The following is a 144,179-nucleotide window of genomic DNA, read 5'->3' as shown; positions in this document are numbered from 1 at the left end:
CAGGGTCACACAGATAGGAAGTATTAAGTGTCTGAGGCCAGATTTGAACTCAGGTCCTCCTGAATTCAGGGCTGGCCTAGCTGCCCCTCCTGGCTGCATTTGAGGTGATTATTGAACTGAACTAAAATGAAGGCTGTCTCCAGTAGCTCCCCAAGAACCTGCTCCCAGAGAACAATATATTTTAGAGAAGAGAATATTACAGGTGGCCATCAGAGGTGGAAGAGCAGCCTTGAAGGGTAAGCTCTCACACCAGAGTTGCTAGTCCTTCTTGAATCATACCCCAAGAACCTTGAATGAGTGCTAGGAAAAATCTTGATTTTAGTGTCTTCTGTTCATGGAATTGATCTAGGCAGAATCAGGACATTTTATATTTATACACATATATATATATATTCATACATACATACATATAGCTATGATTATGTACATGTGATATGACTTGGTCTCTTCCCCTGTCACAGAGAACCCCAAATCTTGTTAGTTTAGAAAAATATGAAGTTAGAGTCTATTGTTAATTCATCCATCCTGTCTCCAATCTAGTTAACACCTTTAAAAATATTCACAACAATCTTTGAGACAACCTTGATTGAACTTAGCTTTCCCAAACTGTCTTATTACCGGAAATTAAGACAGTTGTAAACTCTGTCAACCATGATTGCAAACAAAAAGGAAGTTAGCTTTCTCAAGACTATCTTGATTGACATATCTTTAGACAGGTCTGTGACCTGATCTGCCAGGTGTATGCCATCTAGCTCTCTGACTGTCCCTCTTGATTTCACACCTTTGCACGTACCCCAACATATTTCCTCTATAAAGGATCTGGTTATGTTAAAAATATTTTCTAAGTTCCTTTCAGGACTGAACCCACCATGAGGTAGTCTCTCTCCCTCCTTCCTTCTCTTCTTCCCTCCTTCCCTCTCTCCTTCTTCTCTCTCTTCCCCCCTCTCTCCTCCCCTCTCTCTCTCCTCCCCCCTTCTCTCTGTCTCTCTCTGTCTCTCTGTCTCTCTGTCTCTCTCCATCTCTCTCTGTCTCTCTGTCTCTCTGTCTCTCTGTCTCTGTCTCTCTGTCTCTCTCTCTCTCTCTCTCTCTCTCTCTCTCTCTCTCTCTCTCTCTGTCTCTCTCTCTCTCTCTCTCTCTCTCTCTCTCTCTCTGTCTCTCTCTCTCTCTCTCTCTCTCTCGGCATCTTTCTTCTTACTCTAGCTAACTCTTCCAAATCCCTTTCCTTTCTAACAATATGCTCTGCCAACTCTCTTTCATATTTGCCACTCCTGATATACCTATTTCTTTTCTGACAAAGAGAATGTCTGCTGTGAGTTGGCACATGTTTATTTCGATCTAGATAGTGTTATCTCAACCACATCAGATGTATAAATGTATGTATGTGTAAACATATATTACATATGTTTATATATGTACACATAATGAATACAACAATGGAAATGGAAAATGATCAAGCCAAAACTGAACACTGTAGAATGATACTGAGCAAAGGAGAGGAATGAGACTGTGTCCCTTCCTCTTTCTTTTCTTTTGCCCAGAGGGAAAACTATGATACGGAATGCTGCCTATCTGATATAATTGATATATTGATTAATTTGGCTGAACAGTCTTTTTTCCTTTGTGTTTAAAAGAGGTAATTTTCTGAGTGTTGGGGAGACAAGGAATATATTATAAAAGGAATGCAATATGAAAACAAAAAATCCCAATAAACATTCTAAATATTCAATAGAATAAGATTCAAAGAGAAGGACAATTGATGATGATGATAAGGACCACAGATCTTAGAATTAGAGACAAAGGAACCTTAGAGGCCATTTAATCCAACTTCCTCATTTTACAGGGAAGATAAAGGATGGGGAATAAGCATTTATTAAGCACCTACTATGCACCCAAATATTGTGCTAAGCACTTACAAATTTTATCTCATTTGATCTTCACAACAATCCTGCAATGTAGATGCTATTATAATCCCCATTTTAAGCTGAGAAAACTATTGCCAAGTGACTTGTCCAGGGTGATGCAGATACTAATCAACATAGGTATAATTGAACTCTGGGTTCTGTGTTCTAAAATTAAAAACATATCAAGGCCAGTATGGATGAGAGGAAGAGAGACAGGAGGATGAGAAGATTTTTGCTTCAGAAAACATTTCCCCCAATGGTGTAGGAGTTAAGAAGAAGAAAAATAAGTATCTTTATTTTTTTTTCTAAATAGAGTGGTATGTGTGGATTACTACAGATGTGAAATATTATGCATACTTTCAGATGAGATCACTCTATTAGTTTTATTTAACCATCTAACTTTGTTAAAAGAGACCTCTCATAAAGTAGGGGTAACCTGTAAACATATATAGTGTAAAAACAATACAAAATGAACAAAATTGAAAGTCATCAGAAAATAGAGATTTGATTTGCCTTAGCAGCAATTGATTGAAGCATGGGGATAAGGATAACAGAAGCTGAGAATTCATCTGCCTTAGGATGAGGGGCATCCATTCTCTAGAGTCCTGTAAAGACTTAGCATACCCAGGAAAAACTATCCATCAGTGTACACATTCAGACCCTCATCTCTGAATCCCCTATAGAAAAGATCCCCATTGTACCTTAGGTTCTTGGAGGTTTGGTATCTGGGAGGGTTGACTCCCTTTTGGAGTAGGTGCTCTGCTGCTCCAGATACTTGGAAAAATTTGGAGGAAGGAAGCGAGCTATATGGAGGTGTGGTTGCATCAGGGGAAGTCCTAATATTGGCCTGAACCAAATACTAGTGCCAACAACTGGAAGATGTCCAGAAACTCTGGGGCTACTGTTATACCAGAAAAGGGATAGGAAGGTGAAAAAGTAAATCAAACACTGCCTTCTCTGGGATTTTCCTTTTAATTATTGACCCCCCTGAACTACTAAGAATGTCAGAGAGGTGTTGAGATCCTGGATTATAGATAGTGGTTAATTTCCAAACCTCTGCCCCCTAAATTAATTAATAACTGCTGCAGTGTTCTTTTTAAATTTTTTTCTGGTTATACAAATACATTAACTTTTTAAAATTCACATTTCTTTATGAATCACATTGGGGAAAAAAATCAAAACAAAAAAGAAAAACCATGGGAGAAAAAAAAAAAACAACAGAAAAATGAAGTGACCATAGCATGTGTTGATTAATATTCAATCTCCATAGTTCTTTTTCTGGATGCAGATGGTGTTTTCTATTCAAAGCTTCTTAGGCTTGCCTTGGATCACTGAAGCACTGAGAAGAACCAAGATTCTCATAGTTGATCATCAAACAATCGTGCTGTTACTGTATATAATGTATTCCTGGTTGTTTAACTCAGCATCAATTCATGTAAATCTTTCCAAATTTCTCTAAAATCCGCTTGTAAAACATTTTTTTATAAAACAATAATATTCTATTACTTTCATATACTACCACTTATGCAGATGTTGCCCAAATGATGGCCATCTACTCATTTTCCAATTCTTTGCTACCACACAAAGAGTTGCTACAAACATTTTTGCACATGTGGGTCCTTTTCCCTCCCTTATGATTTCCCTGGGATACAGACCTAGTAGTGGCTCTGCTGTTTCAAAGGGTATGCACAGTTTTATAGCCCTTTGGGCATAGTTCCAAATTATTCTCCAGAATGGTTGGATCATTTCACAACTTCACCAACAATGCATCAGTGTCTCAGCTTTCCCATACCCCTCCAACATTTATCATTATCTTTTCTTGTCATCTTAGCTAATTTTGTTTTAATTTGCATTTCTCTAGTCAATAGTTATTTAGAGCATTTTTATATGACTATTGATGGCTTTAATTTCGTCATCTGAAAATTCATATCCTTTGACCATTTATTAATTGGGGAATGACTTGCATTCTTATAAATTTGACCCAGTTCTTTATATATTTTAGAAATGAGACCTTTATCACAAATAACGGCTGTATTTTTCCCCCAACTTTGTACTTCCCTTATAATTTTAGTTTTGTGGGTTTTGTTTGTGCAAAAAGTTGCTGCAGAGTCCTTTACCAGCTGCTGTCCAATAATCATAAGATGGAGCACAGAGAGAGAGATAGCTTATATCCTGTATTACCACGTTTTGACTAACAGCAGGATAGTCCAGATATTCCTGGGGCTAAACAGTAACTAATATACAGCAACTTCTTCCATGAAAATGAGCTCTTTCAAAGAGGTAGATGAACTGGTATTAAAGCAAAGAAGAAGGTACGTGCCAAATTTGTTTTGCTTTGTTTTCTGTTCCCTAGGGGTGATTCCTATCTATTCTGACAGGAATATTATATAGATCAGTATGGCTGACAAAAGTAGAAAAACTTGGAGAATGAGTAATTTGTAAGCTTTCCCAATCTTTCTCAGAGATCACATGTGAAGTAAACAGTTATCCTGTACTTAAGGTATAATGACACTATGTTTAAATATCTGCCATGAGAAGGAGAGTATCAGAAGTTTTCACTTAGCACATAGTAGTTTGGTACAGTGGAAAAAGCAGTGGTTTCAGAGTTGGAGGATCTGGTTTCAAATTCTCCTTTTTACAGTTATGCTATCATTTTTTTTCCCACTGAGCCTTAGCACAGTTGAAAGTCAAACAGAAGTGGCAAAAATAGTCAGTGAAATGTAATTGGAGTGGATAGAGCACCAGCCCTGAAGTCAGGAGGCCCGGAGTTCAAATCTGGCCTCAGACACTTAACACTTCCTGGCTGTGTGACCCTGGGCAAGTCACTTAACCTCAATTGCCTAAAAAAAAAAAAAAAAAGAAAGAAATGTAATGGGGCAGCTAGGTGGCTTTAGTGGATAGAGCACTGGCCCAGAAGGATCTGAGTTCAAATCCAACCTCAGACACTTAACACTTACTAGCCATGTGATCCTGGGCAAGTCACATTACATGACCAAAAAGATAATGAACTAGTCATTTTTTCAGATCTAGGACACTAAGAACCTTAAGTGGTAACAATTCAATGAAAAGCAATGAAGGATCATCACTAGTACCTAATGTGCTCACTCAGCACTCGCTTCCCCCCTGCCTAGAACATGGGGACAGCAGGATTGTATAAGCTGATCTACCAGTTTCCCAAAGGACTCAACTATACAATTCTTTCCCCCTCATCCCAGCACCATGGAAACCCAAATAGCAGAAGGTTATTCTGGCTGTGAGAGCAGAAAGGTGGCAGAATGACTATTGTCTATGAGCAGTTAGGTGGTATAGTGGATAAAATACTGCACTTGGAATTAGGAAGACATCAACTATGGCCTTAGACACTATCTGTGTGACTCTGGGCAAATCACTTAACTTTGTTTCAGATTCCTCATTTTTAAAATGAGCTGGAGAAAGAGAATGGCAAATCACTCCAATATTTTTTCCAAGAGCACTCCAAATAGAGTCTTAAAGAGTTGAACACAACTGAAAAATGACTGGACAACAAATTTAAAAAACAGTTATTCTGGAAAGTAATTTGAAACTATACCCCCAAATTCACAAATCAGTGTACATTCTTTGACCCATTTATATTACTAGTGGGATAGCCCAAAAAATCAAAGAAGGAGGAAAAGAAGTAATATGTAAAAAATATTTATAACAGCTCTTTTCATAGTGGCAAAAAAGGAAACCCAAGGGATTGTTCCCTTAACAAGTAATAACTGAACAAATTATGGTATATGAATGTAATGGAATATTATCGAGTCATAAGAAATGGCAAAGAGGTGATCTCAGACAAAATTGGAAAGACTTGTATAGACTGATACAGATTGAAGTGAGAAAACCTAGAGAATAATTTACATAATAGCAACAACATTATAAAGAAAAACAACTAAGAAACATTAAAGAACTCTGATCAATACAATGACCAACTATGATTTTCCACAACTAGTGATGAAACATGCTATCTAACCAATGGACACTGACGATAAACTCAAGGTACAAAATGACATATATATTTTTGGACTGTTTGAGTAGCCTCTTAGTGGAATAATAACTGGTCTAGTCAATGAGGATCAGCTGTGATCTGGCTACTCTGATCAATACAATGATCCAAGGCAACTTCAAAGGACTCATGCTTGAAAAAATTCTATCCACCTCCAGAGAGACAACTGATAAACTTTGAGTGCAAATTGAAGTAAAATTTTCTACCTTTAATTTTTTTTTGCTTTTTTTTTTTTTACAATATAGTTAATACAGAAATATGTTTTGCATGATTTCACATGTATAATTGGTATCATATTTTTTGCCTTCTCAATGAGGAGGGGATAGTATGGAAGGGAGGGAAAGAATTTGGAACTCAAAATTAAAAAAAGAAATTATTAAGATAAATAATATTTTTAAAGTAAGAAAAAAGGGTCACAAACATGTATTTTTTTTTTTAGAATTTTTTCCCCACAGTATATATGCATGAGTAATTTTTTTTTATAATTGTACTCAGACCTCTTCAATCCATAGCTGGAGCATTGGGCTCAGTTCTTGATTGGTTGGTTATTGTCCTTCGTTCTCAAAGAAGAACAAAATGACCTCACTATGTTAGATTCAAATTACAATGTGTCTGATTGTGGCTAATCAGATCAACAGGAGCTCAAAATGCTTATTTAGGCAAAAGATATTGATTTTCAGCTTCACAAGCAAGGCAGTCAGGATGGTTAAAGATTATATGGATATTGGAAATGGTGATGCTCAGTTTTGAGAAGAATTGGGAGGGAGAAAAGAGGAGGGATAACAGTCTTGAAAGCCAGTTAAGGTGGACTAGAAAGTCATTTTGTTCTATTTGGCCCCAAAGGGGATTCTTCCTTGTTTAACTCCATTAAACAAAGAAGGAATGCCCACCCATCAGATATAGGAAATTCTTTTTCAAAGACAGGTTGGACTTGATGGCTTCTGAATTCTTTTATAACCTTAAATTTCTGTGATTCACTGAATTCATAATGACTTATGGTTACCATTTTCCCTTTTTAAGTACTCATAAAGTCACTTAAATGTTCCCAGAAATCAGCCAAATTCATCAGCTTAGAGTCTGATAAATCTTCTTCCCCTTTTTGAAAATGGCACAATATTTGATCTTCTCCAATCCTCATAATACTTCATCAATCTCAACCATAAATTCCTTCAATAACCTGGGGCATCATTCATCATTCTGGGGACTTGAATGCATTGAGGCAACTGTATGCTCTCTGACCACTTACTCATTTACCTTTGTTGTTATTGCCCATTTTGGAATTATACTTTTCAGCCTCAAAATTATTCTCCATAGTAAAGAAAGGCTAGGACCTCAAAGCCAGATCAGAATTCAGAAGTCATCTAGTCCAACTCATGTCTAAACAAAAATAGATTTCCTTCCACTTCTAACAATGAGAGCTATCCTAAAGTGGAATGAACTTTAGGAGGAGGTAGTTGGAAGCCCCTCATTAGTGGTCTACAATTAAAGGGAAGGATAACCCCTTGGTGAGGATGTTAGAGAGGGGATTCTTATTCAGGTACAATTTGAATCTGATGGACTCTGAAGCCCTTTCTGATTCTGAGATTCTGTGAAATACAATTGTAGGCACTAAATGTGATAGATATAGAAAAGACAGAGAGCACTTCTATCTGGAGTTTTCAGAAAAGGTGCCAGAAAGACTACATCTTGAAAGGTGAGTATTGGAGTACTGGATGGGAATACTTAGGAAGTATTTCTCCTTTCAGAGGATACCAGGAAGGTATTGCAGGCAGAGATACAGCATGAAAAAAGGGTAAAGAGATGGGAATGGCTAAGACACATTCCAGAATCTAAGAAATCCAGAATATCTGGAGTGGAGATTTTCTTCTTCTTCTTCTAACTATTATTCTAATTGGGCTCTGGTGAGGGCTTACAATAGAAACCTTTTTTTAAAAAATTCTGAAAAAAAATTCTGGAGGCAGGTGACCCAAGTGAAAGAACACTGACCTTAGAGACAGGAGGACCTGAGTTCAAATATGGCCTCAGACATCTACTGTAAGGATGTGGTTCCCGCAAAACAAGAGAAGGGAATTATAAGGGCCCTTTAAATGGGCGGGCACAGTGCAATGGGAGATTTGAGTGTCTCGGAAGTATTCTCTGTGGATACAGGACTGCCCTGTGGGTGGGATCCTGTCCATATTGAGATAGCTTTGTAATGGGTGACAGCTCTCTCGCTGATTGGCTGTGTGTGTGACCTCACAGGCCCTTTATAAGCCCACTGCAGACAGCAGTCACTCTCTTTAACATGGCTCCCTAACCTGAGGTAGCCAAGCCAAGCCAAGCTGATGGATAGCCAAGAGGTAAGAAGTTTGGTAGAGAACACGTGGGTCTTCAGACCAGGTGTTCACTAGGGAGCTGACAAGTCAGGGCATCAAGTCAGGGCATTATGTGAGTAGGTATAATAAAGGCTTTTAACATTACACGTGGCTGTTCTTGAGCGTGCTACTGGTTATTAAACTATAGATTCAAGAAATCATGGCCAGAGACCTTTGAAGGCCTCAGAGGAGCAGAGCCAGGTAGAGTTGACACTGTAAAAGTCAGTGGTCAAAGGTACTCTGTTGGGCCTAGGGCAGACTGGTAATTGTAACTGCCAGGAGGGCATGCTACAATCTACTAGCTGGGTGACACTTGGCAAATCACATAATCCTGATTGCCTTTTAAAAACTCCAAAACAAAGCAAAAACCAATTCTCAGTTATCTTGAAGACTACAAAAAAGAATTCTTAATTTCACTTAACATGGAAAAATGAACAGGGAAAGAAGGGATAAATATTCTAGCATAGTAGAGAATGCCAGACTTAGAGTAAGTGTGATCTGAGATCAAATACTGCCTGAATAAGATTAGAACCTCAGTTTCCTCATCTATAAAGTAGGGATAATGATATGTGTAACCCCCACCAAGTTTTTTTTAAAAATTATTTTAATTATATTTATTTTTAAATTATATGTAAGAATAGTTTTCATCATTCATTTTTATAAGATTTTGAGTTCCAAATTTTTTTCTCCTTCCCTCCCTTACTTTCTTCCTCCTCAAAGACAGTAGCAATTTGATATAGGTTGTACATGCACAGGCATTTTTAACGTATTTCCACATGAATCACATTGGGAAAGAAAAAAATCAGAACAAAAGAGAAAAACCACAAGAACAAAACAAAAGCAAAAAGGTAAAATACCATGCTTCAATACATACTCAGTCTCCATGGTTCTTTCTCTGGATACAGACGGCATTTTCCATCTAAAGCCTATTGCAATTGTCTTAGATCATTGGATTGCTCAAAAGATCCAAATCTATCACAATTGATCATCATACAATCTTGCATTGCTATGTATGATGTTTGCTTGGTTCTGTTCACTTCACTCAGCATCAGTTTGTGTAAATCTTTCCAAGCTTTTCTGAAATCAGCCTGCTTATCATTTGTTATTGAACAATAATATTTTAATCAATTTATTTTTAATAATAGCATTTTATTTTCAAAACATATGTAAAGATAGTTTACAACATTTACCCTTGCAAATCCTTGTGTTTTAAATTTTTTTCCTTCCCTTACCCCAACCTCCTCCTCTAGCTGGCAAGTAATCCAATATATGTTAAACGTTTGCATGCTGCACAAGAAAAATCAAATCAAAAAGGAGAAAAAAAATGAGAAAGAAAACAAAAAGCCAGTAAACAACAATAAAAAAGGGGAACATACTATGTTGTGAACCACATTTAGTCCCGATAGCCCTCTCTCTGGGTGCAGATGGCCTTTTTCATCACAAGACATTGGAATTAATTAGAATCAACTCATTGTTGAAAAGAGCCATGTCCGTCAGATTTGATCATCACATAATCTTGTTGTTACTGTATAAAATGTTCTCTTAGTTCTTCTCACTTCACTCAGCATCAGTTCATGTAAGTTCTCCAGGCCTCTCTGAAATCATCCTGCTGATCATTTCTTACAGAACAATAATATTCCATAACATTCATATACTATATCTTATTCAGCCATTCTCCAACTGATGGGCATCCACTCAGTTTTTAGTTTCTTGCCACTACAAAAAGGGCTGACACAAACATTTTTGCACATGTGGGTCCCTTTCCCTTTTCTATGATCTCTTTGGAATATACGCCCAGTAGAGACACTGCTGGATCAAAGGATATACACAGTTTGATAGCCTTTTGGACATAGTTTCAAATTGTTCTCCACAAGTTCACAACACCACCAAAAATGTATTAGTGTCCCAACTTAGAACAATAATATTCCATTACACTCATATGCCATAACTTATTCAGCCATTTTCCAACTGATGGGCATCTTCTCGTTTTCCAATTCCTTGCCAACACAAAAAGAGCTACTACAAACATTCTTGCACATGTGAGTCCTTTCCCCTCTTTTCTAATCTCTTTAGGTTATAGACTCAGTAGTGAGACTAAAGACTAGACTTCTAAATCTAAAAAGGGAAAGCTATACAGTGGACTTTATTAAGCCCATTAAGTATGAAATCAATTAAAGGCCTCATTTCCAAAATATATAGAGAATTGACTTTAATTTATAAGAAATCAAGCCATTCTCCAATTGAAAAATGGTCAAAGGATATGAACAGACAATTTTCAGATGAAGAAATGGAAACTATTTCTAGCCAGATGAAAAGATGCTCCAAGTCATTATTAATCAGAAAAATGCAAATTAAGACAACTCTGAGATACACTACACACCTGTCAGATTGGCTAGAATGACAGGGAAAGATAATGCGGAATGCTGGAGGGGATGTGGGAAAACTGGGACACTGATACATTGTTGGTGGAACTATGAACAGATCCAACCATTCTAGAGAGCAGTTTGGAACTAAGCTCAAAAAGTTATCAAACTGTGTGTATCCTTTGACCCAGCTGTGTTACTATTAGGCTTATATCCCAAAGAGATTTAAAAGAAGGGAAAGCGACCTGTATGTGCAAGAATGCTTGTGGCAGCCCTCTTTGTGGTGTCCAGAGACTGGAAACTACGGGGATGCCCATCAATTGGAGAATGGCTGAATAAATTGTGGTATATGAATGTTATGGAATATTATTGCTCTGTAAGAAATAACCAGCAGGATGAATACAGAGAAGCTTGGAGAGACTTAAACATCAACTGGTGATGAGTGAAATGAGCAGAATCAGGAGATCATTATATACTTCAACAAGACTATATTATCAATTCTGATGAACATGGCTCTCTTCAACAATGAGATGAACCAAATCAGTTCCAATTGTTCAATAATGAAGAGAACCAACTACACCCAATGAAAGAACACTGCAAAATAAGTGTGGACCACAACCTAGCATTTCCACTCCTGTTTTTGTCCGCCTGTATTTTTGTTTTCCTTCTCATGTTACTTTTGCCTTTTTTCTAAATCCGATTTTTCTTAACATATACTTTAATATTTTTAACATGTATTGGACTGCTTGCCATCTGGGGGAGGAGTGGAGGGAAGGAGGGGAAAAATTGGAACAGAAAGTTTTGCAATTGTCAATGCTGAAAAATTACCCATGTATACGTCTTGTAAATAAAAAGCCAAAATAAAAAATACATAGTTCATTTTGGTTGCATGTATCAAAAATTTCTATATGAGCTTAGCATTAAAATGGGAGATATTTTCTTAGAGATGTTAAGAAAAAATTTGATGACATGATGGTATACTTAGAGAACCCCAAAGACTCTGCTAAAAAGCTATTAGAAATAATTCAGAATTTTAGCAAAGTTGCAGGATACAAAATAAATCCACATAAATCCTCAGCATTTTTATACATTACCAACACAATCCAACAGCAAGAGATACAAAGAGAAATTCCATTCAAAATAACGGTCGATAGTATAAAATATTTGGGAATATATCTACCAAAGGAGAGTCAGGAATTATATGAGCAAAATTACGAAATACTTGCCACAAAAATAAAGTCAGATTTAAATAATTGGCAAGACATTCAGTGCTCTTGGATAGGCCGAGCGAATATAATTAAGATGACGATACTCCCTAAACTAATCTATTTAGTGCTATACCAATCAGACTCCCAAGAAACTATTTTAATGAACTAGAAAAAATAACAACAGAATTCATATGGAACAACAAAAGGTCAAGAATTTCAAGGGAAGTAATGAAAAAAAATTAAATGAAGGTGGTCTAGCTGTACCTGATCTAGAACTATATTATAAAGCAACAGTCACCAAAACCATTTGGTATTGGCTAAGAAATAGACTAGTTGATCAGTAGCATAGGTTAGGTTCACAGGGCAAGATAGTGAATAAAAATAGCAATCTAGTGTTTGATAAACCCAAAGATCCCAAATTTTGGGATAAGAATTCATTATTTGACAAAAACTGCTGGGAAAACTGGAAATTAGTATGGCAGAAACTAGGCATGGACCCACATTTAACACCACATACTAAGATAAGATCAAAATGGGTCCAAGATTTAGGCATAAAGAACGAAATCATAAATAAATTGGAGGAACAGGGGATGGTTTACCTCTCAGACTTGTGGAGGAGGAAGGAGTTTGTGTCCAAGAGAGTACTAGAGACCATTATTGATCACAAAATAGAACATTTTGATTACACCAAATTAAAAGGTTTCTGCACAAACAAAACTAATGCAAACAAGATTAGAAGGGAAGTAACAAATTGGGAAAACATTTTTACAGTTAAAGGTTCTGATAAAGGCCTCATCTCCAAAATATACAGAGAATTGACTTTAATTTATAAGAAATCAAGCCATTCTCCAATTGATAAATGGTCAAAGGATATGAACAGACAATTTTCATTTGATGAAATTAAAACTATTTCCACTCACATGAAAGAGTGTTCCAAATCACTATTGATCAGAGAAATGCAAATTAAGACAACTCTGAGATACCACTACACACCTGTCAGATTGGCTAAGATGACAGGAACTAATAACGATGAATGTTGGAGGGGCTGTGGGAAAACTGGGACACTGATGCATTGTTGGTGGAGTTGTGAAAGAATCCAACCATTCTGGAGAGCAATCTGGAATTATGCCCAAAAAGTTATCAAAATGTGCATACCCTTTGACCCAGCAGTGCTACTACTGGGCTTATATCCCAAAAAGATCTTAAAGGAGGGAAAGGGACCTGTATGTACAAAAATGTTTGTGGCAGCCCTTTTCATAGTGGCTAGAAACTGGAAAATGAATGGATGCCCATCAATTGGAGAATGGTTGGGTAAATTATGGTATATGAATGTTATGGAATATTATTGTTCTGTAAGAAATGACCAAATGGAGGAATACAGAGAGGCTTGGAGAGACTTACATCAACTGATGCTGAGTGAAACGAGTAGAACTAGGGGATCATTATACACTTCAACAATGATACTCTATGAGGATGTATTTTGATGGAAGTGGATATCTTCAACATAGAGAAGAGCTAATCCAATTACAATTGATCAATGATGGACAGAATCAGCTACACCCAGAAAAGGAACACTGGGAAATGAGTGTAAACTGAGAGCATTGTGTGTTTTTTTTGTTTTGTTTTGTTTTGTTTTGTTTTGTTTTGTTTTGTTTCTCTTCCCAGATTATTTTTACCTTGTGAATACAATCCTTCCTTTGCAACAACAACAATAACAAAATGCGGTTCTGTACATATATATTGTACCTAGGATATACTATAAGATATTTAATATGTATGGGAATGCCTGCCATCTAGGCATCCCCCTAGGAGGAAAAGAGGGGAAAAACTCGGAACAGAAGGGAATACAAGGGATAATGTTGTAAAAAAAAATTACCTATGCATATGTACTGTCAAAGAAAATGTTATAATTATAAAAATTAATAAAAAAAGAAAAAATTTAATTTTTAATAAATACACATGTATGTATGAATATATATGTGTTTGTGTGCATACCCACAAAGTAATCTATCTGATAGTAATTAAAACAAAACTAATAATAATATTCTAAAAATGTATCTTCTAGTCTCCACAGACTATATTCTGAAGTCCCTTTCCAGCTCTAACATTTTGTATTTTAATGTATCTTTTGGCTTTGACAAATTCTGATTCTGATTCTGTTATTTTAAAAAGATTCTTCCTGACCTAAAAAAAGTGCTTTACAAACTTCAAAGAGTTCCATTAATGTCAATTATTAATGAAACTATAGAGGGCATATTACATGAATATTAACAGATATAGCAGTACTATTCAATTTTTATTTTGCTGCTATCTTCCTCAGTAAGGATAAACATTTTCAAAATAGAAAAGTTTAGAATAGTCACAGAACAAAAATCCTAAGAGGAAACTCAGAAATCACTTAAGGCAATCCTGATTTTAAAGGTAAACAAATGAAGTCTGATTGCATCTGTGACTTGGCCAAAAGGTCATCTAGGTGGATGAGTGGCAGAGTCAGGCCTTCAGTGTGGGTCATCTGAGTTCAAATTTCATGCTCTTTCCATTATACCACAGCTACCTGATTATAGAATGGCTAACTACCTGTTAAATAGATAATCTTTTAGACCCATTGAATTCTCATTTGGGAATATCTCAGGGTATTAAAAGAAACTCCAAAAATTACCTCAGAATGTTAGTAATATTTAAACATCAAGGAAAATGCAGAAGAGTACAAGGAGACTGCATGGCCAAAAGTGGTCTCATTTTTCCAAAAGCAGATTTGGTTAAACAAAACAAAATCTAATATTTGCAAGCTGTACATAAATCCACAGCAAAATCCTCCAATGGATTTTTAAACAAATATTTTCCAAGCTTTGATGAGAAGCAGTGATCACCATGAGTCATCATTAATTCACAAAAAGATGAGTCATGCCAAATAAACTGAAATTTTTTTATTAGCATTATAAGATTAGCAGGTGAGAGAAATGCTCAGACATAAAGTGTTTTAATTTCAGCAATACATTTTGCTGAGTATCTTGCAAGACTCTGCTTCTTCAGAGTCTCCTCTTTGATTCTTGTGGACAAGATGGAAAAAGTAGGTTGAATGAATAATGGAAAGGGAAAGAACAAAAATAAAAGAAATGGATCACTGGGTAATTATAATAACTCATGTTGATTCTGAAAAAAAGATGAGAAAATGTATCTCCATTCCTCTTTCTTGGCACAGGAAAACCACCATGGAGGGAGTAGAACAATGCTTACTTATCTGAATTCAAATCCCAAGAGATTTGGTTGATGGTCAGCTTGGTCAGCTTTAATGACTTGTTTTCCTTTTCTCTCTCTCTCTCTCTCTCTCTCTCTCTCTCTCTCTCTCTCTCTCTCTCTCTCTCTCTCTTTTCTGAGCTGAGAGACTATGAGAATGGGACACTACTTTAAATATATAGATATGTAAATATATATACACTGATTTGTTTTTCTGTACTGTTTTCGCTTTTTAAATTTTTTGCTATATAGGATGGCTTTCTAAGAGGGGGAAGAGGGTTACACTGGGAAATACAGGTATTATGAAATTGATTTTAAAAAGAACTATAGAGTAAGCAAGGTCTCTCTTAAGAACTTTATATATGTATGATATGGAGACACTAGCATAGGACCATCCAGCATGGATGAGCATCCCTCATGAGAGAAGGTGCTGTGCTCTATGGGCAAAGCAGAATTGAAATAGTTCAGAAGAAATACAAGATGTACAAAGTTAGAGAGTCCACCTCAAAGTTCACAGGGATTATTTGTGTCTGATTTGTGGCAGAGCTTTCCCAGCTCATATTGGTTTGATCAGTCACACACATTGTAACTTGATTCTAAAATAGTTTTCAAGAATGAAAGACAATAACCAACCAACCAATTAACCAATTTTAAACAACATGCTATAAATATACAAATATTCTCTCCCACTAATAATCAAATGAGACACCAAAAATTGCTGTCTCATTTCTGTTTTCAAGCTAATGACTATTCTTAAATGCTTCCCCCACTTATCACTTTTTTAAGGTACTGAAAATACCCAAAGTTCAATGTTCATAGATATCTCCAGTGTCCTGGATTGCTTGTATTAGTTAATTATTAGTAATGATTTTATTAGCTTTGTATCTTTTTTATTTAGGAACATGTTTTGAAATGTGTAGTAGTAGAACATATTTTTAGCTATCTTCAGATATTCTTTTTTTTAAATTATTGTTAACATTTATTTTTGAAATAACAAAAATACTCCAAACAAGATAAGCTGACCCCATTACAAAATACATTCTCAGAAAAAATATTAAACAAAATTATCTAAAACAATGGTGGTATCACTTTTCACTTCTATACTTTGCCTTTTGTTGATAGAAAGCACTCTTTCTGTTTTGTGCTTTGATCTTAATAATTTGGTACTCAGATTTTCTATTTTTATTTGATCTGAATTTTATTAATATTTATTATTGTCTTAATTTAAATTATTATAGTAATCATGAATATGAGGTTTCTGATTCTTAATTATTCATTCTGCCTTTCTTCATACAAGTTTTTCCATATTTCTCTGAATTTCACATATTTATTATTCTTCATGGCACAAAAATATTTCATTATGTTAGTATGCCACATTTGTTTAGCAGTTCCTCGATATGATCTGTTTCTAGCCTTTCACTATTACAAATTGTGCTGCTATGAATAGTTTTGTACATATAGGTCTTTTCTTGTTGTCAGTAACATCCTTGGAATATGAACCTACTAGGGAGATCACTGAATTTTTTATAAAAAATTTAGTGCTTTTTCTTGTAGAATTTGAAATTGTTTTCTAGAATGGTCAATACTTTCCACAGATGTACCCACAATGGACCTATTTTCCCAGAGTTTGAATTCCACAATAAATTTTGCCAGCTTGCTGAGTATGAGGTAATACTGGAAGTTTTAATTTACATTTCTCTGATGAGTGATTTTTTTTCTTTTGTAATAACTTTTTTATTTTTCAAAATATATGCAAAGATGGTTTTCAATATTCACCCTTGCAAAACCTTGTGTTCCAAATTTTTCTCCCTCTCTCCTCCCCCTCCCTTAGATAGTCAATAATCCAATATAGGTTAAATGTATGCAATTCTTCTAAACATATTTACACATTTATCATGCAGCGCAAGAAAAATCAGATCAAAAAGAAAAAATATGAGAAAGAAAAAAACAAGCAAGCAAACAATAGCAAAAAAGGTGAAAATATTATGTTGTGATCCATACTTAGTCCCTACTGTCCTATCTCTGGACCCAGATAGCTCTCTCCATCACAATTCTATTGGAATTGACCTGAATCACCTCATTGTTGAAAGGAACAAGACCATCACATTGATCAACACATATTCTTTTTGTTACTGTGTATAATGTTCTTTTGGCTTCAGTCACCTTACTTAGCATTTGATGAGTAATTTTTAAACATATTTCTAAATGATTGTCAAAAGCTATTATTTCTTTTTTTAAGTTGAATTATTTTTCCCACTAACAAAAATAGATTTATTTTTTCATTCCCTCCCATTACCTTTGGGGAAAAAAGGGGGCAGGGAAGCCCTTATAATAAATATGCATAGTTAAGCAAACAAATTCCTATTTTTCTGTGTACAAAAAACACGTCTCATTTTACACACTGAGGATGCAATGGATGACTGGAATTGTGGATGGTCATTGCATTGATTAGGAATCATTTAAAGTTGTTATTTTTTTTTTAATATATGGTGTTTTTGTTATTGTATTTACATTGTTCTCCTGGTTCTGTTCATTTCATTTTGTATCAGTTTGAAGACTTTATATCCTTTGACCATTCACCCATTATGTTGTTTTACATATTTGTGCCAATTCTTGGTAGATCTGAGGTATCAGACTTTAGTAAAGGATGTTTAATATAAATGTTTTCCCCAATCTGACTGCACTGATTCTGTGGAAAAGATTTAAAATTTTATATGATCAAAAGGACCTATTTGTCTTTTAAAATAAAAAGGCTCTAATCATTTCAGCCTCTATAACTGTAGCAGTTGTAACCGTGTATTCCTCCTCTAACTGTTTAATGAAAGACATTTTATAATAAGATTTTTTTTTAAATCTTCAGTTTCCCCAAAAGTCTCTAATTAAAAAAGTTAAAATTCATTCTCCAATTGACAAATGGTCAAAGGATATGAACAGACAATTTTCAGATGAAAAAATTAAAACCATTTCTAATGGAAATTAAAATCATTTTCATATGGAAAAGATGCTGTAAATCACTATTGACCAGAGAAATGCAAATTAAGATAACTCTGAGATACCATTACACACCTCTCCACCTTTCCGATTGGCTAAAATGACAGGAAAAGATAATGACGAATGTTAAAGGGGATGTGGGAAAACTGGGACACTAACATATTGTTGGTAGAATTGTGAACTGATCTAACCATTCTGGAGAGCAATCTGGAACTATGCTCAAAAAAGTTATCAAAGTGTGCATACCCTTTTACCCAGCAGTGTTTCTACTGGGCTTATATCCCAAAAAGATCTTAAAGGAGGGAAAGGGACCTGTATGTACAAAAATGTTTGTGGCAGCCCTCTTGTAGTGGCAAGAAACTGGAAACTGAATGGATGCCCATCAATTGGAGGATGGCTGAATAAATTGTGGTGTATGAATGTTATGGAATATTATTGTTCTGTAAGAAATGACCAGCAGGATGGGGAGACATTCCATGAACTGATGCTAAGTGAAATTAGGAGAACCAGGACATCATTGTATATGGCAACAAGATTATACAACGACCAATTCTGATGGATGTGGCTCATCTCAACAATGAGATGATTGAGAGAGGACTGTGGAAAATGAGTGCGGCTCACAACATAACATTCTTATTCTTTTTGTTATTGTTCATTTGCATTGTTTTCTTACTCATTTTCTTTCCTTTTTGATATGATCTCTCTTGTGCAGCAAGATAATTATATAAATATGTTTACATATATTGAATTTAACATGTATTTTCCCATGTATAACATATATTGGATTACTTGCCATCAAGGGGAAGAGATAGGGGAAGGAGAGGAAAATTTGGAACACAAGGCTATGCAAGGGTCAATCTTGAAAAATTATCTGTGCATATGTTTTGAAAATAAAAAGCTTTAATAATAATATAAAAAATATAGCCCTGTTCTCAAAAATACTTAGGGTACCTATTCCTGGTAGTATTACCAAAAAATAAAACACTTCCCAATAGGGTGAATCATTAATGTCTAGGAGTACATACTCTGACTACAAATAAATCCTAACAATTCCAAAAAATTAAAAATTAAAAAAAAAAGTTAAAACCGCTTCCTTTATGGTTTGTGTTCTTAGGTTTATTAAAAAAAAAAAAAAAAACTAAACTGCTGAATGTGTTTATTTATTAATCATGTTTATTTCATCTTTTCAACTGACTAAATTTCTTAGAGCTTTTTAAACCAGTATGGTGGCTCTGTGGATAGAGCACCAGGCTTGCAGTCAGGAAGACCTAAATTCAAATTCGACCTTAGACATGTGATACTATGTACTAGCTATGTGTTACCAGGTAACAAAAGACAACCTTCTTTGCATCAATTTTCTCATTTATAAAGTGAGCTGGAGAAGGAAATGGCAAACTACTTAAGTATCTTTGCCAAGAAAACCTCATATGGGGTCACGAAGAGTTGAGCATGAGTGAGCAAAAACATGAAATAGTTTAGATAATTAATATTTTGTACAATGTGAACTCTTAAACAGGGTGACTTATTTACAGGTGTTATCTTCATAGCAAACATAACCTCCATTTTTGCAATTCATGGTTCAAAGTGCATTTTGTAGGCTATATTTGAACTTCAATGACCTGTGACTTAAATACTTCAAAGCAAATGATGGTTCTTGGTGTAAAAAGTCCAATGAAGTATGTTAAAAAGGAGAAGAATGGGAAGAACTGCCTTTGTTTTGTAATGAACATGAGAAAGTAGAGGTTGGGCTAGAATGGAAAGAGACTTAGAGCATTTAGGAGATTGCCATAATCCAGGCAACAGATTATAAAGCCCTGAGTTAAAATGGTAGCTATGTTAAGTAGAGAGAACCCTAAACCATAATTCTAATAATAAATTTAAGACTAGGAGAGAAGTTAGGTGACTTAACCAGGGTCACAAAACTAGTAAATGCCTGAGGCAGGATTCAAATTCAGATCTTTTCAACTACACATCCAGATAACCACAGCAATCATCTAACAACCTCAATAACTTTCAAATCTTTCAGGTCTACTACTAGAATATCATCTAATTAGTAATCCCAATTAAATATTTTTAGTATGTTTTTTTTAACCTATTTGTCAAATAGGTTAAAAGTACTAAGTGTACATTTTTCATTTTCTCTATTTTTCTTGGTGTTGTGTGTGTTTGAGAAAATTTTCTTTTGGAACATAGCTAATGTGGAAATGTTTTGCATGATGTCACATTTATAATCAAGATATTGATTGCCTTTTCAAGAGATTAGGAAGAAGTGAAAAAGAAGGGAAGAATTTGGAATTCAAAATTTTTTAAAATTTTTATTATTATTATAGCTTTTTATTATTTTATTATTATTATAGCTTTTTATTTACAAGATATATGCATGGGCAATTTTTTCAGCATTGGCAATTGCAAAACCTATTGTTCCAATTTTTCCCGTCCTTCCCCCCATCCCGTCCCCCAGATGGCAGGTACACCAATACATGTTAAATATATTAAAGTATATGTTAAATACAATATATGTATACATATCTATACAGTTATTTTGCTGCACAAGAAGAATCGGACTTTAAAATAACATACAATTAACCTGTGAAGGAAATAAAAAATGCAGGTAGACAAAAATAGAGGGATTGGAAATGGTATGTAGTGGTTCACATTCATTTCCCAGAGTTTTTTTGCTGGGCATAGCTGATTCTATTCATTACTGTTCTATTGGAACTGATTTGGTTCATCTCATTGTTAAGAGAGCCATGTCCATCAGAATTGATCATTATATAGTGTTGTTGTTTTAGTATATAATGATCTGGTCCTGCTCATATCACTTAGCATCAGTTCATGTAAGTCTCTCCAGGCCTTTCTGAAATCATCCTGCTGGTCATTTCTTACAGAATAATAATATTCCATAACATTCATATATCACAATTTATTCAGCCATTCTCCAATTGATACCGTGTTTCCCCGATAATAAGACACTGTCTTATTATTTTTTGGGGACTAAAAAACACCAGAGGGCTTATTTTCAGGGGAGGGCTTATTTTATCCTCCATCATGCCCCTTTTATCCTCCATCATGCCCATTTTAGCCTCCATCATGCCCCTTTTATCCTCCATCATGCCCATTTTAGCCTCCATCATGCCCCTTTTAGCCTCCATCATGCCCCCTGAGTGCTTATTTTATTCTCCATCGCTTACTGAACTTACCGAGTTTTTAGATGGTCCTGTCTCAGCTCTACTCCGCGGCGCTGCTCTCAGTAGCGCCAGCAAGCAAATCACCAGGGAAGAAGAGGATGACGCGCTCACTGCTGCAGCTCTGATTGGATGCAGCTCGGAGCGCGACGTGCGTTTCACCCGGGAGGGGAGGGCGGCGCTGCTTACTGAAGGTACCGCTATGCAGCATATAGCGCAGGGGATCACCATGATGACCGTTTTCATAGTAAGTTCGATAGGGCTTATTTTCGGGGGAGGGCTTATTTTAGCGGAATATTAAAGAGTATGTGGGTGTCTTATTTTCAGGATAGGTCTTATTATCGGGGAAACACGGTAATACCTCTTATTTTAAAAACATGAACTGACAAAGAAAGAAACCCCCATAGAAAGTTATTATGGGAACATGGAAGACAGGGATTCATCTTCAGAGGAGGACACTGAAGTAAAAAGAACTTCTTCCAACCAAAGAACAATATGAAATGGCTCTCTACCTAGAGAGAATTTATAGAAGAACTCAAAAAAGAATTTAAAAGTCAAGAGGTGCAGGTAGGTGGTGCAGTGGACAAAGCACCAGCCTTGAAATCAGTTTGACCTGAGTTCAAATCTGGTTTCAGAGACTTAATACTTTTTAGCTGTGTGATCCTGGGCAAGTCACTTAATCCCAACTGCTTCAGCAAAAAATAAAAATAAAAACCATTCAAGAAAAACAAGATTATGATACAAAGTCTCACAAATGGAAATAACTCTTTGAAAATTAGAATTGGACAAGGAAAGCCAGTGAAACTATGAAAGACTAAGAAATAATAAAATAGATTATAAAGAGTGAAAAAATGTGAAATACAAGGAAAACATCAGATTTGGAAAACAGATCAAGAAGAGAAAATGTAAGCAAAATTAGACTACTTGAAAGTTGTGACCAAAAAAAGAACCTTAACACAATAATGTAGGAAATAAGCCAAGAAAATTGTCCTGTAGTGATAGAACATGAGATGAAAGTAGAAATAGAAAAAAATCCACCAATCACCACCATGATGAGATCCTTTGTGGAAAACACATAGGAACATTATTGCCAAGTTTTGAAACCCCCAGATCAAAGAGAAAATTTTTCAAGAAACAAGAAATAATTCAAATACGCTGGAGTTACAATTAGAATTGTACAGAACTTATCAGCAGCTACAATAAAAACTGCAGATCCTGGAATCATATCTACAGACAATTAAAAAAATGAGGCTTGCAACCAAAAAAAAAATCACATCTATCAAAATTATTTCTAATTTTGAATGAGAAAAAGATGGATATTCAATGAACTTGCAGATTTTCAGGACTTTCTATCACACAAACCCAAACTTAATAAAAAATTTAATATATTAAAGCTAATATCAAAGATAAATTTCAAGAAACTCAACATGGACAAATTGTTTATGGTTTTTTTATGGGAAATGTCTAACATGTTTAAGATTGACATCAACAATAGGGTAGCTCAAAAGAAAGATTGGGCTAGAGTTAAGGTAAAGATAGTAATTATGCTATACAAATGAGGTGTAGAGGAAGAATAGACAGGGAGGCATTGTGGGGGGAGGGCTCCTAGTTCTGAAAACCTATTCACATTGGGAATTAATTCAATAGACAACATTACATATATACTATGAAGGATATAGCACCCTCCAAAATATATGAAGAAATAAGGCAGGGAGGGATATAAATTAAATGCAATATATGTATACATGTCCAAACAGTTATTTTGCTGTACAAAAAGAATCAGACTTTGAAATAGTGTACAATTAGCCTGTGAAGGAAATCAAAAATGCAGGTGGACAATCCCTCCAGGTAGAGGGATTGGGAATTCTATGTAGTGGTTCATAGTCATCTCCCAGAGTTCTTTCGGTGGGTGTAGCTGGTTCAATTCATTACTGCTCTATTGGAGCTGATTTGGTTCATCTCATTGTTGAAGGGGTCAGAATTGATCATTGTATAGTATTGTTGTTGAAGTATATAATGGTCTCCTGGTCCTGCTCATTTCACTAAGCATCAGTTCATGTAAGTCTCTCCAGACCTTTCTGAAATCATCCTGTTGGGAATGACATGGGATGTGAGAAAAATTAATGCATTGCTGGTGGAGTTGTGAACTGATTCAACCACTCTGTAAAACATATGCATAACTATGCATAAAAAATTATAAAATCATGCATGTGCTTTGAATTAGCAGTGCCATTATTAGGTCTGCATCCACAAAAGGATAAAAAACACAAGGGAAAAGGGCTTATATGTACATAAATATTTATAGCAGCTCTTTTTTGGTGGTGAGGACTTGGAAATTAGGGAGATGTTCATTAATTGGAGAATGGTTAAAAATTATGCTATGTGATTATGAAGGAATACTATTTTTCTAGAATAAATGATGAGTAGGATGCTTTCAGAAAAACCTGTAAAGATTTCCACGCACTGATGCACAATGATGTAATATGTACAAAGTAATAGAATATTTTAAGATAGTCAGCTGTGAGAGACTTAGCTATTCTCAGCAACACAATGATTCAAGACAACTCTGAAGGACTTATGATGAAAAATGCTATTCATCCCCACACAAAAAATTGATGGTGCTTAAATACAGATTGAAGTATACTTTTTTGGTTGTTTTTTTTTTTTTTTTTTTTGATCTAGGTTTTCTTTCACAACATGACTAGTATGGAAATATGTATTGTATAACAACACATGTATAATTAATCTATTTCCTCCCAAATGAGGGGGGTATGGAAAGAGGAAAGAATTTTATAATTTTTATAATAAACAAACCTTATAAATCATCCTTCTTTATTAAGGAAAGTTTTAATATGAGGGGATCCAATTTTTTCAATAAACCAATTACAAGTTTTTTTTCACATGACTGATAAGATTTTATGACCTTGCTTAGACAGATGATCCCAAGAAACTTGGTAAGTTTACAAACAAGAAAGGTTTTTACAGGGTTTCATTTTTTCCCCCCTTTTCACACAGGAAGTAATTATTTTTTCTTTTTAAAATATATCTAATTAAATGTTTTATAGTTTCTAAGGGTATAATCAGCTTTTAATACTTCATAATTTTATAGTATCTAAATCAAAAAAGTTAATTTCTCCAATAATACAAATTTTATCCATTACCTAAAATGGCATTTCTTAAACAAGAGTTTCCTGGAATTTACAAGAAAAAGCAGGAACACAATAACAACATTCACAGTATCAGGAATTTAAAGAATGTAACAAAACCTAGAAACAAAATAAAAACTAGTTAGATGACAGCAAATCATCAATGCATTTATAAATATCTTACACAGAAGACCATTCATTTTATCACAAATGACATTTTTTTTGGGGGGGAGGGAGGGAAGGAGAGGCAATGAGTGTTGAATGACTTGACCAGGATCATATACCTAGTAAATATCAAGTGTTTGAGATCAAATTTGAACCAGAGGCCTCCTTACTTCAGGATCATCATCTAGTCCCTCTATGTCTGTGGCACTTAGCTGCTCCTACAAGTAGCTTTTAAACTCAAAATCTTATCATTTAGAGAGGTGTGTGTACAAAGTACATTTCATTAAGACAACCAGCATATAGGGGTGGGTGGTGATGGATGTTACTTTACTACTTATCCCTATAGCCTGAGAAACAGATGTGAAGAGTGGTAATAAATTTGGACTAAATATCCTGATTGGAAACTATATCTCATCACATAAGACAAATGAATTTCACATCCAAATACTAAGAAATACATTATAAGGCTCTATTGGTTAAAATTTACAACTGCTATTGTTAAGTCAGGCTAAATATTATGAGCTATGCGTTAAAATTCTTTACATCTAGAAGGAAGGTCAAGAAGGTGTTATGGTTTTTGACCTAGGAGAAAAAAAAAAAAAAAAAAAAGTTCAGTCTCACTCTGACAGGTTGTGATCTCAATTCTTCAACCAAAGTTCTTGAGAAGTTTAATAAGGGTTATGATTACCTAAAGCATAGACTTCAGGGAACATAAAGAGATCTAAAACAATGATTCCTAATTTGCACGATGTAAGAAAACACCTAAGACATTATATAGAAGTCATATTTAAACCCTAATATATAAATATCTAGACTAGAGGGCTGAGAGTGAGATAATCAATCACTAGAACTAACATTTGCATAGTATCTGAGGTATAATAAGGTCAAGGGATCTTGTGCTAAGCCTTTACAAGAAACTGTTCCTCTTATTAGCAAAAAGATTACTGAAAATCATCCCCAGGATAACACCATGACCGATTAGGATTTATGCCAGCAATGCAAGGTTGGTTCAATATTAGGAAAACTGTTAGCATAACTGACTACATCAATAACCAAATTAACAAAAAAGTGTTTCTCAGAAGCATGCTGAGAGGCTGGTGGACTTACTTAAAAGAAACTTACTTACTTTCATTTATAACAGACAACAAGTTTTCTCTAAGATAATTGATTTTAAGGAAATTCTTTTCCTTAAAACAAAACAAATGTTTCTTATTTTATCCTTACTCAATGAATAGATGTATATCTTTGTTCCACAAACTTCTTCATATTTGTCCAGTTATTTCCTTATCATTCTTTTGTTTGTTTTTTCCTAGTAAATTTATTTAATACATAATACTTTATGAATCATATTGGGAGAAAAAAATCAGAGCAAAAGGGAAAAACCATGGGAAAGTTTAAAAAATAAATAAATAAATAAATGGGGGCAGCTAGTTGGTGTAGGGAATAGAGCACCAGCCCTGAAATCAGGAGGACCTGAGTTCAAATCAGACCTCAGACACATAACAATTGCTAGCTATGTGATCCTGGGGAAGTCACTTAGCCTCAAATGCCTCAGCAAAAAAAAGAGAAAGAAATGATTATGGCATGTGTTGATTTATATTCAGTGTCCTTTGTTCTTTTTGGATGCAAATGGTGTTTTCTGTCCAAAGTCTATTGGGATTTCTTTGGATCACTGAACCACTGAGAAGAACCAAGTCTCTTATTGATGATCATCAATTACATTCTTGCTGGTTTTGTACACAATGTATTCCTGGTTCTGCTTGTTTCGCTCATTATCAGTTCATGTAAATCTTAGCAGAACTTTCTATAATCAACTTTTTCATCATTTTTTTTTTATAGAACAATAATATTCCATTACCTTCATGTACCACAGTTTGTTCAGTCATTCCCCAATTGATGGGCATCTACTCATTTTTCAAATCTGTTACCACAAAAAAAGTGGCTACAAACATTTTTGTACATGTGGGTCCTTTTTCCTCCTCTAAGATTTCCTTGGGATACAGACCCAGTAATAGCACTGCTGGGTCAAAGTGTATGCACAGTTTAATAGCCCTTTGGGCATAGATCCATGTTGCTCTCCAGAATGGTTGGATCATTTCACAATTCCCATTGTAAAATGCATTAGTGTTGAGATATTCAAGGACACTAGCAAGTGGATGACAAGTTGAAGAACCTGTATCACATCTTAAATCAGTCTAAACAGACTCTTCTTTTAGCAAGGTTCATCTTGTACTTTTTGACCTTTTTTTTTTTTTTTTGCTGAGGCAATTGGGGGTTAAGTGACTTGTCCAGGATCACACAGCTAGGAAGTGTTAAGTGTCTCAGGTCAAATTTGAATTCAGGTCCTCCTGACTTCAGGGCTGGTGCTCTATTCACTGCACTACCTAGCTGCCTCCTCTAGTTTCTGACTCTTAATGAGTTTCCTAGTAAGCAAGGTTCTCAAACTTTTGTTCTCAGTCTCTTTATATTAAAAACTATTGAGGATCTGTACAAAAAGTTTTTGTTTATGTGGGTTATATTTATATTTACCTTATTAGAAATAAAAACCTTCTGAAAGGGCTTCAGAGACCCCAGGATTCTCTGGACCACACTTTGAAAACTATTGACCTAGTATACTAAGAAGTTAAGGTTTCATGATTCTTAGGACAGTGTGACTAAAGGGCAGAGATATAAATTAAATCTCTCCTCTTTTTAATATTCTCATCAACAAAGTCAATAAACTCAGAAATGCCTTCCAGTTCTATGAGTTTAGGAACCTTTCCAATGACAAATACCTCCCCTGGCCAAAAATAGATGAAAAATAATTAACCAAGGTGAGGAGTTGGATGGTGAGAGAACTTAAAAGGAAGATATTTAGGCCACAAGACACTGGATCAGGTTGTGTTTATACTGTTCCTAATTCACAGGAACTAGTCATTTAGGCAATAAACTTGGCTTGTTAAATCAGAGCTCGTTCCAGACACAATTCAGATTGGTCTATAAATTTGCCCCAGCATAGATTTTGAGAAATAGTGGAAAAGGGACTGGAATGCTGTGGTCCATGGAGCAGTTAAGTCAGACATAACCAAATAATTGAATAACTCTTTTGTGGATGTGGTGAGGAGATGACACAGGTTGGAGAGATGACAAAATTTCTACGTGTTTGCTTCCAAAAAGCATCATAGGCAAATTTCATTAGATAACATAATTCTGTGGTTTGGGACTTTATAGGAGGATGGCTGCTCACCTTCATTATGAGAAACAATGGATAAGTTAAAAAAAAAAAAAGAATTGGAGTAATAAAGTAGATGTACAGATTAGGGTGAGACCAATTTTGATTCCATAATTCCTATGATTACATAGATTTCCCCTTTTCAATAATCATTGAATATGGCAAATACTGAACTGAATCTGACCTTGCCTAATCCTAATGGAGGTGCTGATGAGGTTATGGGGAACAAACTCTCCCTATACTGCGCCATCAAAACGATGGGGTAGCTAACCCATGAAAATGATGGGGCATGATTTAATGATACCCCAAAAGTATATTGGCATTATAGACTGGTGTCATGGATTATTTCAAAAGAACTTATAGACTTAGAACTCCAAAATTAAGGAGCAAAGATTTTATTATACCCTCAAGAGCAGGCTAAATCTATAAGGATTGTTCACAAGGAAAGGGGTTTTGGTAATTAACAAGGGGCCTAAGACACCATTAAGGAGGAAACTGCTATTAGGGGAAAGTGCCATTAAGGTATGGCAAGTTTGGACTAACTAAAAAGGAGTTAAGTCCTAAAAAGGGTTGGTTGGGGTTTATCTTATGAATAGGCATTTTATAATGGAAATATATCCTCCGGGGTTGACATTATAACTTGGCTTTCTGAATGACACAGGTTTTGTCAACAGAAAGAATTCAGCTAAGAATTCTTTTCCTGGAGTGGGACTATAATAAAGATCCACTTGAAGAAAAGGCTTAATCGAAATTAAAAAGTCCACATAATCCTATCAATGCTTCTCCCTCCTAGTTTCCTGGATATCTGGGTTTCCAGAAGTTTACAGTAACTCAAGCTCTCTTGGTCAATGCCCACTAGTTACCAAGGACCTCATCATTGCAGATGGCTATCCTGCAGCATTAGACATAATAGATTACTCAGTTTTGCCAAGCTGGATTATTCACTGGTTCCTTATGTAGGTCATCACCTCAATCTTATGGAGAATTTGCCTCTTCTACCAACCGAAAGCCTTTCCCTTCTTCAGAGCCCAACTGAAATCTTTCTTCTTCTATGATATCTTTTTATGGCTATAATAGAAAAGAATCTCCATTTCCTCATTAAACAAATATTAAAATTAAATTTAATAAGAATAAGGGTGAAGTCCTTTAGTTGGGTAAAAAGGTATCTAGTGCATACAAAATGAGGGTGCGGTTAGATAATATTTCATTGGAAAAAGAGATAGCAGTTTTAGTGGACAACAAGCTCCATATGTCAGCAGAAACTTGACATGGTAGTCCAAAAAAGGTAAAGTTGTCTAAGGCTATATTAACAAAAACACTGAACAGAATATTAGCACAATATCAGCAGAAGACATTGTACTAGAATTGAATACACAGGCAAAAATGAAACCATTTCTGCTCTCAGAAAGCTGAGAGATGTACACTTACAAGTAAATATGAACATACACATATGTAAATAAATGTGTACACATGTAAATAAACATGTAAGTAAACAATCCATTTGTAAAGAGAATGGAAATATTGGGAGAGGTTTCACAGAAAAGATGGCACCTAAGTTGATCCTTGAAGGAAGCTAAGAATCTTGAGAAGGAAAAAAACTGGCATTCTAGAAATATAGGTCCAATTAGACAAATACACAAAGACGAAAAATGCAATAGGACTCAAGGAACAAAAGGCATATTGTGAATAGTTTGTTTCCTGTTTCTACATAAAATGTGGCTGTTGAACTAGGTGATCTTTGAAGGAAAGGAAAAGGGAACAAGCATTTATTAGTACCTTATATGTGCCTGGTACTTTTCATAACAAGCTTGCAAAGTTCTGTTATCATCTCCATTTTTCTTTTTCATTCTCTCACCCTCTTTAAATTTTTTATTTTAATACATATTGCTTTACAAATGATGCAGGGAGAGGGAAATCAGAGCAAAAGGGGAAAACTATGGGAGAAAAAACAAAAACAGAAGTAAACATAGCATGTGTTGATTTATATTCAATCGCCACAGTTCTTTTTTAGGATGCAAATGGTGTTTTCTGTCCAAAATCTTTTGGGATTGCTTTGGGTCACTGAACCATTAAGAACCAAATCTTTCATAGCTAATCGTGGCATATTCTTGCTGTTGTTGTGTACAATGTATTCCTAGTTCTGCTTATAAAAAATTTTTCCCAGCTGTGTACTTCCCCTTTAATTTTGTTTCTTGTTTGTGCAAAAACTTTTTAATTTAATGTAATCAAAGTTGTCCATTTTGCCTCTCATAATGTTCTCTGGTTTTTCTTTGATCATGTTTCTCTCTTCTCCAAAGATTTGATAAGTTATTCCTTCCTCTCCTATTTTGTTTATAGTATCATTATTCTTTATACCCAAATCATGCACCCATTTTGACCTTACTTTTTGGCATGGGGTGTGAGATGCAATCTATGCCGAATTTCTGATGTTATTTTCCAGTGTCCCAGCAATTTTGTCAAATAGTGAAGGCCTTGATTATGTCATGTGTATCTAATCTATTCCATTGATCCACCACTCTATTTCTTAGCCAGTACCAAATGTTTTTGATGATTGCTGCTTTACAATAGAAGTTTAGTATTGCTAAGCCACCATCCTTTAGATTTTTTTTTTCATTAACTCCTTTGATAATTCTTGACTTTTTGTTCTTCCAGAAGAATTTTCTATAAAGTAAATTTTTAGCAGTTTGAGTGATATGGTACATCCCCATCTTTCAATTGAGGAAACTGAAGTTAAGTGGCTTGCCTCAGTATGCCACAGCTACTAAGTGAGGCTGGATTTGAACTCAGGTCTTCCTACCTTCAGGGCCAGCCCTCTATACAATAAACTAACTTCAATTCTGTGATTCCCATGATCCCAGATCAGTTTGGGAGCAAGGAAATTATAGTTAGGCCTGTGACTTAGGAAGATTGACAGTTATGTGGATGATTAGACAGATGAATAAAAGTCTACAATGACCTCTCTCTCTTCCAGTCATTCAATGACTTCCTCTCTTCATCATTCAATTGAATACTCTTTCCAAATTTATACTGATCTCAATTGCTAACGCCTGGCTTAGATAATCAGTTGGGATTGTTGTAGGTGAAATTCCTGTTCAGACACATCTGCAACTGGGAATGGGTCCTATGCTGGGGAAGGGAAATAGTGGAACAAAAGTAAGACAAGAGGCCCAGAATCCATGTTAAAATTAGGTTATACAACTTAAGAGCTAAAAAGAGCTATAGAGACTGAGCCCGGAATTCTCCCCCCATACCACCTTTTTAGAGATGAGGAAATCCACACCCAGAGATACCAAATGATTTGTGAAAGGTCACACAGTTCCTGGTAAACAGCAGACTCAGCATTTTACCTGGTGGTCTCATTCCAAATCCAACACACTTTCCATGCTGCAGATGAATAAATGAAACTTCACAGAGATGAGATTACTTCTTACTGGTATGATCAAGAAGGACAGAAGAGAAAGCTTTTCATTCAGAACTTGAAGGAAGAGTAGTAATTGGACATAGTGAATAAGGGACAATAGATTTCAAAACCCCTCCCAAAGGAATGGAAATAGTATAGTATGACAAATATCTGGGCAAAATATGATCTGTCATCTAGGAGACTATATACATGAAGCAAAAAGGAAATCATGACATAGTATTAATTATATGGCACAGTCAAACTGTTTTGGAAGTTCAGACAAAAAAGTTTAGTGGAGATTGAAATAGTTAATGCCAAGAACCATTTTCCATACTTATCTCTCCCCAAAACCTACACAAGAGTGTAAGATATATAAAAACCAATCAATAAATACTTGTTGGTTGGTTGATTGATGGTTAAAATCCAATCCAAGAAGTTAAAAGTCAAATCATTCCTTTTTTACTTGGGCTAAACACAACATCCAGAATAAAAATTAAATAGACAATAATCTAACAGAAGTGACAAGTTTTATTTCACAAAGATAAATCAAAGGTAGATCTTGAATTTCATTTTTTCAGCTTATAAATTAATCCCATTTACTGGGCAGACCAAGTCTGTGACAAAGTCTTGATCCAGCTATTTTTCATCATGATGATGGAGAAGGCTGGCAAGAATAAAAGAGACTGCAGTTACTCCAACTAACTGGCTCTCTTCTGGAAGGATCCCACGGTCCCTGTATGACAAGCCAAAGTCAATCTCCAGTCCTGCCCAGAGAAGGGTAAAGCTGTAGTGTCTGGGTCCTAGCAGCTTTAGACCTCAGGTCTCCTCCAACCTTGATCCAGGTACGTTCACATCTCTACTGGGGCTCTGGGTAGCCTTATAGCACGCTCTTTGCAATGGCAGTCAAGGTCCTTACTTTTGCCACATCTGTCACCTTTGAGCAATATTCTGAGCTGGAAAGTGAAGCACCCATGGCAACAGAAGTGTTTCTGTCAAAGAAACCATAAGGGAATGTTAATTCCGACAGCTTGGGGTAGCCCAGCCCCATATCCATGTGCTTCTGCTCCCTGCCTCTAACCCCCACCCGTGACCCAGACTTCAGACCAGGATAGGGGACGAGGCTCTCCAGAGCCCACTACCAGGCTGGGCCCATGGAAGGGGGAAGCTTAGGAAGAATGCAGCTACTGGCAGCAGGGGACTTCCTTCCAAGTTTCCTGTGTCTCAGGGGGAGGTCTTAGCCCCCACGTGGTCTCAGACCCTCAGCAGGGTGATGTCACCTCCCTCTCAGTTTTAGTGTCCCACAATAAAATTTGTTCCCTTTCCCACCTAAGCACCCCCTAACACTCCTACACTCCCGCCTCCCCTCCCAGAACCCCTACCGGAACTTCATGCCCGAGTCCCTGGCCGAGCGGGCAGAGCAGTGGAACTCGGTGGCACCCGAGCCCTCAAGGATCCGCTGCAGGTTTCTCTCAGTTATGCCGCCTCCTGAGGGAGAGAGCCAAACACTATATCATATGGCAGGCATGCGGTGGCATGCCATTCATTGAGTCAAACCCAAATGGAGCCCAAGCTCTGCAGCCCTCCCCCCTTCCTAGGACAGAGGCTATGGGGCGGTGCCCCAGCACCAGACACAGACATCCATCAATCAAGCAGCTCCCACCCCCTGCCTCACGCCTGTGCCACAGCCCTCTGCCGGGCTTGCCTAATAATTCTGGTCACTTTTCAGAAAACACTCTCCTATTTCAGCTGGGTCTACAACTTTGTCCACTGAGGCAAAATTGGGGTCAGACAAAGCACCCTACAGATGATATCTGGAAGCTTCGGTTTTGATATCTTGTAAGCTAAATCGCTAAGGTAAAAATCATCCCTCAGGGCCTCGGTTTCCTCCTCTGTAAAATGGGGCCATAGTGGCCAGTCGACTCACGCCACAGGGCAGCTCCGAAAGATGGGTATCACAAGCCCCATACACACTGCAGACCTTCTGCCTCACGTCTATGACTTTCTCCCAGAAGTTCCAAGCTCAGGAACTTCGTGAGCCAAGAACCTGGAACAGGTGGTCTAATGTTCATCCCAGACACAGCTGTGACCCACATAGTCTGTGGAGGCAACATTACAGGCCAGACAGCCCCAGCCCTGCTGGCACCTCCAAGGTCAACAAGTGCCAGGCAGCCTTGTGCAGACTCCTCACACCTGCCCCCTGCAGTTAGGCCTTGGACCTCAGCGTGGCCCAATCTGTTCCCAGGACTACTCCCCGACAGGGCTAGCGCAGGGCTGTAGACGATGGCCTCGGCCAGGTCCTCAAGTTAATGAAGGGGAGAGAGTTCATGAGAATAAGGGTAGTTCCTATTTATAGACAATAGGACAAATGCTTAAATTTGAAATTCTGGAGAATATTACTAAGTAAAGCATACATGATGAATTTTAAAAATTTAGAACACACTAAACCTACAATATGAATGATCAAAACAAATTTAAGTCAAGACCCTCTAGGTCCTTGCAGTGTCTCAGGGTATATCATCATGGATGGATTATGGATGTCAATCACAGCAATGTACATTGCTGTTTCTTAAAGCCAATTCATTTTTAAGTGAATGATTAAGGTCAGACAGTTACCAGGATCCATAACTGAGACTTTTATTATATCATGTTAATTTTTTTCCTATGGGATTTCATCAATGAAATTCAGTGAAAAACCAAAGAGAGGAAATAAACACTTATTTTCTATTAAACATTCTAAATTATGCATTTTAAGAAAAAAGCAAACTAAATTATACTCCAGAACTTTTGCCAATAATATCTTAAACAAAAACAAGATCTTGTGTCTCACTGAATCCCAAACCATAAGTGAAAAGTTACTTTGGCTAAGATTTGTGACAAATAGATAGCTCTAGATCTCTCTTTGCAAGAACCTGCTGTACTAATAGTTTTTTGGGGGTTATGTCTATTTTCCCAAATAAATATTATAATATGAATTATTGTTTTACCAATCAGTTTCTAACATATAGTTTGAAATCTAGCTAACTGCAGTGTGGATGCATAACACCACTGAACCTGACTATTCTTTCCCTACCTTTCTATACTAAATTGATCCTCATCGGTGATAGTTTCTGAGCAATGTATACATTATTCACATATTTCAGTTAAATGTGATCTCTTCTAAATCTGTACTGAATCTCTAGTTGTCTTTATCTATATCTGGCTCTGGAAGGGAAAGTGAGGCAGGAGACCTTGCAAAGCCCTTCATCATTCAAATAAATGCAATACTTTCCCTACATTATGGCCTCTTCGAGAATAAAGGATAAACAATAATCACAACAACTGAACGTAATGAAACTGGAATTTCAAGTCACAATAGAAACAACTTAATTTTTTTTCTCCACAAATTAAGAGTTTACTGTTGAACTATTCCTAATTTTACTCTACAATGAATTTCACAGACCTAAGTTTTCACCATATTTCTATATATTTTACTCAGATCAAACTTTGTCACTCTATCATCACTAAAGTTCAGAGATTTTTAGGTTTAAGAGGCTGTGAATTAAAGATTGCATACAATTTTAAATTATTTGCTCTAAGCAAAAAGTAAACAAGAATGCTTTTCTCTAAACTTAAATAGACAATAAATAGGCTGCCTTCCCTGAAACACTAAGCATTTTTGATGTATGTCCCTTACTTTAACATTACATGTTCCATATGCTCAGGGTACAATCCCTTGCTTTGCAGTATCTCAAAATTTTTAAAATTCTTAACTGATAACCATACACTTCTCCTCACCTTGCTTCTCCTACTTCCTACTCCTCCCTCTCCCCCAACATCCTGGATTCAAAGTTTCTTCTTCTAAGTACTTCCTTTGACTTTGGGAGCCCTTAAATAACTTCCAAAGCAAATTATCTATTTTGCTTCCAAGCTTCAATTCCATATAAAGTATCGGAAGCACCTAGAATAAATAATTCTCTTTATGGATTTATTGGCGAAAAGCCAGAATTTAATGGCCACTGATCTTCAGGAATTGAGAAAACATCCCATTTATTTGATGCTTCATTTCTATCTGCGTACTTTCCCTAGAGTTTGATTTTCCTTTCAAATACTATTTATTGGATCACCTCTCCATGTCCTTCACCTCCACTTACAGACTCACTGATTTAGATTTGACAAAATGTGACTGCTGACCTTGATCTCCCCCCCCCCCCCCCCCCGCCCCAAAGGCTGGGATTAAGTGACTTGCCCAGGGTCACACAGCTAGGAAGCGTTAAGTGTCTGAGACCAGATTTGAACTCGGTCCTCTTGAATTCAAGGCTGGTGCTCTATCCACTGCACCACCTAGCTGCCCCCTACTGACCTTGATCTTAACAAAGGCCTAATTCTACAATGTGGTCTATCCTTCTGACACAGAATTTCTTTCTAATGGCATTATATGCTGCTTCTCTTTCAATCAATCAATCAATCAATCCATAACAAAAGAAAACTACTATGATTTCAAAAAATCCTTTCCACAAAAAGACAAATCTTTACTTCACAGATATCCTCTCCCGTCCTAGGATTTCTCCAATTCTAAGTGCTCACTAGCTCACCCACTACCAGCATATTCTCTTCATTTCAAAATACCCAATCCGTGAAATTCTTAGTCAACACAGGTCTGTTAATCCTTAATTTCCCCTAAATATCACATTCTTCTTTTTAAAACATTTCTTGCTTTTTAAAATCTGTCTCCTTTCTCCTCTACACTACATTTCAGTGTTACTGCTAGCAAATGGATAAATAAATAAATACCTGGCATTACCACAATCTTGCCTTTTGCCTGAAAAAAGAAAAAAGGCAAATTTAAACATTCTTCCTTTGCATGTGATAATGAGACAGAGTTTAGAAATATGAGTCAAAGCATATTTAGTTTCTTATGATCAGGTTTGATATATGATTTCAAATAAATCTGCCATATTTCTTTTGAGCCTTTAAGTGGGATAACTGAAAGAGCTGTGTTAGAAGAGCTTTACCAGACCTAAAGAGTTAATTTTAACATATTAAAGGAGAAACTTTTTAACAGAACCCAACTGGCTTAAAATATTATGGTTACTAGGAATATATTTAGAACATAGGGTGGTCATGACCTTGAAACAGGTATACATAAATCCATCAATATGGGAGATATTACACATAATTACATAAGCACATAGTAACATAACACGAGGAACATATCCATAACCCCTAGAAATAGTCCAAAAGGAATCCATTGTCCATAGTTCATGTGCTAGTTATCCAATAATTCCTGCAAGTTTTAAAGTCCTACAATAGTCTCATCTTGTGTTAGGGAATCCAATGATTCCTGCTGGTTTTAAAGTTCTTTAACAGTTTCCTTATCAGCCATGCTCTTTCAGTGTTAGATGTTTCTTAGATCTTCTCTTTTGTTCCCAGATTTTTCTCTTTTTCTGTCTCTCTCCAGGTGCTGGTTGCCACCCATCTGTTTCCTTCTCCATCTGTAAAAATACAAGCAAACCCTTTCTCCCAGGCAGTTAACCCATCTAATTTCCTTCTATTGACCACTTTCTAAGTCTCTTCTCACCATCTGACAATTACATTGGAGCTGTTTGCACTGGACACTGCCTTGTTGGTTTAAAAGGCCTGTATTCTCCCCAAGTAGAATCCGTTTCTGCTATCTGATTGCTTTTCTATTGGCTGTGTAACCTTAGCTGCCATTATGCCCCACCTATCTTTTGATTGATATCTTGTAGCTAGGCTCCGCTTCTCATTTCCCTGGGTCAATCTACATTCGGAGGCCCAGTGGGATGTCCAACTTTTTCACATTGAAAACATCAACAAGTTTCTCTAGAAGTCCTTTTGCCAAGAGGGACCCCGTCTTTCCATGTTCATCATTGTCTGACTATAATAAGCATTTGTGCCCACTATAGCACAGCGTCTTATAATCTCCTCTAAAGGGGCATCTTTGTTTAGCCCCCATATAATTCTTTTGCAAACCTCATTAGCATTTTCCATAGCCAGATGTCTGGTCATTATTTCTGTAGCTGCATTCTCTCCAATAGTTTTTGTGACAGCAGTTTGCAGACGTCCCACAAAATCCACAAAAGGTTCATTGGGACCTTGCTCTATTTTTGTGAAAGCTTCCCCTTGATCTTTCTGTCCATAGAGGGAACCCCAAGCTTTTATTGCACCCTTAGAAATGTGCTCATACACTGTTCTGAATTCTCTCCATACTGACCTTCACCTGCTAGTTGGTCAAAAGAGAATTGTGTGTTAACTCCTGTTTCCCTATTGCATCTGACTTGAATCCTACATAATTCATGATACACCAAAAGCCACAAGTTTTGTCCAGGTTCTAAATATGTCCTTGCTATGGATTTCCAATCATTCAGGGTTAGGATTTCATAAGCCAAATTATCTAATAACATTTTAACATAAGAGGATGTAGCCCCATAAAGAGTACAACCTTTTTTCAAATCCTTAATCCTTAATCCAATCAAAAGGAGTATATCTTCTCCTTTTTTGACCTTTAGAGTCAAGCTCTTCAATCACAGGGTATGCATCTATAAAATCACTTACATCTTGTCCTTCATTTTTTTGCCTTAACCAATGCTTTTTCTAATCTTGTCATAGGCTGCTTCACAGATGATTCTGTTAGTGTCACTGCCTCTTCCCCTTCTCCTCCTTCCTCCACCCGTGAAGGGTTAATTGAGGGAGGAGATGGGAAATGCTCCTGTTGCTCAAAATTGTACTTAACTCCATTGTTATCTGATTCATCCTTCTCACCTAGTTTAGTTGGATCCTCCCCCTCCTGTTCTCTCTTCTTTTTCCTTATTTTATAACTTATATAATTTCCTAAAGCCAGTTGTATTATATTGTATGCATTAAGTGTGCCTTTAGAAATTGAGTTAGGTCCAATTTTGTTGTAGTATTGACAAAATTCCTCTCCTACTAATTTCCATTCCTCTAGATCCAATTCTTTTTCCATAAAAAAACAAGGACATATGAACTGCAAAGTTTTTAAAAGTTCAGTGATCTCCTCCAAAATTATAATCAATCCTTGGCTTTTCATAACCTTGACAATGCTCTCTAAACATTTTTTCTTGTACAGACACAGAAGGCTGTTTTCTAAAAATTTGCCCCATTTTGCTGAAATTCTACTTTAGCTTTTTAACAAAGTTTCCTTGTTACTCACCCTTATTATCTGGATCAGAGAGACTTTTCCACTGAAATCAGAATCTTGTCTGTCCCACATTCAGGCCCCAAAATGTGATGTTCTGTTGTCTCTAAATCGTGCTCGTTCTCTGGGAGCAGGATCTTTTGGGGAGCTTCTGGAGTCAGCCTTGGCTTCAGTTCAGTTTCATCACCCCAAAATCCAGCCAGGGGTTAAAGTCCTTTACTGTCTCTTTCCAAATCTTATCTCCAGATCCTTTATTTCTTGTCTCCTTCACTTGTGGGCTCAGCTAGCTTTCTGGAGGCCTTCCTCTCCCTTTGGTTCCCCAAGAGCTTATGTCCCAATGTCTCCAGCCAGCATGAAAGTCGAAGTATGAATGAAATCTTCACTCCGCCTCCAAGAGTGTGGGATTGTGGGTTTCCCAGAATTCAATCCAATCCTAAATCTCCTGGAAGTCCATAAGCAGGCTTTTCCTTTAGAGTTGTGAATCTCCTAGACTTGCGAATCCACTGAATCCTGGCTCTGAATCTCCTTGAGCTTCCCTGAAGTTCTCCCCTTGACCCCCTCCAGATTGACTCTCCCCACTGAATCTTGGCTCCTTATATCCTCCCAGAGAATGGGCTTGTGGGAGCTCCTTAAAGGACCAATGAGCGAACTCCTTTAAAGGTGTGAACTCTGAACTAGGGAATCATTAAGAACCATGCTAAATTAGACAACCAACTTAGCACCTTGTAAGAATCCTAACAATATGGATTGACAAATGTAGTTTACTTGAAAAATTTGTTATCATAAGATTCATGTCCTAGTTGAATGATCTTGGGCATTGACTCCCAATCTCTAAGTCTCCATGTCTTCATCTGCAAACAAGGACAATAGCACTATTTTCACTAGGCACATGGGACAAATGAGATAAGGTATAGGAAAACTTTGTAACACTATAAAACCTATTCTTTCCCCTTCTAAGTATAAGAATCTTCTCCATTTTTCTTCATTTTTAACATTTTCATATTAGTCAAGTTGGGAAAGATAAATCAGAACAAAAGGGTAAAAACACAAGAAAGAAAAAAATAAAACAAAATTTAAAAAGGTGTAAATAGTATACTACAATCTGCATCCAATCTCCATAGTTCTTTTTCTGGATGCAGATGACATTTTCTATCCCAAGTCTATTCGAACTGTCTTGGATCACTATTGTTGAAAAGAGCTAAGTCTACCATAGCTGATTATCATATAGTATTGATTTTACTATGTACAATGTTTTCTTGCTTCTGCTCACTTCATTCATTAGTTCATGCAAATCTTTCAGGCTTTGCTGCAACCAGAATCATCATTTCTTATAGAATAATTTCTATTACAGTCATATACCACAACTTAGCCATTTCTAAATTGATCCACTTAATTTTCAATTCCTTGCCACCACAAAAATATAAAATCTATTCTTAATCACTACTAATGAAATTTTCTGTCTCAAAACTCCACTAGTTCATTGAGGGGGTGATGATAACTGATTTTTCACAAGGATTTTAGCAGAGAAATGACAGCATCAAGATATTCTAAAAGAGAGATTACTGAATGTCAAACAAACTCTGCATACCCTCAACTACTCTTGCTGGACCATCACATCAATTAACCAGTAGTACAATTTAATGTATCTATTAGGGTTTATTTTACTCTCCCTAACTAATGCTAATCGGTCCTTATTCCTAGGCCTATCAGAAAAAAATCTGGCAAATATAATATCAATCTCACCTCTATTTTGAGGTCCTCAGAATCTATCTCATAGAAAGTAGTTGAGCATAACAGAGCCCCCGAGAGTTTAAATGAGCAGCAACCTTAAACTTTAGTCCCGTAAATCACATCTACTCTATGACTCCCTGCACATACATTAGTAGCGACCTCCCAGTCCAGTCTCCAGGTTGTAAGAGTCACTTGGGCTCTTCGGAAGAAGGTAGGTTAATAGTGACAGTGGAAGTGAAAGTTATCTCTAACAAGTCACATTATATACATGTCAAGCTCCATCTGCCTCAGTTTCTTCATCTGTAAAATGGCAACAATAGCACCTATCTGTCAGGTTTGTTGTAAGAATCAAATGAGATATTTACTAAGCACTTTGCAAATCTTAAAATGCTATGTAAATTCTAGCTATCATTATATGCAGAATAAAATGAGTTGGGAAGAGCTGAATTCAAATTCTGCCTTAGACACTCAGTGGTTGTATGATAACTGGCAAGTCAATTAACTCAGCCTCATCTATATCACAGTTATTGTGGGGTGCCCAAATGAGACAACATATATAAATGTTAACTACATTCTCTAATTAGGCAGTGTCTTTTCAATTGCTCTAGCGAATATGAACATGTAATGTAATAAGGATAAGCATTTTTTCTTCTATTAAGTGACAATAAGCCACAAGAAAAAAACTAGTTGGGGAGCTAACTTAACTTAGTGAAGTTGTTTTTCGCACATAAGATATGACAAATGGGAAGAATATCATTCAATCATAAATAAGTACTAAAAAGCACACCTGTATTCCATATATACCTGTTTTGCATATTCCAAATAAAGGTTAGGAGAAAGAAGGGAAAAGTAGTCCTAAAGGGTTAAGAGAAAAAAAGGAAGAGAGAAACTGGATAGAAGGGAAAGAAAGAAGTAAGGAGGGAAAGGAAGCAAAGGAATAAAAGAGATCATCAAGAGGTAAGAAAAGATACAACTAAGTAGAGAGAGGGAAAATAAGACAGAGAGGAGAAAGGAAAAGTCAAGAACATGTTACACAAAGGAAAACACTGTAAAACAAGGAAAAGTGGCAAGAAAAATGAAGACTATAGTAAAGAAGTAAAGATTTGTGACAGTGAAATTGAGAAGAAGACCAACACAGGAGACAGAGAAACAACAGGAAGCAAAAGAAATCACTCCAGATGATGAGATGCCATGGTGTCAATAAGGAAAGAAAAGAAACAGATGAGGAGAGCCCATTCTCCTCTTAACCTGTAATAATAAGTAAAGTTGTACCCATTTCAACAACCTGAGGCATTGTTAATATAAGTAAAACACAATTAATATTCCCTTAAATTACTATTATTTTTACATTTATATTAACTCTTCAAATTTACATTTCTTTAAATCAGATTGGGAGAGAAAAATCACAACAAAAGGGAAAAACCATGACAGAAACAAAAAACAAATGGAAAAAAATTACATTTTTCTTTCTTTCTTTTTTTTTTTTAAATTGAAGTAATCAGGGTTAAGTGACTTGCTCAGTGTTACATAGCTATTAAGTGTCTGGATTTGAACTCAGGTGGTCCTAACTCCAGAGCCAGTCTTCTATCCATTGTGCCATCTAGCTGCCCTTAATTAAATTATAATGGTAATACAACAGACCCAGGTATATTATAGATACTATTGTGATGTGGGTTTCAAATTTCCTTTCATTAAAAGCCAAGAAGAAAAGCAAATAGTTGCTGAGCTCCATGTTTTTTGGGAAAGGGTATATATGTAGAACCTAAGACATGTCATCAACCAAAATTTCAAACCTCCCAAATTGGTTTCTGAGGGCAATCCCTTAATTTTAAATGATCACATCCAAGGAATTCTCAGCACTTGACATTTAACCCCACAGTTAAATCTACCACAATCTACCTATATTTAAGATTAATATATACCATGGGAGATTGAAAATTCTTGCTCCATAAACGTTATGAACATGTCAAATCTTTATAAACAAACATCCAGTGAAGAGAAAAATGACAAGTCTAATTCATCTTTATACACAGACTACTAACAGCAAATGGGTAAGGGAGATTGAACGGTTGCCTGGCCGAACCCAGGAGGCCTCAGCCTCAGGCAGGCCCAGTCCAGGTGCCATCCAACCTGGTGTGGTGCAGACATAGACAGAAGAGTCACTAAGACATTGCACATTTACAAGACCAACTATCAACTGGACAACTGTACTAAGTGTCAGGCCATTCGTTCTGGAGCGAATTGGGAGGGATAGGGTGGTTCAAGACAGGTCTTTACATCATACTCTGTGGCTGCAGGGAAGTGGGGGTGGGGTGGGACACTGGGAAGAATGGGAAAACAGGATCTACTTTGTAGAATAAGGGCCACAATCAGGCCGTACAGGCCGAGTGCCCTCAGCTTTTAGCACCCCTCTTTAACACAGCAGGACAAGAGACTTGTAGTTATACTTAAGCCTTTCCAATTTCCCACTACTTTAGAGACACAATGAAATACATAAGGAAAAGTCAAGTAAAGACTGCTCATTGTCCACTCTTATTATAAATAGTATAAAGAGCCCAGGGAATTGTTTTACCAGAACTGACTCATTATATAGAGAACTCAAATGCTACCTCCTGCTCAACCTATCACTCCTCCAAAATTCTGTTTCAACTGAGGACATAATAATTCTTCCAATAATCTAGGTCCAATTGCAACTTCTGTCCTAATCCTTCCTTCTTCCTCACCCCAACACTCCTCTCCAATCTATATTACGAACACCTGCCAACTGACATTGCTAAACCAAATTTAAACATGTCATCATTCTCCCCCCTTCCACAAAAAACCAAATCTACAGTGACTACATATCTCTATGATAAAATCTAAAAATCCTGAGCCCAGGGCCAAATCTTTCCTGATCCCCTAGTTGATAGTATTTCCTCCTCTAGAAACTGTTTTATATTCCTTTTATCTCCTTTTTACTCTCATCTTTGGATCCCAGCATTCAGCATAAAGATTGACACATGAGATCCACTTAATCAATGTGGGATAAAGCAATGCACACAGATTTTAGACTGTCACTGCAGATGGACAGTGAGCTAGGCTTAAAATTGAATAGACAAAAGTCAGGGGACTAGCCTGTATGAGTTACTTAAATCTGTAATTAAATCTGATTCCTTAGTCATATGAAGGAAATAGCTATTTTTCTATCTGCCTTTTTCCCATCTACTAACAATAATGACAAATAACAGTAGCATGTAAAACACTGATACAGGGTATCTGAAGAACTGCATCCAAAGTAAATGTGCTATATATATTTAGTTTTAAAAGGGTTGTATACCTGTTCTATGAGTTGTTTTATCATAGGTAGTCCTTCTAATGCTGAGCTGTCACAACCACTGGTTAACACACGTTCAAATCCCAAGGTCAAAAGAGTTTCTAGAGCCACCACTGGATCCTGAACCATATCAAAGGCTGAAAATATGTGAAAAAGTAATAAATGAGTTCACACCTAAAAATTAATTTTATAAGTTTCATTTTCTCTTCCCTTCAGGTTCCACACAACCAAATATCTTTTTTCTTTTAAAATTTCTCATCATTTTACAAAGCTAAAATCTGTGATTTCCATTAATTTAAAGAAAACAACTGGCAATATTTTGTAGTTTTACTCCTGGAATTAGTTCTCACAAGAAATAGAACTATGTCCTTTAAGACTGAACTGAGTGAAGAAACCAGTTGGGTTTCAATAGATCTTTCAAAAAACATGTGACTCACCTCGGTGGAAAGTGACTGGCAGGGGACGGCAACTAGCTGTAAAAAGAAAGTCACAAGATAAATATAACAAAGCATTTCCAAAATCTTAGTTCTATGAGACAGCTAAAGGATAAAATGAAAATCAAAGGGAAGTTGCTAATTTTATTACAAGCTCACCAGGGGCAGGGTCCTGTTTTTCATTCTATTCCCCAAAGCACAATGCTTTAAATATCTGGATGTTCAATAAATGCATGAATAAGGGAATGACAGAATGAAATACTTAAAAGACCTAGTTTGTTTTCTTCCTTAATCTGTTGTTTTCAGACTATTTATAAAAGCCTGGCAACTTTGCAGGCTCAGTAAAGACTGCTACTTCCCCTCTTATCTATTTCATTTTCAACTAGCAACAGACTTCTTGGGTTTGTAAATGTAGGAGTCCCTTCTATCTTACCTCATACTCCTACTTATATCCCTTCTACTCTTCCAGACTGTCACATGGTCCAAAATTTATTTTAAAGGAATAGGATATGCCATATGCACTCAAGTTGTGGCAACAGTATCAAAGAAATAATAAACTGAAATTTAAAACAATTTAAAAAGCTGCTCCCAGTTCCTCCCCTTCTCATTCCCTATGTCATTCTTCAGTTTTTTCCTAGCATGATTCTTCTGACAATTCAATTCTAACTCAAGGGAACAACGTACTAGGAGAGAAATGGAAATACACTATGGCTTTCTGGCATGGTGTTATTAAAAAAAAAAAAAAAAAAAAAAAAGACATTCCAGGTCTTATTCTGAAAAATAAAAAGAAAAATGATGAAGCTTTCTAAACAGTTATAATTAACTCATTCTTAAATACTTTTTGATTTCAGTCTTTCAAATACCATTAAATAATTTTTATAATATAATCTGATTAAAAAAACAAACATTGTATTTAAAAACACCTAAGTTATTAAAAACCTTACTATTTAGGAGTAAATTTAAAAGTTAATTTGTCAATTCATAGAAAATCACCCCAACTGTAACTCATTACTTTTAATATCAACAAATGTTTTTTAGCTAACTTTGTTATTTTTGAAAGTCATATCAATTTTTCCTTTGTACATGAATTCTTGTATAATGATACCACAGCAAAAACAGTCTATTTACAAAAGGCAATTTCTGCATTTACACCTTAGTGTATGTTTTAATGGTCATATAGAAATCTATCCAAATTAAAAAACCATTTAAGACCACTCAAAAGCATTATGACTATTAACACTGAAGACACCAAAAGAATAAACCATTGTTCAAATAGAAACTGTTATAACTTTCACACTTCAAAGTCATCAAAGCAAAATTGTTAAAACATGAATTCCTTATAAGAACTAATACGTTCATTGCTGTATATTCTTTTTTTTATCATGACATATGAATAGTAGCAAGTTTTTTGATATTTAAGTTGCATTTGAACAGTATTACTGGATTGCCTGACAATGGGCTTTCAGCAAATGTAGCAAGAAGTAACAAACAAGAAATTAATGGTTTTTTTCTCTTAGTTTAATCAAAGTAAAGACCTATTTAACTTTGTACATGGATACATAATATCCATGGTTTGATGAATGGTTCTTCCCTTATAAAGATCCTATTTAAGAAATGACCTAGCTATTGGCACAGCAAAAGATTTTTTGAAAAAGATAATGTAATCAAGTGGTCTTTCCTATTGAGTATATATGGACATAATCACAGTGTGGGTAATTAAGAAGGTCCACTTCAGCATTATATCCTTACATAAAAGTTCCACGCAGAGCTCAGTATCCACATGTCCATCTTCAGTCAATGCTCCTAATACCAACCCATCAGCTCCATAAAGCTTGGCAAGGTGGATGTCTGCTTTCATGACCTCTATTTCACGGTCTGAATATAAAAAATCCCCTCCACGTGGTCGGATCATTACAAAGACAGGGATCTGGACACACTGCTTAATCACTTGTAGAACACCTAAAAGAATGCACAGTAAAAAGATAAAAACCAAGCAGGAGCTAATAACTCTTAACTCTCAGAGATAAACAAATACAAAAGTATTTCTTAACTCTTCAATTTGTTCCTTAATGTCATCTGTAGCAGAAAAGAAAAAACAAACTGCCAAGAACAAAAAAAAAAAAAAAAATTTAAGTAGAGGGTGGGAGGAGAGGAAAAATGCATAACTGCCAAGGCCGAGTAATGATAGTAATGTTAGAAATTAGCAAAGCATGACACAGAAATCTTTAAAGTACTTGTCACTCAAGGTCTCATAAAACTTCTTTTAGCATCTTCTACAACATTTTAGTAGGAGCTAACACCTACACATGTAACAACTATGTCTCCATGTTCTGCCAGCAGAATCATTGAGATTCAAGTTTTTCCTCTTGAATTTTCTGAAGCACTACTTAAAACCAACTCAAATATTTCAAGGTGTGTTCCCAAAACATTGTTGTGCCACTGTTCCCTTTTAATGTCCTGACCCAGTTTCCCTAATTGTCCTATTCAGTTACTCAGCCTCAAGTTATAATCATTCCCTCTTAATGTTTGACAGGATAAAGGTTTTTATCCATTTTAGACATCAGTAGAATATCAGGAGCCTCTCCAGTATTTCCCCCCCATTATGTCATCCTCATCCACGTAACTCCTCCAGTATGTCATCGTTTTTGTAACCCTATAAAAGAATCTTGTATCTGACATTCGCTGCTGGATTCTTGGAGAGGATAGTCTCATTCAAGCCTGGGACCAAATCATGGACCCATTGGTTCCAGTATATCTCCATTTAATAAACTATTAAATACTCTCTAATCTCTATCCTGCCTCAGTTTCTTACATCATAAATTGTTCAGCCCCTTCTCAGAATGAAAGAAGTCTTTGTTAAAAAATAAAAGAAAATAAAAATCCTTTTTTGAGTGGTAATACAAGGATAAAGGAACGTGGACATATAAAAATACAGTGTCTAACTAGCTAGCTGGGATTGCAAAGCTCACCAGAGATCAAAACCTTTCACTTTACACAAAAGGAAAATGAAGTTATTTGAACAGAGGCAAGAAGGCCCAAGGTCACCCAAGTGCTAAGTCACAGCTTTTTGGTTTTCTGGAGGGATCTGTGATTTCACTGGATAAGGGAAGGCATCAGTGAAGAGTTCTCCCAATGCAGGCCAGCATTTTCTTTACAACCAATAGTCTTAGGAATTTCCTAGGAAATTAAGTGACAGCCCACCTTGGACAGCTGGTATATACCAGAGATAGGACATAACCCTAAATATCCTTGATTCCAAGATCAGTTCTTTGTAAACTGCCTTTCTCAAGCATTCTTTCTACAACGACATACTGTTTCCTTACATAGTCAAGAGTTCTTTAAATCTACATCATACTTGCACTGCCATTTGGGGGATGCAAAAGTAAAAGGAGTTACTTAGAAGAATGGGCACTCACCCATGCTGGGTGTAGTTCCTCCTTCCAGCAAACCAGAACACAATTCAATGCGGCCAGCACCTGATAAAAGAACTCAATGGTTATCAGAAATCCCAGATAAAACCTTTTTTGTTCCAAATTGTTTTGACAAAAAACTGTATCTTTTGACCCATCTACATCTCGTAGCCCCGTAGATTCAATCACAATAGGACCTAAAGTTAATATCCTCTCTAGACCTCTACATGACTCCAAAGGAGACTCCGAGGAAGGATTATAGAATAGGGGAAAAGTTTCTAGATTGACTCCAGTGGTATATTAAGTTTTTCTAATAGTTTGAGTAAGTACAGAATTGGTTCTGAGTAATTCCAAGTTATAACAGGACCAGCGAGAGCATACTATGAATTAAAACCCATCCAAAACTCAAAATCAGAGAACTCAAAAGATCAGGGTATAGAAAACACAAGTTGATAAAATGAAATTAGAATAGTGGCAAAGAACTAAAAGAAAAGTCTGTTACTGAAATGACGGAAATCTCTGATGTTCTTTTTAACTATGCAATTCTAAAGGATAAAGGTGACCTTAGGGTAGGAAATATGTGTGAGTTGCTACAGTAGTAACAAACTTCTGAAATTATCTTTTAGGTTTACTAAGTTTGGCCAATGTTCCTACTCAGTCAAATGAAAGAAATAGAAATGTTATCTTCTTGGTTCTCAATTTTATGTTGTGGGGCTGAATCAGATGATTGCCTCACATTCCCCTTATGTTTTTGTTTTCATAAGTTTAGTAGTTGTGTTCAACTCTCTGTGACCCCCATTGGGGTTTTCTTGGCAAAGGTACTGGAGTAGTTTATTATTTCCTTCTCCAGCTCATTTTACAGATGAGGAAATTGAGGCAAACAGGGTTAAATAACTTGCCCAGGGTCACATAGCTAGGAAGTATCTCAGGTCGATTTGAATTCTGGAAGATGAGTCTTCCTAATTCCAGGACCTAGCAGCTGTCCCATATTCAGTTACTTTTCACAAAATCAGAATTTTTAGAGCTGTACTTTAAATTATCTCAGTGCTCAATTTCCAGAAAACAAAACAGAGGTCCAGAGAGGCAGTCCAGATTATATCCAGACTTTCCAGTATTTGTGACTACAAGGGCTTCCCCCAAGGTCAGTTTGCAAGCATGTGAGAGGTTCAGAATACTTCATCCCCCCTCCCCAGTACCTCTTTTACCTCCTCTCTCCGCATTTATAGCCGACTCCACTGAATCCACACATACCTCCATAAGAAATCCACTTGACATTTCTAAAAGTTTCAAGGCACAAAAACAAACCTGTCAGAATACTGGACCATTCAGCAAATGTGCATTCTACATTCAACATCATGGCAGCCTAAATTAGCAACATCCACATTCACCAAACATGATATTCCTTCCTCCAACTACATCTGATTTCTCTGGATTTTAAGCAGAGATTCAACTAGGATCGGAGCAACTGGTGCTTTAAGGACATGAAAAAAATCAAAACAATCCTCAAAGCCCACGCAATATTTTCTTTCTTTCTTTTTTTCTTTTTTCCACACAATGTTTTCAATTTATTTGGAGACAGCACTTCCCCAGTTGGGCCCGAATTTAGTTCAAGTCAAACAGCTTTAATTAAAGCACTTAATTTATGCCAGGTACATAAGGATACAAAAGGATACAAAAAAAGGACAAAACCCTCACCAGTCCCTGTTCTCAAAGAAGTCTCAGTGTGAAATAAACAACTACGCACAAACAAGAAACTGACGAGGACTGATGGGAGGATACTGTAACTTTGCTTGCCTCAGGTGCCCCCAAGTGACTAGCTGCCTGCTCTGCTTGGTGGAAACACAGGGACATCTGAAGCTGTCTAGTCCTACCTCTTTCATTTTAGAGATAAATAAACCCAGGGACAAGAGGGATTAAGTGAGCAGCCCAAGGCCATCGCACGAGGCACACCGGCACAGACATGCATGCACCGGGCCCTCTCCCTTCTCGCTTGGGTAAAATGTTTGCTACTAAATAATAACGTGCTAATTCACAGGGCTTCACTTAAGCTCACGACCACTCAAGGAAGCAGGCGCGAGTATCTGCCCTATTTGCAGATAAGGAAACTGAAGCAAGGGGAAGAGACCAGATCCGGGGCGAACAAGGGTCAAGAGCGGCAGGCACACGTCTGGGGTCACATTCGGCCTCAAGTCCTCCAGCTCCGGGTGCAGCCCTCGGCTGCCCCGCCCTCCCCCCTACACCCCCCCCGGGGGACACACACCTCTCCGGGGCGGGCACAATTGCACTCAACTACTCTCGAGTATCCCCAGGGCGAGGCAGAGTATTTTGGAAACAAGGAACTAACTGCAGCCCCTCCCCTCCCCCTGACCTCTCACCTCTCATTTTACAGAGGAGGAAACGGAGGTCCGGAGAGCTTGGGTCTCGTCCAAGGTCACACCAGGCAGGGCCAACATTCGCACCCATCGCTCTCTCCGCGGCCCCACGCTTCCACTCACGCCAAACGGACTAGGCCCCTCGGCATCCCTGGAGGCAACAGTCAGCCTCCAGTGGTTCTCACCTTGCGGGACCGAGGTTGCTCGGGATCGCTTCCGATCCTTGGAGAGTGCCCGCCTCTTCATCTTCACAGTCTCCACCCGGGGTGGACGCGGTTGGGAAGTAAGATGTGGATGAGGGTCCGTCCCTGGGCTCGCGACCCCAACGCTTCCTCGCCTCCCAGCCTCACCTTTTCCAGAGCGGGTTTCTTCGTAACGCGGTTTGCGCAGGCGCAAGCGCAGGAGTAAAATTTCCGGCAACGTACCCTCTGCGTCCATGATCACGTGACAAGAGTAAGCCGTACGCTACGAGATCTACGCGCCCCGGAAGTTCTCTTCTTCCTTTGGTGGAAGGAGGCGTGGGCGACCGAGGAAGGCTGGTGCGAGGCTGTGACTTTGAGACGGGCGCTATGATGCGGTTGCTGTTTCCTCCTCTGAAAGCGGTGCTGGGTCACCCAGGCGTCCGGCTGCTGGCTGCTAGGGGAGCTCACCGGGTATGGGCGCCCCGACAGGGGCAGACTTGGGGAGAAGTGAAATGCGGGTCTGTCAGGGCGGAGAGGGGACGAGGCCGGGGTGAGGGGCGCCGTGTGCAGCCCGAGGAGAATGTCATTCATTCACAGGTCTGAAATTGTCCTGATTTAGGCTCCCCCTCCCCCCCCACTACATGGCACCTTTCTGCACATGTTGCCTCTGGCCCCCGATAGAAGGCAAATTCCTTGAGGATCCAGTGGGATGATGTATATGAAGCTATATGCAAACGCTGTGGAGGAGAGTAGCTGGGCGGAGCGTTGTTCTGGAAGTCTGGGAGATCTGGGGACAAATCACTACCTCTCTCAGTGTCAAGGTCTTCCAGTGTAAAGCGGGGATGTTTTTGGCCCCAGCTCCTGACATACACACAGCTCTTAATAAATGCTTTCCGGAATGAATGTGCTTGGTGCGAGGGAAGACCCAAAGATAAGTAGAGTGGGAAAATAGACTTAGGAGCCTTGGGCCCTGGCCCCTACCCAGCTTCAGAGTTAGCACCTCGCACAGCGCCGGGAACTCGCTGGATGAACCTGTAAATGGGTATCCTTTGGAAGTCTTCAGTCTCGTTTCCTCTGAAAAAATGAGAACTGCACTGAATGATCCTTAAGATTTCTTCTAGTGATATGTCATGTGATCAGAGATAAATAATTGCATCCCGCTTCTGACTTCATAGGATCATAGATAAAGAGCTCAGGATTTAAAGGGGGCAAATGATTTTTCTAATTCTTCATAGCTAATGTGATTGATGGAGGATTTGAGTCTAGATCTTCCTGATTCCAAATCTAGCTTTGAAAACCATATTGTAATTAGTGAATTTAATTATTGTAATTATTATTGTAATTAGTGAATTTAATCAAGTCCTCAAGAAATTTATAATTAGTAAGAAATGGACAATATAATAAAGCATACGTTTAGAGGTAACGTTTTTGGCATATTAGAAAGATATTACTTTCATTCTAAAGTCATGATGTTTCTTCCCTTGGTCCTTAGTGTGGTTGCCATTATGGGCAAAAGCTACCTCTCTTGCAAAGACAGCACAGTACTCTGTCTGAAGTAGCTTTACAGTCTGGAGGGGGGGCAGTGTCTATCCCCACGAAGGCTGCCCAGCGCATTATGGGTCGTTGGCTCTTGGTCTGCAGTGGAACAGTAGCAGGAGCGGTTATTCTTGGTGGAGTGACTAGGTGAGCAGTACTCAATAAAACTTATTCATCTGCCATCCAGTAAAATTAGGCACCTATAATTCTGATGGGGAGCAGTTTGGTGGTACAGTGGATAGACTGCTAGAAGACCTGAGTCTAGATGCAGCCCCAGACATTAACTATGTGACCCTGGGCAAGTCATTCAACTCTCAATTTCTTCAGAAAAATTAGCTGGAGAAGGAAATGTCGACTTATTTCAGTATCTTTGCCAAGAAAATTCCAAATGGGATCTCAAAATTGGATGCAATTGAAATGACTCAACTGGCATATTTTTCTAGAGCACAATAATGCAGAGTGAAACGAGCACAAAATTCAGAAATAGGATATGGGACACTGCCACTAAGGTGGGCAAATTATGAAATCTTCTTGGGTCTCAATATCCTCATCTGTCAAATGAAGGGCTTGGACTGTATGATCTCAGGCTCTTTTCAGATCTGAAATTCTAAGTCTCTAAAAATACTGAATGATACATTTCATTGGAAAACTTGCATTTAACAGATTTAATGTTGACTGAGCCAGTCAAAGACTAGCAGGAAGAGAAAGATGGGAGAAGAGATAGGTTAAACTCATGCCTGATAATGCCTTGACTTTAAGGAAAATTACCCAAAAAAAATCAGAGGGGAAAGCAGAATAGCAAAGTTAAATCTAGATTTTTATTCCTTTATAAGTAATGAAGCCAGTAGCCCAATATCTATTTCTATTTTCATCTTAAGGTTGACAGAGTCTGGGCTCTCCATGGTAGATTGGCACTTGATAAAAGGAATGAAACCACCCACAAGCCAAGAAGAATGGGAAGCGGAGTTCCAAAAATACCAGCAGTTTCCAGAATTTAAAATGTAAGCACAATAACTTGCAACTAATAACAAACACCAAATGTTTATTTATTAAGTAGAATTAAGTTTGTTGAGTGGAAATAAAGGGGAAAACAAACCCATAGGAACATTTTAATTGGAGCAATTAGATGGTTCAGTGGCTGGGGAGGAACATCTTAATCTGCATTACTTTTTTTTTTCTTGTTTTTAAACACTGTTTCATTACCTATAATCAAATATTTCAAAATATTTGATTCTATCAGTATAGACTTTGTGTGCTCATTGGATTATACTTAAAAATTCAAAGTGGCCTTTTGATCACTGACAGACTTGAGGGTCTTTCAGGGATTTAAGATATTCCTTTGAGGAATGCAGAACACTGAAGATACTGAATTTTCCTAGATGTATGTAAAATGCTTTTTGTATTAAAGATGCTAACAAATGGGAGACTAGATCATTAATTTTACTTAGTTTCCTGAATTCTGGAGGTTAAACTTCTTAGTGCAGCTTGATTTTATACACACATACATATGTGCGTGCACGCCACACACAGAACGGTGTAGAGTTCACCTGTTGACAAATAAAATATACTCTGATGTCTAATTTCTTAAGCAAGGGACAGTTCCTTTTGGCTTCAGAAAAAAAACAAGGTATTCCTATTTGTAAAGCTATGTAATTGTATTTTTATTTTGTCATGTTAAACTTAACTAAGAAAATATTCTCTTTTATTCATTTTCCTCTCACCTAGCTTGAACCATAACATGACTTTGGCAGAATTCAAGTTTATCTGGTACATGGAATACTCACACAGAATGTGGGGACGGATTGTGGGCCTAGCATATATACTTCCCACTGTCTACTTTTGGAGAAAGGGCTGGCTCACCCATGGCATGAAAGGTCGTGTTCTTGCCCTCTGTGGTTTAGTCTGTTTCCAGGTGAGTTACACAACATTCAAAAATTCTCAGAAATATCAACTTGAGGTTACAAATTGACCTCATTTTGACTAAATCAGAAAGCTATTTCTAAGTTTCGTGACTATTCCTGTGTGCTATTGGATTTCCTCTTATAACTAGAGGTTGAAGTTAGGTTCCTTCCAGCTCTACGTGTGTTATCCTATAATTGCACCTTAGAATATTTTGAAGTTGTGCTGGGGTAGCATTAGTTAAGAGAAGAGAGCATAGTAAAGGGGGAAAGGAGAGAGAGGTTACCTTAAAAAGATATCCAAGTGAAAAAGGAACTAGAAAACAGGTGAGGGATTAAAGTTAGAGATTTAGCTGAGCAATAAACATAGATTATTCATTCCTTCTATCCGTGTATATTTATTAAACATCTACAGTGTGCCAATCACAATGTCAAGCACTGAGAATACAAAAAGAAAAACCATTCCTTCACTCAAGGAGTTTACGACTATTTGTGGAAGACAATACAAAAGGAAGCTATAAGGGAAGAGGAGGAGCATGGGATATGATGACTAAGTCCAAAGGAGTACAATTGATTGGGAAATAAATTGTTGGCTGGCCTGGCTTCCCTCCTTAGATGGAGCTTCCAGTCAGAGGGAAGGGTATCTGAGAAGTATAAGTTCCAGGACTGAAGTTATCTTACAGAATGATGAGATTTGGGAGGCAATGAAGGCCAAATCCTGAGCATGCAGAAAGGTGAGAAATGAAGACAAGTAATAATTGAGATGGTTTATGTTAAGTTCCTGACTGAAAAGGGCTTTAGAAGACTCTCCACAGTTAAATGTACATTTTAAATGTAAGAGCTTAAAAATGGATGATAGAAACATGTGTCTAGTATTTCTGGAGCTGCTGAAGCATGAGCCCAGAGTAATGAAGTTTAAAAGGAGGTATGAGCATCAGGACTAACCATCTGAGAGATGGAGAAGAAGAGTAGGTGGGAAAGACTGGAGAAAATGACTTTTCAAAATAAGAAGTGAGAATGTTAAAGATAGAGGTAGCAGCCAGGAAAGATGCCAGAAAGCTTCTTAGGAGTATATATTTTTATATACATAAAAATAGTTTAATGTATATAACAAACCGAAGAGCTATCTTGAAGGGGGAAAGAAATCACAAAAAAGGACCTTTTGGAATCAAAGAAATTTATTCAAATCCCTGTTTTGCTTGTATGAACATAAACAAATCACTTAGCCATTTTGCTTCTTAGTTTCTTCATCTATAAAATGAGAGGATTGAGTTAGTTTATCTTTGAAAAGTCTTTTCTGTTTGAAATCTATATCCTTAGATCTTTTGCATGTGCAATGGTGGGATGGTTATATTATAGCCCTGGCCTTTTTTTAGCTAGGGAGCCAGCTCACAACTAGAACATTGTCCATTAAAATCATTTGAGCTGGAAAGGGATAAATGTAGAAACAAAATTCCTTATTGAAATAGGACCTAAAGTAAATCTGGAGGTGTTAGATTTTCAAAATGTGAGAGGAGAAACATCTCAAAGTTATGCCACCAAAAAAGTGGATAGATGTTGGGGAATAGGATTTCTCTAGTTGTGGGATGAATTAATTTTTTTGAATCATGTTATGTCTTATTCTCTCTCCATTTGTTATTAGGGACTGTTGGGGTGGTATATGGTGAAGAGTGGATTAGAAGAAAAGCCAGATTCTTATGACATCCCTCGGGTAAGCCAGTATCGTCTGGCTGCTCACTTGGGCTCTGCCCTTGTCCTCTACTGTGCCAGCTTGTGGACCGGACTCTCCCTCTTACTTCCTCGAGACAAGGTAAAAGACAGTCTGCATCCTACAGACAGTTCCTGGCATCTGCTCGTATTCTTGAAGTGATGCTAGTATTAGGGAACTGGGTGTCCGAGCTAATTGAAGATTTAGAATTTTGTGAACTATGGATGGTGTTTGACCTGTTTGACCTAAATGAGGCTTTCCTTATAAAAAAGTCCACCAGTGTTCTAGAAACAAGAAGTTATCAAGAATGAAAGGAGTATTGAATTCTATGACCTAATAACTTTTGAAAGAAACTTAGAGCAAATCATGCAAAGGCAGAATTTATTTAAGGGCAGAACATCTTATCAGCATTCTAGTATATAGTGAAGTCCTTTAAAGATGATGGAAAGACAGAGTTTTAAATAATGAGGTTGGAAGAAGTCTCATGGGAGCAGGGCTTCTTTACATTTTTTAATATCCTGTCAGTATCTGAGGGAAGTCTACAGACCACTTCTCAGAAGATTGTTTTTAAATGCATCAGATAATACATAGGATTACAAGAAAAGCTCAGTTCATTTCTTATAGTTAGGTACAGTTTAAAAAAAAAAAAAAGCAAGTCCATGGACTTGAGGTTAATCTCTTTACTAAAACACCAACCCCCAGGCACTTGTTCTCAGATATCCAAAGAAAGGAAGATAAGGAGATTCTGGACAAAATTTATTTGTGAATGTTAGGAAACAAAATAAGAAAAGTCTTACATACTTGTATGTATGCATAGTACTTTAGTGGCATACTAGTATGTGTTCTACATGTTAGAGGACACTGTAATTGGACTAATTTAATATATAAAACCAAGGTATGACACTTCATTACTGAAAACACTAATATGCTATAGCAGTTGTCACTGCCTAGAATGGCAAAAAAAAAAAAAAAAAAAAGCCTTGGATATGTTTTGGATGAGAATGTAATCAAGGTAATAATAGAGCCTATAAATTGAAACATCTAGGAAAGTGGTTTGAAATTGAGAATTTGAACTTGGGAGAGAATTCTCCTCTAGAGATAGAGATGGGGTTATCTCCATTAAAGTAATAATTTAAATTATAAGAATGGATAAACTCTAAGGAAAAGTAAAAACAGAAAGCTGAGTACATACATGATCATTAGAGGTATTTAAGGAATGGATCAGGAAGGAGAGACCAAGTGGAGTCACTAATTGATGGAGTTTGACAGTGAAAAATAAGGCAGGGGTCAAGGTTACATAGAGAATTAACTTTTTTTTCTTTCATTTTTTTTTTTTTTTTTTTGGGTGGGGGGGCAAACTTAATTTTTTTCAACTTAAATACAAAGTGGGAGGAAAAAGACATTTCCCTCTATATAGCAGAACATGAGAATTCAGTATAAAATAATAAATTATATATTATATTATGTATTATAAATAATAAATTATGTGCTGAGTGAAACGAGCAGAACTAGAGGATCATTATACACTTCAACAATGATACTGTATGAGGATGTATGCTGATGGAAGTGGATATCTTCAACATAGAGAAGAGCTAATCTAATTCCAATTGATCAATGATGGACAGAATCAGCTACATCCAGAAAAGGAATACTGGGAAATGAGTGTAAACTGTGAGCATTGTTTTTTGTTTTGTTTTGTTTTGTTTTTCTTCCCAGATTGTTTTTACCTTCCTAATACAATCCTTCCTTTGCAACAACAATAACAACAAAATTTGGTTCTGCACATATATATTGTACCTGGGATATACTATAAGATACTTAATATGTATGGGAATGCCTGCCATCTAGGGGAGGGGGTGGAAGGAAGGAGGGGAAAAATTTGGAACAGAAGGGAGTACAAGGGATAATGTTAAAAAAAAAAAAAATTTACTTATGCATATGTACTGTCAAAGAAAATGTTATAATTATAAAAAATTTAATTAAAAAATTATATATTAGAGAATTAACTTTTGAGAGAGGTTGAAATATTTCTGATTGGCTCATTCAAGAAATACTGATTGATGTAGGAAGAAGGAATGGATCTAAAAATATATCTAGAAATGCCTCCATTGGAGGTGTTCATATATAATTGGTTTCTTCAGGATTAGGTAACTGAAAGAAGGATTCTACCATTGACAGGGAGGAGATGATGTCTGGCCTGAGCTTTGAAGGAAACTAGGGATTATAAACAACAGCTGAGGGGAAGGAATTCGTCCTGAGCAGAAAGCCTGTGCAAGGCACAAAGGAAGGAAAAGGTTAGTTATGAAGGGAGGAACATAGGAGCCTAGAAGGTCACTTTGGAGCTGGATGTGAAGAGCTTTAAGTGGTGAAGAGAGGAATTTGTATTTGTATTTGGGTTAATAGAGTCACTGAATGTTTTGAATAGCAAAGTGGTCACACCTATGATCTAAGAATATTATTTTGTCAGCCATGGAAGATAGATTGGAGAGGGGGAGACTTAAGGCAGAGAGACCAGTAAGGAACTTTTTGTTTTAAATCCAGACAAGGTGTTGAAGTGTGCACTGTGTGCTTGTCAAATAGAAGGGGAAAGGTTCAAGACACATGGAAGTGGAACCAACAAGATTTGGTGCCTGTGTGGATATGAGGAGTGGGGGAAAGTGGAATTAAGGTTGTCTCTGAGTTTGCAAACATGGGAGAATGGAAGGATGATAGTGGCCTCTGGCCTTCACAGAAATAGGGAAGTTAGGAAAAGAAGTGGATTTGAGTGGATGTAATGTAATGAATTATTTTAAGTTTGAAAAATGCCTGTGGAACATTATCTGAAATAGCTAGCAGGCAATTAGTGATTGGATGTAAGATAAATAGCTCTTGAAGACATCTGTGAAGAGATAATTAACCCATGGAAATTGATGGAGACACCAAAAGAAAGAAGGAAAGAAGGCTCAGAGCAGAGGCTTGGGTTATACTTAAGGTGGCAGGATGTGGATGGTGATCCAGTGAAGAAATCCAAGGAGGAATCAGAAAGGTTGGAGGAGATTCAGAGTCATGAAAACCAGAGGAAAAGAGCTTACAGGCGGAAGCTGTTGAGCATTTATCAATTGGAGAATGGCTATTATTTTTATATATTTGAATCAGTTCTTTGTAGATGTAGGAAATGAGATTCTTTTTTTTTTTTTTTTCAAATTTATTTTATTTGAAGAAACAGAATAAGCAAAAAGAAAAACAGAAAAGCAATACAAAATAAAACAAAAGAGAGCATTATCATGTGTCCAGCAGAACATCAGGGAGGATTCAAAATCTATAACAACAAATGCCAGTTTAAGAAAGTATAGGTTTTAGTAGAAGAAATTAAATTCATAAGTGTCCATCTTTTCTTTTTTTCCTTATTTCACTCTGAAGCACAAATTTCTTCTATTTGTGGGGGGAAGTTGGGAAAGTTTTAAATTTATCAACCTACTCTACCATCTTCCCCCAAAATCCTCCCCATGAGATTCTTATCAATGAAACTTGCTGTAAAAATATGCCCCAAGTCTTCCATCCTATTACCTGTTTCTTTGGCAATTAGATGGCAGCATGGATACAGCTCTGGAATCAGGAAGACTCACCTTTGTGAGTTATCTGGCCTCAGATACTATCTGCTACATTACCCTGGTCAAGTCACTTAACCCTTTTGGCCTCGTTTTCTTCTGTCATGAGCTGGAGAAGGAAGTGGCAGACTACTCCAGGATCTTTGCCAAGAAAACTTAAAAATGGAGTCATAAAGAAGCAGTCATGACTGAAATGACTGAATCACTTGTTTTCCTTTCTAGTTTTAGCTGCATTGATTTTGATTGTATAAAAACTTATAAGTTTTATCTAATACCAGAGAGAATAGTCACAAGCAAAGCAAAACTCCTGATTCTGAAGGTGGGATTAAAAAGGAGAAAGAAAAGAACTAGAGTTGAAGGGAATGCCTGTCAATTAAGGAATAACTGAATAAATTTGTTGCATATGAATGTGATGAAATATGATTTTGCCATGATAAAAGAGGATTGATGTGAAAAAGGATTGAAAGTGAATTGATGCTGAGTAAAGTAAGCAGGACCAAAAAGGCATGAACAAAGACAGCAAAGTTGTAAAGAAACAAAAACTGACTTTGGAAGCCTTAAGAACTCTGGTCAGTGAAAATTCTGCACTAGAACATGGAGGATGAAGGAGGTTGTCCCTGCCAGCACTCACTGGTATCATCTAGAGAAACATCTCTTGTGGAGACGGGTCCTGCTATTCCTATCAAGTGCCATTCACAAGGCAGGTTGGCTAGCTTTGCTCAAGTACCAAGGCAAGGAATCCTGAGGAAGAGACAGAGGGCAGCCTGGGCCAGGCAAGTCACAGACTACAAAGTACCCTCCAGACCACCATCTCCCTTCAGATCCTTATGGAAACAGACCAAGAGCCTGGAGAATAGCAGTATGCTGGGTCTCACCCACCATTCAGAATCGCCATTCAGAGTACAAAAAGAAACATACATTTTTTAGACATGGCCTCTGTGATGATTCATTTTGTTTGTTAATGCTTATTTATTAAAAGGGATTTTTGTTCTCATTTTTTAAAATTGGAGGTGCAGTTGGGAATGTGGTAAAAGATTAGCAGTAGTGATAATTCTCCCCCCCCCCCACCCCTCCCCAAAAGCTTTTGAAGCATTACTTAAAATGCATAGACATTGGGGGCAGTTAGATGGTGCAGTGGATAGAATGCTGGCCCTGAAGTCAGGAGGACCCGAGTTCAAATGTGGCCTCACACACTTAATACTTCCTAGCTGTGAGACCCTGGGCAAGTCACTTGTACCCAATTGCCTCAAAAAAGAAAAGAAAAAGCACAGAACTGAACCTAAGGATAAAAGGAATCCCAAACAAGAGGATTTTAAAAATAAAGTGAAATTTGTTAGCTACTTTCTAAAAATGCAAGAAAAATGACCTGAAGATTCATGTTTACATACAGTCCTCTTTTTATGTTCCGCTACATGTGTGAAAATACTTTTTTGAGGGGATTTAGATTCCGTATTAAAAATTATTAAATAGTATTTTAAAAATAATAAATAATAAAAAGTATTAATATGTATGTTTTAATATATATGTATGTGTTTTTTGTTTGTTTGTTTTTTGTTTTTTAAAGAAAAGAGAAAACTGGAATAGACATAGAGACTCATTTTTACTCTGCTGGCACCTTGTCAATGCTTGTCTAATAAATATTTAACTCATCCATCCTTGTTTAGTATTTAGTGTATTCTACATAAAATAGCCTTATCTCTTAGGACAGATCTCTTCAAACATTGTAAAGCATTTTAACCTCTTGAGCTGGACACTTAGTTGTCTTTATTTATTTTTATTTTATTTGGGAAAAATTATGTTGCCTGTTTTTTAAATCTTGCAGTATCATTTATATTTCTTTATTTATTAATTTTTTTATTTACAAAGCATGGGTATGTATGGGTAATTTTTCAATATTAACCCTTGCAAAACTTTCTGTTCCAAATTATTCCCTTCTTCCCCCCCCCCTCCCCTAGATGGCAGGTAGTCCAATACATAAATCCGTTAAAATATATGTTAAATCCAATATATATATATATATTTATACAGCTATCTCGCTGCACAAGGAAAATCGGATCTTGAAAGAAAAAAAAAACCTGAGAAGGAAAACAAAATGCAAGCAAACGTCAATAGAAAGTGTGCAAATGCTATGTTATGGTCTACACTCAGACCTCTCTCTGGGTATAGATGGCTTTCTTCACTGAACAATTGGAACTGGTTTGAATCATCTCATTGTTGAAGAGAACCATGTCCATCAGAATTGATCATCATATAGTCTTATTGTTGCTGTGTATAATGATCTCTTGGTTCTGCTCATTTCACTTAGCATCAAGTTCATGTAAGTCTCTCCAGGCCTCTCTGAAATCATCCTGCTGGTCATTTCTTATAGAACAATAATATTCCATAACATTCATATACCATGATTCAGCCATTCTCCAATTGATGGACATCCATCAATTTCCAGTTCCTTGCCACTATAAAAATGGCTGCTACAAAGAGTTTTGCACATGTGGGTCCCTTTCCCTCCTTTAAGATCTCTTTGGGATATAAGCCCAGTAGAAACACTGTTGGGTCAAAGAGTATGTGCAGTTAGGTAACTTTTTGAGCATAGTTCCAAATTTGCAGTATCATTTAAGTAATTCATCTTCTTTATGTTGCACAGTTGCCAGAAACCCGAAAGCTCTTGCAATTGAGGCGATTTGCTCATGGGACAGCAGGCCTGGTTTTCCTTACAGCTCTTTCAGGTATGAGATCCTGTTATCAGGTGAATGGTAGTTATTCATCCTGTGATCCTCTCTTGATTCTTATTCCTTTCCTATTTCATACATCTCCTCAGCCTCTGTTTTCTATCCTCGATTCTCAGATATGAGTCTGCATTTCTCCATCTTTAATTTGCTAGTCTTTTGTCACTTCAAAACGTAATTGTTGAAATCTCAATTCTCTGAAGGATATTTTCCTGAGAAAGCATTGCTTTAATTGCTGAGAAGAGAGAGATACAACAGTTATTCCTAGCTTTACTTTGCCAAACCAATTTTAAATCTGTAATCAACAATTTTGACTAAGCTTTTCCTAAATGTTATTTTTCCACATGGAACACCATTCTACAAAAAGAGTTTCTTCTAAAGAGCAGATTTGGCCATGTTGTTCCTAATCAATGAATTCCTGGGGCACTCTATTGCTACTGCATTAAATATAAAACCCCAACCTCCCTTTTTGATTTTTTTACATACATGCTACTCACCTGGCTGTTATTTTTTTGTACAGTATATTATGTATCTGTGATTTTCTCCATTGAAAAAAAAGGTTAACACGGTTAGGCTGGCATATACTAAGTGCTTAATAAATAAAGTGGCACCAGGATTAAAAAAAAAAACAAAAACAAAAACTGTAGCATATTTTGTGGTGGATTGTAAAAGATCTTATATTTTTTATGTGTAAAAGATATATTTGTTAGCTTCGTAATTATTTTGAATTTTTTAACTTATTCTGAACTGTAGGAGCCTTTGTGGCAGGCCTGGATGCTGGACTTGTATACAACTCCTTTCCTAAGATGGGAGACCGCTGGATTCCAGAGGATCTCTTTACCTTCTCTCCAGTTCTTAGGAATGTCTTTGAGAATCCAACTATGGTGCAGTTTGATCATCGAGTCCTGGTATGTTTGTCTAAAAGGAAGCAGGAAGTTCAGGGACTGTCCACAGGCCTAGTCCCACTCAGATCAGCACAGGACCTTTGACCTGCTACATTTTTGGCTTGGAATGGTTTGCCCTTTCTTAGTCTGTGGGGCACGCCTTCTTCTTCCCTCCCTGTCTCTGTAAACTCGACAGTTAGTATAGACATGCACTCAACCCACTAGCCACCACACCTGGAAATTCAATTCAATTCATCAAATATTTTTCGAGACCTTACTATACTAGTACTACAAATACAAAAACAATACTCTCCACCCTCGAGGAACAAAGATTTGAACATTTATTAAACACTATTCTAATGGTGGTATTTGCCAGGCATCATTAGAATATAAAAGTAGAAAATCATTTAGCCTTTGCCTTTAAGGAATTTGCAATCTAATGGCATGTGAAATGTAAACTTCTTGGAGAAGGATTATTTGTTATTGGTAGTAGTGTTGTGAACCCAAGGCCTAGTACACTACCTGGCACACTGAGGTTGATTGAATTAAATTAAATTGAATGACATGAGATAGAATGTGAAAAGGATAAGGCAAAAAATTAAAAGTTTAATATTGGCAGAGAGCTTTGGAATCTTGTATTTTTGTAAAAAGTGTTTTATATTGGTAGTTATATAATTCCTATGCATGTCAAAGTAGATTAACAACCAAATATTTTATACATGTTATTTTGATGAAATTTTTCTTTGTATCTCTTCTTCTTGGGCATAAAGATGGGCTAATACTTTGCTGAAGGTAGTAATTACATTGTAGTATTATACAGTGTCTTACAGCCATATAACAAAACCAGTGGAGTACTGAGACTAAAAAGATTGATCTTTATTTCCAGAAGTTTGGAATGGTCAAAGGAACTTTGCAATTCCATTCCACTATCCTCACATTGAATTTTGGTCTTAAACTTTTGTCCATTTGTACTATCTATATCAGATCCATTTGAGTACTAATTGTTTTTCTTAATTTTGTCACTGAATTTCTGGAGTTTAATACGGAATCTAAATGAACCCTCCTATATGATCCATAAATAGAGATAATTTTGTTTCTTCTTTGCCATGTTTATTCTCTGTTTCTTTTTCTTGTTGCTATAGCTGGCACTTTTTTTTTTTTTTTTTGAAGTTTTTCAAAATTGCTAAAGTAATTTTTCACCAGTAGTGACCCTTGCAAAACCTTGTGTTCCAATTTCCCTATCTTTCCCTCACCTCCTTTTCTAGATAGCAAGTAATCCAATGTATGTTAAACATGGTAAAAATATATGTAAATCCAATACAGGCATACGTATTTATACAATTATCTTGTATAATTTTTTAACACTGTATCAAATGATAGTGAATGAAGATGATAACCAGCTTTACCCAGATTTTTTGGGGAAAGCATCTCCATTGGAAACAGTTCTATCTCTAGGTCTGTAAGTCTTTATAGATAAGCATTAGTAATATGCCAGAAAACAATGTATATTTATTGAGTGTAAGGGGGGAAGGTAGAAATGGGGGAACAGTCATAATTTCTTACTAGAAGCACTGATTAGCTTCTTCCTTTCTTGTAGGGAATCACTACAGTCACAGCCATTACTGGGCTTTACTTCCTCTCCAGGAGAATCCCTCTTCCTCGAAGGGCCAAAATGGCAGTGGCAACATTGCTGACTGTGGCCTATGCACAGGTATCTTTAATTCTCATGGTTATGTTGGGGAGAACACTAGATTGAAGGTAGAAGAACTTGAATTTAAATTCAGACTCTGCTTTTAATGCCTTTGTGACCATGCCTTTGGCTTTCAGTGCCTTAATTATTCATCTGTGTTCATGTAAATGAGGACTATTTAATCTTCACAAACAAACTTGTGATATAACAGTAGGATAGGTTCCCCATTTACAAATGGGAAACTGAGGCTAGTGACTTGACCATAGTCTTGGATCTGTTAAGTAGATGGCCAAGACTTAAATGATGAGTTCAGTGGGTTTTTTTCCCCATTATAATACATCTTTTAATCCTAGTGTGCCCTTGATGTCACTATGTTCTACTCATAGCTTGGAGCTTTTTTGTCCTATAATGAAGAGCAACAGAGATCTTGGAATTATGTAATAAATGATTGCCTAGTCCAAGGGCTTATGAAGGTTTATTCCCATTAAATAGTTTTCTGTTTAAGACCCACTCCAATTTTTCATCATGGCAAGTGACGCTTGACTGTTACTGACTCAGCAGGCCAATGTAGGTTTTACCAGACTGTATAGGCTTTGGGTATGGGCCAGTGACAGATGGTCTGTGGTCTGTCTGGATTAACCTGGATGCCTTTGGAGGGGCTTATTGCCTAAGTAGCCTATGGGGGAATAACATTCTTATATACAGAAATTCTCAAAGATTATTCAACTTGTGAAGGGCTGATGTGTAGATAGAGGGAATATTCATGCTGACAAAATCAGAGATTCTGGAAGGATTGATGGAAGATGGCCTGCTTGGATAAGGAGTGAGGTGAGCAAGACTGTAGAGGTCATAGATCCCTCCTTTTTTTTTTTTTATTTTTTATTTTTTTGTAACTGAAGAAATGGAAATCCAGAAACATCAGTGATGGGTAAAGGTCAAGGCCAAGGCAAGAAGAAGCAGAGCTGGGAATTGACTCCCCAGGCTTGCATCTTTTCCACATTTTGCATCTCTTGTCTGGATTTTCCCCAGGATCAGGAGAATAATTATGTATAAAATGAAGTTAGATCAGGTAACCTATAAAGTCCCATCCAACTTTAATTCAGTGACCTTACAACCTTTGGTGGTGTTTCAGGTGTTTTTCAGTCACATAGGACTCTTTGTGACCTCGTTTGCAGTTTTCTTGGTAGAGATACTGTAGTTGGTTTGCCATTTCCACCTCATTTTATAGATGAGGAAACTGAGGCAAGTGGGGTGAAGTGAGTTGTCCAGGATCGCACCACTTGTGTCTGAGGCCAAATTTGAACTTATGAAGAGTCTTCTTCCTAAATCCAAGCCTGGCAGTCACTATACCAACCCAACAATTATGTTACAGGTGTAACAAGGGCAGATATCTCATACTTACAGGACTAAGTCATTCAACACTTTCTTTTACCCAAAAGGAAGGAGAATTTGGGTTTTGGCATTGTATCCCTGTTCCTCCTGTTGTATCTTTCTATTCTTTATATTTATTTTCTTTTTTGCTCTCCATGTGTAGCTTGTTTATATGCTAGTAATTATTATGAGGTGTTCCCACTTTATTTTACCTTTAATACTAATGGGAGAACAAGTGGAAATATAGAACCTTATTTTATTTTAGCTAGCTATATTTTCTTTTATCACTATAATTACTATTGTTCTCATTGTGATTTTGTTTTTCAACAGGTGGGCTTGGGCATTAGTACTCTACTAATGTATGTTCCAACTCCTTTGGCTGCAGTTCACCAGTCAGGGTCCCTGGCTTTGCTCAGTATTGCCCTTTGGTTTATGAATGAACTGAGGCGAATCCCAAAGTAATGCCCAGGCAGGCATTTTTCTGGACTGTGCCCAGGCTTTTGAGAGCTCTGTAAAGGGCATGAGGTTTCCCTCCTGCTGAATTAAAGAAATGATGTGGTAGACAGACCAGAAGATCAAGAATGAAGTTATTGAGCTGAGAATTTTTTCAGACTAAACAAACTACTCTTCTTCCATAAGTTGTCACTTGCTTTTTACCATGCTATTAAGATCCCATCCAACTTTTACTGCTCTGATTCTTTTGATACAGCAATACCACTGATAGGTCTGTGTCTCAAAGAGTTGGAGGGAGGGAAGAAAAAAAAACTTTTTGTACAGACATACAAAACTGTAGTATCTCCTTTTTGTAGGAACTAAAATATGGAAATTTTCTTATTTATTAATTTTCAACATTTTTATAAGATTTAGATTTTCATTTTTTTCTTTTCTCCCTTACCTCCCCAGTATGGCAAGCAATTTGATATGGACTATATGCAATAATATTAAATATATTTCTATGTCAGTCATGTTGTTAAAGAAGAATGAAAAAAAGGTAAAAACCACATGAAAGAAGAAACAAAAATGATAATAGTGTACTTTAATCTGCATTCAGATTCCATATTTGTTCTTTGGGTTAGGACGACATTTTTCGTCATGAGTCTTTTGGAATTGTCTTAGGTCATTGTATGGGTGAGAAGAGCTATCATTTGCACAATGTTGATGTTACTGTGTGCAATATTCTCCTAGTTCTGCTCACTTTACTCAGCATCAATGCGTGTAAATCTTTCCAGTATTCTATTATATCCACATACCACGACCTGTGCCATTCCCTAATTGATGGACTTCTCTTCAGAAATAGACATTGCGAGGAGATACCCATCAATTGAATGCCTGAACAAGTTGTGGCATATGATTGTAATGGAATATTACTGTGTTTTAGGAAATGAACATTCAAAAAAACCTCATGAACTGATAGGAAGTAAAACGAGCAGAATCAGAACAACATTGCAACATACCATATTATTGGTGCAGTGTACAGAGTTATGAAGGATCTGACAAGCCATTTCCAAAGGATTCCTGATGAAAAATACATGTATCCAGAAAGAGAACTGATGTTTGAATACAGACTGAAGCATACTAATTTTTCTTTTCTTTTTTTTTTTTTTTTGGTTTGAGTTTTCTTGTACAAAATGCCCAATATGGAAATATTTTACATGATCATACCTGTATGTCCAGATTGCTTACCATTTCAGGGAGAGGGAAAGAAAGGAAAAGATAGAATATGGAATTTTAAAAAAAATTGCTATTTTTACATGTAATTGGTGAAAAAAATAAAATACTATTTTAAAAGAACCTGATTCTGATCTAGTCATATGGCATATGGGGAAACAAAGTGTGAAGTATTTATATTATTTAAGCAACTTCTTCTCAAGTTACTCCTTTGTCCTTGGTGGTCACTGTTTTCTGGAGCCCAAGGGAAGTAACCTCTCTCATTGACATTTCCTCCATCCTTGCCTTGCATTCCTTCAGGCCTCCTGGCTAACACTGCTGATAGCTTTATCATAGGAGATGCAAAAGCAAAATGACTTAAAAATCAGCACATGTGGATTCTAGTCCCAGCTGTGCCATCAGTTGGCCATAACCTAGCCTGACTAACTCTAGTTTTTAAAATGAAGATTTTAAATCCCTACTTTAAAATTTTGTATATGATTCCATATAAACACACTACTAACATGTTACCTAGGTAATGTAGCATCTTAAATAGCGATTCTTTAACCAAAGTGATGGGATTTTGGGTTAGGGGTGCTGTGTAGAGGCTCCTTAAAAAGGTTCTTCCCCTGTCAGTTTTTCAGGACCAGCTTTGTGGGTGCCTCATAGACATAGACTGAACTAGAATCCCAAAGATGGGGTCTCAACCTCCAGATTCCAGGAATCTCATTGATGCAGAGGATACCTGGTATGGAACCTCCCTCTACTAGGGTGGGTCAGCCCTTTTTCTGTACCTTACAGCCTTGGGGGCCTCCAACGTTGAGAAGAAAAGTGGCTTGTTGGGGGTTAGAGGCAGCACTTGCTCCTCAGCCCTTCTTGCACAGCTCTTTTCACTTTGCTGTGATAGGCCATCAAAGCTTCGGACGCCCAAGTGCTGAAGAGGACTAAATAGAGAGCCTCGTGGATGCTGCAGGAGATTGTGTTGGAGGAGCAGGGTCTCCCTTTTGGGCAATTTTGAGGGTTTGGTTTTTTGGAATGGTCATCCTCAGAGAGGGGAAGGGACTTACAAGTCCAAAGCCGGACAGTTTGTGACAAAACCAGGTCTCTAGCCCACACATAGCACCATCCTGTTTCTGAGGATTCTTCCCCCTTTTGTCCTGTTTAGGTGTGTGTGCCCAGCATGGTAGAGAGGGAAGGAAGCTTCCAGTTGGGAAGCCTGGATTTTCCTTGAGTGGCTGTCACTTGCCACACACTCACCCCTGGCAAAGCTGCTTTTCTGTCTGGGGTTTCCAGAGATTGGACTGGGTGACTCTGGCCCTTGCAAGCCCTCTCTGATTGTTTGGCCTTCTGTTTTAATATCTGACTTGGGTGACCTGAAATAACATTGACTTCATCTGCCATTCTTTTCCAGTATCCTTAGAGCCTGCCTCTCCACTAGAATCTATTTTCTTACTTAAATAGCATTTATTCTGATCAATTTTTTTGTTTTAAAAGTTTTATTTTCCACTTGGGTTTTACAGCTGTCTCTATGAGTATAGTCCTTTGTAAGACTACTGACTCTTCTGATGTTTTAGCAGAGTCCCTCGGCCCAAATCCTTTGGGTACCTTTACCCATCAAATTTTGTGCCAAAAATCTGGAAGTTTGCCATTTGGTTCATTATGAAGTCCCTGTAGCAGAGCCACACACATTATTTCCAAAGCCCCACATGACTGCAGCAGTCAGCCTCCAAGGGCTAACAACCTCTATTCTTGAGACTAAATTCCAAAAATGCAAGGATCTGTGACTTACCTGGGAGTGAGGTGTCACTTAACTGATGTGATCCTGGTATTGCAAGCCCCCAACCCAGCTTTCTATCCCCTACTACACTCCAATAAAAATGGGGGCCACTGAACCCTGCGGGAGAATCCCTGTGGATGCAACATTTGCTCTACATTTGGCCCATAAAGATGAGTGTTGCAGGCCATGTTTCAAACCCCTGCCCTGTACAGCTCTGTCTTTCAGAAAGCGCCTTCTTTGGTCACAAAGTGGGCAGAGGGCAGTATGACATGGTACTGCTTGTCTGTCTTGGGGGGGGACACAAAGTTAGTGGAAGGTGCATTTGGCCTTTTAACAGCTTGGGGGAGAATTCAGTGGGGACAGAAGAGTCAAAACTATGGATGATCTTGGGGTCTTCACGAGTGAGTTTGGGGTAGGAAACAGCAAGTCCCACATGGCAGGTACCCAAATAACTAAGCAACTGTGAGAATGGGAAGAAATACAGGGATACAAAAAAATCTATTATGAACCTTTTACCTAAAACCTGGATAAAATCTTTTGTCATACATAGTATCAAATAGTATGATACAAGATAGGTGCTTTTTGTTTTACTTTGAAAGTAGTTTACTTTTGAAATTACTATACAAATGATTGCACATTAAACAACTTTTAAGCAAACTTGTTTCCATTTAAATTGTTAAATTACATAAAATTTCTAAGAAGCCAATTGTGTAAATATAAAAACTGGAGTCAGTAGAAAAAATATCACGGCAAATTATCCCATCTCCTACTGTTGGGTCTTCCTTTGTACAAGTGGCCCCTCATCTGGAATTGTCAGACTCTTTGAAACCACAATTTGGGGTGACCCCAAATTTCTCTCCTTGCTTTCCACATATTTTCTATTTACAATTATATGTACTCTATCCAGCAGATGTAAATTCCATGAGGAGGACCACCCACCCAGCCATATCCCACCCCATTCATAGCACCTTGCTTACTAAAAGGCAGAGTATAATTCTGTTGTATGATCCAAAAGATATTTTTGCTTCAGGTATCCAGAATTTCAACTAGAACAGTCGCTGTGGAAGTGATGCAAATTTTATGCTTTATCCTTTCTTCTGTCCTCTGTTCTAGTGAAGGTTTCTGAGCTGTAAACAAATAGCCAAAAGGTGGACCAAGGAAGAATATTTGTTGTTATAATTCAGGGACAATTGATTATCAGTTTAGCACAGAAGGGACACTGATCTAGGGACCTAGATTTGAATTCAGAATATCTGAGTTTAAGTCCTCAATTTAATACTAGTTATTAAAATCATTTAACTCTTCTGACCTTCACTTTCCTCTCTGCAATATGGGTATATACATATTTTAAAGCACTTAAAAAGGATAGCTATCAATGATAAAAATGGACTAAAAACTAGAGCAGGAGCAAAGGAAAAGGACTAGCTGTTTATCTAAGCAGGGCAGATCCACTTTCTAAGACCAAGGAGAGACTGAGCTCATTGGTTAAATCCAGGATAGACTTGAGAATGGTATAAGCAAAAAAAACCAAAAAAAAACAAACCCAAACTCCAAAAACTGGCAGAGAAGGCCAGAGTTGGAAGGGGTTTGGCCCAGGAAACCTTTAGAGATGGAACATATGCAGAGGCAGGAGTGACTCACCTGAGATCAATTGCTCTTTGTGAAATACATGGCAAATTTAAATAAATAAAAATGAACCATAAACTTTTGGCTTTCAAGAACCGATTCTGGATGTATTTTTAAGTAATGCAAAAAGCCACTTACAGTCTCAAAGATTTGACTACAAATGGCCATAAAATGAGAATGAAATAGAGATTAACTCAATGGAATATTAAGCATCATCTATAGCTGTTGCCACCTTTTTGAATCTAATTAAAATTCAGTTAGGCGATATAACTGACATTTTAGTACAGATAAGAGGGAATCAGATAATTCTAAACCTGGCTGGATTTGAATATTATTTTTTTCTTGATTCCAAGCCCCGGTACTCTGACCTCTACACTACCTACTTGTCCAATTGTTTAATGAGGTAAATTTACTACTCATTTAATTCTTCAGTAACATGGAAAGTGACTAGCCTAGAATCACCTTAGATGATGTTGCTGGCTGGATGAATTACAGACTATAAAGGCAGGCAAATTTTTTAAATATATGCCTACTTTTACCTTAATTAGAATCATGAAACCTATGAAGAACAGAAGCCAGTATGTGGGTTTTCACTAATCAGTGCTAACAACCTTATTGACATTTTGTTAATGATGAAAATTATCCTATTTTGAGCAAAGCATTACAAATACATTACATTTGAACCAAGGAAATGCATTAAAAAGAGAATTGCAGGTATTGAGATAATCATGAAAGGTAGCTAACATAAACCAGACTATACTATGCAAATGAGACTGTTAGAATCAACTCTTGGAATAATGACATATTAATACATTTTATTCTACAGCAATGATTACTGTTAGATGAGGTCTTCACCATCAATTTGAGGGACTAGTATCTGAAAGAAGCAAAGCAGCTCTTCCCTCAGGCCTCACCCTTTCCACTGGTATTAATCCAGGCCCACCACGAGGACCTAGGTTCATGATGGCTGGGGGACGCTGGCCAAATGACTAAATCTCTTAGTGCTCTCTGCTAAACTGCATTGGAAGAGAGGAGAGAAAAGTTTCTTTTCCCAGGGATTCACCATAAAAATGAAATCACAGAGATCCACTCTGTATCCTCACAGTATTTAATGAGCCACACTTTGAGAAACACTTCCCAAGAACCTTGAAAGTGAATTAGAATAAAGGAAGGGTTGGAATAAATTGAAACACTGCAAGAGGACTAAAGCAAGCAAATCTGAAATGTTTTAGATCTCTGAAAAATCCTTTTGTCAGCCCAAAAGCAGAGTTAGAAGTAAGGAAACTTATTAGGAATTATCAGTTAGCTACTTGAGCCTGTACTATAGCAAACTACAAAATATTCACCTTTTTTTCTGCTTTATCCATTTTACCTTACTAAATAATGAATATGTAGACAAAGGTTGAAAGCAAAACGATATATTGCATCCAATTATTCAAAATAAAACTCTTGTTCTGCGATCAGGAAAATGCCATTACCATTTTTGTTACAGTAAGATTTATTGTAATGGGATTTGACCTGAATCAGTAATGGCAAAGATCATATTAAAATTTGCAAGTGAAAAAACATTTTAGTTTGATGAAGCTATTTCTTTTCACGGGGAGAAAAATTCCAATTATGGGTACCCAAGTAGAAGAAAAATGCAGAAAGAACAAAAGATTGGGGTTGGAGGAAAGATTGTGAAAGCTAAACTGAACTCTACAAACAGCAATTATGAACAAGTCCTAAAAAATAGCAACAGCTCTTATGTTGTCAGAGAAATAATGTTCTTTATGTGATCTAAAAAGACGTCATTTGGAAGCTGACAAAGGGTCAACAGAAGAAACAAAGGAATGCAATACAAAATAAAATGCCAATAGCAAATATTAAGTGTTTTTGGTCATTTTAAGAGATAACATTTGGATATCTTCCATGTTTTCACACAATTTAAAGGTAATAACTTACTTGAGATTGAAAATATAATTGGTCCCAGACCTTGTAATTAAAAAAACTTACCAAAAAAAAATCCAAAAACCATTTCCAATAAATCAGTAATATGAAGGCTAATTTACACAAAAACACAATAAAAAAACATTTAACTTAATAATCACAGTGAAGCATATTAACTACACACAAATAAGTGCTTTCATATAGTTAAGAACTTTTCTCCTTTCTGTACCCTTCACCCCCAAATATTTTCTAGACTGAATGTGATTTATTGGCAGTTGATTGGAAAGCTTTTGTTTAGTTTTCATCTTCTTAAAGGCAATGTTCCCAACATTTGGAGGCCAAGGCAAAAAAAAAAAAAAAAAAAAAAAATGGAACTGGATTGGTGCTAATCACCGCCCTACCCTCTCAACACATTTATACATTTTAAAATATCAACAAAATATATTTTTACTTTAAAATATGAAAGCAGGGGAAAAACAGACAGAATTAGAATAAAGTAATCATAACAGTCTATTGTGGTGTAGGAAACATTTTTCAAAGAAAGCTATGGAATCCCCATATTCGATTCATTTAATGTTTCCCTGAAGGAAATTCAGAGATCTTTGCCCTTCTCTAATAATTCCAAAATGAGTTTTTGAAACCTGGTTGTAATCCTTTCATATTCCAGTTCTCACCAAACAGTTACTTGTATTTCTATCTTGTAACCACCAAAAGGGCCGTTTAATTAGTGAAAGGGAGACTAAGAGAAAAATTATGTAAAGGGAAAACCCAGAGTGACCTAATTTTAAAAGTTAAAGAAGAGTTTCATAAAAACTGAGAGGAAAAAATCATCAAAGATTATTGCAAGAACAAGAAAACCAAAGGTACTGAAGCAGAGTGGATGAAACAGTGATTGTTCCACAAAATGCCATAAAGGTCAGTCCCTTTGGATCTAACAAGTCTAATCTAATTATTCTGCCTTTTTCTCTCTCTTTAACTCAATGAAATGTTAAGGGAGTTGGGAGGAGGTGGAATGCCTTTTACAATTATCAAACTAGTTAGATCAGAATGTTTCCTACCTGGAACTCTGCTTTCTTCAGAAATTCCTGAAGATAAAAACTATTAATTAAAATATTTTTTTTCTTTTATTGCCTTTCCCCCCAAATCCTGGTATTTCTTTTCCTTTCTACACAAACACATCCCTTCCAAAACTGTACATTTATCTTGGCAGTGAAATGAAATGGCAACTTAGAATCCAAACACAGAGGCTCAGATAAAATGGGCATGGGAATAGGAATCCTAATTTAAAACAATCAAACAAAAAACAAAAACTGGAGTATCCTGCTGTCTATAGTCCTATACACATTCTTAAGGCTCAAGAAGCAAAAATAATGTCTAGATTTAGCCTTTTCTGCAAATTGATATGGAAAAATGGATTCATGCCCAGAAGACAGGAAACACGAGAGTTCAATGGACCCCTTTGAACAGACACATCTCATTTAAGTCAAGTTAGCAGCAAGCCTAGGCCAGAGGCTTAGGCTACCCCATGAGAGCTGCACTGCCAAGGGAAACTGGAATCCATTGGCATTATTTAAGTTGCTTTTAAGTTCTGCTGGTCCCAAAAGATCCTTGGATCATTAATAAAAGCTGTGGATCTCCACATATGAGATTTCTCTGTTACAGAGAAAGAAAAGACTGCCATATTTCCTAAAATATACTAGGCTTGGTATCAGATGCCTCAGAGCCAGTATTCTCTTGCTGAATATCACACTCCTTTCTTTATCTGATGGAGTGAAAGCTGGGGACAGCTCAAGAATACCCTTCCTCCAATACCAAACCCTCCCTGATAAAGGGGCAGAAGCACGCCCCATGGGCATTAGGCAGGCGCGACTGAGGGCCTCGTGTTAAATCAGAGGATCTCAGCTGCATCACTTCACAGATCAGGTTATGGCTTCTCTTGGATAGCTGGTCTTGAGAAGGAAGGACGAGAACACAACACTAAGAGCCCCACAGATTATCAAAGCAGCCTCAGGATGGGGCCAGGACCTCCCGAGAGCTTCCATCCTCTGGTTCTCGAGATGCTTCGGTCCCAGAGCAGACATCATGGTTCCACCTGCACCCCAATTATGGGTACCACCTCTTCTATCCACAGTAGGTCCAAAGGGGCAGAGGCTCCAGCTTGGCGACGGTGAATTCGGCGTAGCCGCAGAACATACAGAACGATAGCCAGCAGCACCACCAGGATGCAGGCAAAAAAAAGGTAGTGGTTGTACACAAAGGAGAGACGCAGCCAGCTACCATGGACCTGCCGGACGCCCTCCTGTCGTAGATCCCTGTGGGGAAACAACAGGAAGTTGGGAACAATAATGTTCACTTCCTAAGGCAAAAGCTTATTCTTGGCTAGAGACCCTCCCGCCCCATGGGATCCCCGGACACAGGTAGGAGCCAGAGATGCTGAGGCTGCTGAGACCCAATGGCCAAGGGACCCCTCAAGGGTCACTGACACTCAAGGCACCACTGCTGCTGTCCAAAACGATGGCACGCTCTTTCTGGCCATCAGGGCTCATTATAACCAGCCTCTGGGCCCGATCTTTAACAACTCCCTTTGGCCTAAAGCTGAGCAGAGATGACCCCAACCTCGGGAAGCTCAGCACAACTTAAACCCCAGTAAAAGTGTCCAGCTCTACCTGAGGGGAAGGAAACGTGTCTTATACAAAATGGCTCCAAGTGTCCACTGCACCTCCCGGTCATACACCAACTGGGCAGTTTGCAGGTTTGGGTAATCATATGGGAAGTGGAATCCTTCATGGAGGACTTGATACATCCAGGCTGATTTAAAACACTGATATCTGCAAAGAGAACAAATCTATTTTTCATATTCCCCCATCTGAACCCAATGCCAGAGAAAGGTGCCTTCCGCTGACTTTCTTAGCTTTCCTAACTCTGAGTAGAACCTCCTATTTATGGCTTTCCACCTTCCGAATCCAATTCTTCCTTTGCAACAACAACAACAACAACAACAAAATTCGGTTCTGCACATATATATTGTACCTAAGATATACTATAACATATTTAATATGTATGGGAATGCCTGCCATGGGGGGGGGGGTGGAAGGAAGGAGGGGAAAATTCGGAACAGAAGGGAGTACAAGAGATAATGTTGTAAAAAATTACCTATGCATATGTACTGTCAAAAAATGTTATAATTATAAAATTAATTTTAAAAAATTTAAAAAAAACCTATTTATGGCTTTCCCACTGCACACTCCCCTACCACCACCACCACCACCAAGGTTTTCATCTTAGCTTCTCTCTCACTAGTACGGGATTCCTTTGGATGAGTTCAGAACTCCCCCTGAGTCTCCTAGCTCACTATAATAGCCCTTCACATCCTCCAAGACAACCAAACCCCATTTCCTAGCATTAACCCTCCTCCCTTGCACACAGGGACACTCAAGGAGATTCCTTACTTAAGTCGGTGTTGGTCTGCATGTGATGAGAAGAGGCCATTCTTGAATCTCTGAGTTAGTACTGGCCAGGCCATGCCGCAGTAGTCCTGGGGTGAAAACACAAAAAGGATGTATGACACAAACCGGGAAGGAAAAATTCCAAAGGAGGATTGAATTTATCCCATTTGTATTTATTTATTCTACTGACGGGAAAAAAAAGATGCAGCACAATGAAGTGGAGAAAGTGCAGGATTTAGAATGAGGAGGGCTGGACTGGAAGGCCAGACCTGCCTCTTCCTTGCAAAGGGCTCAGGCCAAGTAGGCCAACTTCTTAACTTCACCTCAAAGACTTGATAGGAAAGAAAAAGCTTTGTAAACCTTACAATGTCAAGTGAATGTATCACATATACTGTATCTATTAAGCCCAGAAACAAATAGCTAGAGGGGAATAGAAGGAAAAGGAGAAGAAGGAAATAAACATTTATATAGTACCACTGTGTTGTGCTAACAAGTATTATCTCACTTGATGCTCGCAACAACCCTATAAAATAAGAACTGTATTGTCTCCCTTTGATAGTTGAGTAAACTGAGGCAGGCAGAGGTTGGGTAACTTGCCCAGAATCACACAGCTAGTAAATGTCTAAGAGGCAGATTTGAAATCAAGTCTTCTTGACTCTAGGCACTCTATCCACGACATCATGAGCTGCCTTCACAAAAGGTATTATACACATACAAAGTACAGCTATTTTCCCCATGTTTCTAAGTAGGGAAAAGAGGTAAGTCTCCTACAATTATTGTATTATTAGCCAGATCTTTTTGCACTTTAGTTTTTCCTTTAAGAATGTAGAAATGATGCCATTTGATGCACAATTTTATATCGATATTGTTTCCTCATTTGCAAAACCTGTAAGCATAATGCCTCAGCTTATTTCTCCTGAGTTGTGAATTTTTATTGTCATTATTTCTGAAATGAAAGCAACTCTACATTAAAGATACAGGAGGCATATTCCTCATTCTAAATTTTTTTTTCTTCTATCACAAAAGATAAGACATGTATACAAATAACTAATAAATTTAGAGATGTTAAAAATTTTTTTTCCCATTAATATTTTTTTATTATATATATATATATATTTTATAATATTATCCCTTGTATTCATTTTTCCAAATTACCCCCCCTCCTTCTATTCCCTCCCCCCGACGACAGGCAATACCATACATTTTACATGTGTTACAATATAGTCTAGGTACAATACATGTGTGTGAATATCATTTTCTTGTTGCACAATAAACATTAGAATCCGAAGGTAGATGCAACCTGGGCAGACAGATATGTGCTAACAATTTACATTCACTTCCCAGTGTTTCTTCTCTGGGTGTAGCTACCTCTGTCCATCATTGGAGACGTTAAATATTTAAGAGATGTATAAAAAAAAATACAAGGAGAGTTCTGAGATAGGAGAGACTATGTCCAGTGGAAAGATGGAAAGTAGTCTGGGAAGACTTACTGGAGATAAATTTCCCCAAGTAGAAACTGGGGTTCAAGGATAGGAGGTTAACAGCCAGGAGTCTCCATAAATGGGATACACAGAAGATGCAAATAAACTTCAATCAGGTACCTGAGCAGCCTTGGCAAAGGTTGGGCCATGATAGCGACCACCAATGCGCAATACATCTTCCGTGCAGTAAAAGAATTCTGAGAAGCCATAGAACTCGCTGTTGCTGAAGTCGATTGGGGACTGGTAGACACCGTTCAGAGAGGCCTGGCTGGCATTGGCCCGAGAGAGCAGCGGCTGCAGCATTTCCCCACACGCGAGCCAATCCCCTCTGCCTCGGATATGCAGAACCCCACTGCTCCTCTCCACCACGTCTTCCAGTCCTACAGGTAGGCAAGGATCCAGGAAGGGAGTTTCTGGGGACAGACCCGTCTGTTGGCCCAACAACCTGTCATAGTAACAGGAGACACAATATTACCAGTTCTGTCCTACTCCAAGAAACACAATGGAGTTAACAGACATCTCTTGACTGTTTTTCTGTGAAGCAGACTGTAGTAGTGACAATAGCAGCTCACATTTATGTGGTGCTTTATGGTACATAACACTTATGGAGTTTATATCATTTGATTCTCACAACCCTATAAGATAAAGAAGGCTAATATCACTATCTTCAGTTTGCAACTAAAGAAATTAAGGCTCTGTGACTCTTCCAAGGTCACACAACTAATAAGGAGCAGAGTGCAGCCTCCACCCATCTTGTGAATGGGTCTGCTCAGTGTACTTTCTATTCTACCAAGCTGCCTCCCTCTCTCTGTATTTACTATATTTTAAAAACAAATGACTAAACAAAGTTCAATTCATAATAAGCACTTCCCTAAGAGTCCTAAAATCCTTCCTATAGAAACCCTGATTCAAGCAGAGAAATACTGAGAGATGCCTGTTCCCTCTATGGACAAAGATGGTCATTAAAATAGATGCAGCAAATCAAATGACAAAGGGCTCATTGGACCTTTATTAAAGACCTGTTAAGTACAAGATACTGGGTCAGTATTAGCAGAATAATATCTTTGGACCACCCAGGACCGAGTTCAAAGCGCAAACCCCAATACAATATTACCTATTTTTGGTAAAGGTTTCATTCAGCACCATATCTTCATAGCGTTGTCGAGCAAAGTTGCCCCCAAAGCCCAGAAAAGTGGTAACATACACCCTGTAGACATGCTCTGTATGCTGTGCATCACAGCCCAAATTGAATTCAGCTAGCAGAACTTTGGCAGCTTCTTCCTGTTATTCAGTAAGAAAGGAAACAGCTAAGTTAGAACACTGATTAATTTCTAGGCAAGGTCAACATGGGCCAAAATGTCTGACTTCAAGACTATGAATATACTTTAAACCCAGGGGTCTTTTTCATTCAAATGTTCTTCTTATTTACACTCTAAGTCCTAGAGACCACCCACCACAAGGCCTTTATAATAAGCTCTCTTTAAAATCTCTTTTAGGGGAATTCCTTTGTGATCCCAAGCCAAGAACAGGAACTAGAGTTGGATTAAGCTCTGTTTTATGGCACCAGAACCAAAGTTTAGTAATGTGCAGCCGACGTTCCATAGCACAGCTGCACAAACCTCCAAGTCACACGTCCTTCAAAGGACCCTTTAGTCCTCTGTTGCCATCTTGTTATCTATCTCTAAGTATTCGGAAAAGACACATACTCTTGCTTATGGAACACAGGTTTCTCCCCATTCATTTTCTAGAATTTCACACCATCTGGTACACTTTGCATTTCTTGTCAATGTGTCCAATGCTTCCCCTCAAAACAAAAATCTAATAACTCAAGGGAGATTTGAGGACCTGATATTATTAAGAGCAGTATTTATACAAAGCTTTAAAGTTTACAAAGCACTTTACAAATATTATCTTATTTGGTCCTCACAATATCTTTGGAGTAAGGGGTTAATGTTATCTCCATTTTATAGATAAGGAAACTTGTCCATAGTCACATAGCTTAAGTGTTTGAAGCAGATCTGAACCCAGGTCTTCCTAACTGTAAGTTTCAGCACCTCATCTACTGTGCTACCTAGCTACCTCCATCTGTATAAACTACCCAAACACTGGAACACCCAGAATTTTAAGTTCCCTCATAGGAGACATGTACCTGGTCTGGAGGAAGGAAAGTAGGAGAGGTAGGAACCTCATAGGCAATTTGGAGAGAAGCTCCTCCCATATCTAGTATCCCTACTGTCCTCCTACGTCCAGCTACCGATTCCTGGGGACCCAGGGCTTCTGTATCTGAAAGAAAAAAAAGCAATTTAAGAAGTCATTAGAAAAGGGGAAAAAATCAACATAACAATGTAATCAATGTAAAAATAAAACAAGAACCAGGAAGCAAACTCCAGATATAAGTATAGAATATGCTCAGAGTGGACCAGACAGATGCCAATGGAGATTTAATAATCATCAATAAAGCTTCATTCCCCCCAACTAGAGGTCATCACTTAAATCCTCCCTGACCACTTCTCAAAGGCCTACACTAAATGAAGCACAAGACAATACTTACCATCTTCATGGTCAAATCTTCCTAAAACAAAGTTGATCCCAATCCATGCATAAACACCTGAGTGAGAAACAAAAATCTTTCACTTGAATCTCTCCACCTTACACCCAACATCCCCCTGAAATCTCCACCAAAACATTCTCTACTGAGACAAGAGATTTGCCATAAGTTACATTTTCCGTCAAGAAAACATTCTTTCTATATACAATCAGATGTCAATAATTTACAGATTTCATGGGAAAAGATGAAAAACCCTGACACCATACAATGGCAACTATGTGATATAAATTCCATGAAATTTACTCCTCTTTTCTAACAGAAAAGCAATTTGATGGAAACTTTGGTCTATAAATTTAACACCAAAGGTTACATTTTTATTTTCACTATTATTTAATATTTCCTTTAATTTAAAAGGAAATTATTCTGAGCTGGGGTTCATAGGGCTTTGCCAGCCTGCCAAAGGGCTATGACAAAAAAAATTAAAAGGTTCAGAACTCCTGATGAAGGGGAAGGCATCAAAAGAAAAAAAGACCAACCATCGAAAAGCAAGTATAGAATCAGAGGAAAGCACAGTAAATAAGTACTTTCTGTGTTGACATTTTCTCCTAGTTTGATCTAATTATCCACTTTGCCATTTGATCTAGAAATCAATTATTGTTTCTGAAGCCACAAGCTGATTCCAAATTTATCATTAGCTAGAATGATCCTCTTTATGTACAAAATACCCTCAAGCACATGGGTTTTAACACCAGATTAAAATAAGCCAAATTCCTGCCCTATAATAATAATATCTGAAATAAAATGTCAACACAGATTCATATCACCATGGACAGCATGAGATATAACAGAATCAAGAAAAATTATGTACATATAGAACGACAAAAATTATTTATGAAATGCAAATCAGATACTGTGAAATATTTGATAATGCAGCCATTTAAGTGAAAAATCAAGTATACATTCAGCTCTAATACCTTCTTGTTTTCCAGAGATTACTTCTGCTTGAGAGTGTGAAAAGAGGAAGTCAAACTCCAAGGGCAAATCTTTCACTAGGTCAGCCAGTATTGCTAACTGCTTGCTACAGGAAAGACAAAATCCAAAATTTGAACATTAATTAACTTTCCTTGTGCCTCAATCACCTAATCCTCTTAATTCAATTTAACCTTTATGTTCTCAATGTTTACTTTCTTTATCTCTTAACTCCTGAAAAAATGTACCTCTAAGGTTAATAGTCTTTCAACATGGCTTCTACCAATCTTGTCCTAGTAGGAGATGCAGGAAAGGATTAAGTACAAGCTTGAAAAATGAAACCCTGGCTCTGTGCCACCCACAGCCTAAGTTTAAATAAGCTGCAGGAAAATGATGGCTCAATTCTCTGACCTATAAAATAATTATACCCGTTCCTAACTATTTCCAAAGAAAGCAGTGAAATCAATATATGGTACTATTAAATTCATTTCCAGTGCCTCATACAATAAACAAAGTACCATGTCACCAAGTCAGAACCACTGCTTAATTTCATAATTATATCACCTCCTATATATAACCTAAAAAAAAAAAATCAATCTTTTCTTTCTTAGATAAAAATATCAGCCAATGAGATCCTTCTCATTTTAATAATATGTAAATTTAAAGGTCACTATAACTCTGGTTTCAATATTTTTTCCTTCTAAAATTTTAAGCACATATGGATTATTGGATTCATGGATATTATCAGATAAATACTACATGGATTATTGGATTCATGGATATTATCAGATAAATAAAACAGTAACACTGGCTTATAAAACAAAAAACAATAGGAAAAGCAGAACTCTGTTAAAGTTAAATGGTCTAACATAGGGAAGGTTGAAAAAAACTTGAACACTTGAGGTCAATACTATCAGAATCAGAAATTTAGGATAAGGGTGGGAGAAAAGAAAGGAGTGAATGGTATAAAAAAAAAAGTATATGAAGGGGGCAGAAGTAAAAACAAATTATTTATAAATTGTATTTTTGGTAAAAGGTTAGCACTATATATAATCTCCATAACCTTAACATTATTTAATGGTTCATACATTATTATAATCAGCTCTTATTTAAAGTTTACAGTGTATCTTTTTTGTTATTTAAGTTTTTTGTGAAGACAAATATATTTACAAATAATCGTTAGGCTCATAAGGGAGTAGCTATCAAAATGTTATGACTTCTTAAACATCTTGTTAACTGTTACAAAAGAAAAAGAGAGCAAGGAAAATGTGACCAATAACTAAACAAATGGTTAGAAATGTACAATCAGCTCAGGATACAATCATTAACCTGAGTTTCAGTTAAGAACGACCCTTAAAACTGAAACCTATCTTAGAAGCAACTGGGTACAGTGGGCGCTCCCAGGGCCAAGCCCGGCCTCCAACAGGTCCCGGCTGTTTAACATCTGTGGGTCCTCTGCACTAATTCTCTCCAGACTGTTAACTCACAGCAAACCTGCCAAGCTGCATTAATACAGGGAATTTCCTCATCCTGAAGCTCCCCACACTAATGAATTCATAAGTTCAATTCCTGTCCTTAACAACATCATATGCAATGTTCCTTATATTTCAGTGTTAAATATTATCCACACAAGAAAGCTACCGTGAGGGCATCAGGCTAAATAGCTATTCTCTGCTAGATTGGACCGCCAGGGGGCGCCACAGTGCAGGGTATGAGCCTGCAGTCAGGAAGACTCACGTTGCTCCCTTCAAATCCTGCCTCAGACACTTACTAGCTATGAGATCCTAGACAAATCACTTAACCCTATCTGCCTCAGTTTCCTCATGTGTAAAATGAGCTGGAGAAAAAAATGACAAACCTCTCCACTACCTCTGCTAAGAAAACCCCAAATGGGGTCACAAAAAAACAACTGAACTGGGCCATGCAGAGAATTTGGGAAACAAAGCATAAAACTACCAGGGCTCTAATGGCTAGAAAAGGCCTCAGAGGTCTCAGAGCTCTCAGGGAATTCGGACCTCGCCCAAAGGCTTTATCTCACAAACAAGAGGATCCATTAGCTATGGCAGGATAGCATCAGAAAACAGCAGAATAAGAATTCATATCCAAGTCTTAGAATTCCAAATCTGGTGCTTTTCCCACTACCCCATGTGCATCACAGTCTAGCCTGTGTACACAGTACTGGATAAGCTGTGGGAGGCTGGTGACCAGATCTTATTTATCTCCACATCTCCCCTAATACTTAGCAGAGTGGCCTGGCCTCCAAATGAACAAACTTCCTTCTTAAGTTACTACAAATGTGCGAATCTTCTACAAGGAGGTTGGTGACATATTAACAGGGAGGTTACAACCAAGGCAAAAAAAAAGGGCTATTTTTTCTATAAGTCCGTAGTTAATATTATATTCAATGTTTCCACTTTAATGCAAAAAAAAAATCACCATTCAAGATATGTGAATTTAATATAACATTATTGTTCTATACAAAATGAATGATAAATTCAAACAAACATGGAAGTATACAAACTTGTTCAGAGCTACATAAGCAGAATCCAGAGAATAAAAAAAAAAATGACTGCAACTACATAAGTGAAAATGTCACTAAAAACATCAAAAATGACCCAATGAACTTATAATGGGGGGAAAAAACCTTAGAAGAGTCTGAGGACTAAAAAGGTAGAATGTTGCATACATTGTCAGATGAAGTCATTGAACTGTTTTTCATTATTAGGGAGAAAAGGGCTTGTCTCAGAAATTACTGTGATATAAGAACAAAAAGCATTAATAAGACTTAAAAGGTAATGAGGTGGAGCAGGAATGAAATTTCAGCAGGATAGGCTGAACAGCAGCAGATGACGTGGTCCTCCTCTTCGCCTTTTGTCCTAGTCACCTAAGACGGGTGGTGGCTGTGCCATCGGCCAAAGTCTCCAGTTTGAGCACAGCCCCCCTGGCATGCTCTCTGCCCTTACCAATCTTCTCTATCAACTACCTTCCTTCCCAGGCAACAGAATCTTGGGCTATCAGAGATGAGTCATGGATCTCACTCTTACTCTTGTCAGGATTCTTGGCCTTTAGAGGTTACAATGACTTTCTTTTAGGACTGTTGCAGCCAATATTGTTACTGCATAATGAACATCTAGAAAATTCATCGTCATTCCTTGCTTTCCCTCAGCAGTAATTTTAAAATCTTTTAAGATCTCAAAGACATCTTCAAGAGATGTTCCTACTTCCTACTTAACCAAGAAAATGGAGATCAATAATAAGCTACCTTACTCCGGTTCCAGAATCCAAAAACTCCTCTACATCTTCACTTGCTTTAGTCACACAGAAAAAACAAGGGTCCTTTTGGTCAATGTCAAACCCTCTACTTGTACTGCCCTGGAAGTGGTCCCTTCCAGACAAGAGACAAAATGGTGGCACTCGCCCAATCTGCCCCCCCATACCTCTCCAAATTCCCCTAAATAATGACTACACAAATTTTAGAGTATTAGAATATCCCCAAGGGCAGCTAGGTGGCGCAGTGGATAGAGCACCAGCCTTGAATTCAGGAGGACCAGAGTTCAAATCTGGTCTCAGACACTTAACACTTGCTAGCTGAGTGACCCTGGGCAAGTCACTTAACCCCAGCCTCAGGGGAAAAAAAAATACTCCCAAAACAAAGTAGATCATTTTCCAGCCAAGGACAACTTAGATAATCAGCAGAAAAAGTCTGTGGCACTGGGGTGGGAGTCTTGGGTACAGGCTGGTCAACACAGCCCTGGCCCCTATGACAGCAAAAAGGACTCTATATTAATTTAGGATATTAGATCTTACAGCTAAAGTGGGCAGGGACACCCCTAACAGGTTCAGAGCAGAAATGAGGGCTTTTTGTCAGGTCCCTAAAAGGATCTCTGAAAAGAGCTGCACGAAATCTCCAAAGCTTGTAGCAGGGCCCCCTTCACCCTGGAAACAGAGCCCTACTTTAATAAAGAGTTAAAAGCCAAGTAACAGGCTAGGAAAATGAGCAGACAACAACAACAACAACAAAAAAAAGTTTCTAACTATTGGAAGTGGCCTCTTCAATCTCTCTCCTCTTCAACTTTCCCTGTAAATTCCGGGCTAGCTCCCTGTATACCTCAGGATCAGTTAGAGTCAGGATAAGCAAAAGTCCTTGGTCTTTAGGGGGAAAAGTGAAGGAGATGGACAAAATTGCCACAAGCTCTCCACCAACCTCCCTTCTCCTAATGCTGCAGCAAAGTGAGTCTGGCTTGTCTCACTCCACCCTCTAATCCCTCCTACAATTATCTGTATACATCAAAAGATTGAGTCAGCTAGTGCTCAGTTGTCTAATTCAAGCACACCTTTTAAGAGTTTCAGCCCTTTACATTTCCCCTTCCTCATTTGCCCACTTATCTACAATGTCTTCAAAAACAAAAAGCATACCTTGACTCTGCTTGCTCAGGTGCCCCTTCCCTTTTCACTGATAATTCTTAGAAAGGACCATCTCCACTAAAAAGTTTCCATTTTGAGACCACCCAGTTACTTCTGATTCTCTAGAAATATGGCTTTTAACCCTACTGTTATTCAAACTGTTTTCTTCAAGACTATCAATAATCTCATACTAGCTCTGATGAGCTTCATTCTAATTGTCCTCCAAGGGCTACTTCACATTATCACAGATAATCTTAACAATTATCACAGATAATTAACACGCATATCCACTCTCTCACAGTCTCAGTTTCTTTCTTCCTTTTTCCTTCTCCCCTCCCCCCTCTGTGTCTCTCTTTCTGATCTGTTTGCCTCCTGATTTTCCTGTTTCACTATTCCTTCTCCATGCAGTCATTAGAGTGTAATGGGAAAAGGGCTACCTTCAGGTTCATATCCTAGTTTTGCCATTTACTATTTTAGTGACCACAGGAAAATCAATGAAACTTCTTAGAAACCCATTTATTTACCTTTACCAAATGGGAACTAGCAGATATCAACAGCTCCTTCACACTCTAGATCTGTAACCATCTATCTATATCTAGATTGCAATTCATGCCCTGGGGTATGATGTGAGATGTGGTAGAAATAGAATCAACAACAATGGATACCGATAAGGAAAGTGAATCTCAGAGAGATTAGGCAGGATAGAAGGTTTGAACCTCCATCCTCTCTTCTACTTTCAGCAATCATTTTCTGACACTCCAATTAAGAGACTCTAAATTTGGTTAGGTAATTATTTAATTTAAAACCTGTCAGGAATAGTCAGGAATGACTTTATGACTTACTCAGGTGAACAAACAGAATTTACAATCAAAACTGACCTTACATTTTCCACAGTGGGGACTAATTTCAACAGTCAACATAGAACAGATCTAAGAACTCACATAGGCAGATTATGCATCTTAGATCGTCAGGTTCTTAATTAAACCCCTGATTTTTTTTTTTTTTTTAAGCAATTTGGGTTAAGTGGCTTGTCCAGGGTCACACAGGAAATGTTACGTGTTTGAGACCAGATTTGAACTCAGGACTTTAGGGCTGGTGCTCTATCCACTGCGCCACTTAGCTGCCCCAAACCCCCAAACTCTTGACAAAAATTAGTAATGATAATAATAGGTAACATTTAAATGGTTCTTTAAAAGTTCATAAATTATTTAAATCTTATTTGTCTTTCACTTAAAAAGATCAAATATATCTCTGACTCTCTTTTCTTGATCCCATTATAGCCAATCAATAGCTTTAAATTTCTTTTGATTTACTCTCAGGTAACATCAATCTTACTTCCCTCAGATCTACTCATTCTGCCCTTACCCTCATATAAAATCTTGGTCATCTCTTAACTGGCTACAGGAAAAGAGGCCCAATGGTCTCCCAGTCTATCAAGTCTCCCCCCATTAAAATTTATTCTTTACAGCACTTTGTCAAATTCAAATAGAAATGGGGACATGTTCACTCTCTGAGGGGACATGTTGACTTAAGTCACAAAGTTAATATTATGTTGTGCTGTATTTTTACTTATTTTGCTAAACATTCTCCAATTATATTTGAGTTTTGTAATGTTCTGCTTGGTGTTCTGGAAGTCTTGGAGCAGCCTTCATTTCAGCAGAGTAATCACCACGAGAATAGCCAGGGATAAAGTCCAAATTCTTTATTGTCTCCTTGCCTGGGGCCCGGCTAGCTTGGTCTCAGTGGAGGAAATGCTGGAGGACAGGCCAGCCACAACAGTGGTATGAGATGGAGTGAATCTGTCTTTGAGTCCGAGGGCTTGTGCTCCAGCCACCACACAAAGGTGGGAAATGGACCAAATGTGTTTCTCTGGATGAGTTTGTTCCAGCTTACATGGAGTATACTGAGTATAAACAATCATTATATCACTAGGAAACTGTTATTTGTTGTAAGATTAAAATCAATCACACTGAACTAGAGAAGTATTAATCACCATGCTAAACTAGATAACCATGTCTCATCAATTCCACTGACTTAGCACCTTGTAAGAATCCTTATTTCTAGTACAGAGTTCTGGACCATAATAGAATTTGGTTTCAGCAGATTAAAAACTTGGGAGTTTAGAAGGTTCTTGCTGCCAGTCAGCCTGACACTACTGCTTTACAGAGCTGCTAAAATTTTCTTCCTAATGTTAGGGTGTGACTATAGCACTTCTCCAACTATTGCCACTGAAGGTGCAATAAAATACAATTTCCTTCTCCACAACACTACGACTACCCTTCCAGTTTTACTTCTCACTGCTCTCCTATAATATTAGGTTTATATAGCATTTACTATGTATATGGGAGAGCTGTTGGAATACACAGGAGCCACCTGACAGTGGCTGCTGGAGATCCAACCCACAATGAATATCCTCTTGTGAGATGATACAAGGAGCCTAAGAGGCAGTTGCTGTTCTCTGACCTCTCTCCTCTTCCCTCTGTCTCCAATTTATCTCATTGAAATACCTGTGTCAGCAAAGGCTGCCTTGTAACTCCTTCAGATGCTATGCTCCATAGCTGGGGAGGCTCTCAGAGAATTGACCTGTCGCTTAACAACTATGTACCAGGAACTGTGCCTTAGCACTTTTCAAGTGTCCTTACTACACCCTTGGGAGCAAAGTGCTATTACTATCCCCATTTTACAGATAAGGAAACTGAGGCAGACAACTTAAGTGGCTTGGGAGGCAGGTCAAATAGCTACAAGTGGCTAAAGTCATATTTGAACTCATGTCATCTGTCTCCAGGACCAGCACTCTATGTACTTCACTACTGAACTTCCAAAGGAGAAGACTAACATTTCTATGATCTCATCCTACATCCCCCATATCCTCATTCCATTCTCATCCTAATCTCCTGAAATTCTTTTCTTCCTCCCTTCAAAACCCTATTCAGGTGTCATGACTTTCTATCCCTATATCCCCAACCACAATTGGAAGTGATCGCCCTATATTTTTCTAGAGCATTTTGGATTTCTCCTTTACCAACCAGAATCATGTGTATATATTGTCCTAATCTGCTTCTTGATGAAAAAGGCTCTCATTTTTTCTCATTTTTGTATCTGCAGCAGCCAGCACAGTTCCTTACAGCTGGTAAGGGCTTAAGATATATTTACTGTACTGAACTGATTGGTTTTTTTTGTTTTGTTTTGTTTTGTTTTTGCTTTTTTGGCAAAAAGAGCTTAATAAGGGAGAAATATCAAGAATGTAAAAATAAAAGGCCTTAAACTTTTTTAAAAAAGATGTTGAAAAGTCCAACTCTTTTTGTACAGCAAAACAACTGTTTGGACATGTATACATATATGTATGTATTTAACTTATACTTTAACATATTTAACATGTATTGGTCAACCTGCCATCTGGGGGAGGGAGAGGGGGAAGGGGAAGGAGGGGGGAAGTTGGAACAAAAGATTTTGCAATTGTCAATGCTGAAAAATTACCCATGCATATATCTTGTAAATAAAAAGCTATAATAAAAAAAAGTTGTTGAAAAAAAGGAGACAGGTATGGCTTTTTTTTTTTCCTTTTGGTGTGATTTTTCTTGTGTAACCTGACAAATTTGGAAACTATGTTTAAAAGGACTGCACGTTTAATATACATCAGATTGCTTGCTGTCTTGGGGAAGAGGGAGAAAAATTTGGAACATAAAATCTTACAAAAATTAAAGCTGGATATTAACTTTCTGTGTATTTGGTAAAATAAAATACTATTGGAGGAAAGGGGGGGAAGGAGAGAAAATATCCTGAGGGTACCTTGAGCCCCTCCCCCCCAAGAATAAAACAAAAAACATCTGGTGGTTTATTTGGTAAAGACCCTTTTTTGTAGGAAACAGCTTCTAGAGGCTTCCTTAATGGAACAAAAATGGAGAGGAAAATGAGAGAGACAGAGAATAGTTGAGAAAAGCCCAGAGGTGGAGAGGTTTGGGTCCAGCCGCGGCATGCCGACTCTTTAAAAAAGGCCAGGCCAAGTCTCAAAATCCATCAGCAGGGGGAGCAATATTTTAATTGCAGACCAGCCCCTTTCAACGTTCTACATAAAATGGCAATGTTCTTCCTAAATTCCTCATCGGCCCAAACACCCTCATTCCCCCCTCCCCACCCCACTCGCCCCCTGCTCTTCTCTTACTCTTTTAGGCCCAGAGAGTCCCAAATCACGCCGGCGCTCGGGAAGTTACAAATCACCCCTCCTTCCTCCTCCGCACACTTCTCCTCAGTCACTCTTGCTGTCACGCACCCTCAGGCTTGGGTTTCTCCTCTCTTCCCTGTCTCCTTCACTCGGAGAGCTCAGCAGCCCCCAGGGATTTAATCACCACATCTCTGCTGAGGATTCTCCAATCTCTGTCTCCTGCCCCAGTCTCTCCGCGGATTTACAATCTCTTAACTCTAAGTGCCCTTCGATATCTCGAGCGAATGCCCAGCAGACGGCTTAAACTCGGCTTGTCCAAAAAAAAAAAAATTCGTTCCCTTTCCCCCCTACATCCTCCCCACCTCCTAACTCCAGTAAAACTACACCATAGTCCCAAGCCCTCAGGCCTTCCGCGGGGAGTCCATTCCTCCCTCCCCCCCCCCCAAAAAAAAAAAAAAAATCAGGCTCACACCCACGCTGCTGCCGCGCCTCTGGCTTTCAAATCTGCCCCATCCCTGAGGACAAAGCCTTCTCTGGGCCGCTGTCCTCAGCCAGGTGCTGGCCCTCCTCACCATGTGCTTACTACAACAGCCTTCCGCTGAAGCCTGCCTCAAATCTCTTCCCGTCCAATCCATCCCCCGTCAGCCACTAAAGTGGTTTTTTTCCCAAAAAAGCAAAACACGTGGCCCTATAGCTACTCTATGGACTTCAATGGCTCCCTCTGACCTCCAGATAGCATACCGAATGCTGTTTGGCACTCAAAGCCCTTCATAATCTAGCTTCCTCCTACCTTTCCAGGTTTACAGCTTCTTTCTCAACGTGTACTCTTTGGCCTTCTGGCTGATCCCTGAAGAAGACACGCCATTTTTCCGGCTCTAGGAGTCTGCTCCGGTTGTTCCCCGAACCTGGAATGTCCTCTCTCCTCATTCTGCCTACTGCTTTTCCTGGCTTCCTTTAAATCCCAACTAAATCCCTTCTCTTTCAAGCGGGTTTCCCCAACCCTTCTTAATTCTAGTGCCTTCTCTCTGGTGATTATTCCAAATTTATCTTGGATATAGTTTGATTTTGATAAGGTCAAAAAGAGATAGCCCAATCTCGGTTTAGAGCCTCAGTTTACCCCTCATCAGTTTTATTTGCAATTTGTATTTATTCGCAATTGTCTTCCCTATTAGATTGTTGAGCTCCTAGTGCAGGGGACTGTCTTTTTGTATTTCCAGTGAATACAAATCAGTGCCTGGCACACAGTAGGCACTTATTCAATTTTATTAAGTAAGGGATTGGACTAATTGTAACAAGTCTTCCCAGGGAGTATTTTTATCACAAAAGCAGAGCAGAGAATGCAAAGGAAACTGCAGTAGATGAGATAAGAGAGGCTAGGTTTAAGCAAAAGGCCTTGTAGGTGCTCCAGGCTTTCTCTAGACAATCAAGATCAATTCCCTCCTCCACAGCCAGAATAAAGGACTCCAAAACATTGAATCTACATTTTAGTTTAAATTCTTCCTACTCTCACCTCTCAGGAAGAAGTCTCATGCCTGCAGTGCAAAGGATATAGAGAGGTGTCTCCTTGTGTTTCTTCACAGGCACATGAGCTGCAGCAAAACTCAGCAAAGGGCGAAGGTAATCACTGGCATGTTCTGGAGTTTCTGCCATTGCAGAAATCCCTAAACAAAAATGAAAATAATTTGTCACACATCAACATACCAGCTCAGTCTCAAAAGACTTACAATTCCAAGAATCCTTCAAACTTCCCTGTCAATGAAGGGCATCACCAACCCCCAAGAAGCCTCCTTTTAACTTGGGATCATTTTTCACTCTTCCCTTTCTCCCACCCTCTACATTCCATCAACTGGCAAGTCTCATACATTTTTCCTTGGTAGCACCTCCCCTGGCTCTTTCTTTCCACTTTTCTTTGCCCTGCTGTTTAGGTCCTTATCACATTACACCTAGGGTACTGCCAACAGCCTTCTAACTGGTCTCCCCTCATCTATTCTCCACACAGATTATCTCTCAGGCACCACATCTGAAGCATTCAATGGTTCCCTATGGCCTTGGAAGAAAAAGTAAACTCCTCATCTTAGAATTTAAGGCCTTCACAAATGGCTCCTGCTATGGGTAAAATGGATCAATTCCACTATTTTAAATTTAAAATTCTTATGTAGATAAAACTTATGTAGTCAAGTTTGAAGTAGAAAATTGGAGAAAAAAAACTTTCCTAGACAATCTCTGATAGGATATAGTTGTGATGGAATACTGCTATGATATAAGAAATGAGTTGATTATTAAAAAGCCTCTACAGAAAGAACTGACAAATAGAAATATACATGGTATGGTTTTCATATATGTACATGTGCATATGTGGATTTGTGTTTAAGGTTTCTGGAGGAGGGCTGGGCAGGGAAACAAAAATAAGATAAAAAGTACACAGCAGAAAATAAAAGAAAACCTAGAAGGAAGCACAGCTGGACAGCTTTGAAAATAATGTATAGGACTTATTTACGTAGATTTTGTAAAATGGAAAGTTATTGTATGGCAACACTTTTTTCTTTTCTCATTTTGTATTTAAGTTTAAATGAATAAAAAATTAAAAAATAAAAACAAAAACCTATGTGTTAGTTCTTATCTCATAATGATTCCTTTTCATACAATCTTATGCATCAACCAAGCTAGATTACCAGTTGTTCTCCAAATTCAATTTTACATGTCCCAATGTGCATCTGCACAAATCAAGCATTTGCCTGGAATATTCTCTCTTTTCCTCAAAATCTAATCCTTCAAAGATCAGCTCATGTTTGGCCCAGCTGTTAATTCTTCCTCTCTTCAGAATAACTTCTATTTAGTTATCTAGATACATATTCTATTAGAATGTAAACTTCTTGTGGACAGAGATCCATATTGTCAAGATCTAGTGTATAAGGCTTTGTAAGCAGTAAGTGCTTCAAAAAGCTTGCTGAAGGGGCACCTATGTGGCATAGTGGATAGAGCACCAGCCCTGAAGTCAGGAGGACTTGAGTTTAAATTTGATCTCAGATAACTTAATACTTACGAGCTGGGAGATCATTTAACCCCAATTGCCTCAGCAAAAAAAAAAAAAAAAAAAAAAAAAAAAAAAAAAAAAAAAAAAAAATTGAAAAGTTTGCTGAATTGATTTAAAACATAAATTTATGAGGATGCAGAACAAGAGACCTACTTTCTCTCCCCCTCCCCCATAAAACACTTATGAGGAGAAAAGACAGATTCTTTATTTTCCCGTATCCAGTCCTAATTAATGTGGATATTTATCACCATGATAAGAAAATAGTCAAATTATTACCCGGTTTTATTTTTTTAACCACTGGTTGGCTGTTGCGATCTCTCATCTGTTTGATATCCAGCAAATCATGTGGGTTCCCATTATGACGTGGCCAAAAATAAACAAAAATTCTGGAGCCACTGCTGCCACAGTCAACCACAAGGCCATAATTCAGAGTTAGGTCTTCAGTATTTGTAGCTTCCAGTTCTCCTACCCGAGCTAAATACCTGAGAAAAGGGAGAGAAGGAGCTAGAGTTGAGCAGCCATGGAAAGCAGGAGCCAAATCCCCATATATTTAGAAAGCACAGCAAATGATGGTTCCTGGAGGGGATTTCAACACTGATAACTGTACTGATGGATGTGAACACAGAATGCTTTACTGAGTCTGCTCTTCTTGAAGCATTTTACCAAGGGAATTCCCACTATCTTTAAAACTATTGTTCACTGACCTCTATGAATGGATATAAAGTAAAATTTATTTATTCAACAACAGCATTATAAAGAAAAGCAATTTTGAAAGACTTGATTTCATGGTTCAGTGCAATGACAAGTCACAATTGCAGAAGACCAAAGATGAAGCATGTTACCTGCCTCCTGACAGAGGGATAAAAGACTTAAAATGCAGAATGAGACCTATCTTTCCAGATATGGCCAATTTGTTCCATGTAACTATGCATATTTGTTTCAATGTTTTTTGTTCCTTTTTTGAAAAAATATTCAGGGAAAAAGTAAAAGAAAAAATAAGTACTTGTTAATAAAAATATACAATCAATTTTTTTAAAAAGGAGAATAGCTCAATTTGTACCACATTTTAGTGAAATACCAAAGTTACTGCAGAAATCTTTTTCATCCTATACCACAGAGTACATAGTAGCCCCTAGTTAACATCATGTTTATGTGGGGAATCTTCTGACACTCTAAGTGGAAATGTTTCCAGAGATGTGTATAAGATATAACCTGAGAAATATAAGATAGAGCTAGAGGATGACACTCATGTGATCTGGCAGGATTAAGAAAACAAGGCTTTCCTTTGGAAAGCACCATTTTGAACCAGTAAGGCTGAGAGTTCAAGCAACGTCAGAAAACCTGACAGCTCCTGTAAATTACATCATTATTACTCTGAGGTAATACCATGACTGAAGCTGTTGCTTCATTTAATATTTTAGTTTTCTCAGAACCCAAGTCAAAGAGCTATAACTATTGCAAATTCTTATACAAAGATTTCATTATTGCAACCTACAAGTTCTCACCATATGGCTCATATGTTGACAGAGTCGGCTCAGTTGAAAGATAAGGAGTTTTTCACATTAAAGTATCTGCCTCCTCTCTACTAATTATAGATGGGCTCTCTCTGGAAAAACCTAGCACTTATAATAGTCAAATCTAGAAGACAATTTAATAATCCATTTGCAAACTTCTACATAGACATAAGTGACAACAAAGTATCATCAGGAAGATTTCCTTAATTTTTCATTGTTATTATGCTGTAAAACAGTATTATGGATGGGTAGGTAGTATGTAGGATGAAATTACTGCTTTAATTCTACCATGGCCTTTTTTTTTTCTGGCCTTAAACAAGTTGTTAGGTATCACTGCACAATGGGTCGCAACATCTGCCTTTTTCCTACTTGGAGAATGGAGTTTCCCATAAGTGGAGTTTCTGGAAAGAAATAGAAGTAAACAAAATGAAGTCTACACTCTTCTTCCCAGTACAAAGTACAGACTTTGTATCAAAAGACTCATATCCCAGAATTGTTTACTGTCATCTTTAATGAATGTTGAAATATCAATCATCATAACTGAAGAATTTTATTCCCAAATATCTACGCTTTCCTCACTTCCCTTTATCTGCTATCCTTTTAAGTCAAATTTGCAACCTCAAAATCATACTTGCATCCTCTTCCCCCTGCCTTTTTTATGTGACTTTAATCATCAACGAATATAAGCATTCCAATATATAAAGAACATGATAGGGACAGTATAAGAATCTGTGGCCTTCTGTTACTGTAGCACAGAAATGGATATAAAGTTCCAATTCATTGGATAATGTTGCTGTGGGCCAGGATACTGATGGAAGTGGGAAGGCAGGAATTAATCCTAATATTCCCACCATATCAGCTGGTACTACTGGAAGTAAGTGCTACAGGTGTGGTTAACTCCTATCTCAGGCTGATCCCAGGCAGACCATTCTGAGATCCAGCAGTGGGCTCTATGAGTCAGAAGAGCACAAAAGCCCTTCTCAAGGACTTTGGCAGACAGTTCCTAAGATCCTGGGGGACCTTCTTGCTAGTGGCTTTTATTGGCTTTTAGCTTCCTAAATTTAAACTGCAGGACAGCAGCATATGTTTCTAGTAAAAGGACTGTTTACTTGAACCCCAGAGTCTAAGTGATTCAGTATAAGATGTGGAATGACCAAACTGTGGTACACGAATACAATGAAATATTTTTTAAAAATCATAAACCCCAGACATCTGTGACTCTTCCCATGCCCTCATGTCCCACATCCAATCAGATGCCAAAGGTTTGTCAATTTTGTTTTACAATATCTTTTTGTGGCAGTTTCACTGTATCATACAAAACTATTTGCTCTTAAAGACCTTCACAAATTGGCTTATGTACTTCTTCAAATATATTACACATTTTTTCCTCAACACACTCTATGTTCTAGCGAACCTGGCTCATTTGATGCTCCTTGTACAAAACTCCAAAATCTATCTCTGCCTCTGGGCCTCTCTCTGCACAGAGTTCCTCTGTGGAATGCATTCCCTCTTCCCCTCTAGATCCCTTCAGATCTAAGTTCAAGGGTCACATCAAGTTTCTCCTATCTCTCACTTCCTAGTCCCTGAACTCCTGAAACTGCTTTTATCGATCTTATAAATGCTTTAAATCTACTTTTATTAGAACATCTTGTTCCCTTTGATAGAAAAATCAAGATCCTTGAATGCAGAGTTTTATTTTTTTGTTGTTGTTCTATGCCAAGCAGCTCTTATGGTACCTGGTACACAGAAGGCACTTAATAAATGTGTGATGATTGGCTTTTCCACAAGTAGCAAATGTGGATTTGCTCTAGATCATACAAAACTATAATGGAAAATGCTGACACACTAAAACATACTCTTATTACCCACTTCTCCTACCTCTTTGCTTTTCAGCTTCTTATGTGGATTTTTTTTTCCAATTAGATTATAAATTCCTTGAGGGCTATTTTTTCCATCTCTTTTTTGTATCCCTGGGGTTTAGCACAGTGCCTGGTATTGTGCTAATTAATAACTTACCTAGACTTCAGAATAATCTAGTCTGTGCTTTTTTTTTTGTTTTGTTTCAGATAACTCAAGTTTCAGACAGTAGAGTTTATAGTCCCCATCAGAGTAAAGGAAACTCCTCTTCCCCATTGCTTTTACTTATATATGAAATATAAATCCTGAAATCAAAATGGCCAAGTAGAAATAGAAATGAAGAGATTTTTCCTATTCTCCAAAAAACACATTTTTAAAGAATATATATGCATGTTCTAAGTAATTTAGAGTATGTTAAATTAAAACGAGGGAAAAATGACAGAGAAAATTATTTCATAGTATCCACTAATCTCAAATAGGACTCATGGGAATGAGGCAGCTGGCAAAAATCTGTTGATGCTGAAAAATCCAGTGTTCTTCACAATCCTCAGGATCCCATTTCATCAGATTTTCCAATTCATCTTTGAGGCCAAGTTTCATAAGTTCTGTACTCACTTCATAGCCATTAAGGAATCATCCAATAAAAAGAAAATGCTCCCCCAATCAAAGAGCCAATCAAAACTCCCATTTTAAGTCTTCCCTTACTAGGTAATAATCCTCAGGAGTCATCACTTTCCCAGATTGCTCTGAATTCTTTCTTTGGACTGTCCCCTGAATTGGGAACCCATCCCCTTCTCAATTTTATCACTATTATGCCTCTTCTATAACCATACTCTCTCTTCTCTCTTATGTGTTATAATGAAGGCAACAATCACCTCCTTTCCCTCTCTACCTGCTTTCACCTGCACTAATGCAATAACTTCTGAGGAACTGTTCAACTTTTTGGGAACATGGACCCTTTACTCATGGTCCAGGTAAAGCCTATGGACCCCTTCTAAGAATGTTTGTTAAATGTATTAGATGAGAATACAGAGGATTAAATACATTGAAATACAGTTGTCAATGCATTTGAAAAAACAAGTTCATGGACCCAGATTAAGGATGGACTGCATCCTCTCTCTCTCCCCCTCTTCAATCTACCCTATTAATATACACCAATTAAAAACATTTCTTTAAACATTAGATTCCATGGATACTTCTAGTAATCTTCTCCTTGGACCCTAAGATTTAGAAATGGAAGAAACTTTAGGAGTAATTTAATCCAAACCCTTTTTAAGTTCCACACACATCTTAAAAAAACTTCACTGGAATCTGAAGGCTTGCCTTTCACCATTTTTTCCCACTCCACAACACCTGCCTTCTTTTGCTGGTTTATAATTCAAAATGCTACTTTGGGTCTTTTCCAGAACTTACTTACCTGCCTCCAATATTAGGTTACAATAAACTCAAGGAGGACCATCCACACCTTAAATGAAATAACTTTCATTTTCTCCTAATTCTTACTTAGTAGGGCATTCTGTTCACAATAGTTACCCTACAGACAGATGTTCATGATTTACAGAGTTGGCCATAGGATGCACTGAAAAGGGTCCTGGTCTGGTAACAGCTTCTATTAAGTCTACCCAAAATCTCTCTGTCTCATTCATGCAATGTTTCCTTAACTTCTCTTATTAGCTTCAGGTTATCTCCGGTAGATCCCAGTTAAACAAGCAACTGAACATACTCATTTGATGGAACCTTACCATTTTTTCCTATTCTTCTAACTCTACTTAGCCACAAATTCTGAACTATAGCTGGAAAGCAAGGAAATAAAACAAACTCTTTCACTGACACTTTCCACTCCATCATCAGACTGAACAGATGTTATTAGCATCCATAGGATACAAAAAAATCATAATTGCAGTAATAGCAAATTTGATAGCTGAATCTCTACAATACAGCTGGGCTTCTTTATACTTACCTAACTGGAAGCCTCACTCTGTACTGGAAGCCTCACTCTGGCTACACTTTTTTTCAATGGCTTCTCAAGCACAGAATAGATTTTGTCACTGATAATTTTCTGAGGCAGACATCAGTGCTACTTATAAGCACTAAATACTTTTGCTGATACTGCATTAAGCCAATTTCCAAAGTGAAATGAGATTCCAGAAGGAAAAATGTACCAAAGCTTTAGGATCCCTTAAGTCCTCAAGTAGCTTGGACTTTCTTTAAAAGACATTGATCGCTGCCATTTGAAAAGCACAATTTCTCTCTATTCAGCTGAGTCAGTGAAAAGGTGCCCACTCATATACATCAGCATACACAGAATTGGAAAACAATGGCTTTTTAGTACCATTATTCTGAAGACATAACAGGATTAAACTGAGCCATTATCTAGTATACAAAATCAACACCAATTATACCCCCCCTTTGGAGGCTCAAACAGAAGTCAAAGATAGTATAAAACTCAATTAAAGTGGCAACTTATCGACACTTAACAACCACCTCTTCCTGTTTGCCTGTTGGTGAGTCTGAACTGTCACCTTCAGTGGAGCTCAGCTTTTCTGTATCCAGAGCTAATTACATTGCGGCTCAAAGTATGATACACATTTATTATCTAATTTTAACTTAACCTCCATGGGACTCAGTTTCTTTGTCTAATGGAGAAAGCAACTAAGTAAAAGCTAGCATTTATGTTGTGCTTTAAAGTTTGCAAAGCATTTCACAAAGATAGCCTCACTTGCGTCCCAGAAAAACCCTATTAAGGTAGGGAGTAGATATTATCACTCCCAACTTAGAGATGAGGAAGCTCATGTAGTCCATGACTACAAAGAAGTATCAAAACTAAGATTTGAACCCAGATCTTTCCAAATCCACTATGGCAAACTGACTTTTGTGTGTACATCTATCTCAAAGAGCTTGGGTTGTACATCAAATGAAATAGTTCACATAAAATTGAACTCTTGTGTATATCATCTATCTCAGAGAGCTGCAGCAAAGATTAAATGAAATAATTTACAGGATGTGCTTTACACATGGAAATAAATAAAAATAAAGTTTTGGAAAGAACTCAGGACTTGGGAATCATAACAGTTGTCTTTAAGTCCAGGTGATGCTGTTTGGTCATGTGACCATGGGCCAATCACTTTCTCTCAAAGGGCCTGAATTAGATGTTGGAATACCAGGAACCACCTGCCAATGGCTGTTGAAGGTCTAATTCAGACCTGTAAAATTGATCTCTTCATGTGAGACGATGTTGATAATGACACAAGGAGACTGAGAGACAGTTGTGTTCTCTGACTTCTCTCCTCTTCCCTCTGCTTCCAATTTATTTCATTCTCAATCCACAAGAAACATCTGCAAGTAAAAGCTGCTTTGCAACTCCAAGTGTTATGATTCAGAACTGTGGAGGCTCTTGGAAAATTGACCTGCCCCTTCACCCAGGGATGGTCCTTAACAATTCTCTGTTTTTTTGTTTTATGGAAACATGGTTATTTCTCCCCCCCTCCTCCCCTGCCAGCATGGTAAGTAAGTTTGTGCATTAGCTATTATCTGAGTCTGTACATTGGAGAATGCAAACAGCATTATCATCTCTGGATGATTGTAGGATAAGATACAGGTGTTGAATCTTGTGAGATGTCATGGAGACATGTCAAACAGAAGAGGCCTGTAGTTAGAACAAGCGTTTTTCATAAATCTCTCATCAGTCTCCTGGCTCGACCCTTTGATGTGTTGGCCCATTTAATGAGCCTGACTAAAAAAAGGCTCTTCTCCCTCTCCTTCCCTGCGAGTTACTAAAGGAACTTTGGGAGGATCCTACTCACAAACAGCTCTTGGACACTGCTACTTCTTATGCCCCACATTTGGGTGCCATATGTTGTGATACAGGAGCCACCTGCCAGTGGCTGCTGGAGATCTAACTCAGACCTGTAGAATGGATCTCTTCATGTGAGAGGATGATGATACAAGGAGACTGAGAAATAGTTTCATTCTTTGACCTCTACACTGAGAGGTTGTTATGTTGTCTGACCTCTCTCCTACAATTTATTTCATTCCCATTCATTCCCATTACTTCATTCCCAATCCACAAAGCATAAGTAAAGGCTGCTTTGCAACTCTTTCAAGTGTTATGATCCACAGCTGTGGAGACTCTCGGAGAATTGATTGCCCTTTCACCCTGGCATGGTCCTTAACATTAGATGATCTCTATGAATCCTTCTAACTCTCATTTTTAGTGGTTCTGTACGATTTAGAACTTTAATATGTACCTAGAAAAGTATCTTTGAAGAATAGAGGTTACCTCCAACAAAATTTAGTTTATCATCTGAGAAAATTGTCTTTATTGCAAACAGAAGAAATTCTATATTAGAGAAATTAGATTAGAAATTAAACTCTAGAATTAAAGAAATTCTAGATAGTCTAAATCAGAGTACTACCAGAAGGAATGTGAAAGGAGAAGGTGGCTATGAGACACCAAAGAAGCAAAATCATAAGATCTTCTCAACTAGGGAAATGGGGTAGAATTTTTTTCTGCCAACCAGAAGTTCCCTATAGTTTCGAGTTCTAGGGTTTTCAATTCCATTTAATTAAAATTTACTAATAGTAGCTCATATTGACATACTAAATGTTAAAATTCTAAGTACCTAACAAAAATAATGCATTTAAAAAATCTTAAGTTTGAAAGCAAAACAAAGACAAATAAAACACTAGAACCTGTTCTCAAGGACCTTATACTATAAAGAGTAGGGAGTAGGGAGATAAATGATTGATATACAATTAACTATAGTACAAAATAGAATATATTAAGTTCATAATAGAACAAAGTCTATGAAAGATTCAAGCAAATAAGGTATTTTTCTAACTAGGGGAATCAAAGAAGGCTTCATGAAAGAGGATAGGATTTTGAGATAAAAGGGAAAGAGAAATACAAGAACACTTCAAAAGTGGGGATCAAGAATAGGTATGAAAAGATAGGGCATGTTCATGTACAATGAATGGTTTGATTTGGTTTCAAATAAAAGAATGATAGGCTAGATGGCTACAATGGCCTAGTAGGCTACTTCTCTGGAAAACTAACTCAGATACCAAACCAAGGAACTGGGACTTTATTGACTAGGGAAGATAAAAGCCACTGAAGCACTGGTATATCTCTTAGTGAGACAACATCTAGGCAAAGTTGGATCAGGGAAAGAAATTGGAGGTAAGAAGATTACTTTAGAGACTATATACTGCAACAGTGTAGATTAGAGTGCTCCAACAAGAATATAAAAGGAGAGAGCAACTATGGGACACCAAAGAAATAGACTCAAAAGAATCTCTTGACTCATTAAGTGTAAAAGGTAAGGAAAAAGGCATCAAAAAGCACCCTTAAGTTTTAAACATGAGTAGCTGCTATAATGGTAGTGCCAAAGAATCTCTCATTTTAATTTTGAAATTCAACCCTGTTTCCTAGTCAAAGGAATGCTTATTTTCCTAATGCATTCTAAAGAAGGGAATCCATGTTACTAACATCTACTCACACTATCTACTTAGTCAAGCATTAACATTTTGCAAAAGATACTCCTCACTGTCCTTTCTCAACTACCCTTCTTCTCCTAACCTCAAGTTTCTGCCCCTCAGCTCAACAATGAGTCTTCTAAGATCCTCGAGGGCAGAGACTGTCATGCTTGCTTGTATTTGTATATCTAGGACTTAGCACAGTGTCTGTCACATAAGAGAAAGATTTCTCTATTAAGCTAAAGGAAGTAGGAGGGATCATTACACTAGCAGCCTTAGAATAAAACAAAGCAGTGCTTTAAATTATGCAGAAATTTTCCTTCTCTAGGAAAAAAAATAAGGCTATTGGGAAGGGAGCACTATTAAAAATGTTCCTTCTTAACAATAAAAAAGAAAAAATATGCTGTGGGCAACTTAAGTGGAGATGAGCATCTATCTCTAGGCTTAGGATGGATATCAAACAATCAGCCCTGGTAGGCCACCAAGATTTTCCAGCTTTGTAGGGCTTGTCAACATTTTCCTTCTGTTGCACAGTTTTGAGAATTTAGTCACCTTCATACCACAGGGAAGCACCAGAGCAGGACTTTTGTGAAAAGGATGCTCATCATTATTATTGTTCTTTGTTTTTATTGTCGATTAGAGAAATTCTAGATAGTGTAGATTAGAAATTCTACCCTGTGCCCTGTGCCCTAGATGAGAGGTTCTTATGATTCTGCTTCTTTGGTGTCTAATAGCCACCCTACCCTCTTCTTTCACATTCCTGCTGGTAGTACTCTAATCTAGACTATAAAGAATTTCTCTAATTCTAGATTTCTGATTTCTAATTCTAATTTCTCTACTATAGAATTTATCCTGTTGGCAATAACAACAAAATTTTGTAAGGGTATCTTTTGTCTTTACTTAAGTTGAAAGCCCTTTCTTATACTGGCAAATATACCTGATACATAATACAAACTATCCCCATTTTCAGAAGTGATTTGCTCCTAGTCAGTTAGTACACCATCAGTAGGACTCTCATACTTAAGTCTAGGGTTCTTTTTAGTACTTTACACTGCCTCACCAAACTATCAGAAAGGTGAGACTGCCAAATAAGCAACCATTAAATAAAATGAGGTATCGCCACCTGTTTGAGACAATGTGTGTCGCAAACTTGAATTCTCAGCAGGCCAAAGATTAATGAGGCAAAAAACCTCATTAGCCTGTGACCAATAGTAGAAAAAGGCAGAAAACATGGGTTTTAAGTTTCTTTGCCAAAAATTAGATGTGATTTGAGCAGAACATTTTATTGTTCCCTATCTGTTACCTCTTCTATAAAGCAAAGAATTTGGACAAGACAATTTCTACAATTACTTTCAGTTCTAAAATTCTATAATTGTAAAGCATTCAGTAAGTAGGTTGCCATAATCTTCATAACTTAAAAAAGTTAAATAAAATTAATCAATTCAACGGGAGTCAGAAATAAATGGTTTAAAAAAGTACTAAAGTGATTCTTAAGTTCTGAATATAAGCCTTCCATGATAGTGTGAATAATATATTACATACATATACATTATAATAAAATAAACATTAAGATAAGACATATCAAATTGAATGATCATTGTCATAAAGTAAAGCTCCTTCCCGCAAAAATTCACTATTTCAGAACATTTCAAGAACATGAAGACAAATTCATGCAGGCTTCAGAAAGAAAAATAAAGAAATATAGTATTTCAGATATGTTCAAAGATGAGTTTCAGAGAATAGCCTCTACAGATTTTAGGGTTAGTTTTAGGGGAACAGGAGAAACCTTTTGTGGCAGCTGATTGTATAAGAAGAGGTAATGTTTCAGAGTATTTCCCAGAATCATAAAAGGTTATAGTTTAAAATTTTTGCAATACTAATAATACTAAGCCTTCATTTTACAGATAAAGAAAATGAGATTAAAGAGTTTAAGTAACTTGCTCAAAGTAAAAAATCAAGTTAGAAATGAGAGGTAAGGATTAAAATCCAAATATCCTGGCTTCTGTCTTAGTGTCCCTCAGAAGTTATATGTAATAAAAAACTAAAACTAAACATTATGTAAGTATAATTAACATGTTTGGCCCTGAAGAAGAGGTGAGAAAATTCATCCTCTTTTCTTTGCAAAAGTAGGAGGCTATGGGTGTGGAATGCTGCATATACCATCAGACATGGCTAATGTGCTGGCTTGCTGAATTGCATTTTATCTTGAGGAAAAAAAAAAGGCATTTGTACAAAATTCAATTACAAAGAAATATAAAGTCCAATTATCTAAATGAAACAGCCTCAAAAGTATTCCTTGCCAGGAAAGAAAAAGGATTTTTGAAGATGACTACAACATCTAAACATGCCAAAGAATACTTTTAACTGCACTGCTAGTTACATCAGAAACTATAAAGTATATAATATTTCAAGGTTGTAAAGTATTTGACATTGATTCTTACAACAATCCATTATTATTTCCATTTTGCAAGTCAGAGACTGACATGCTCAGCATCATACAACTAGAAATCTATTTGAGGTAGGCCTCAAACTCAGACCTTGCTGATTTCAAATCCAGGACTCTATCCACTCAATACATCACCTTCAAGGTCATATGTAATAAAATAGCAAAAAATAAAAGAATGAACTCTTTATTAAAAGTTTTAAAAATTAATTGTGGTCTTTATCTTTTTCCAAGGGGGGGAGGGAGAGAGAATAGTATAAACAATTTTGAACCTTAATCCCTAAGAAAATTAGTTTTAACATTGTATGAAAAATTGCATTAAATTTTACTTTTTTTTTTTTTAAAGCATTCCTAGAAAAGGTCAAGGGACACAACAAGTTAAATGGCTTATTAAGTTATTTGCTCTTAAAGTATTAATCTCAGTGACAAAGCTTACATTGATATGCTGATGATGACTCACCTTTCATACTGTCTATCTTGAGGTGAGGTAGAGCCCCAGTGTCGAAAGTCCATTAAAACCATAAGTAGAAGGAGACAGGATATGAGGAAAAGTCCCAGAAAGGCTACCCGCTGCCGTGCAAATGGACTCACTGTAGGCACAGTAAAATACCAGGAAGCCGGGCAGAAATATGAAAAACTAATCCTGAAATAAAGTAAACCATCAGTAAAGTTTAAAAAAATTCTTATGATTCATTGATGCCAATGGAAAATACTAACTCACACTCTAGTATGATCAAAGTCTTTGCTACAGATCAACAAGCTGACATCTAATGGGATTTAAACAACATTTTTGCCGCTTACAATGGGAAAGGCAATGTACCATAATGGACAATTAACCTGGAGGGGCAGGAAGACGATGTCAAATAGCATCTTGGACCCTGGGAGAAGTCACTTTACTATTTGAGGACCCTGGCAACTCTCTATAATAAAAATGAGCAAGAATAGGTGCCTATCTGTGTTTGGTAATAGGAGTTTCTTTAACAGGCATTATATTTCACTAATTAAAGACTTTACCTCATCTGGAATCTCCCGGCATATAACACAACATCCTGGTATAACTGAGTAACAACTATGATAACTGACTGACAGAGCCTGTCAACCTGCCCGCTCACTCCCTGAACTTTCAACCTAAGCAGTAGGCACAGAGATTTGTCCAATTAGTGCATTTCTCACACTGCACAGCTTAAGCAGCATTTATTCCATGCAGTAGGATGAGAACACAAAGATAAAATGTGGTCCCTGCCATCAAAGAAAGAATGTATTTAAATGGAAAGATTAAACAGATAACATTAAAAAGATGCTCGAAGGTTCTCAGAAAGCCCCAGAGGGAGAGATCCTCTGGCTTGGGGAAGTCTGGGAGGAAGTTATAACTGAAGTCTTACAAAGGGGTGGGTATGAGGGGATGGGGGAAGGAAGGCTGCACCTTGCCACGGGCCTGGGGTAAGCAAAGACCAGAAGGTGGCCATACACTGGCAGGTCAAGCTTAGCTAGGTGCGAAAGGGATTCACTAATAGAGATAAAAGCTGAGGCTGATCCTGCCAGGTTAAGGAGTGTGTAGCCTGCAATTGGGGGGAGTGGGTGGAGGGACACATACTCACAAGCACACAGATAGTTTGGGACCCACCCCCCATGGATACAATCATACAATACTCATACAATCACACCTTGTCTCACATCCAGACACAATCACACAAACCGTCTTACACCCACAGACACAACCATACAATACTCAATCACATCGAGACTCTCCATCTCCCTCCCTCCCCCCAGTCACACACAATAGCCCACCCTGACACAAAGCCGAACAGCCAGACACAATCATACAACAATCACACACACACACACTTTCACCTCCACAGTCACACACACGACTCTCGATCACACTCCCCCCCACACATACACATACTTTCACAAAGACCTTTCACACATCTACCTGGCCATGAGCTCCCTCGGGGTGGGGCGGGAGGCTCAGCCCCTGTCACCTCCTTTTCTTTTTCCCTAGACAAGGAGGCTTCCTCGTCCCGGGCATCTCCGCCTGTGCCAGCCTGATAAGAAGACAGCTGGGGAAGGGGCTTGGGCCGCAGAGCCCCGTCGGCGCGGCCCGCCTTCTGCAGCCCCTACTCCCACTCCCACTCCTCGGGAAGCTGTCACCGAGCCCACCGGCGATCCTTCCCCGCTGCCTGCTTCCTCCGTCGGTGCCGAGGCTCGCCTTTCTGCAGGCCGCCACACGCCACTGTTTGTCCCCGCACGGAGGCCCAAATGCCGATTCAAAGAATCCGAGCTAGCACACAGTGCCAACCCAGCTGCTGGGGTCGAACTCCCGGCCGGAAGAAGGGCCCGGACCGGCCGCGGCGCCACGTCCCCAAGGAAACGGTCAGGAACCAATGAGAGGCGGCCGCCCCCTCCAAAAGGCCGGCTCTCGCTAGACAGAACGCTGAGTCAACAGTCCGCAGCCAATCCACAGATCATCTTGTTTTCTACAGCCCGCCCAGAGGAGCAACTCCGGCCAATCACGGAGAGCATAACGGAAGAAGCTGAGAGCGCAGGAGGAGCTGGGGGCAGGTCTCCGGGATTAAAGAGCCAGCCGTTTTTCATTCCCGCTTCCTTTCTTCCATTATTCCTTTTCCCCTTTAGAGAACTCTGTCTGCCCTGGTTTGCAGGGTCACCCCTGGAGCGCCCCCGCCCCCAGCTCCCTCTCCTCCTCCTCACGACCCCAGAGCACCCTTCTCAGGAGCCGGGGTGTGCAGGGGCCGGTTTTCCCATCGAGCTTCTCCAGCTGGGAAGCCACGGGCCAGGCCCCCTGTTTTCTCTGCTGGCTCCCTAAAGAGGATGCACCATCTAACAAGGTCTTGAAAATGATTTAAGCCGCGTGTTTTTACCTCTGATAACCTAATAACTTAGGTTTTAAGTAGCATTCCTATCCATCCACAAGTTAAAACAGGTAACATTCACTAGAAAGGTGATCAAGAATACCCTCCTTTAACTCAAATGGCTATTAAATTGTATACCCTTTGATCCAGCCGTGTCTCTACTAGGCCTGTATCCCAAAGAGATAAAAAGGAAAAGAACTCACGTATGCAAAAATGTTTGTGGTTCCCTTTTTGTAGAGGGAAGGAACTGGAAACTGAGTGGATGCCCATCAGGTGGGGAATGGCTGAATAAGTTATGGTATAGGAATATTATGGAGTATTATTGTTCTATCAGAACAATATATTCTTCTAAAAGAACAGTATATTGTTCTATAACAGCAGAAGAATAATTTCAGAGAGGTCTGGAGAGACTTACATGAACTGATGCTAAGTGAAGTGAGCAGAACTAGGAGATCATTGTATACGGCAACAAGATTATTTGATGATCAACTGATGGAAGTGGATCTTTTCAATAATGAGGTGACAAGCCAGTTTTAATGATCTTATGATGGAGAGAGCCATCGATGGTCAGAGAGAGAATTATAGAGATTGAATGTGGATCAAAATACTATTTTCACTTTTTGGTGTTTTTTCTCATTTTTTTCTTTTTGATCAGATTTTTCTTACACAGCATGTGTTTAGAAGAAATGAACATATTTAACCTATATCGGACTGTTTCTGTTGGTGAGGGGAGGGTGGGAGAAAAATTTGAAACACAAAGTTGTTGAAATGTTGAAAATGTTGAATGTTGAAAATTACCTTTGCATGTTTTTGGAAAAATAAAGTACTATTAAAATTTTTTAAAATACCTTTTTAATTTAATCTTGTTAACAATTGCTTAACAAATAAATCACTTATCTGTCAAATCTCCAAACTTCTTTTGTAGTTTTAAAAATCAAAGATGATCTCTATTTCTTTGTTCATTTGATAAGGACCATATGAATTACCAGTATTTCCCTCAGATTTTTATTAAAGGGTTACAGGGTTGTGTTCCAATCAGCAGTGTAAGAGTTAAAAAGCCTCTAGAAGCAAGGAATGCAGTTCAAGGCATGTGGGAGGACCTGAGGGATGAGAGGTTCGGAGGCACCGGCGATTCCTAGAGTCCTATGACGAGGTGGGGCACAGCCCCAAGAGGCGGTGTCTGATTCCTGGTACCACACCTCCCTCTTAGTGCTCTCAAAGCCTAGCATGCCTCCCTCCTTCTTCTCGGGCCAATCACTTTATGCCAGGTTCCTGGAGAACTTCCCCCTTCCTCCATATCATCAGTGGGGTATAAATATGTGCTATCTCAGAATAAAGTTCTCTTTTGCTTCACCCCTACCTAATGGTGATCTGTCTCTAGGGGATCTGGGTTGGTGCCCGAAGATGGGTAAGTGTGGCCTAGCCGTGCCCTCGACGAACGGGCATTAAGAGTAGCTCTAAGGGGAGCTACCAGGTTAGAGTAGTTCATAGGGGTGTAACAAGCAGAAGCAAAAAATAGGTTAAAATCATGTTCTTTCATCTATTGTTCTAATGAACAGAAAATCTATAAGCCAGATTTGGTCTTTTTTGCACCCTATATTGTATAAAACATGTTGTAACACATTATGGAATTCTAGATTTCGAAACTGATTTTTAACTACCTTTTATTGAAGACACACCTATATATGTAGTTGTAATTTTCTCAGGATGTTTCTATTCTCCCTATTCCTAGGCAAAGTCATCACCATTTTTGCAATAAGTAGTGTTCATTTCCTCTCTTCATCTTCACCTACAGGGTAAGGGGTTAGGAAGAGTTAAGACAAAACAAAACTAAAAAACCATAAACTACAGTGGGAAGTACTACTAGCAAACGGGAACTTTTAAAGGACCATCTAAGTTAACTTATCTATCCTCATAGCTCTAAATGTGCTTCATGACAGAGCAAATGAGGAAAGAATCAGAGTTAGGGTTTTAGGAATTTAATCAAGGAGGAGAATAAAAAAAGTAAGGAATACAAAGTTAGTAAATTTAGTACAGTACGGTTAGGAATACAAAGAAAAAGAGAGGAGAAGAAGCAAAAAAGAAAATAGAGTAAATTAAAAGGGGTAAAGTTAAATTCAGTGACAAGAAGAAAGTGGAGGTAGAAGAAGGGATGGTAGTTACACTTAAGCTATACCCACAGCATGGTTTATAACCACTGGACCTGTTCAAACTTGCTAATTCTTCAGCATCTGGAGTCTGAAAAAAACCAAAGACAGGTGAAAGGATTTGTCATAAGAGAGAATTTCTTGGCATATGTGTGTATACACAGATACACACACATATATACATACATACATACATATAGCTTTCTAAACAATGTAATAAAGAAATCCTCAAGTAGGACAAATGAACTAAAATCAGAGCAACTATCTGGCTCTTTAGCAGAAAGGTGTTGTATACTCTGGTTCATTCTAAAATAACTTATGATTTTAACCACTAGAATCTCTTCACTGTTCCCCCAAACACATCAACTTCATTTCACTTCTAAGGTTTTGTTTCTAAAATGTCTTTAGCTTAGTTTGCTTTTTTCTTGTCCACCTACACTTCCACTGTTAATTATTTCCTATTTATCTTGTATACAGTTTGCTTTCTATATATATTTTTTGCATGTTTCTCTCCCATGAGACTGTAACGTCTTTGAGGATAAAGACTGTCTTTTGCCTCTTTCTGTATCTTCAATTCTTAGTTAGTGTAATACTTGTCACATAGTAGGCATTTAATGTTTATTGAATAACATTCAAGGCCCAACATATCACCTTTTACATTATTTTCCCTACCTATTCCAACTTATATTGCTTCTGTCTTCCACCTCCTATAATGCTTGCTCATATGCCTGTAAGGGCCCTTTAAATGGGCAGCGTCACAGTACAACAGGAGATTGAGTACCCCAGGAAGTATTCTCTGTGGATATTAGGACTGCCCTGTAGGTGGGATCTTGGCCACATTGAGATAGCTTCGTAATGTGTGACTCTCTTGCTGATTTACTGTGTGTGTGACCTCACAGGCCCTTTATAAGCCCACTGCAGACAGCAGTCACTCTCTTTAACCTGGCCCCCTAACCTGGGGTAGCCAAGCCAAGCCAAGCTGATGTATAGCCAAGAGGTAAGGAGTTTGGTAAAGAACACATGGGTGTTCAGACCAGGTGTTCACTAGGGAGTTGACAAGTCAGGGCATTATGTGAGTAGGTATAATAAAGGCTTTTAAGATTACATGTGGCTGTTCTTGAGCGTGCTACCGGTTATTAAACTATAGATTCAAGAGATTGTGGCCAGAAACCTTTGAAAGCCTCAGAGGAGGCGAGCCAGGTAGAGTTGATACTGCAAAGGTCAGTGGTCAAAGGTACTCTGTTGGGCCTAGGACAGACTAGTAATTGTAACTGCCAGGAGGGCATGTTACATATGCCATCTTGTATTTCATGTGTATTATCTCCCCAAAGAGACTATAAGCTTAAGCAGCGCTTCAAAAAATACTTGTTAAATATTACAAAGCAGTGGTCATCAAAACCATTTGGTACTGGCTAAGAAATAGAGCAGTGGATAATGATATAGGTTAGATTCACATGAAACAATAGTCAATGACAATGTTTGATAAACCCAAAGATTCCAGCTTCTGGATAAGAACTCACTATTTGACAAAATTTGTGGGGAAAATTGGAAAACAATATGCTAGAAACTAGGCACCGACCAACTTCTACATACCAGGATAAAGTGGAAATGGGTTCATGATTTAGACATATAAGGATTGATTCTATAAGCAAATTAGGGGAACAAGGGATAGTCTACCTCTCAGATCTGCAGAGAATAACCAAACAACTAGAGAACATTATGAAATACAAAGTGGATAATTTTGATTATGTAAATTTAAAAAATTTTGTACAAACAAAATCAATGCAGCCAAGATTAGAAGGGAAGCAGACAACTGGGGGAAAAAATTTCATATCCAATGTTTCTGAAAAAGGCCTCATTTCTAAAATATATAGAGATTGGCTCAAATTTACAAGAAGACAAGCCATTCCCTTTCAGGTATTTTCACTTTTTTTGTTGTTACTGTTGGTGGATTTGGTTTTTGTTTTTTTTTGCCTTTTTAATCTGATTTTTCTTGAGCAGCATGATGGATATGGAAACATCTTAAAAGGAATGGCAACATTTGACCTATGTTGGTATTATTAAGTATACTGTCATGAGAATATACAGGAAACAGGCAGGAAGACTTGGTGGAGATCTTTGGGGTAAAAAATAAGGTATTTTTATTATCTGCCAAAATGTTAACAGTTGATCCAGTTAACAGACATGATAGTCCTATGATATTCTATTGACAAACTATATCTAGTATTCAATTCCTGGGATTGTCCTTTAGGACAATGACAAAAGAAAGAGGTTCTATAGGAGTGAAATCAGTATGGTAAAGGGCATAATATCTATCAAAAATGAAAATATATTGAAGGACCTAGGATGCTTAACCAAAAGTTAAGACTGTTGAAAAGGAGAATATGGAGAGAAGGGGTTCTGACTAATAGCTATTTTCAAGTATTTTAAATGTTCATTTGACAAGTAATTAAATTTACTGTTGGACCCCAGAAGACAGAAGTAAGAGCATTGGATACAAATTATAAAGAGGCCAGTTTAGACATCATTCAATCAGTAAATTCTTAAGTACTCATACCAGGCTATGTTTCAGATATATGATATATAGGCTTGATGTTATAAAAACTATAACAAAAATGAGATAGCTGCTTCTGGACCTTACAGGAAGGCTTCAAGGAAATGCTGGATTAGTATTATTGGTTGTGGAGTAGCATAGATCCTTTTGTTGACAAGACTACATGGCCAATGAGGTCTTTCCCAGCTCTGAAGTTCTATAATGGTTATTCCTGTGCACATGCACACACACATCTGTATAAATTAAGTATTTACATATATATATTCACATACACATACATACATATATGTTAATCAACTATGTAATTATAGAGTGAGGAAGAGCTGGCTTAACAGATCATGTGGGAAGATCTGGCAGTTTTAGTTAACCACAATCTCATTATGTGAAGTAACAGTGTGATAAAACTGCCCCCAAAGTTAATGAAATATATAAGCTGCAATGAGTTGTAGAGTCTAATTTCCTTTCCTTTATGGAAGAATGTCTTGCAATTATAGCCTTCACTTATCTACTAAATATTTACTAAACACCTGCTAAAAAAGCAAGACCCTGTGCTAGGAACAAGGGGTAGAAAGACAAGAATGATCAGATGTGAGAAATTTGAGAGAGAAAGCACTAATAAATTTTGAGATCAACAAAGCCTGGAAAGGAGGTAGCACTGAAGATGACTAATGACTGCTCAACTATTGCTCAATTTGTCCAGTAGAGATTCTGAAGGGTAACTGGGAGATAGTTATATGTCTCAGGCAGATGCAACATAAAAGATAAAAGATGAAGATGAAATGTAGGGATTGGAGAACATCATTCTTCACCATCCACTCCCCAATCCCTTGGAATCCAGATCATCTTACTGAAATAGCTTTAGCCCACGTATGGCTACAGTCCCTGCTACTGGGGAGGCTGAGGCCAGTAGATTAGTTCAATTTTGAGAATTCTGAGCTACTGAGGGCCAGAGTCTATATGGAGTCCACACAAAGTATTTTACCATTTACCAATATGTTTAAGTTCCAGGGAGAAAAGGACCACCACCAGGCTGCTTGAGGGACATAACAGCCCAGGCCACTAAAAAACCACAGGGTAAAGTTTTCACACTGCTCAGGACTGGGATTGAACTGTGAAGAGCTGCTGGGTGAGTGATAAGGACACCCACTCTCAAAATACATATTAAAAAAATTTTTTTTAAAGAGATTAATTTTTTCAAAGATTACCAAGGACTTCTTCATAACCACATCTGATGAATCTCTACTTCCAAATCTTTGGCTGACAAGAGTACAGCATGGGTCAAAACAGAGTAAGGGAAAGATACTGCACATTACAAATAGTTGGGCTTATACTACATAGAATTTCCAATCCCTCCATTTTTGTCCACCTGCATTTTTGATTTCCTTCACAGACTAATTGTACACTATTTCAAAGTCCGATTCTTTTTGTACAGCAAAATAAACTGTTTGGACATGTATACGTATATTACATTTAATTTATACTTTTAACATATGTAACATGTATTGGTCAACCTGCCACCTGGAAGAGGGGGGTGAGGGGAAGGAGGGAAAAAATTGGAACAAAAGGCTTGGCAATTGTCAGTGCTGTAAAATTACCCATGCATATATCTTGTAAATAAAAAGCTATTAAAAAAAAAAAAACCAAAAACAAATAGTTGGGTTTATAAATGAGTCCCAAGCCAAAAAAAAAAAAAAAAAAAAAGTCACAAGATACATCCTCAATGCTGTTGTTGAACTTAAGGTATCTGAAAATTGCCCTTGAAAAATTCATGAGCTGAGAGGTAGAAATTTAAGATATTTAACTGTGAAGGCAGAAAACTTTAAATTTTACTGAACACACATTCCATACATTTAATAAAAACTCAATTTTTGTGATAATTTATTGTGATAATAATATTGTGATAATCATATATTTTGACAACAGTTTAGGTATATCCACAATTACTGGACAAACTTTGTTGAAATACATTTAGGATTTAAAACACCCTAATTCCACACATATGGGATGAGAAAGATCTGGCTTGGCAGCATCTTTGGAAATTTAACCCCCAGAACATATTTATGGGGGACATACCGTAGCTATCTTTCAGATGTTTGAAAATTTTTTCACTTGAGAAAAGAGATGTATTGCTTCTGAAGGCAGAGCCAGGTACAAGATCTATTAATTACCAGGAAAGCAGAATTTAGCTCTACACAAGAAAAATTTGATAATAGGGCTATCCTAAAATGTCTTAAGTTATGACCTTTATACATAACTAGTTCAGTCTAAACTGAGTCTGGATAATCACACATGGATATTTCAAGTAGGATTCATCATTGTGTAGGTAGAATATGAGACTATCAAAATCTATTTTTATCTTTCATTTTACTGAGTTTGCAAAAGGTAACCTCTATTATGTTTCCTTGATTTATGTAATGCTGCCACCTACTACATATGGGGCCACACAGGCTTTTATCCTATAGGGAAGTCCAATCTCTTAGGAGGAGATTAACATTGTAATAGTATGATTATTAAGAAATGCGATGGATTTTCTAATGGGTTGTGCAAATCTCCTTATTTCAGTTATCATTCCTCATTTTGGGGTGGTAAGTCGATCTAATTCCATGCTAGCCAGGCTCCAACCACACAAGTGCTCCCCATACTTGCCTAGATTTTTGGAATATGAGAGGTAGTGACAGGGAACAGATACATTTTAGTCTTACTCCTAGTCTTAACTGCTAAAAAATGTACAGGAGGAGATAAGATGTTGGGAACAGGAGTAGTAGAAAATACTATATTAGTATTCAGATAGATATGCTTTTGCCACCACCAGCAAGGAGGGATGACTATTCAGGTCCCATAGGAAAGCCATTGCTTATAAGATTATGGTTGTTTTGTGAAGACAAGAATTTATCAAATGGTTCTAGATTGGTTCTGGTTACTGTAGTAGGTGGTCCATTAATCAAGCAAGTATTTATTAGCTGTGTACTATCATGTACTGTGTTAGATACTAGAGACACAAAAACAAAAGTGCAACATTTCTTGGCAAGAAACTTACATTCTATTAGGGGAGATATATACATATATAATTATATAGGAATTTAATTACAAGGTAATTTTGAGGAGAAAGCACCAGTCAAAAGATCAGGAAAGGCATCACACTGAGAACAGCGTACAAAATGAGTTTGGAGGAAACAAAGAATTTTGAAAGGAGATGGGTAGGAGGAGGCAGTACATTCCAAGCACACATAGCTGGTACAATGCTATGGGGAGTCAAGATGCAATGAACACAAGTGGCGCTTATTGTTTTTTTAATAGAATGGAGTCGATAGGCAAGAGTAGTGAAAAGAGCACTGGATATGGAATCTACAGACAGAACTTCAGCTCTGCTTCTTAAGACATTTGTCACCTTAGGTAAATAAGCTAAAATTTTTCTTGGCTACTCTTTCTCCATCTGTGTGATAATAGTGTTGGACTCAGTCATGTCTAAGTTCTGTTCTAACGAAATCCTCTGATCCAATCATCCTAACTTACTAAAAAGACCCAACATTCAGAGGCAGTGCAGCAAATAGAAATCAAGCTAGTCTCAAAGCTAGGTGACTGAGTTCAGAAACTGACTGACACATGCTGGTTGTATGAAGTCATGCTCTAGGCAGCTAAAAATACGCGGTACTAGTTTGCACTGGCAAAGAGAGAACTGGAAAAGATGCCAATTTGCATTGGCACAAAGTTCCTGGCCAGGTGAAATCATGGGTCCTGTAGCTATCACTAAAGCATGTTCTCCCCCCCCACCCAGGCTGGGGTTAAGTGACTTGCCCAGGGTCACACAGCTAAGAAGTGTTGTGTCTGAGACCAAATTTGAACTCAGGTCCTCCTGAATTCTGGGCTGGTGCTCTATCCACTGCGCCACCTAGCTGTCCCACTGAAGCATGTTCTTAACCAGTCCCTCTCTCCTGAATCCTCAGTCAGCACCTTTTATTGTAATCCATCATTAGGCCTTATAGTTAATTCATCTACACATCTCATTCCTCCTCCTACGCTATAAAAAGACAGCCTTATTCATCTTCCCTAACATCTAGCACAATAAGTTACACATTGGGAGCCCTTAATTCAATGTTAGCAGGAGAGGAGAGGGCGGATGAAAACTGCCCCTTCGTGCTGTTCTCCGGTTGGCAGACGTATGAGTCAGCCTGCAATTCACAAAAGAAGTAAATCTGGAAGGTCAATTGTCCTGCTCAGCGCCACGGGGCAAATAAGAGTTGATATTGTCCGGCCTTTTCGTGGATGTGGAATTCAGTAACTCAGCACTTCCAAATGAGAAGACTACTCTTAAACCTGTTGTCCTGGTTAGTTACGCTCTCCCATGTTTCCAACAGCTCCTCCCTCTTTACCTCACAGAACCCCTAGTTCTCTTCCAAATGGCCCAAGGGACGCACCTTTCCTGACTCTCCAGGCCGGAGGACCCAGCTCCTCAAATTACCTACTCGGAGTTTTTCCATTTGACATCCTCATCAAGCATCAAGTACTTACTGGGCAGCTAGGGGGCTTAGGGGACAGAGCAGCGAGTCTGGAGCCCGCTTCAGCTACTCCCTAATAGTGCAACTTAACCCACTAGGGGAGGAACGGTAAACCCCTCCATCCATCCCAGGGTCTGACACTCCTAAACCACACCACTTGCAAACACGTGCTCGCTGCCGCCCAGGTCTCACGATCCGGAAGGGGCCGTCACACGAGACAGATGCAATGGGAGTGGGGGTACGGCCCCGGCAGTACAGGGAATGGGAGGCGGCCTCCTCCTGCACAGCCGCCAAGGGAAGGGGGCACGTTCCGGGGCCAAGCTGAGCTTCTCGAGGGCAGGCTTCCCAGGGCTCGGCACACAGGAGGCGCTGAATCGCAGGTAACCCCGCCCCCGGGGGCGGCGGTTCCCACAAGCCTGCCGGCCTCACGGTGCGTTAGGAAACTGGCTCTAGGTGTGCGGCCGCTGCCCGGACTTAACAGCGAGCACGCCGGCCGGCTTCTCGGCACCGGGGAGGGGCGGGGCCTCCTCTCCCGGGGTAAGCCCCCCTCCCTGCCCCACCCCCCAGCCCATCCCCGGAGCGAAAAAGGGAAGCGGCGCCGGACCGGCGAGCGCCACCAGAGCAGCAACCGCTCGAGAAGCCACAGTAACGGTATCCCTGGGCGGTTTGACCTTGAAGCCCTCGTCCCGCCCCTTACGTCATGCCGCCCGCAGCGCCGGTCGCAGAAGGAGCCACTAAGAAACCCGCGCCCGACTCGGCTTCCTCTCAGCGAGGCTTCCCTCTCTTTCTGGGGCCAACCAGATATCGAGGTGGTGAAGTCCAATGGCCGCGACCAAACCTCCTGAAGGCTTGAGCCTATCAGTGCTCGGCGTGAAGTTCTCCCGCCCTCCAAAGGGGACAGAGGAGGGTCACTTGCGGAGAGGATCCAATCAATGGCTAATAAACAAGAAGCTCCGAAGATCAAAGGGGAAAAGGCGGATCCTAAACGCTAGCAACGCCTCAGGATGAAGGAATGACGGGTAAGTTCACCAATGGAATGCGCACAATTCCGGGACGCGAGGACGGGGGGTGGGGCTATTGCGGCGGCTGCGCCAATGGTTGGCTGGGGGCGTGTCCGCGGGGGCCAAGCGGGAGCCGGAGGCCCCGCACTCGCTGGGCCGCGGCTGGAGCGGACACGGCGGGGCCGAGGGGAGGTGGCTGCAGCGGCGGCGGCGGCGACGGCAGCGGCGGCGGCGGCGGCGGCAGGGGTGGGAGCCGCAGCTGGCCCGGGTGGATGGAGCTGGAGGGGCGGGGGGCCGGCGGCGTGGCGGGGGGGCCGACGACTGGGCCGGGGCGGAGCCCCGGGGAGTCGGCGCTGCTGGACGGGTGGCTGCAGCGGGGCGTGGGCCGGGGGGCCGGCGGCGGGGAGGCCGGGGCCTGTAGGCCCCCAGTCCGGCAGGAGTCGGAGCCCGACCCGGACTACGAGGCGCTGCCCGCCGGAGCCACTGTCACCACCCACATGGTGGCGGGCGCCGTGGCCGGGATCCTGGAGCATTGCGTGATGTACCCCGTCGACTGTGTCAAGGTGAGACCCGGACCGGGATCCCCCACCAGCACCACCTGGTCCCGACCGAAATCTCGGGCCCGGGTCTGAGCCGCCCTCCTGGCCGGCACCCGCCTCCAAGATCCTATTCGAACTGATACCTGATGCAGGGACCTGATTTGAACCGGGCTGATGTCCGAACCAGGCCCAGGAGAGAGGTTTTGTCCAAAATGAGACCCGTCGGTTAAAAGGCCCGAGGTCTGATCGGGAGCCCGAGGGGGGAGGGAGAAAAGACACCCCCCCCCCCCAGTCTGCTTCGGTGATAGATCCTCAAGCTCCCAGGTGGGGGGAGGGGTCTTCCAGCTGTGGGATAAGGAGGAGTGTCCCTCCCCTTCCCCCGGCAGCTCTCCGATGCTCTCCCAGAGTCTGGGACTTGGACAGTCTTGGCTTAACCCACTTGTAGGCACTGGGAGTCAGAAAAGCAGCCAGAACTCGGGGGTCCCCTTTGCGTAGCCTGAGTAGGAGGGGGTCCAGGAGCCTAATGCATTGAACACACTGTGCTGAACGTGAAATTGTGCCGGAACCAGAACCTACATAGATGGGTGCAGCTCCAACGGGGAGATGGGCAGGGGGCGAAGGTGAGGAGAAACCAGGATGTTTGAAGCTTTTGTATCGGGACGAACCAGAATATCTGATCTGATCCACTTGAAGGCAGAGTCAGCCCCAGCAGAACCAGCTCATTACCCCGCAGGCTAATGAATGAACCAAAAGTTAGATGCCCTGTAGAAGGGAGGCTACGGAGGCAGCCGATTCTCACTATTTATTGGCTGTGGCCCATGAAGGAGCTGCCAAGGTGACGAATAAAAGGAGGGCAGAATTGGAAAAACACTGTCAGATTGGGGGAGGAAGAGTTGTGATGACAAAACAGCAGGGTCCCCGGGTCCAGTTACACAGGCAAGTCAGGCAGTAGTTGACATCTGACAAGTGCTTTTTTCCCTGTAATATTCCTTCTTAGTAGGAAAATGTGCTTCAGACTACACTATTCTTCTATGTAAGCGGAGGGTTGGAGTTTAAAAGTAACCTAGTTTTACACTGTGGAGGATGCATGGTAAACAGTCTCCTCCAGGCCTCTCTGCTTGCTCCAATAGTGTTTCATGGTTTCATTTGTAATCTGGACAAAGAAATAGAGAATGTACTTATTAAAGCTTTGTGAATGACAATGATGGACAGGAATAGCTAGGAAGTGATGCCAAGTGTGAAACAGAAGATAACTGAATGTGACTTGGGTGGAGAAGATTCTCTGCTAATTATTACCTCTGTGAACTTGGACAAGTTATGTCACTTTCTGGGTCTCAGTGAAATGTCAATGAGAATGTTAGACTAGATGATTATTTGAAGTGATTTCCAGGTCAAAATCTCTGATCTTTTGATGCCACAAATGTTAAATATTCTATATTATCTCAATAAACTGGAGAAATAGAAATGAATGCGTTGAACATTGTCCTAGGAAACCTGGGTGCTAGGCCCAGATCTAATATACCACTAACTACCTGTGTGACTTTGGATGAATATTTCTATCTCCCTGGGCCTCAGTTGTCTTTATAAAGAATGAGGTGCTCTCCAAAATCCCTTCCAACATTCTGTGCACCTGGGAGGAGCAAGTACCAAGTAGGGAACTACCAAAGAAAAGATCATATGATACAGAATAATAAGAGTCTAGTTGAAAAAAGATTCAACTGGCCCTGCAGTTAGAAAGACTTGAGTTCAAATTCAGCCCCAGACACTTGACACTTAGTAGATGACCTTAAGCTAATCACTTCAACCCATTGCCTTGAAAAAAGATTCAAACCTTCCTAGAAGTATGTTTAAACTAAAGAAGTCAATAATTCAGTTTGAAAAAGTTGGGGGGTAGGGATCCAGCAATAAGATAATTGTACTATACTTATACTGATAGGTTACTTCACCTAACTCAAGGTGCTATATAATGCTTTAAGGAAAATTAACCAGGCCAAAGAAAAGCAGTGAAAATCATTTGACAATTCAGAAAATAACTAAAATGAGTAACTCTAAAATGAGATTGTTTTTTCACAAGCAGACTAAAATGCCTGTCTTCAAATGAGAGGTGTCACCTTGCAAGGCTACCTTTGCCAGTTAATGCTGCCACTACTCAGAACAAGCTCCTCCAAGAATAGCTGTCGGGTCCCTCTGTCCTTTGAAACACCCTCCTAGTGCAAAATCTGGGAAATGAAAGGTTGTCTTAAGTCATTCAGAAGAAAGCCTGGGGACCATCATACTTCTTAAGTCTGAGTAAGACTATTTGGAGATAACAGACATAAGGCTGATTTTCTTGCAGCCCAGAAACCAACCCTGAGGACAGCTTCCAGGCACAAGTCCCCCAGGACTCTAAGCAATGACAGCACCAATCAAGGGTATAGACCCCTAGGTGATGGTTTAAGGACAGTACTCATGTTTGAGATGGATGAATTCTAGAGTTTAAGAAAAGTCTCATTACTTGCTGCTCTCATCTTGTTGATTTGAAGAAAACAAAAGTCCTCAGGGAAGTTTTACTGCCTTCAAATATATAAAGGCTATTTTATGTAGAATCATTCCTTTTTCTTTTCCCTAGTGCTAGATCTTAAGTTACTGGAGAGAAGTAGGTTAAACATAGATAACATGTTGTGAGTGAGTGTTTGATCCCATTACAGAATGGAAATGCAGTTCTCTTCTTTTCTCCTAGAAGCTTTCCCTGACAACTCTCCCAGCAGACACATTTCAAATGGAAGGGGAAAAGCAGAAGGGAAACAACCCTCTGTCAACACATCCTTACCCCACAACAAGAGAGAACATTTACAGCAACTCTATAACTGAAAGCTATCACTTCCTCTTGGCATTCAAACCTGCACAACTCTCACATGCTTTATCAAGATCAGGCCAGCTTGAAATCTTATAAGGGGCATGAAACAGAAGATGCCCAGACTTATTGTGGCACATCCACAGCAGGGCAGAACCAGACATTCCACTTATAGTCTTTTATCACCAACAGTTGAAGGGTGTGTGATTTTGGGTGTAGGAGCCAAAGGAGGTTGGCCCAAATGGCGTCCAAATCCTGTGAAGCTTTGGGCCTAAGAAGTGCTGGTTCCCATTGGTGTGTCTTCAAAACTAGTATATGTTTTTTTGGTTTTTTTTTTATCAATGAGGTCCTAGATTTTCATCCTATCCCCATAATCACCATCATCTGGGCAAATGCTCACCCCACCTTCCTCGTTTTAGGAGTCCCAGGAAAAGAACGCTGGCTTAGGGTAAGAAAGTTTGAGCTCAAATTCCAGCTGTTCTGTGTAACCATAGGCAAGTCACAAGCTCCCTGACCCTTAGGTTCTTCTATAAAATAAGGGTATTAGATGACATGAATTCTAATGGAAATAACATTCATAGAGGTTGTTCATTAGTCCACTGAGAATCAACCTCATTTGAGGTGTAACCTCATCAAAGATGTTTTCCAGTGGCATGGGGAAAGACTGTGCAAAGATTAGAATAGGGAGAGGCAGCATGGTGTGATAGAGAATGGACCTAGAATCCAAGAATTTGAGCCCATATGCTAGCCATCACTATGATGTCTATAATCATAGGTAAATCACTTATGCCCATGTATTTAGGTTACTCTTTCCCTGGATTAGAATGTCTCAGAGGTCCTTGTAGCATTCATTTTATGATCTTAGGACCTATCCCATGCAAATCCTGTGATTCCCTATGATTGTACTAACAGGTTAAGAAAGACACTAAAATCTTCCAGGTGATAAAGACGTGTGCCTGGAGGTAGAAGGCTACAAAATCCTCCCAACTTCAAATATGAATAATATATAAAATTAAAAGAATATGGCTTTCTCTTTTAATATTCTGGTTATTTGAATTTTTTCACTTCTTATTAAGTAAAAAAAAAAAAAAAAAGTCTTTTAACATAAGAACAAATCCAAAATTGGATAGTTCTTTAAATTCAAAAGGATTATTGTTAAAAAGTTAGGTTATTCATCCATAGTCTTAATATATGTAATGAAATTACTATTCATTGTAAGATTAAGAGGCAGAGGAAACAAATTGGAGTCAGGAAAACTTGGGTTTGGATTCTCTGTAACTGTGTGACCATAGGCAAATTGTTGGATTTTTCTGAGGTCTGACTCATCTCTGAAGTAATAGCAACTACATCACAAGGTTGCTGTGAGCCTTTAATGAGATAACATGTAAAGCACTTTGTAAATCTTAAAATACTATGTAAATATTAGCTACAATGAAGCCCCAGTTGGTGAAAAGAGGGAAACTACCCCTGAAATGGCCGCATGACTGGAGATCTTATTTCATAGTCCCACTGGGCTTTAACCAATGTTTACATTTTACATTTCTAAAATGTTGAAGAATGGGAATTTAAATACATGTCACCATTTCAGGAGATTCACACTAATGGGGCCCTTCCTGGAATATTAATAAAGATACTAGGGGTGGCTTCGAGTACAGTATTAAGCAAGGAAGGCAGTTTTCTTTAGAGAAGCCAGAAGCCACTTTCACACTGAACACTTCAAAGTTCAAACCCTTCAAGTCCAAGCTTTGATAGGCCTCCCTTCACTTTCATGAAAGCTTGGTCTCATTTACTTATAAGTTTGTGTAGCCACACTCATTAGAGACCTCTTTCAGATTCTAAATGAGTCTACTCAGCAAGTGTCCACATTCATTAGAATGAGTCTTTTGAATGGACTCTGAGTGTAGATGTAGTCAATTTACTTATATTCTGATTCTCCTCTTCACTCACTCACTCCCCCTCCCCCCACCTTACTTTGGTAATATAAACTGCTCAAAGATAAAGTCAAAATAAATTACCCAAGTACAAGATTTACTAGTGTAAAAATAAAATTTAGAAATCTTATCTCCCCTACTTCTTTCCCAAATTGAAGAGAAGAAATAGAATGGAAAGAACACTGAATGTGTAGGTCAAATCAAGGTTCACATTCTGTCTCTGTAGGTAAGGCCCTTAATCAGTCTGACATTTGTGTTCTTTACCTTTAAAATGGAAGGGTTAAACCTGATGGCCAAATTCTATTCCAGCTCAAAATCTTATTATCTAGTGAAGTGATGGCTTCTTAATTGGATTGATTATGACAATTTTATACTTATTTTTGAGGAGCTGTTGATTTTTGATCATCTGGCTTATTATCCATATTGTTCACCAGTAACCTTGTTCACTCAGTGTCATTTAGCTACTTAAGCTGTATATCTAAATAGTTCTTCCTCTAGTTGATCTGAAAAATTAGCAAATATGTTTTCTTGTGTTTTCCATGGAAAAGAACAATGGCTTATTGTGATGGATGGTTCAGTATATCTTTGTATAATCCTCTGGGATTCCATCCCTCTAAGGGATTTCAGCCATATCCATAGTGACCATTTGGAAAGGACTACAGAGGAATGTGGATTGCTGAGCACTGATTAGTGACCAGTTTATCTAGTTTCTCATGGACTCCACTTGCTTATTCTGGTGATACAAATTTTGAATTACACTGAACTTGCACAAAGCTAACCGAGTCCAGTGATTTGAAGAGTAGAAACAAGGAGCTAAATTTTAAAATGTAGCAGCTTTAAACAGAGTACCATATTCAGGCACAATTTGATTCACTGATAAATATATCTGGTATCTTCTAAATCAGTGTCACCACAGTTAAAGATGTGATAGTTAAATTGATTCCAGGTTCACATGGTATTTTATGTTATCAAGTCAACCCCACAAACATTTATTCAATGGCTTCTGTGTGCTGGGCCCTGGGGTGAATATAAAAAGATGATCAAGATATGGTTCCTGGCCTCCAGGCATTTACTTATAACACTTATACTTACAACATGGATGAACAGGCAGTGGTTTGGGCTGCAGAATGCTCTTCAGAGGAATACCTGCCAAGAGGATATTGTGGTCTGCAAGGGTTTTTCAAGTGAAATTAACTTCTTAACTTACATTAACATTTGCTCATGTACCACACAGGAGGATTCTTAACCAATGCCAAATGGCTTTTTCTATTTATTTTCGGTTCACTGATGGCATGGATGAAAACTATTGGGGTTCTTGTTTTCCAGAGCTTATTCTGCCCCCAAGATCACTTTGGCATTTGGCCAACTAGTAACAGAAATTTCAGTACAAACTCATTGAGAGCTGGAAAAGAGAGGTCATTCAGTCCAACCTGTATACCCCAGGAATCCCCATGCTGACATGTTCAACTTGAAAGACTAAAGGGAAGAAAAGTATACTCCCTCTGGAGGCAGCCCCTTCCTCTTTGGAGTGTTCTCATTGTTAGAGGAAGTTTTTCTTGACATCAGGTCTGAAGAGGCCTTTTTGACCACTTCTCCCCATTGCTCTTGATTCTATTTCTGTCAAGGTAGTCCCTTGGAAATCAAATTGCTAGCTTGAGCTTTTACTTCCAACCCCAGATGAACTGAGGCATCTTGCTGCTTGTCAAAACTATTAGCCATTTTCTCATTAGATAGCATAATATGTGGGAAGGAACTATTTTTCAAATTGAACTGGAAATCCAATTTGTAGAAGAGCTCTCAGATAACTTGAGTTTATTTGGATATCAAGTATCCAATTCAGTGAAAGCTGGAGGAAACTTCCCTCTCTGAATTCCAAGGAACCTCCTTGCTTTCATGTGTATAATTCATTTGGATATTCTCCTAAGGGATACATCAACAAAAGCTCAGAGCTGGCTAGAGCAAGAATGGAGACAGGGTTCTGAAAGACTGAACGATTTGGAGAAAATTGGATACGGGAGCCAGGGGTCACTCTTGAAGACCAATAACGATTGGCACGGCATGACCTTTCCACTAAGTGGGAAGCTTTGTGTGTGTTGAGGTCGGTGAGGATGCCTAGCTCTGACATTGTTACATCATTCTTCTTCTATAATTTCAGACCCGGATGCAGAGCCTACAGCCAGACCCAGCTGCTCGATACCGCAATGTGTTGGAGGCCTTGTGGAGGATTGTGCGAACCGAAGGCCTGTGGAGGCCCATGCGGGGGCTGAACATCACTGCAACGGGTGCCGGGCCTGCCCATGCCCTGTATTTTGCCTGCTATGAAAAGTTAAAAAAGACATTGAGTGATGTAATTCATCCCGGGGGCAATAGCCATATTGCCAATGGTATTGATCTTTCCTGTGCTGCAACCCCACCCCACCCCCAAGCTTTTCTTTGGTCTTTTTGCTGCTCTCAACATTTAACTGCTTCAAAACATTTTTGAACTGAAGCTTTGGGCAAGATTAGGCCAGATTAGAGGGGAAGCTCCAGCAAATCTTAAATTTCCTTGTGCATTCTTAGAAAATTCATTGGCTTCAACAACACTCCTGGTAGTCTTTCCTTTTCCCTCTTCCCTGCACTCCATGTTCCTTTCTCATGGAGTCAGAGTTTCTAGTGCCATGCTAACTGTGGACACTCATGGAATGACCCATCTTTGTATCATTCCTTAAATAGGCAGTTGTCATGACTCATGGGCAGGAATATTTGCACTAAAGGAGGCAACCAACTAGCACAGTACCTGGCACACACTAGGTCCTCAATAAATATTTATTGACTAATTAGGAAGTAGGAGCTAGAAAGATAAGAGGTTTAATGTCCTGAACAATGAGATAACTCTTCAACAAGTTTTTGGAATAAATGTCAAAGCACTTCATAGGTAGGACAGGTAGTAAAAAGTGTGTGGGTTATGTGAAAACAAGGACTTTGGGACATGAAGGGAACAAGCCAGGTTAGGCCATAGCTTTAAAGTATGCTGAAATTTAAGAATTGATTGTGGCATATACTAGGGAGGTTGTGGTTTGAGGGGTGAAGGAGAGCTGCGGACAAAAAGACCCCCAGGCAGGAAGATATAGGAATAGGAAGTAAGAGGTCAGGAAGCTACAAGGTGAGTCCTTTCCTTTGTGAAGTCAGGAAGGATACATCCCTTCATTGAGATAATTAAACCAGCTCATGGCTTTTGCAGGGTCACAAGCTGCTTCAATTCTTAAAAAGGTCTTTTCCTGGCATATCTTTGAGTAGTTTTCATTGGCTCTCCCTGGACCTCCTGACAGAGATTTGGCAATGCCAGGAAGGATCCTTCCCAGAGGAATAGATCAGCTGACTTTTACTGATGAGTAAAAGTCCTTGTTGAGTTGTTGGGATCCTTCCATTCTAGATTTTAAAAGCTGTTGATTTCTGATTTCTTGCCTCAGTCTAGCCTTACTTTCCCTTTTCTCACCTTGGATCACCACACTGGATGACTTTTGGGATACAGTGACTGGTGTTTGGGTCCTACTTCATCCTAGGTTCTCAGTAGCTTACACTGATATTGAGATAAAGGTATAGGATTATCTCTAAAGTTTGCAGCGCACTTGTTATTCCCCTCACTTTACAGACAAGGGGAATGAGGAATAGAGAAGTGAATTGTCCAGAGCCACAGAGCTAGTCAGTCCGAGGTGGGGTTTGAACCCAGGTCCTCCTGCCTCCAGCTCCAGCACTCTGCTCACCCTCTCCTGGCCTCACATGTGGCAGTTATTTTCTTATTTACAGGTGCAGCAGGGTGTGTAGCAACATTACTCCATGACGCGGCCATGAATCCAGCAGAAGGTAACAATTTTCCCACCTTTCTCCCTGAATAGGGAGTTGGTCTCTGCTCTTCTGGACTCCCTTGGCTTCTTGAGGGGAAGAGAGCTGGTGGGATCTCAATTTTCCACACCCTTATTGCACCTTGGGTCCCAAGAAGACCGCTCCTTCATGTTGTCTGCTTGGTGGGGCAGTCTCCTTGGGCAGTACCACGATGTGCTTTCCTGCGTCATTGGGGGGTGTCTTCGACAGGGGAAGTGCTAGGCTTTGTAGAGCCTCCGTGGGGTCTGTCTGTGGGGAGCAAGCCTAGGTATAAGCATCCTACTATTTTCTTCAGATGAGAAGTGAAAATAAAATCTTGATTCCTTTTCTTGGAGGAATATGCTTAAGCCCTCAGTCAGGGGGTCAATAGGGAACAAGCAACCACATAGCTATAAATAAATGGGGCTTTTCTGTGGCACAGTTGGGTTTACCTTCTATTGCTATAGCCCTACTTGCTTGGGCCAAGGCCAGGTGCTTGGGAATGTGCAGAGCTTAGCAACTTTGATAAAAGGTCAGGAGCCATGAAGACATACACACAGCTCTCCACATTCTCTCTCTAGGCAGGGGGAGGTGCTCTGATGTCAGAGTTAAGTTCTCTGGCTAACTGCTCTTTTCCTTTTGGTACCAGAGTTCCTTCATGTAGCTTCTCTAGGAGGGAAGTAGGCTCTGTATTTAGAGTTAGCCGCTCTTTTATTTGGAGAAGGGATTGGGAATGTTAGGTCTGTTTATTATTATTATCGCCAATAATAATAATATAGAGCACTTAATTATCACAAAGGTCTTTACTTAGTTTGCCATTGGTCTTTACAACAGTACTCTGAGGTAGGGAGTTAAGTACTAACCCCATCTAGCAGCTGAGAAAACCGAACCTCAGAGAGGCTGGACTTGCCCAAGTGTAGTAAGAGATGGATCTAGGTCCTGAGCCTGGATCCAGTGACCACAAAGTCTTTGTTGCCTCTGAAACCATGCTACCCCTATGTTTCTAGTTTGGATGTGGGTAAATATTAGAACAGGAGTCCTACGTTCTCTACAAGACAACTTAGTCTTAAGTGATAAAGTCCATGAACATTAAAGATTCTTTAATTAGCCTACAAATATTTGTAAAGACATTGAGTTAGAAGTGAAGGATCTGCCATGTCTTCTGCCCCAACCTCAGTCTCTACTGAATTGGTAGCTTATCTGTCTCTGTTTTTCTTCTCTTTCATTGGCTGATCTGTTGGCTTGGGAATCTGAACCTGGATACCACTCTGCTGGGTCGGTTGCCTTCTCTCTTCACCCTTTGCCATCACCAGTGGTCAAACAGAGGATGCAGATGTACAACTCACCATACCACCGGGTGACAGACTGTGTTCGGGCAGTGTGGCAGAATGAAGGGGCTGGAGCCTTTTACCGCAGCTACACCACCCAGTTAACCATGAACATCCCTTTCCAAGCCATTCACTTCATGACCTACGAATTCCTGCAAGAGCACTTTAACCCACACAGACAGTACGACCCCAGCTCCCATGTCATCTCTGGGGCTTGTGCAGGAGCTGTAGCTGCTGCCCTCACTACTCCTTTGGACGTTTGCAAAACACTGCTCAACACCCAGGAATCCTTGGCTTTGAACTCAAATCTTAGTGGACATATCACAGGCATGGCTAGTGCCTTCAGGACGGTGTACCAAGTAGGCGGGGTGACCGCCTACTTCCGAGGGGTGCAGGCCAGAGTCATTTACCAGATCCCCTCTACGGCCATTGCATGGTCTGTGTATGAGTTCTTCAAATACCTAATCACCAAACACCAGGAGGAACGAAGGGCTGGGAAATGAGGCGATATCATACCAGGGCTTGGTACTGCCCTGCTCCTTCTGTCCTGATACCCCCTCTGTGGTTGGCGTTAGTCTTTCCGGTTCATGCCGGAGGGAAGGTGGAAAAGGCTCTTCTGAGGCTGTGGGTGTCGTCACTAATGCCACTTCTTGCCAGTACCTGTTGCAGCTGTCCTGCCTTTCCTTGCCCAGCAGAGCTTTCCCCAAGGAAGGGCAGTGTTGCACATAGCAGCACAACATCCACAACTTCTTGTTCGTCATCCTTAACCAGGTGTCCTGCTCCAGATTATAGAGCAAAAAGTCAAGCTCCTCCTGGTTCCGAATAAAGAGGCTTCTTTAAATTAAATGGTTTTGTTGGGTTTGTCTTATAAAAGGAAGTAAAAAGCTACTGGCCACTTGTGCTTCTATTCCAAGCAGTGAGTTAAAGGGGCATTGAATTTTCCTAGTGTTCTTCCTTGGCTTGTTTTTGTTTGGAGGAGAGAACTTAGGATATTAAGACTGCTGTGGCTCTGGGTGGTTGTCAGACGACTTAGCCACACTGGTGTGCGCTGGGGCCCACCACTTATCTGTGCGCTGCAACATAGTGCACTGCAGAGTTTCTGGGGATTGTCTGATTTGATTTGTAGCTATTAGCAAAGTTTTGTTTGGTCTCTATTTTATTTTAGAATATTTGCAGGATCTTAAGTTTTACTATGAAACTGAGAAGCCTCTGGGAGAGAGTTCTATAATACCAGAGGCTTTGTATATTTATATTTACATTGTTTTTTACTGAGAAGTTGAACTTTTTATTTTAGATAATACCTGTCATTAGGTAGTTCTTTAGTTCTTTGGTTTATATTGACCAAATTGCTGTGGAAAGCAAATTAAATATTGGACTTGTCTTCAGGGATCTGGGAAATTTGAGGAGCCAAGGGTGAAGTTCTTTCAAATTTGCCATTAGGCCCTCTCAACTAGAAGAAAGGGTTTTCTGCCTATTGTGACTCAGTGTGACAAACAAAGATGGAAAGTGACTTGACTTACTTATTATAAAGCAGCATTCTTTTGATTTTCTTTCCAGAGCTTATTTTGAGCCATAATCTCCCATTAAAAAGTACTAAGGAGAAGAAGATGATAGGAATTCCAAGTAGTGGCTACAGGAGTTTTGCTTATTTTTGAACGTGATGCTAGGTGACTTCTGGGGATTGGCCATGGGGATGACGCCAAGGGAGCATCAGGTGTCTGTTCTCAAGTGGCTATGTGGAAATGAGCAAATAGGAAAAATGAAAAACTGAAATTCTTGGTTTTAGAGAAGGGGTCTTAATCTTTTTTGTGCCATGGACCCCTTTGCTATCTCATAAAAACCTTTGAATCCTTTCTTTGAATATTGTTTTTTAAATTCATAAAAAGCACAGCTAAAAAGGAAATCAATAATATTAAAATAGTTATCAATTAAGTTCATTGCCCCAGTTCTACAGAACTCTCTTTTTTTTAGAAGGAATCAACTTTATATGATCTTACCCTCAAAAAGACTCAACCTGTGTCTAGTACATGATATTAAGTTTAGAAAGGGTGGTGATGAAACATTGTGGAGGGAGAGTTAACAAAGCTTGGAAACTGGTTAAACAAGAGAGAAAAAGGGATTATGGATGATTTGCAATAAAAACTTAGGTACTACTCTTGACAAATTGGGAGGTTAGGAAGAGGATGAGTTTTGGAAGATTGTAATATCCTCAATTTAGAACTGGGAAGAGTTTCTTATTTTATTGTGAAAGAAACTGAGGAACAGAGTAGATTTAAGTAATCCATCTAGGGTCACACAGTAAGTTTGAATCAGGGTTTGAATACAGGTCTTCCCAACCGAAAGTCTGGTGCTCCATGCTTTCTCTGCTAATGGGTCTTAACATAATCTATCCTGGTCAAACAATCTTTTTTTTTTTTTTTTTTTTTAAAGGATTGTGTACAAATGCTTTTGAAAATGGATTTATATTTAAACTATTTGCAATTGTTAACTTGCAAAACATCAACAAACCTGAGCATTTCTATAGGCACAGAAGAAGAAAAAATACCTAAAACCATGGATCTTTATTGTGAACAGTTTATTTAAGTAAATAAATACACACACACACACACACACACAAATATTCAAGTCAGTATGTTAATTTCAAGAAGAAAAAGGTCAGAACTCTTTTTTTCTAGATCCAGAAGTGTCCCTGTAACTTTATTGTTCAGGGATACTTGCATTAGAGTTTGGGGCAGGAAACCAGTTTTTTGTGCTTTGAGGCCCAATCACTACTGTACCCATGTCCAGAATGTGATGGTGTCACAAAGGCCAAGGGAAAGTTTGAAATATTATTTCAATTTTATGTTATTTATCAATGGTGCAGAAAGCCTCAGACTTGTGTTCAAGTCTCGCTTTTGACATACTGACTAAATGACCTGGTCAAGTTATTTAACTTTTCTAAGAGTTCTAAGCAAATCTCTTTTCAGAATAGTTGCCTATTTGCATTGGTAAAAGAGTTTTCTAAGTTTCCATACTAAGTGTTCTCTACACTAATGAAATTTCTTGTCCAGACCCATAACCTTTTACCTCTCTCCCCACCCTTCCCCCCAAAAAAAAGAAAGGTGGAAGGCATGATGGTGAACTATTATTGCTGATCATTTAATTCTAGTCTAGCATCGGGATGTAAGTTTATCTCAACCAAAAAAAGTATCTTGTTGGCTTTGAGTTGTCCCCAGAGTTGAGCTATTCCTGGGAAAATTTTTTTTGTCTTGGAACTTCTTAGGTATCCCATACCAGTCAGTCAACAAGTATTTAGTGAGTTCCTTATATGTAGCCAAGGTCTTGCAATGGAGTATTTAAGATAAGAATGATTCACAATTCATGCTCCTGGAGTAGAAGGCCAGACTTCATGGAAGATTGCGGAACAATAAAAGATTAAATGATAAAAGGCTTTAGAGAAGGAGAGGTGATGAGAAGGTAGACTAATTAGAAAAGATATACAAAAGGCAGGATTTTAGCTGGGTTTTAGAGGATGATTTAAGACTTGGACAAGCAAGGAAGAAATGCACAAGGGGCAAAGATGAGGAAGGGAGGGGCATAAAAAAATGGTAGAAATAAAAATATAGAGGCTAGAATTAATATACTTTACAAAGGGAATCTAATCTCAAAAGGTCCTTGTTGGGAAGTTGTGGATTAAGTTTGGCTATGTAGAATTTCAAATTGATTACAGAAATGGAGACTCTTAGGGTACCTTAGAGGTTATTTGTATCTACTTCCTTCCAGTGCAAGAATCCCCTCTCAAACTGCTGAAAGGCAGCTTGATGGTACAGCATAAAGAACGTGGGACTTGGAGTCAGGAAGGCCTCAGGAACTTCCTACCTATATGACTTTGGGCAAGTAAGTCACTTAACCTGTTTGTGAAAATGGCAAACCATTCCAGTATCTTTGCCAAGAAACCCTATGGGCAGAGGTCCATAGGATCATGAGGAGTTGGATTGAATGACTCAACAAGAACAACATTGCTGAAAGATAGTCATTAGAGATCACTACTTTTTAAAGGTAGTATCTTCCAGTGGCCACTTATCCTCATTACAAAGTTATTTCTGCTATTGAGCCAAAATCTATCCTCCTGAAACTCGCGCCAATTGTTCCTAGTTTTTCCTCTTGAGTCTCACAGTATGTGTATTCTGTCTTCCACATGAAACCCTTCAAATAGTGTTTGAAAATAGCTATCATATTATTATTGGGTGGGGCCAGATTATGAAAAGACTTGAAAGCTAGGGCAGAGCAGTTTAGACTTGACTTGGTCATTAAGCAGCTATTGTAGCTTCTTGAGCAAGGAATGACATGATGAAAGTGTTTAGCGAAGATTAATCAGAAAAATATAGTACAAGAGGGATTGGAAAGGGAGAAATTGAAGGCAGAGAGTTCAGCTAAGACACTTGCAATTATTCAGGACAGACAATTTCAGAAAGACTGAGGGAAGAATTAACCAAATTTGGTGATGGATTAATTTTATTTAGGAATTTAATCCCAATCAGTGCCTTGTCTCATTAGCCATTTTAACTGGGTATTGTCTTCAAATTTGATTAAAAACACAAGCTTCTCATATTTCCCCTTCCAGCAGCTTATTCAATGTTTTATACATAAGTTTAATAAAGACTTTCTGCCTGTAAGATTAACACATGAGTGAGGGGGAATAGTCAAAAAGAGAACTTTTGAGATTTTTAACCTGAAAGATGGGAAGAATCACGACACCATTGACAATGGTGAGGAAGCTATGAAGGGAAACCAGTTTCCCTAGGATAAAAGAATGAATTTTTGAGATAGAAGCAAGAAATTTAAGTATATATATACATATATATATATGTATATATATACATATATATATACATATATATATATATATATATATATATATAATTGGTGAAAGATAAGAGCTGGAGATAAAGTTGTAGAATCATATACACAGAAATGATCATTGAGACTAAAGAAGAAAAAAAAATACATGGGAGCTTTCTGAGAAAAAGGTATAGAGTAAAGGACCAGAGAGAAAATTATAGTTACAGGGTAAGACAGGAAGAAGAGGAAGCAATATAGAAGATTGATGAGGGATTGCAGAGTAAATATCTGCCCTCAGAATGATCTCTCCTTCCAAACAACTTTTAGCCCACTACAAATTGGTAGGAGGCCAACCCTCTTGAGGTTATGAGCCTCCCAGAGTTGGCCTAGAACCAAACCAAGTCCCAGAGTTGTGGGCCACTGATAATTTTACTGTGGCACAAGAAATCAGAATTAACCAAAAAATTACCCTATCAGTACATAGACATGGAACGATTTTTGACTTATTACCTACCAAAGGATCTCTTGATATGCAAAGCATATTGCCCACTTTGAGGCTCTAGAAAACTGGGCAATTATATCTGAATAAAGAAATCAATGAATCACTGAGGGTTTACCCCTTTGCAGACAACAACTAAAAGCTTTAACTGGGTGTGGGAGAAAGCAGGAGCCCTACCCTTAATATCTCCAACATGAGTCTTCATTTAAGAGGTAAACTTCACATCTGAGTGATTCCTGCCAGTGAAATGGTTCCAGAATGAGTTTAAGGGATTAACTAGACTCTGAGCCGACCTTAGCAAGCACTAATAGCATACTAACCCATATCATTAGTATGGTTGGAGAGATATAATTAAAAAATAGAGATTTGTAAATGTCTGCAAAATTAGTAGAAAGCACAAATCAGCATATGAACATGTGCAAAAGAATATTACATGAATGAACTAAATGTATGAATGTTGAGGAGCAATCAATGAGGGACTAAGGGAGGCTTCATAGAAGGGAGGAATATGTAACTAAGGTTTGAAACAAGTGAAAAAGGATACAGACTGGTGAAGAGAAGGAAGGGTAGGAGAAAGGAAGGCCGTGGTAACAATGGTATATTCAAAGAATGTCCACAGAGAGACTTTTGGGTAACACTAAGGAGTGGACAGTTGGTTGTGAAGGCTAAGCTGAGTTTGGGTTTTATAAAATGGAATCTTTTGCAGGAGAATAACATCAAGGAAGTAATTCAGGAAGATTGTGCCAACAACTATTGAGAGGCTAGTGCCATTTTCCAGGTGAGATTTTTATCAGGACTGGTAGAAGAATGATGAAAATGGGAGATGAAGGGGAATAATAAAAATATTGCAAATGTAAAATCTATGGGACTTAATAATGGATTAGACATAAGAATTATAAAACACTAGATTTTTAACTATAGGAAACAGGATGAAAGGTGTCAGTGACAGGAATAGTGAAGTCAAAAGAAACAGGTTTAGGGGCAACATGGACAGATAATCTTGGTTTGAGACATAGTAAGTTTGGGGTGCTTCTGAGACACCCAGGTTGGGCTACTCTAGAGGCAGCTGAAAGTATGGATCTAGAGCTCCAGAGAAGTAAATTGGGGGATCCTCTATGAAAAAGTGAGAGTTGAAGCAGCTGAGTAAATGACATTATCAGCAGTAATATATAAAGAAAAGCAAATATGGAATTTTGGGGAATACTCCTTAAAGGGTCAGGAAGAGGATTAGAAAAGGAAAAGAGTGGTTAGAGAGATAGGAGAAGAACCAGGCAATACATTCTTAGAAGCCAAGAAAGAAGAATATCTAGAAAGAAGACATGGCCATCAGAGTTCAAGAAGGATCATCAGATATGACCAACTAGTGATCTTTGAGCAGTTTCAGCAGGGGGTGGGGATGAGGGAAGAAAACCAGTTTTCAAGAGGTTGAGGGTAATGAGGCAATGTAGGCATTAAGCATAGACAATTTATTCCAGATGTTTGGTAGCAAATGAGAGGAAAATTATGTGAAGGCAGCTGAGTGAATAAAAAATCAAGGGAAAGTTTTTTTTTTTTTTTTAGGATTAGGGAACATTTGTATAAGAAGATGGGAAGGAACTAGTAAAATTATGGAGAGGAAGAAGGAAGAGGCTTGAGAAAATATAATTGATTGATGAAGGTCCTGGAGGAAGCAAGGAATGGAATATGTCTTAGCAAAGTATAAGATGTTGGAGGAAGCAAGGAATAGAATTGGTCTTAGCAAAGTAAAAAGACTTCTTTACCTCTAACAGGGCAGGAAGAAACAATAGGTGTCAAACTGAGAATTTTTGAGGTACACTGAAAAGCTGAGGGAGTTCCCATTAGAAAGGGATATATATATATATATATATATATATATATATATATATATATATATATATATATATATATACATATACATATGTATATATATATATACATATACACACACATAGCAGGAAAAATCAGTGAGATTTGGTAATTTGGTATAACTCGGGAGAAGAAGGAAAAGAAGGAATTAAAGGTGACTGGAGGTGGACTGGACGTGCGGGAAAACAGCTAGAATATTGCTGGTGTCTTTGATAAGAATGAGGAAGGTGAGCAAGGCAGCCCACTAAAAAGAAAAGGTAAACTGGGAACATGTTGAATTTGAGTCAGGCACAAAGTATCAAGCAGGGAGATTGGAGGCAAAGTTCCTTGGCCAAGATCAGGTAAGATCATTGGTTTAGGTCTGAGAAGGTAGGTCTTTTTCCTGCCTGGCTGTTCTCTAGTCAAAGACAGTGTTCTGAGGAGAAAAGATTCAGTGAGTAAACACTTATTAAGCTTCTACTATAGGGAGCACAGTAGGTAGAGTGCTGGCCAGAAGTCAGAAGAGTCATCTTCATGAGTTGGAACCCAGCCTCAGATACTTACTAGCTGGGTGACCTGGGCAAGTCAATTAACCCTGTTTGCCTCAATTTCCTCATCTATAAAATTATCTGGAGAAGGAAATGGCAAATCACTTCAGTATCTTTGCCAAGAAAACCCCAGAAGGAATCACCAAGAGTAAGACATGATGAAACAAATGAACAACAATGCAATGACTGTGTGCTAAGAAGAGATTTCAGCCCTGTCATCCTGGCTTATGGACTGTGAACATGAGTCTTTGCCTTTTTGTCTTTGTTCATTTTTATTGTAGATAAAGGAGATTGAAGATGGTTATAATCTTGTTATCTCTGACAGGACAGAGAAATTGAGCCACCAGAACTGAGTCCAGGAGCTGGAATCTATTCTAGAATGTGCCAGGAGCCAGCCAGGGAGGAGTGAAGTCCTACCATAGCAGAAATGAGGATTCATCCACTCATTGACCATGACACTTTTGGAAGTAAACCCAGTGGGATGAATGTTATGTATTCTGCATTAAGTCTAAGCCCAGAGACTAAAGTAGAATAAGAGAGGGTGGGGCCTTAGCTAGGAAAGGTTCGTACTTCACTTTTTGCTATATGTTTTTCAGGAAATATCTCTTGGTTGGAGGAGGCACTGGAAGCCCCACAAGCCATCTGGCCCAACAAAGGCTCATTTTCATTTGATAGATGAGTAAACTGGGGCTTAAAAGAGATAAAAGTACTTTGCTTCAGACTACACAGGTAGTAAATAGCATAAAACCCAGGTTTGTCTGATTCCAAAGTCCAATGTTCTTTCCATGAGAGAAAGTAGCTAATGAAGAATCAATCATAATTACTCATTTCTATAGAATTGTTAGGTTTATGAAGCAGCTTCTTTAAAAAACAAACCATTTTATTTTCCAAACATATGAATAGTTTTTAACATTCACTCTTGCAAAACCTTGTGTTCAAATTTTTCTCTCCTCTTCCTCCCACTCCCTCCCCTAGATATCAAGTAATCCAATATATGTTAAATATGTGCAATTCTCATATACATATTTCCACAAACATCATGTTGCACAAGAAAAATCAGATAGAAAATGAAAAAAAATGAAAAAGAAAACAAAAAGCAAGCAAACAACAAGTGAAAATGCTTTGTTGTGGTCCACACTCAGTTCCCACAGACCTCTCTCTGGGTGAAGATGACTCTCTCCATCACAAGAACATCAGAACTTGCCTAAATCATCTTGCTGTTGAAAAGAGCCATGTCCATCATAGTTGATCATTGTATAATCTTTTTGTTGCCATGTACAATGATCTCTTGCATCAGTTCATGGAAATTTCTCCAAGCCTTTCTGAAATCATCCTGCTGATCGACGAAGCACCTTCTCCACAAGAACACTGCGAGGCTGGCATGTTAGGCTTATCCTCATGTTACCAATGTAGAAACTGAGGTTTAGAGAGATTGTGACTTGCCTACAGTCACAGAATTCAGGAGCAGTAATGGGACTTGCATGTGAACTCTTATCTCCAAGTCTGCTTTTTTTCCCTCTACATATCTTGATTTTGCCAACTGTTCATAGAACCAAGCAGCAAAGAGATAGTAGACTCTTAACTTGAGTGAGGGTAAGTAAATCCACAGTGCTAGATGTGTAGATAATTGTCTTAAGGGTTGAAATAGAGAGAAGATATGGGGAGACTCAGCAGGAAATTCACAAAATATTAGGTAAGCAAATAAAAACAGTTAGACACAGAGCCAACGCGTGAGAAGGAGGTTTCTTGTTTGAATGACTCAGTCTCTCTGAGCTTAACTTATTGTCATTACAAGCTCAATTACAAAAAGGGATAACTTAGCACAATCTTCTCTGGCTTTAGGCCAGTCTCCCTAAGAAGATGGGTATGTGTACATGCATGTGAATTGTGTGACTTCAAAGACCTTCCAGCACTCTCCCAGTTGAAATATTCCCTCTGGCCTTTCTCTTAACTCTTATTAGAGCTTGGAAAAACTATTTGGAAAAGATTTGAACATTAGGTTCTACTGTCCCTCTTCCCTTACCACCACCATTTTACTGTCCTTAGGTGGCTTCCTGGTCACTTGTGACTTTATGGAACATAAAATAAATATCTATGTGTCAGGGGAAACAAAAAATTTTTGACAAGTATATGTGTATGTGTATATATGTGTATACATATACTTATGTTATGTGCATATCTTAAATTTTTATTTTAAAAAGCATAATAAAGGACTGACTTGTGGCCCTAGATATTGTAGACTCAGCACTTGCTGAACTTTCCTTCCTCTAATACTGAATGCTCTTCTTACCTCTCTTTTGAATTACCCTCTTCATCTCCTCTCTAGTTGTCTTAAGAACTTAAAGCTTAGGAAATGAATAAATGGAAGAATAATGAAATGGCTAACCCTCCATGATTAGGTGAATTTAGGTTTTAGAGTAGAGAGTGTCCAGAGATTAAATATACCCCATCAAAGCATTAATCATAGATCTCCATAACAAGAAAAATGAAATGAACCTTCATAAAAATTGAGCTCTGCTTTCACTTCTCATCTCTCCTTTTCTACTTTATTTGGTGGATTTAGTGGGCTGACGATATCCATGTTCTGTCCTGGGGGAAGGACCAGGAGTGGAGGGATCTAATTCCCTCATTCCTTCATTTGTTCCCCCCCCCACTACCAACACTAGGATGAATCAGTTTTCTCATCTCCCCCTCTCTTTATACCTTTGCCAAACTCCAGTGCTTGCTCACATTAGCCATGTAAGCAAGCCCTTTTGCAAACTCCAAACCATTAGGTAAATTGAACTTGAATTGTTGCTGTTAAGTCCTTTCAGTTATATCCAGTCTTCATGATCTCATTTGGGGTTTTCTTGACAAAGTTATTGGAGTGGTTTGCTATTTCCTTCTCCAACTCATTTTACAGATGAAGAAACTGAGGCAATCAGTGATTTGTCCAGGGTCATATAGCTAGGAAGTATCTGAAGTCTCATTTGAACTCAAGACTCTTTGCCAGGAAATCCCCAAAAGGGAGTCCTGAAGAGTCAGTGTTGGCTATCCTCAACCCAGTTTAGCTTGTCTGTCAAGATAGTGTTACCAGGGTGTGGTTGGTTTGGTATACATGCTCCTGCCTCTTAGAGTCACTGCTAGGAAAACACCAAAGGTGGATGAGCAGAGCTGAAAAGGGCTCTGAAGACCCTCACACAAGAAGTACTTAGTCCTTCCTGAACACCCCACATACCCCATTCTAGCTCCAGCTTTCAACTAGGTATTTCATCTGGTGAAGGTAGAAAACGGCAGGAAAGGTTATTCTAGGAGCAAGAAATAGCTAAATTATCAATTTAGCAACTGTCAAGGCATTATAGGTAAAGGCAAAGCCAAGACATAACTAAGGTGTGGTGGCTGGAATTTTGTCCCAAGGCACCAAAATTTAAAAGATATTGACAGAATATATCCTCTAAATTTTGACAGTATGTGTATCTGACACCTATTTATCAAGAATAATTAGAGAGATAACATGGATTAATAGATACAAGGCCAGCCTCAGATTAGGAAGGCCTGGTTCAATCTTGTTTTCTTGACCTCTTTGTGACACTAGACAATCTCTTAAACCAACAGTATCCTAGATAAATCCTACTTACATGGAAAGAATAGTAATTAGCAATTATATAGTAATTAGGTTTGAAGATGTGGATCTGAACAAAAAAAATTAATTCAAATGGTCCATTTCCTCAGTTATTACTCTTTTGGATCCCATATTATTTCTTTCCCAGCATTGCCCTCCTCTGCTCTTTCTTTATTCCTCAGCAGTTGGGTCTTGTCATGTTCCAGTTGGGTCCCAGATCTCCTACCCTTTCCATGGGAGGAAAGGGGAAGATATAATTCTGGAGAAGTCACATAACTGCCCATAACCTCAATTTCCTCATCTGGAAAATGGGCATAACAATAATACAAGGTTGGAGTGCACTCAAGTCCCCTTTCCTCTTCTCAAGGTGAATGGTATCTCCCTCCCTACAACAGACCTGTATACAAGGCTTGAGCCTCCTCTCAGATGTATCCCCTCTTACCCCTGCACCCCCCCCAACTCATCACTCCACTGGGATGAAAGTCAAAATTGGTATTTACCAACTCCAATGACAAGTAGTTCAGTCTGGCAGACCTCATAGGACTCATGAAAAGGGCTGAAGAACTCGTGGGAGATGGTGAAGTTTCATGGTGAATCCCCAATTGCTTATGAAAAGGGCCCATGATTGAGTATCTTTGTTAAGCCCAGCGAGACTGAATCCTTCAGACTGGAACCTGACCCTTCAATACCCAGACCTACCTAATTTCAGCAGGAAAATTTCTTTAAAGAGATAATGTAATGGAAGAAAAAAAAGGGGAAAAATAATCCATAAAGCCCATTTGGTTAATTACTAATTTCCCCCTTCTTCCCAAAGAAGAATCCTACAAATAAAGCAAAGAACAGTCATTTTACTTCCCACTTCTTCTCCTTTATCACCCCCATCTACCCACTCATCCACAAAAGACTTTAAAATAAGTAACAGGTTTTTGCAAAAAAAACAAAACAAAACAAAACAAAACAAAACAAAACAGGAAAAAAGATGGTCTGCCCACCCCCTCCAACTTACCCTGACTTGATTTTAACAATTTGTACACTCTGCTTTGCTGTATCCATTCCTTATGTGACTATACAGACATGAGAATACTCTGATTTTTTCCCCAAATCCTGTGCACTGGTGATATGACCATCAGTGGTTACATGATCAGCAATTACACACCCATTCACACCCCCCCCCAAACACACTCTCTCTACCCCCAACATATTTATGTTGACAATAAGATTTGAGGGATAATAGCTAACATTTATATAGTACTTTGAGATTTACAAAGTTTTTTACAAATATATATATGTGTGTATGTATATATACACATATTTTCCTTATTTTATTATCACAACAACTTTGTGAGTTGAATGTTATTATTTTCATCACCCCCTTTAAAAAAAAGATGAGGAAACTGAGGCAAAGAGAGCTTAAGTAACTTGCTTAGTTAGTCACATGGCAAATAAACATCTGAGGTAGCATTTGAACTCTTCCCAGTTGTATTGAGCCTGCAGAATTCCCAAGAGTTTCCAAAACTAGATTAAAAAATAATTGGGAAATGTTCATCAAAATAAATAAAAATAACGTTAATTTGTAGTTCTTTAAGTCTATGAGTAGCCTACCAGGATATGTTTGTATATATGCCATGGATTCCAGATCAAGTTCTCTCATCTTGGTGACTTAGAATATAATAATAATAACAATAACAATGATGATGAAAATGATTTTATATATAAGTATATATAACTTTTAAGTTAGCCAAGCACAATACAAATGGGATCTCATTTTAGCCTCAAAACGAGGCTAAGAAGTAAATGCTATTTTTATTCTTATTTTACAAATGAGGAAAACTGAAGCAGAGAGATATTCAAGCATATCCAGGAGCAAACAGCTAATAAGTATCTGAGACCTATCTACTGTATCACCTAGTTATGATACTTATAGGATACTGTAAAATCACTGACATTTCATGAAACACTGTTTCCTATGTAAGATAAGGTGTGGTTGTTAATTGATAGACACCATTGCCCCCATGAGTGACAAGGATTGGCCAAATTTAACATCAAGGGAAACCTTCGTGGAGGGTAGAAAGACGTCCTTCAAGAACAGCCTGCAGCCCTGTTAAATAGTTGCTAAATCCAGAACTCCACTGGATGGGCCATCTCTCCTTAATTTTCTTATCTCCAAGAGAGGTGTTGGGGCAGAATTATATCTACATACTACAGAGCAAATACCTGTAGTCTAATAGTATGATAAAGAGTTTGCAATAGAAATTGTTTTCCCCTTGTGACCTTGAGGGGAGGGGACCAGCTTAGTAGGCACAAACATGGACTCATGGCCTCTAAGCCAATCAGGAGTCATATTTTCCTCCAATTGGGAAAATTATGGGGCTTTCCTTAGGAAAGCCACCCAGGCTTGGGCAGGACTGGGGTTTATGCCCACCATTTCAGTTAAAATTTCTAAATTTACAAGAGGTTCCCATTTACTGACAATCAATTACTCAGCTTAGCACTGCCCTCCCAATTTAACAGCATTCTATTTTTCCAATTACATGTAAAGATAGTTTGGGGCCTTTATTTTTTCTAACAATAATGATAATGTTTATTAGCACTTTAAGATTTGCAAAAGGCTTTTACATTGTTTATTTCATTTGATCCTCACAACAACTCTGGAAAGTAGTTATTATTATCTTCATTTTACAGATGCAGTACTTGACTTACATCACATCACAAAGTCAACATTCATTTTTTTCATTTAATTTTTTTCCTCAACAGTATTTTATTTTTCCAAATACATGTAAAGATAGTTTTCAATATTCATTTTTGTAAAATTCTGAGTTTCAAATTTTTTCTCCTTTCCCAGGACAGCAAATTATCTTAAATAGATTAGGCATATACAATCTTTTAAAATATATCTCCTTATTGCTCATGTTGTGAAAAAAAAAATCAGAACAAAAGGTAAAAGACATTAGAAAGAAACAAACAAAAATGAAGTGAAAATAATATACTTTGATTTACATTCAATTTTCACAATTCTCTCATTAGATGTAGATAGTATTTTCCATCCCAAGTCTATTGGAATTGTGTTGGATCACTGTATTGTTGAGAAAAGCTAAATCTATAATAGTGAATCATCACACAATCTTTCAGTTTAGCACTTAAGGGCATCAAATAAAAAAAAAATCAGAAGGATCTTGGATCAAGATTATTCCCCTCATTTTATCTAGTCAGTAACTGGGACCAGAATTGTTAAATAATTGATAATCAATGGGTCTCATTATTTTGGGGCTCACTGACTAGATTTCTTTCTTCAGACAAGGCCTTAAGCCGAAACCAATCCAATTCTAATTGACAACTAATAGCTAAATACCTTTTGGTCATTATTTGAGTCCTTATTGACTTAGATCAAATATAAATAACAGACTTTTCTGATTTGGCCTAAGGGTCTTCCCCTCCCAGATTGATTTTTTTTTTTTTTAGATTTTTTTTTTTTTTTTGGACTAAGTGAAAGAGTTGATTCTTTGCCTCAATTGCTACCTAGCCTTAATCACTGTCAGCCCTCGGTCAAACTGTCTTTGAAGACCTTAGTTTTAAAAAGGCCAATGTCTCCCACTGCATCCAGGGGCATCTCCAATCATCCTGATCTATATCTGGTCACTGGACCAGATGGATCTGGAGAGGAAGCGGAGGCAGGTTACCTTACACAGCCTTCCCTCACTTAAATACAATTCATTTGCATGTCATGGCATCCCCTCTCAGATGGCACGGTCCTCCTGGAGATGGAAGGACAAACAACAACAAGTTTTATGCCCTGCAGATTATTTCTGTCTAGATACACCCTCTCCCCAAATGATGACTCAGCTTTACCCATTTTGGACATTTTCATGCCCCATGATTGCTAAAGGGTGGGCACATACTTTGGAAAATACTCCCAAGGTCCTCCTGTTCATGACATCAAAGATAGGAAACAAATCAGATGTGCCTGAGCAAGACCCCATCCATCCCTAAAAAGCCCCCCACCTCTCACCTGCATGTCTAAGTTGCTTTGATGGGAAGAAAATAATCCTGATGTTTTCATCAGGATTGAGATGTTAGTATATGTACCTGGGCATTCCAAATCTTGAGGGCAATGTAGACAAGGCTCTTCTTCCTCCTTTTACCATAGCCCTCAACACCCACCAGCTTCCTCCTGCTACTGAGAGCTGGCTGTATTCTTTGTCCAAGACCTCTCTTCCCCTGCTTTGCTTCTTCACACCTCAGTGGTCTCCAGTTGGTCCCTAAGCCATTCTCTTGGGGAAAACCACACTCTAATAAAGACCTCTTGTTTTTTGTTTTTTGTTTTTAAATCTTCATTTGCCACCCTATGCCTCAAAGCAAAGAGCTGTAATAGCCTGAGACAGCATCCTTCAGTTTTCTGCAGGGTCCAGGATGACCCAATACATTGGACACTTCAGCTTTACAAGTGATATTACCCCTGCTCCCTCCAGCAAGGACCACCCAACTTCCTCCTTCCTGGAGGAATCTTCCAGCAATACACCTGCTCTTCCTATTTGTACCAGATGGTTGGTAGAAGCACCATCCTCAACCAAATACCAAAGCTTTCCTACTCTAAAAAAGTAAAAACTATATTTCCACCCCTCTGCCCATATAAATCCAGGGCTGCACTTGAGATGCATGGGTAGAAGGAAGGACTTTGGGAAAATAAGGTCAGAATAAGCAGTACAAATGTTCCTTGGTTTCCTGCCAAATGCAAGGGTCCTTGAGAATAGAAAATATGCTTCCTCCAAAAGACATAGAAGCTTGTTTCCCAGGTCAGTTCAACCCCTGTGTCTAATTAGACCTAGCAGGGGGTTCTGAACCAATTTATTTATGACTAAGCAGTTGATTAAGATAGGATTATGCTCTTACATGAGTTTCTAATTGTGTTTTAGTCCAGGATCAATGGTTCAAGTAATTAGAAGAGAGCCATCACTAGGAGGAGAAAACTGGGGCAAGATAATATTTGTAAGACATTTAGCCCGATGTCTGGCACATATTATTGCTGTTCAGTTATTTGTGACCCCATTTTTTGTGAGCCCATTTGGGATTTTCTTTACAAAGAGAGACTGGAGTGAGTTCCTATTTCCATTGCCAGCGTATTTTACAGATGAGAAAACTGAGGCAGAGTCAAATGACTTGTCCAGGATCACACAGGTAGTATCTGAAGCCAGATTTCAATTCATGAAGAGGACTCTTCCTAACTCCAGACCTGGCATTCTACCCACTATGCCACCTAAGGGTTACATAAATGTTAACTATGATGATGATGCCCTGGGCTGTGGATTCCTCATTCCTGTGGTCCAGAGACTGAAGTCTCCATGCTCCATGTAGACCAGTGATGTTAAACTCAAATAAAAATGGGGCCATTAAATTTTATATAAAGATTTCTGTGAGCTGTATATTGACTTAGAAAACCACATATTGACATTTTCTATGTTCTATTTGGGGAAAGGAAATGGCAAACCACTCTAATATCTCTGCCAGGGAAACTCCAAATGGGGTCATGAAAAATGATTGAGTGACAACAGATGTTCAATTGTATTTTATTTACTTTGCTAAATATTTCCCAATTATATTTAATTTATTTCAGACTTGCACTTGGAAATGTGGCTCATTTTGCGTTTGACACCCCTAATATAAAAAGGACAGGTTATCTTTCCATTGGAGCTACAGTCAGATGGTCCTATCTATCTGTTCTGCTGTTCCTCACCCCTCATCTTTTTAAAAATTTTTATCCAAGGTAAAAGATTTTCTACTTACAACTATCCACTGGGAGCCAGAGGAACTGAAGCTGTCCAGTGTTCCCCATCAGTCAATCA

At 38.4% G+C, this 144,179-nt stretch overlaps 4 protein-coding genes across 9 annotated transcripts; 2 read left to right on the top strand and 2 right to left on the bottom strand.

Moving 5' to 3' along the window:
• Positions 1–31,695: 31,695 nt before the first annotated feature.
• On the bottom strand, positions 31,696–50,051 carry CUTC (cutC copper transporter). 2 transcript variants are annotated; one of them, XM_074296045.1, is made up of 9 exons: positions 49,784–50,051; positions 48,432–48,503; positions 47,233–47,292; positions 45,566–45,775; positions 43,820–43,855; positions 43,386–43,519; positions 35,956–35,983; positions 32,565–32,670; positions 31,696–32,174 (listed from the first exon to the last, which is right to left on the bottom strand). In XM_074296045.1, exons 1-9 carry the CDS (start codon positions 50,034–50,036, stop codon positions 32,063–32,065), a joined length of 1,011 nt encoding a protein of 336 aa, XP_074152146.1. In that variant the 5' UTR covers positions 50,037–50,051; the 3' UTR covers positions 31,696–32,062. The 2 variants fall into 2 exon arrangements, with proteins under 2 accessions (XP_074152146.1, XP_074152147.1); XM_074296046.1 differs by lacking the exon at positions 49,784–50,051 and adding an exon at positions 49,602–49,761.
• On the top strand, positions 50,042–66,968 carry COX15 (cytochrome c oxidase assembly homolog COX15). 3 transcript variants are annotated; one of them, XM_074296049.1, is made up of 9 exons: positions 50,042–50,251; positions 51,273–51,463; positions 52,195–52,317; positions 53,042–53,228; positions 54,857–55,024; positions 61,151–61,232; positions 61,986–62,140; positions 63,714–63,827; positions 65,508–66,968. In XM_074296049.1, exons 1-9 carry the CDS (start codon positions 50,168–50,170, stop codon positions 65,637–65,639), a joined length of 1,236 nt encoding a protein of 411 aa, XP_074152150.1. In that variant the 5' UTR covers positions 50,042–50,167; the 3' UTR covers positions 65,640–66,968. The 3 variants fall into 3 exon arrangements, with proteins under 3 accessions (XP_074152150.1, XP_074152148.1, XP_074152149.1); XM_074296047.1 differs by having other exon boundaries at positions 50,084–50,251; positions 51,273–51,470; positions 52,203–52,317; XM_074296048.1 differs by lacking the exon at positions 51,273–51,463 and having other exon boundaries at positions 50,114–50,251.
• A 5,008-nt stretch (positions 66,969–71,976) lies between these two features.
• On the bottom strand, positions 71,977–105,818 carry ENTPD7 (ectonucleoside triphosphate diphosphohydrolase 7). Its single transcript, XM_074296044.1, has 12 exons — positions 105,423–105,818; positions 103,950–104,132; positions 92,477–92,682; positions 90,677–90,827; positions 80,606–80,709; positions 79,635–79,691; positions 79,233–79,366; positions 78,198–78,364; positions 77,204–77,528; positions 75,606–75,691; positions 74,823–74,984; positions 71,977–74,468 (listed from the first exon to the last, which is right to left on the bottom strand). The coding sequence occupies exons 1-12, from the start codon at positions 105,428–105,430 to the stop codon at positions 74,237–74,239; spliced, it is 1,815 nt and encodes a 604-aa protein (XP_074152145.1). The 5' UTR covers positions 105,431–105,818; the 3' UTR covers positions 71,977–74,236.
• Positions 105,819–115,784: 9,966 nt separating this feature from the next.
• On the top strand, positions 115,785–127,874 carry SLC25A28 (solute carrier family 25 member 28). Of its 3 annotated transcripts, none has more exons than XM_074296043.1 (4): positions 115,785–116,575; positions 124,016–124,244; positions 125,647–125,703; positions 127,014–127,874. In XM_074296043.1, exons 2-4 carry the CDS (start codon positions 124,022–124,024, stop codon positions 127,529–127,531), a joined length of 798 nt encoding a protein of 265 aa, XP_074152144.1. In that variant the 5' UTR covers positions 115,785–116,575; positions 124,016–124,021; the 3' UTR covers positions 127,532–127,874. The 3 variants fall into 3 exon arrangements, with proteins under 3 accessions (XP_074152144.1, XP_074152142.1, XP_074152143.1); XM_074296041.1 differs by lacking the exon at positions 115,785–116,575 and adding an exon at positions 116,815–117,120; XM_074296042.1 differs by lacking the exons at positions 115,785–116,575; positions 125,647–125,703 and adding an exon at positions 116,815–117,120.
• The last annotated feature ends 16,305 nt before the right edge of the window (positions 127,875–144,179 follow it).

The sequence above is a fragment of the Sminthopsis crassicaudata genome, chromosome 2 (assembly GCF_048593235.1).
Source record: "Sminthopsis crassicaudata isolate SCR6 chromosome 2, ASM4859323v1, whole genome shotgun sequence".
NCBI classification, from domain to species: Eukaryota; Metazoa; Chordata; class Mammalia; order Dasyuromorphia; family Dasyuridae; genus Sminthopsis; species Sminthopsis crassicaudata.
This window is presented reverse-complemented; position numbering and strand designations above follow the sequence as displayed.

What these genes read in the sequence shown, in the direction of transcription:
- CUTC (XM_074296045.1), bottom strand. Translation starts at nt 50,036, where the DNA reads ATGGACGCAGAGGGTACGTTGCCGGAAATTTTACTCCTGCGCTTGCGC. An exon ending in AGCAACCTCGGTCCCGCAAG is followed by an intron (nt 48,504 to 49,783) that starts GTGAGAACCACT and finishes TGAAACTTTTAG; the next exon opens with AAATGTCAAGTGGATTTCTT. An exon ending in TAAAACAACTCATAGAACAG is followed by an intron (nt 35,984 to 43,385) that starts GTATACAACCCT and finishes TTCTTTTTTCAG; the next exon opens with GCAAAAGGCAAGATTGTGGT.
- COX15 (XM_074296049.1), top strand. Translation starts at nt 50,168, where the DNA reads ATGATGCGGTTGCTGTTTCCTCCTCTGAAAGCGGTGCTGGGTCACCCA. An exon ending in ATTCTTGGTGGAGTGACTAG is followed by an intron (nt 51,464 to 52,194) that starts GTGAGCAGTACT and finishes TTTCATCTTAAG; the next exon opens with GTTGACAGAGTCTGGGCTCT. An exon ending in CAGTTTCCAGAATTTAAAAT is followed by an intron (nt 52,318 to 53,041) that starts GTAAGCACAATA and finishes CCTCTCACCTAG; the next exon opens with CTTGAACCATAACATGACTT.
- ENTPD7 (XM_074296044.1), bottom strand. An exon ending in ATGAGACTTCTTCCTGAGAG is followed by an intron (nt 80,710 to 90,676) that starts GTGAGAGTAGGA and finishes TCTTTCCTGTAG; the next exon opens with CAAGCAGTTAGCAATACTGG. An exon ending in GCAGACCAACACCGACTTAA is followed by an intron (nt 74,985 to 75,605) that starts GTAAGGAATCTC and finishes TTCTCTTTGCAG; the next exon opens with ATATCAGTGTTTTAAATCAG.
- SLC25A28 (XM_074296041.1), top strand. Translation starts at nt 116,830, where the DNA reads ATGGAGCTGGAGGGGCGGGGGGCCGGCGGCGTGGCGGGGGGGCCGACG. An exon ending in ACCCCGTCGACTGTGTCAAG is followed by an intron (nt 117,121 to 124,015) that starts GTGAGACCCGGA and finishes CTATAATTTCAG; the next exon opens with ACCCGGATGCAGAGCCTACA. An exon ending in GGCCATGAATCCAGCAGAAG is followed by an intron (nt 125,704 to 127,013) that starts GTAACAATTTTC and finishes TGCCATCACCAG; the next exon opens with TGGTCAAACAGAGGATGCAG.